The following is a 140,823-nucleotide window of genomic DNA, read 5'->3' as shown; positions in this document are numbered from 1 at the left end:
CTGTGCCATGGATGCCCCTCTCCACCCTTGTCGTGTGGCCTCTTAGTGACATCCTTGGCAAAGGGAACAGAAGGACAGTTCCTGGAAGGGGTACACACACACACGTACACACACACACACACTGTCTCTCAAACACTCTCTCACACATTCTTTCTCTCTCTCACACGCAGACACATACACACACTCCACGTACTTGCCTGAAGCAGAGCCATTTTGAGGTCTGAGCGCCAGGGGCCACACGCAGTCTGAGGACCCAGGTTCTGGCATCGCCAGAGGGAATCCCTTCCGCTTTGGGGCCTCAGTTTCTCTCATCTTTCATGGAGGGGCTTTGGGTATGGGTTGTCTCTACCATCTCTCCGGGCTCTCACATTCTGAGGTAAATGTGAATGTTGTTACCGAGCAGGAGTCAATGCTGGGAGCCTGGGGCTTGAGTTTGCACGTCACCTGCTGTGACTTGGTGACTGTAGGTGGGACACTTCGGCCCCTCAGAACCTCTGTTCGCACGTCTGTAAAACTGGGACACGTAAAACTCCCTCATGATTTCTGGGTTACAGGCAGTGAGACAGCATGAATGTGATTTTTTAAAAAGCTTCTGTGAACTGGGCACCTGCTCTGTGTGGTCTGGAGATAGAGTGTGAGTCTGAGCCGCCAGAGCGGGCACAGATACGAGAGAGCAGCTCCCTCCTGGGTGTGATAGGCAGCGTGAGAGAGCAAGGTCCGGCCCGCAGGGGTTCCACACGCGGGTTATCTCCTCACTGTTCAGCACGGCAGGGAGGTAGCACCTTCTTTCCCCTCCTGAGAAAACTGAGGTTCCTGGCCCTACAGCTGGTGAGGGGTGGGCCTGGGGTCCGAGCCTGGACCCCCGCCCCCACTCCCAAGCCCAGCCTTTCACTAGAACTTCAGGCCTCAGCAACCCACTAGAGAAACATGCCGGTTTTCTCATTCACGTACATTTAATTGGCTCCTTTGAGCCTCAGTTTCCTCATCTGCAGATAGGGGTCCCAGGATTACCTCCTGTGGGGCCCCTTGCGGAGGTGAAACACCCCTGTCCTTGAGATCAGGGCTGGCCACGCCTTGCTAAACCGGAGCTCTTCTTAGTTTTATTTATTTACTTATTCATTTATTTATTTGAGAGAGAGAGTGAGAGAGCATGAGAGGGGAGAAGGTCAGAGGGGGAAGCAGACTCCCTGCAGAGCAGGGAGCCCGATGTGGGACTCGATCCCGGGACTCTGGGATCATGACCTGAGCCGAAGGCAGTTGCTTAACTGACTGAGCCCCGCCCAGGCGCCCCCAGAGCTCCTCTTATTGATGAGGGTTTTCTCCCTGCACCTGTCCCTGAGTCCTCTCAGCAGCCCTGCGAGGCAGGGAATGGGTGTCCCCCTTTTAGAGGTGAGGAAGCAGAGGCTCGTCCACATTAAGTCACTTGCCCACAGTTACACAGCGAGTAAGAGGCTGATCAGGCAGGCGGACACATCAGCACGGCTCTGTTTTCCAAGGAATGCTTGGTTGGGGTTTAAGGCATGACTCAAACGGTGAGATTCTGGGCATCAGGATATATTTGGGGGGATTCCCAACGCCCTATTCCTCGTCCCTGTGTAGGAAGTCGCCCTGTGACATCTAAGGAGAAATGCTTTTGGTGTGCTCGCAGAGGCCGAGCCAGTGTAGCTGGAGAGGCTGCGTGGGAGCAGAAGGAGGCGGGACAGAGGGAACAGAAAGGCCGGCGGGTGCTACATCCTGCGGGGCAATCTCAGTGCTGGTCAAACTTGGATTGTCTTCCAAGCCATTTTTAAGCTAGAGCACAAGGGTCAAGACAAAGTGACTGGGGAGAAGTGTCTGGGTGGGAGATGACGGGCTAGACCAGGGTCACAGCACTGGAACTGAATGGACTGGGTGCTGGGGAAATGGCAGGATTTTTTTTTTTTTTAAGATTTTATTTATTTACTTGACAGAGAGAATGAGAGAGAGCACAAGAAGGGGAGGAAAAGAGGCAGAGGGAGAAGCAGGTTCCCTTCTGAGCAGAGAGCCTGATGCGGGGCTCGATCCCAGGACCCTGAGATCATGACCCAAGCCGAAGGCAGAGGCTTAACCTCACTGAGCCACCCAAGCGCCCCGTTTTGTTTTTGTTTTTGTTTTTAAAGATTTTTATTATTTAGTAATCTCTACACCCAACATGGGACTCACACTCACAACCCTGAGATCAAGAGTCGTGTGCTCTTCCAGTGGAGCCAGCCAGGAAGGAGTTGGGTAGGAGTTGGAGACCAAGAGATCCCACCTTTTTCTAGAGGTGGGAGAACAGGGGCAGTGGCTGGAGCTGTGCCGGGAGAGGGAGCGTGTCCCCTGCCATTGGGTGTGAGGCATGTTTGGAGAGAAGAGGATGCCCAGTCATCCAGGGAAGGGGTGGGGGAGGGCCGTTCCTGGGCTCTGAGGTCTGACCAGAGGCTTTTGGTCACCAGGTCTAAGTGTGACCTCTGTCTGCTTGTCTCCAGCACCAGCGCTGACTCCCCAGCAAGTCCCGCAGCCGCCAGCGCCCCCGCCCCTGCCTCTTGTCCCCCTGGAGGCCACCGACAGCCTGCTGGAGCTGCCGCACCCACTTCTGCAGCAGACCGAGGACCAGTTCCTGTCCCCGAGCCTGCCATGCAGCTCTCCCCTGATCAGCTTCTCCCCGCCCTTGGACCAGGATGACTACCTGTGGGGCCTGGACGGGGGTGAGGGCATCAGTGACCTCTTCGACTCCTATGACCTTGGGGATTTGCTGATTAATTGAGTGGCCTTGCCTGTCCCAGCAGCCTGCCCTTGGCTCTACCTCCGCACAGACGGACAGGCCCTCTGCCCACGCAGGGACGTGGGACACAAGGTGCTGCCCTAGGGATGGGGGGGACCTCTTCTCTTTCTCAGCCCCCCAGCCAGCTGAAGCTATCTTGGAGAGGGGTTTTGGGTGAGGAGTGTATTAGGGGTTGGGTCCTCTCTTTCCTCATAGAAGCTGGGCCCAGGAAGGCCCATCTGGCTTCTGACCTCTGACCTCTCACATGAAGGGCCACAGGTGAGGCAACCAGGTCCAGGGAAAGGCCCTCCCCTCGCCTTTTGGCGGGGGGGTGAATGAGGACCCTGAATTTATCAAGAAGCACTTAATGCCTTTGTATTTATTTCAGGTTGAGTTTTGTTTGTTTGTCTTCCTTGAGTTTTTAGCAGGGAGTTTGTTCTAGTTTCTAGTAAGATTTCTCAGATGGGCCCAATGCTGTCCACAGTCCGAGGGCAGCCCAGGGCTTCCTGGGCCCCAGGCCAGTCCCCGATTTCTCCATAGCCGTAGGCCGGGTCTCTGGGGGCTGTCCAGTCTGCTAGAAGTCTACTTGCACTTCGGCCTCGTAATTCTAGTAAGTGGTGGCCACAGGCCCTTCGGCTCCTCCTGCCCATCCTCTCCCGCTGAGGCACCAGCCTTGGGTTCCTGGCCTCCTCTGTCCCAGGGATGGTTGCAGGGAGCCCTCCCGGGGAGGCGGCATCAAGGCTCCAGTTGTGGAGACCCACTTCTGTGGAAGTCCCTACCTCTCCATTCCCTTAGAACAGGAAAAACCACCTTCCAGGGAGTCAGCACTGAAAGGCCCCCCTCCCCAGGGAAACACAGACAGGAATGTGGAAGCAGCTAGAGGGCTCCATTTGTGCCTCTGCTTGGGACAGGGGCTGTCTTACCCTGAGTACCTGGGAGGGAGTGGCAGCCCCATATGGAGAAAGGTGGGGTTAAAGCAAGAAACTGCCAGAAAGCAGCCCCTCTGGAAGCTGCTGTTATCATCCTCCCCTTCCCTGGAAGGATTTGTTTACTGAAGGGAGTAATTCTTTAAGGATCTCTTCTTCTCTGCAGCTCTCACACAGACCCCCCTGCACCCCAGGACAGAGGTGTGCAGGGCTTGGTGGCATTTTAGCTCGTTTTGTCACCAGAATGCCGAAGGGCTGGCAGGAGTGTTTATTGCAGACCAGACCTTTGCCCTGATGGGGAGACGGGCTTATGTTACCTCTTGAGGCTTAGGGTCCTGAGAAGGATTCTTGCCCTGGCCTGCTCCCCGCCCCCAGAGGCTTGACCGTCCCACAGCGTCTGTGCAGCCCCCTTGGGTGTGAGGGATGAGGTCAGCTCTCTTCCCCACACAACGTGGGGTGGGGCTGCTCTGGGCTGAACCAAGGCTGTGCCCTCTGGAGAGAGGCAGCCAGGAATGGTGGTCTTAGAGGCCCACCACCTACCCTCAGGGAGCTAGGTTTCCTCAGGGGCTTGGCTGGGCAGCACTTTTTTTTTTTTTTTTTTTTTAAGTTTGTAGCATTAAGTTGGTTTTAAATATGAAGTTGGCCTCATGGGATGGCTCCTGAGTTACCCAGAAGCTGGCATCCGAAGCTGGGGTGTGGGCTTCTTTGGGGGTGGGTCTGGTGTAAGTTAATGCTTGCATGGGGACAGCGTGCCTTGTCATTTTCACAACTTCCCGGGCCCCTGACTGTGCCCTCTCAGGAATAGATGTCCCGCTTTGGAAACAGGGTTTATTTTGTAGGCTTTACAGACGTGCTGTTGGTGTCCCCTCTCCAGATACTCACAGAGGTGTCATCAGAAGCCTGCTTGGAAGCCCACTATGTCCAGGGGCAAGGGACTACCTCAGCCCTTGGGCAGGGGACAGGAGTGTTGCTTGGAATCCTGTTGGGGGCCTGTGGGGCCTAGATGGCTTCACTGTTCTGAGGTGTCTGGGCTGCCGTTTAGCTATGTCCCATCTCTGAAGACAGAGATGTTTGACTTCCACGCCTTTGGCTCTGTCTAGAATCTTCTAGAATTAAATCAGAGAAAAGAGAGACGAGGCCTACAGAACTCACTGGGAACGGGTTTACTAGTAAAGTCTGGCCAGAATTCAAGCTCATTCTCCAAATGCTGGGCCGTAGTGCTGGACACAGGGGCTGCCCCTTGGGCCCATGGTCTGTACGCTGCACAGCTGTCCCTGCCCTGTGCTATCCCCTCCACACCCTGCCTGGCCCCTGGGGCTGGACCGCCCAGGCCAAGCCTCAGGCTGTGGGGGGGCGACAAGCTCACACCTCTAACTTGCCAGCGACGCTTGAAACCTCTCAGGAGTTGCATCAAGAGCTTTAAAAATGTCTGTTGGATGGTATTTCCTTTACGGGCCATGTAAACTTTAGAACTAGGGTGGAAGAAAAACCACTTTTCTTTCTGAGGTACGTTATTTCTTCCAGGACATTTCCCAGCCCCAAAGGCAGCCCCCAAGTCACCTGTGTCGCACGGGGGCACCAGAGGCTCGGGGGCTCTGGGGAGCTCAGTAGCGTGAAGTTGTGGAGGTTCGGCCCCGCTCCCGTGTCCCTTCCCACGAAACGTGTTCGCTAGAGCAGCGTGTGGTCCCTTCTCTGGGGCAACGCTGTGGTTGGACCGGTGTGGTTGTGGGAGGACAAGGGGGATGGTGAAGCTCAGAAAGCTGGTTCTGAGAGGGTTTTGACCTGACGTCCCCTCCCCCAGTGTTCTCAGCCCCAGTTTTGCAGTGTTTAGTTCCTAGTAAAAGCACCTGGGTGTTCCCGCGTCTGAGCGTCGTGTGGCTTGAAGTGAAAGCCTTCTGGGGTTGTTTCCAGGCAGCTATTTGGTGCTCCTCTTGGTGTCCCAGAGCCCCCACCTCCCCCTGGGACCCTGTTCTTCCATGAGGACCCTCGGTGACCAGAAGCCCAGCCAGCCTGCGGGCTCCTGGGTGAGGGAAGAAGCCTTGTGTATGGCAGGTGTGTCTTGAGGGTGATGAGGCCCAGGCCACCTGGTCCCTGTGCAGGGACTCTAGACAGGTCACTTCCCTCTGGTCTGGTTTTGCCCCAGGTCCTGCCTTGATGAGCACCGTGTAAACCTCCTTGTGTTGTGATAATCGGGCATTAAATGACAACTCTGGACACCTCGACTCTTGTGCTTTCTGAAGGTCATTACCAAGTGTGGGTCTGGTCCTCCCAGGTGGAAGGTGGGGACTATCCTGACCGCCTGGCTGACTTCTCCCCAGAAATAGCCTCCCTTTCCCACACTGGCTTATTACCAAGCCTGAAATCTCACCACAAAGACACTGAAAAAGTTAGCGGGTCGAGAATGGGAGCCCTTCCCCTCCTCCTCCGTCTCCATCACCTTCCTCTCAGCTGGATGGTTTGGAAAGTTTGCGACCCACTCTTCATCCCGTCCTTCATATCAGTGGTTCTCAAAGTGGGTTCCTCAGGTCAGCATTACTCGGGAACGTACAAGAAATGCACATTCTCAGGCTCTACCCCAGACCTTCCGAAACTCAGGGCAGGATCCAGGATCTGTGGCTTAGTGAGCTCTTTGCTGCTGAAGCTTGAGTACTCACACCCTCCCAAACTCAGTTCTGATCGTGTCTCTCCTGTTTAATGGAGGGCCCCTCTCTGCCCTCGTGACCCCTTCAATTGGCATAAAATTACATTTGCAACATGACTCGTGGCTTTTCCTATTTCTCCAGCCTCACTCACCACTCCATGCCACCACCCATAGCCACACTGGACTTCGTAGTTCCTGAAAAATATGTTTTTCCTCTGCAGGGCCTTTACACATGCTGTTCACTTCACCCGGTATGCCCTTTCCTCCATTTCAACTGAGCAGGTGCCTGTTTATTCCTTAAGGCCCCGTTCAAGAGCCTTTTCTTATAGAGTTTTCTCAGATACTAACATGTAACCATTAATACTTTGTACACAGATGTGGTTATTTATGGGCTATCAATACCTACTATGTGTTAGACACTGAGGAGACAGAATAAAAATAGCCCCATCCTTAGGATGTTCATAAGACAGACATACAAAAATATAATTATAATTATAAATAGAGTGATAGTTGCAGTAAGATACATTATGGGGGGGGTCGTCATTAGGAAGGCTTCCTGGAGGAGGTGAGGCCCAAACTAGGACATAAAGGATTAAGAGGAGTCACCTGGAGTTAGGTCCTATGAGGGATGGGAGACGTCCCTTCCAAGCAGAGCAATGAGTAACTTCTGTCCTGTCATTCGGCAGACAGGAGAGGCTCATGGACCACTGCCTGCTGCCTGAGGTCAGCCAGTTTGGAGCCCTTTGCCCTAGGAAAGCCCACTGAGCCAAAGAGGTTGACACAAACTCTGAGGGCACTAGGAGAGGGGGATTAGGTTGGAGGGTCCTGTTAAGATGGTTAAGGGACTGTGACTAAGAAGAAGGGTGTGGAACTTGACACCAAGAAGTCATTTTACAGGGAAGACTTGAAGACAAGTGAGTTAACCCAGGTCCAAAGCTTGGGACATTAGTAAAGACAAGAGAACATATAAAAGGTGTCATGTACTGGGCCTTATGGGTGTTTGGGCCCAGAGCCCTGCTCAATCCACCACACATCATGATCTCCCTGACCTTGTGAAGTCTGGTATGATTACCACCACTTTATAGAGGAAGAAACAGTGTATTATTTTTTTTTAAGATTTTTATTGGGGCATCTGGGTGGCTCAGTGAGTTAAGCCTCTGCCTTAGACTCAGGTCATGATCACAGGGTTTTGGGATCGGGCCCCACATCGGGCTTTCTGCTCAGCAGGGAGCCTGCTTCCCTTCCTCTCTCTGCCTGCCTCTCTGCCTCCCTGTGATCTCTTTGTCAAATAAATAAATAAATAAAATCTTAAAAAGAAAGATATTAATTTATTTACTTATTTATTTGACGGTGAGAGAGGGAACACAAGCAGGGGGAGAGGAAGAGGGAGAAGCTAGGTTCTCACTGGGCAGGGAGCCCAGTGGAAGGCTCGATCCCAGAACCCTGAGATCATGACCTGAGCCAAAGGCAGAGGCTTAACGACTGGGCCAGCCAGAAGGTCCTGAGGAAGAAACGGTTTAAATCAATTCTCAGGTAACCCTCATACTTAGCTAGTGGGACCATAAGAAGCTACCACCACTTGGAAAGCATTTTGTCAGTTCCCCCAAAAGATAAATCTACTGGGGCCCTTGGGGGGCTCAGTCGATTAAGTATCCGACTCTTGATTTCAATTCGGGTCATGATCTCAGGGTCATGGGATCGAGCCCCAAGTCCAGCTCCGCGCTCACCTGGGAGTCTGCTTGAGATTCTCTCCTCTTTCTGCCCCTCCCCCGGGGCGCGCTCTCTCTCTCTCTCTCTCTCAATCTGTGTCTTTCAAATAAACAAATAAATCCTAAAACAGATAAAACTACCATAGGACCCAGGAATTCCACCCGTAGGTGTCTACTCCAAAGAAATGAGGGCATGTCCATGCAAAGCCAAGACTTGCACTTGAGTGTTTATAGCAACATTATTCATAATAGCTCCACTGGAAACCTCGAAATATCCATCCATTGGCTCTTCTGAGTTGAGTTGCAAAAATCCACAACAAGGGACGCCTGGGTGGCTCCGTTGGTTGAGCGTCTGCCTTCGGCTTGGATCATGATTCCAGGGTCCTGGGTTGGGGAAACCTAAGGGTCTCTGCTCAGCAGGAGCCTGCTTCTACCTCTGTCCCTTCCCCTAGCTGTGCTCTCTCTCAAATAAATAACATCTTTTTAAAAATCTGAAAATCAACTAATGTTGTAATGTATCATATCAGTAGGATGAAGGATAATAACCAAATGATCATCTCAATAGATGCAGGAAAAAAAAAACAACAACCATTTAACAAAATCCAACACCACTTAGTGATTTAAGGAAAAAAAAAAAAAAAAAAGCCCTCGTACAGCTGAAACTAATATAGTACCGTAAGCTGACTATGCTGGAATTAAAATGAAAAACTAGAAAGAAAGAAAGGAAGGAAGGAAGGAAGTCTGGCCAGAGGGAGGGAGGGAGGAAAGAGAAAGAAAAAGAAAGAAAGAACAAACAGACTAACAGAGGGAGGGAAGGAAGGGAGGGAGGAAGGGAGGAGGAAAGAAAGAGAAAGAAAGAAAGAAGGAAGGAAGGAAAGAAAGAAAGTAGAAAGAAAGGAAGGAAGGAAGGAAGAAAAAGAAAGAGCTCAACAATGAGGGATATAAGGAAACTTCCTCAACCTGGTAAAGGGCATCTATGAAAAACCCACGACTAGCATCATGCTCAATTGTGAAATACTAAATGCTTTCGCACCTAGATCAGAAACAAGATAAGGATGTCTACCTACTCCCTCTTTTTCTATTCAACATTGTACTGGAGGTTCTTACATGGGCAATTAGGCAAGAAAGTGAAATAAAAGGCATGCAGATGGGAAATAAAAACGAGCTTTAGGGGCACCTGGGTGGCTCAGTCCTTGAGCATCTACTTTCGTCTCAGGACATGATCCCAGGGTCCTGGGAACCAGCCCCGCATCGGGCTCCCTGCTCCGCTGGAAGCCTGCTTCTCCCTCTCCCACTCCCCCTGCTTGTGTTCCCTCTCTCACTGTGTCTCTGTCAAAAAGAAATAAATAAAATCTTAAAAAAAGAAAGAAAGAAAAATTAGCTCTATTTGCAGGTAACATGATCTTGTGTATAGAAAACCCTAAAGGATCCATCAAAAAATATAAAACTAATAAATGAGGTCAGTAGGGTTGTAGGATACAAAATCGACATACAGCAATCAGCTGTGTTTTTATGCGTTAGTAATGAACTATGCAAAAAAATGAAGTTAAGGGGTGCCTGGGTGGCTCAGTGTGTTAAAGCCTCTGCCTTTGGCTCAGGTCCTGATCTCAGGGTCCTGGGATGGAGCCCCGCATCAGGCTCTCTGCTCAGCAGGGAGCGTGATCCCCCCACCCCTGTGATCCCTCTCTCTCTGTCAAATAAATAAATAAAATATTAAAAAAAAAAAAGACTTTAGAGGGAGGGGAAGGGAAGAGGGGAGTGACTGCTAATGGGTACAGAGTTTTAATGGGAGAGATGAAAATACTCTGAAATTGATGTGATAATGGTTGTATAACTATGACTATCCTAAAAACCCCTGAACTGTATACTTTCAGTAGGTGAATTGTACGGTATATGAATTATAACTCAATAAAGCTATTATTTTATATAAGGACAAAGGGATCCTATTGGGGACATGAAAATGTTCTAAAGCTGATTTATGATAACAGTTGTTAATTAATACAATTTCTAGAAATCATTTTATTGTACATCTGAAATAGATGAATTTTACATTATGTAAAATATATGTCAACCACGTTGTTTGGGGGAAAAAAGAAAAAAAAGAGTTCCTGGGTAATGCAACCACAAGAAATGTACGTGAAAGGGAGAATTTTCTAGAAAGTAACAAATGTACCCAAACTGACTCAAAAAGAAATAGAAATCATTAACTAACTCGACAGGGCATTCAGGAGTTTCTGACTCCAAAATGATGCCAGAGCCAGACAGATTTACAGGGAAGTTTTATTAAATCTGATCTTGAACTTCTACATTTTTCTGACAATGAGACAAAGGAAAATCGTCCAGTTTATTTTATAAGGATAGGATAACCTGGATCCCCAAACCAGAAAAAGGACAATACAAGAGAAGAAAATAACAGAGTTCCCTTAGATATAGAGACATAGGGGCGCCTGGGTGGCTGCTCCATGGGTTAAGCCTCTGCCTTTGGCTCAGGTCATGGTCTCAGGGTTCCGGAATAGAGCCCCACATAGGGCTCTCTGCTCAGTGGGGAGCCTGCTTCCCCCTCTCTCTTTGCCTGTTTCTCTGCCTACTTGTGATCTCTCTCTGTGTGTCAAATAAATAAATAAAATCTTAAAAAAAAAACCATAGAGACATAAATCCCAAGTAAAAATTAGCCAATTAAATAGAGCCTAAATAGAGGGGGGAAAAAAGTCATAGCCAAGTTGGACTGATCCCAGGACTGTAAGCATATTTCATATCAACACATTTGCTGTAAAACTCCAAACCTTTCTTGTGTGCAGTATGTGAGATAGAAATGCTACTTTTTGGAAGCTTTCCCCAGGAATCTGTTGTTCCTCATTTATTAATTCAGTAAATATTTGGGTGCCTATTAAGTGCTCAGTACCGCCCCGATACCAATGCATAACAAAAATTCCTGCCTTCAAAAATGAAAAGAGACTGAGATACACAATTCCCCACGTTAACGAATTAAAGGAAAAACCCATGTGACCATCTCCATAGATATAAGAAAAACACTCGAAAAACTCAACACTCTTTTATTTATTTTTTCTGAAGATTTTATTTATTTATTTATTTGAGAGAGGGGGATCACAACTAGGCAGAGAGGAAGGCAGAGGGAGAGGGAGAAGCAGGCTCCCCGCTGAGCAGAGACCCCCGATGCGGGGCTCAATCCCAGGACCTTGAGATCATGACCTGAGCTGAAGGCAGAGCCTTAACCCACTGAGCCACCCAGGCACCCCAGGAATTACTATTTTATAGCAAATACCATACTCAATGGCAAAAACTTAGAAACAAGACAAAGACACCCGCTATCACTGTTACAAATCAACACCATCCTGGTGATCCTGGACAAAGCAATAAGACAAGAGGGAGAGAAAAGCCATAATCTGACTACCTAAAGCCCAGTGCAATTAACTACTGTGCTCTCCTAAATAAGGGTCATTTATTCATCAGACATTTACTGAGCATCTATCCTGTGCCAGGGGCAGGATCATAACTTAACCTTTCTTGTCAAGGGTATTGACCTGTGTTAAGAATTGGCTTCCTGGGGCTCCTGGGGCTCCTGGGTGGTTCAGTGGGTTAAAGCCTCTGCCTTCAGCTTGGGTCCTAATCCCAGGGTCCTGGGATCGAGTCCCGCATCGGGCTCTCTGCTCAGCAGGGAGCCTGCTTCTCCCTATCTCTCTGCCTGCCTCTCTGCCTACTTGTGATCTCTGTCTGTCAAATAAATAAATGAAATCTAAAAAAAGAAAAAAGAGTTGGCTTCCTCCTTCCACAGATGCACAGGGCCTGGCAGGTCTAGTCTGCAGCAGAGCTCTTGGGGTACCTGAAGGGTTCTAGATTACAGCAAGGAGAACAGAGCTCCCCGGGGTTCAGACGGAGAGTTTCTAACAGGGCTCAGCAGCGTGACAATGCTTTGTTATGTGTATTTATACATTTCGTTTGCCTCTTGATCTTTCCATCAATCCTGGAGAGAGTGTCCCAATAAATCTCAATTCACTGGTGTCAGGCTCGTGACACCACTACCTCAAGTGACCAGAGCCACGAGTGACCAGCAGAATGCCGGTGTACCTGCTGGCTGGGGCTGTGTTGATCCAATCAAGGGACACAACCCTCCCGGCGGGCGAGCGAGCGTGTTCCTTCAAAAGGATCACGGATTACCAGGTATATTACTTTCTCAGCATGGGGACTGCTGCCCTCTGGTGGCCACTCTGCTTAATGTCTAATTTAGGAAAAGAATTACATTTACAGAGACCATTAAGGACCAGGTTTTATCTTATTTACCCCCTACCCCCACCCCCGCAAACCTTACAGAACAGGTATGATCCCCAGCGAGGCTCAGAGAGGTGAAGCTACTTGCCTGAAGTCACACAGCCAGAAGTGGCAGATGGGCTGTGACTAGGGCGAGGCACGAGGCAAAGGCCAGACTGGCCCCTCACCTGCTCCACCTTAACCCCAGCCCTGGCGAAGGCACAGGACTAGAGTCAGGTCAGCCAAGTTCCTAGACTCCTGGTCTTAACCACCTGGTTTTCCAGCCTCCTGCGTGGCGTGATGGGGGTTCCATTCTGACCTTGGACGTCTCCTTTGTATGTATGTAATGCTAGGTGCTCGGGAAGCAAAGACACAGCCTTTCACCCATGAGGAATGTGACTTGTGTCCTGCAAATGTGGGTGTGAGAAGACTCGTTGCTCCAGAAGCAGCAAAGGAAGCATGATGTGTGTGTGTGTGGTGTTCTAAGGGAACAGGTCCTGAGGGGAAGCCTGGGTCCTGGCCCCAGGCATCTTCTGGCCCAGGTAGGGCACCTCTGAGACAAGCCAGTCAGCACCACATAGGCTCCTTAGAGGTGCTGGGGAAACATCTGTGCGATAAATGACCATGAACTTGTAACAGTCGATCTTCTCTCCATTGTGACGGTATACGGGATTGTGATTGTCCTGTGTGGTCGTGAGGCAGAGAAGGCAAGAGCTCACGAGTGTGAAGGGAAGTCACATTCCTTTGACCAGACATACTCAGCTTGGCTGTTTTAGCTCTTCTCATTTTGCCAGCATTTTTCATCAGGATCCAAACCAGTAGTTTTCCCCTAAAACCAAATTCACAAGTTTCTTTTGAGCAGCCACTAGGGAGTCAAGACCCAGGGAGAGGGCAACTGCAGAGGGAGAGCTCTAGGCCATTCATTCAGCCCAAGCAAGGTGCCCAGCACTGTCCTAAGCGGTCTTCTTTACAGAGGTAGGGGGGTAGGGGTAGGGGTGGGGAGGAGTGGAGACGGAATCCTTTAGGAGATGAGAAAGCAGCTCAGAGAGGGCAAGGGGTGTCTCTGAAGTCACACAGTGAGAGGCAGAGCTGAGATTTGAGTCCAAGTCTAGCCTGGTGCTCACATTTCAACTTCTGTGCCTCTGGTTCTCAAGAGTTCCCCAGACGAGCAGCATTAGGATCACCTGGGCGCTCATTAGAAACGCAGGTCATCAGGTCCCACCACAGGACTACTGAACCTGAACCTGTGGGCAGTGGACCCATCGGCCTGCGTTTTAGCAAGCCCTCCAGGTGATTCCGTGGGATTCTCAAGTGTGAGAACCACAGACCATTGCTCTAGCGGTCCCTGAGCCTCAACTGCCCACAGCCAGATGGGGACCCACCAAAGTGGGACAACCCAAGGAACTCCAGTCAAGACATAGTGCTGGGGGAGGGGAGAGTTCTGGGAGTTCTGAAACAGTTTCTTGGAAGAGATGACATTGGACCCTGGCCACGTTGAACGGAAGGACTTTACAGATAATAGATGGAAGAAAAAGACTTTCGTGTAGAGCAGAGGCAAGCAGTCCAGGAAGGGCCTGGTGACGGGTAGGACAGAGGCCAGTTTATAACAAGCGTTGTCTGCCAGTCTGAAGGATCTGGCCTTTTCCTTGGAGGCAGTGGGGAGCCATGGTAGATTTTTGAGCACAGATGCTCACAGCATTTTCTGGCTTACTCACTGTAGCAGGCAAAATAACGGCCCCCAAAGATGTTCATGTTCTAATCCCCAGAGCCCGTGAATACATTTTGTTACATGGCAAGGGGAGATGAGGTCTGTGGTTTGGAATAAGGCTGGTAATCAGCTGACCTTGAGATGGGGAGATTATTCTGGATTGTCCAGGGTAACGTGCGGTCCTTATAAGTGACAGAGGGAGGAGAGTCAGAGCCAGGGTCAGTGAGGGATTTCAAGGTCAGTCAAGGGAGTGATTTCAAAAGCCACCCTGCTGGCCTTGGAGACGGAGGAAAGGGCCAGGAGCCGGGAATGCAGGCAGCCTTTAGAAGCTGGAAAGGCAGGCACCAGATGGGCGGAGCCTCCAGAAGGAACACAGCCTTGCTGACACCTTGATTTCAGCCCAGGGAGACCCATCTGAGAACTTTCCCCTCCAGAGCTATGGGATAGACCTCTAGGAAAATGCAAGGAATCTTCTTTTCCTCCACGGAAGACAATTCACAACATCAGTTAGCGTTTTCTAAGTGCTTGCAATGTTGTATATTTGATGACTATGCTCCCTTTAATCCTTACAACACCCCCATGACGTGGGCATTATTATCTCCTTGTTCCATGCGGGGAAACTGAGGCTCGCTGGAACTGATAGGGAGCATAGCCGACACTAAGACCCAGGCCTGTCTCCCAAGTTTGTCCCCACTTGGTTTGAGAAGAATTTAGCCCCCTGTGACAGCTTCCATGTGAGGTTGCCTGGGTGGGTTTCAGCCCAAGGTGCTGGGGACCTTTGTTGGCTGGAGCAGGGGCACAGAGTTGGAGGACCCTGGACATCCCCGCCCTCCAGGGAGGAGTTTGGTGAAGGCAAACTTGAATTTCTCAGTGTACCACCCTGCCTTGGGTCTGCTTTCAGCTAGGGCAGGGGAGACAGAAGCCCAGGCATTGGGCTCAGGTTCATGGCCAGATTGCCTGTGTTTGCCTCCTGGTTCCAGATAAGGTTCCTCACTCCTACTCTGTAAAACAGGGATGATAATAGCACCTACCTTTGAGATTGTTCTATGGCTTATTGCATGTATGTGATGGACTTACACATTAACTACACAAAGCAAGTCTCATAACTGTTATCATTATTTGCATTATAATTTCTTTTTTTTTTTATTTGCATTATAATTTCATGTCACAGGAGACCCATCCCACCCCAACCCCCTTCTCTGGAATAGTGGGGTGATCAGCTGTGCAGATGGATTCACACATATACCTTTTTAATATGAATATTTTTACATATTTGCTGAATATCTCTTCAGGAGTTTTCAACCTTTTGTGGGTCTGTGGGCCCTTTGGGACTCTGATGATAACTATAGACCTTTTCATATCTGATCTATCCATACCCTTCTGGGTGCACAGGGATAGGTCCCTGAAGCTATGCTTGGACATTGTGGGTGTTGGTGGGCTTCCACAGCTCACAGGGAGCCTGGCCCACGCTAATGGGCACCCAGGGTTACTTGGCCCAGATTCCCGGCTATGCAGATTGTGCACTGCCCAACTCTAAGGCGCGCCATAATGTAGACTACAATTCACAATCCTGGCATTGTACAACATGGAGCCTTGTGAACTTCTGATCCAGACTGTGGTTACCCAACTCTTTCTCAAGGGAATTTAAGATCTGAGATTCTAAGATTAGTCTCTACTGGTGACTTGAACTGAGGATATGCAAATGAAGACCCTTTGGCCCTAGAGAGTAGCTGCTCTTGGTTCTTGAGTACTTTCCAGTTTCTTGTGGGACCATTTAGGTAGGAAAGATCTTGTACAGCTTGAAGCCACAGGACCATGAAGCTCACAGCCTAGCAGAGGGTGGGAGTGGGACTTTATACACACATACACACAAAGGGAGCGAGGGAAAAATAAGGAAACATGAAACATAATGGGGAGGCATGGGAGCCTACAGGAAGGGCACAGGAAGGGAAGGTTTCCTAAGGCAGTGACATCTGGGTCATGAAGATAATTAGGAGATGGCCAGGCGAAGAAGCTGGAAAAATAGTGCAGGGAAAAGGAACAGCCAGTGAGTGAGCAGAGGTGGGGGTCTGGAGGCCTTAGGAACTAAGCAGAGGTCAATTTTCTTCTCCTGAAAGAGCACTGAGGAGGCAGATGGGGCTAGATGGGAAGGGGCTCATGGCCTTGCAAAAGAGTATGGCTTGATTTTAAGGATGGGGAGAAGCCCCTCATTCCATCCATTTTCCCCTGGTGACTCTCATGTTTCACTTCTAGTCTCTGGTCTCATCTCGCCCCATGGCATGAAATGTGAGTACTCCACTCCCAGGAGCTCAGCCTTGAATCACCAGAAGGTACGTCAATCACGGAGCAGTGGACGAAGCAAGGATTTAGACATTAGATAAACCTGGATTCGAACTCTATCCCAGCCACTCACTAGTCATGTAACTTTGGGTGTCAGTAAGATGGGAATAATGACACCTATTTGATCCAGCAAATATTCACAACATTCCTACTACGGACTGTGGGGTCAATAATTACCATTTATTGAGCTGGGACATACTATGTGCCAGGCACTATCGCCAAATCCTTTGTTGTTGCTGTCGTTTTAAAAGATTTTATATATTTATTTGAGAGAGAAATTGAGTGAGAGAGAGAGAGCAAGCGAACACAAGCTGGGGGCGAGAGCAGAGGGAGAGGGAGAAGCAGACTCCCCGCTGAGCAGGGAGTCCAGTGCAGGGCTCGATCTCAGAACCCTGAGAACCCTCATGACCTGAGCTGAAGGCAGACACTTAACCGACTCAGCCACCCAGGGGCCCTGCCAAATCCTTTACATCCATCACATCATTTAACCCATTTCTATAACATTATGAAGGAAATGCCACTGTTCCCCCATTTTATAGATGAGAAACTGAGGCCCACAGAGATTAAGGCATTTACTCATGGTAGATAGCAAAGCCAGGATTCAAACCCAGGCAGTCTGGCTCCAAAGCCTGGATATATAACCTGGCTTCCCACCAAGCCCTAAATAAGGACAAAGAAGTCCATGCTCTCACAGAACTTATATTCTAATGGAGGGAGCAAACAATAAAACATAGACAAACAAGAAAAGCAGCATGTTAAAAGGTGCAAGGGCTAAATAGGAAAAAAAATGGAACAGGGGAAAAAAATAGAGTGATGTAGCATTCAGGGAGAGATAGGTGACTGCACTTTTAAATGAGATGGTCAGGATAAGCATCATTAAGGTGGTTACAGTTGAGCTAAGACTGGAAAAAAGGTGAGGGAGTTGACCATGTGGATGTCTGTGGAAAAAGCATTCTGGGCAGTGGGAACAGCAAGTGCAAAGGTCCTGTGGTGAGTGTGTGCCTAGTACATCTAAGGAACAAGGAAGTCAGTGTGGCTGGAACAGAGGTGGAGAACAAAGGGAAGAGTAAGAGTAGACAAGGTCAGAAGGAGGCAGTATGTAGGGACTTGCAGGCTATGTAGAAACTTGCCTTTTTGTCCGAGTGAAATGAAGAGCCATTAGAGGATTTTTTTTTTGTAAGATATATTTATTTACTTATTTATTTTGAGAGAGAGAGAGCAGGGGAAAGGAAGAGACAGAATCTTAAGCAGACTCGCCGTTGAGCACAGAACCCGATGCAGGGCTCAGTCTTGTGACTCAGATCATGACCTGAGCCGAAATTAAGAGTTGGGCACTTAACTGACTGAGCTCCTCATTAGAGGCTTTCAAGGAGTGAAATTACATGATCTGACAGGATATATTTTTTAAAATTTTTAGAAGATTTTATTTATTTGACACAGAGAGAGGCAGTGAGAGCAGGAATACAAGCAGGGGCAGTGGGAGAGGGAGAAGCAGGCTTCCCACTGAGCAGAGAGCCCGACGAGGGACTCGATCCCAGGACCCTAGGATCATGACCTGGGCGGAAGGCAGATGCTTAATGACTGAGCCACCCAGGTGCCCTCTGACACGATATTTTATTTAAAGGATCATTTGCTTCTCTGTTAAGAGTAGACTATAGCAGAGTAAGGATGGCACCCAAGAGACCAGTTTGAAGGCTCCTGAAACAATCCAGGCAGGAGATGATATGGCTGAAATCAGGCTGGTAGCAGTGCAGTGATGAGGAGTGGTGGGTTTAGGATCTATTTTGGATATAGATGCAAGAGATTTCTCACTGTGGGAAAGGAGCTTTGGGAGGGAAATCTGAAGTTTGGCTTTGGATACGCCAAGTTCAAGATGCCCCATGTGCCCTCCAGGAGCATCAAGGAGGCAGATGGATATAAGGGGCTGAAGTTCAGGAGAGGTTCAGGCTGGAGTTGTAAGTCTGGGACTCATCAGGATCTAAATGGTATTTAAAGCAATGGGGCTAGATGAGATCATCAAAGGACTGAGAACACATAGGAGAGGAAATGACCAAGGACCGGGGTCCTCAGTGTTAAGAAACCAGAAAAAAACAGGAAGAGCTGACATGGGAGGTCAAGAAGAAGCCACCAGTGAGGGAGGCAGAAAATCAGGCAGTATTGTATCAGGCCAGCACTGAGCACCGGCCACTGGGTTCAGCAATGTGGGGGCACCAGTGACCTGAATGCGAGCAGTTGCAGTGGCTAATGGGAGTGAAAGGCCGATCACAGGTAATTTAAGAGAATATTAGAGTTCAGGCCTCTTTCTGGAACTCCTGGTATTGTCCCTGGTGGCTCCACGGCTCACGCTTCTAGGTCTCTCCAAGCTCGTTTTTCACCCTTCCCAGCACTCAATCCCAGCAGCACCCGGGTTCTCCTCTTGACAGATGCAATTTGCTTGGGACCCCAAATCAAGTACAATATTCCAATGACGCCAGTGAGTGATGTCCGAGCAACTGCTCCTGACTCTGTACTACTTGGGGCAAGCAGAAAGGAAGAGAATCTATCTTCAGACGTTCTCTTTAGAAAGTGATGACACTGGAGCCCTTGGGTGGCTCAGTTGGTTGAACGTCCAACTCTTGACTTCAGCTCAGGTCATGATCTTGCAGTAGTGGGATTAAGTCCTGCATCAGGCTCTGCTCTCAGTAGGGAGCCTGCTTCAGATTCTCTCTCCTTCTCCATCTCGCTGTCGGGCTTGCGCGTTCTCTCTCTCAAGTAAATCAACAAAATCTTTAAAAAGAAAATGATGACAATGAAAGAGAGCATTTGCATTAGGTACCCCAAACACTGGGATCCTTATATTTTTCTCCTCTATTCTGCTCCAACGTAAACATAACCTTGGGCGCAACAGGATATTAAACACCTATTGATTACTCAAAGATTTCCCCAAGCCTGGAAACTTAGGGAAATTCTCAGTTTAACTGAGTTGTCCACATAATACTTCAATAAAAGCAAAGGGTTATTTTACTAAAAAGAAAAATATTGGAGGAGCGGAACCGGATACAGTGAAGACAGCAGTGACTTTCAGGGACTCCAGCGGCAAAGGGAAGCGGAGAAATGGGGCAGTAGCTGAAGGGGGAAGAGAGATCAAGAGAATTGCTTCATTACAAAAGCTGTTAGGGCGTGCGTCTGTGCTGATGGGAGCGGATTTTCTGTATCATCTTTATCCCCGCCTTGGCTCATTCTGTCCCCAATGCCCTCAAATCCTTCAGGGCTCAGCTCAGGTGTCCTTTCTTTTCTGAAGTCTCCCCAGCTTCCCTGAGCCCCACATTGAAAGGGTTCTCTTCCCCTCCTCACCCCTCATTCCCATAGCTCCTCTTCAAGGCCAACTACAATTTGCATCTTATGATGATTTGAGTTCAAGTTCCTCGAGAATCTCCCCATATCATGCCAATCTCTGTATCCACACCTTCCCCACTGCTCATTTTCCACTCAGGAATCTGCCTGGAACTGCGTGGTGACTGTTTGTTGAGTGAATAAGTAAATTTCTGGGAGTCAGATTTGTATAGTTGGGCCCAGGGACTTAGAGAAATGGCTCTTTTATACATAGTGTGTCTCAAACTCTTCCCTTGAAATAGCCCTAGTAAAGTTGAATTGTTTCATAGGGTGGTCTGGGGGCATCACTTGAAGCAACTGGAAATTTCCTTGAAGGCACATATTTTCTCTGAAAATTCCCCCAAATTTCATAACTTATGCTGATAGGGTCCCAGGTTTATCTTATTTCCCCCAAAATACTGTAATTTACTTACCATTTGTTATTTAATCCCCCCTATTTGTATTTATTTATTTATCTATCTATCTATCTATTTATTTTGACAGAGAGAGACACAGTCAGAGAGGGAACACAAGCAGGGGGAGTGAGCGAGGGAGAAGCAGGCTTCCTGCAGGGCAGGGAGCCAGATGTGGAACTTGATCCCAGGACCCTGGGATCATGACCTGAGCGGAAGACAGACGCTTTAACGACTAAGCCACGCAGGCGCCCCTTCTCCCAAAGATCTTGAAAGCTTCAGAAGTGGGCCACAAGAGTAACATGTGTTCCTCAGTCTGAGCATTTGATAAAAGATTTGACCTTGAAGTAGTTGCTTCGCAAGCTAGTAAGGAATTTGTTAGTCTGTAAGATATGACGACAGTGTTCTGCCTCTAGTGGGTGGTATGTTTTAATTATAGGAGAGAACACATGGAACATTTATAGCTACTCAATTTGCAAGAAGCAACATTTTCAAGTTAGGTAGCATAGTTTGGTGATAAAACAAAACAAAACAGGCTTCTGAGTCATGCAGACCTGGGCTGGAATCTGGGTTCTATTGCTTGTTCATTCTGATTTTATACTAATTAACCTCTCTAAGCTTTAGTTTTCCCACCTACCACACAGAGATGGCAAGAATAATGTTACCTGCCTCCCTGGGTTGTCGGGGGTACTGAGCAAATTACTGCTTGTATAGCCCTTGGCATTGTGACTGGTACATAGTAAGTGCTCAGTAAATAAACACGTGGGCCAGAGACCCAGATCAGCAAGCAAGTGAGTACAGTGCACAGTGGGAGGTGTTATAGCAGGGCATAGCAGGTCCTGTGGGAATCTCCAAAAGGACGTTGGGGAAGGCTTCCTGAAGCAAGTGACATTGAATTTGGGCAGCTGAAAAGAGGTTGGGGAGTATTACAGGCAGCAGGCGGTATAGCGAGAGGTCTCAGATGATGTCAGGGACAGAGGGTTGGGGTGAGAGATAAGGCTGTAAATGGCAGGAACGACAAGATCGTGCAGGACCAGCTAGCCATGAAAAAAAGTTCATCTTTCACCCAGAGAGCAATGCGGACCATTAGAGAGCTCTAAGCAGGGCAGTATCAGATCAGACATGCAAGACTGGGGGCAGGGAGACCTGTGAGGAGGTGAGAGGTAGCTTGGCCTGGACTGGGGTTGGTCTGGAGAAGGAGAAGGTGGCCAGGTTGGTGAGACATTAGGAGACAGTGATAAGACTTGACCAAGTGGAAGTTGGTGGAAAGAAATGGAGAGGATTACCCTGTGGTGGTACAAGGTGATACCTTTTACCAAGACAGGGACAGAGAAGGAGCCAGGGCCAGGGGCAGGGTACAAGATGGTGAGTTCAGTTTTAGACAACGTAGAGTTTGAGAGGTCTGTCTGTGAGATATGCATGTAAGATACGCACCATCCCATGGGCCACTGGATCTTTAGTAAGCAGAGAGGCAGGCAGAGAGAGAGGAGGAAGGACGCAGCCTGCTAAGCAGAGAGCCCGATGCAGGGCTCGATCCCAGAATCCTGGGATCATGACCTGAGCTGAAGGCAGAGGCTTTAACTCACTGAGCCACCCAGGCACCCGGATACATAGATCTTCAGCCAGGAAAGGGTCAGAGCTGGAGCTAGAGCCTTGGAAGATGTGGTAGGCTCAGTAATGGCCCCCAGAGACATGCAGGTCCTAATCCCTGGAACCTATAAATATTATCTCATATACCAAAAGGAATGTTGCAGTTGTGATTAATGTAAGGATCCTGAGATAGGGAAATTATCGTGGATTATCTGGGCAGATCCTAAACGTAATCACAAAAATGCTTATAAAATGGAGACGGAGGGAGATTTGACCACAGAAATGAAAGCAATATGATATGACACAGAGGCAAGATGCCCTTGAAGATGGAGGAAGTTGACTATAAGCCAAAGAATGTGAGAAATGCAATTCTAGAAGCTGGGAAAGGTAAGGAAATGGATGCCCACCGAGTACCTTCAGAGGGAGTGCAGTCTTGCTGGTGCTTTGATTTCCACACGACGAAACTCATTTCAGACTTCTGACCTCCAGAACTGCAAGAGAATAAATGTGTGTTGTTTGCAGCCACGAAGTTTGCAATAATTTGTTGCAGTCCCGATAGGAAGCTAACACAGAAAACATCCACATTAATGGTGTGAAGGAAGCTGGTGGGGATGGATGAAAGTGTCCAGAAAGCCTGGGCGGAGTGAGAAGAGCGAAAGGTCTAGAAGGGAGCTCCCAATGATTCCAGCATTTAAGATACATGCAGAGAAAGTACATCTGAGAAAGGGCCCCGTGGAGCAGCCAGGGAGGGAGGAAAACCACCAAGGAAAAGAATTCTCTCAAAATTCAAAGGAAAGAGTGTTTCAAGAAGGAGGGAGTGATTAATAGTGCAAAATATTACTAGAGGTCAAGAAAGAAAAGTGCCGGTTGCATTTTAAGAGAGAGATCCTCGTTGACCTTGAAATAACTCTGGAGGGATTCCTGCTGAAAACAGACCCGAGTCAGTTGAAGGGTGACTGAGTTGTATTTCACAGCATATTTGTCCTGTCTCCTCCTGCAGACTGTACACAGTTTTTCAACATTTAATTCTATTACACAAGTAGTATATGCTCCTTACAGAGAAGTTAGGAGATACGGATTCACCAAAAGAAAAAAAAAATGACTCCTAATGTCCTCAGCCGGTGATATCTTAGTGTATTTTTTTTAGTGTTTTTTTTTTTCCCTATGTAAAGTATGTAATAGTCTCAATCACCTTATGGAGTAAAATATTACTAGGCCGGCCACTTTAAGAGGAGAAAATTTAGGTATGGGGGAGCCTGGGTGGCTTAGTTATGATTTTGCCTCAGTCAGGGTTGTGTGATCAGCCACGTTGGGTTCCCCACTGGGCATGGAATGTGCTTAAGATTCTCTCTCCCACTCAAAAAAAAAAAAAAGAGAGAGAGAGAGAGAGAAAGAAAACTTCAAGTTTAGAGAAGCAAGCAATTTGCTCAGCCGCACACAGCTGGTCAACAGCAGCAATCACAATTGGAACTCAGATCTATGAAATTCCAAAGCCAATATTCTTCATCGCATTTATTTTTTATTTTATTTTTTCCCTGATTTATTTTTTTAAAATTAATTAATTAATTTAAAAAAACCTGAATAAATCCTTCCCATAGGACTTCAGGCTCCAGAACAAAACCCAAGTGGATTTCTACACTTGATCTTAGCCAAAAGGCCAACCCAAGTGGATTTCTATCCTGAACCCCATTCCTCATCCGCCCAAGGAAATAGGTGGTTTCCAAGAGATGAGGGTTAACAGTGGGGAAGAGTGGCAGTCTTCAGCCCAGTACGGACAGTGAGCAGGGTTGAGGAGTGAAAGGCATGATACTGAGCCCAGGAAGAATGAGGGCGCGGTGAGAGGGTCCGCAAAGGGCAAACGGATTGCTCAGAGCTTATTCGTTACGCGCACGTGTTAGGTTCTTTCCTCGAAACTTCACAGTTTAGTGGGCATCGGACTTCTCACGTCGCAGAGAAGGAAACTGAGGTTCCAGGAAGGCATGTACCCGCCTTCAGATCACACAGCTACCCAAGGGCAACGAGCCACACAGACCCCGCGGCGAACCAAGGGGCGGGTGGGCGGCTCCGGGGGAGCGCAGAGCGGAGGCCAAGAGCTGGGCGTGCGGCGCAAGGGAGTGGTGCAGTTGGGAGCGGAGAGGGGGGCCCAGACCAGGTGGGCTTGGTGGAGAGATGGGGGCCGGAGTCGGGATGAGGCCGAAGGGGCAAAGTCACGAGGGCTGGGAACGAATCCATAACAGAAGACACAGGGCGCAGGCAGGAGGGACGCGGAGGTGGGCGCCCGCGCAGCGGGAGGGTAGCAAACTTGGGAGGCCCAGGAGAGGGCCGAAAGGGGGCGTGGCCGTGGAGGGCCCGAGAGGGAGAAGTGGCAGAGAAGCTCGCAGGCAGGCCGGGGCGGCGCAGTCGGGACCGAGCTCTCTGGGGCTGGGCGGGCTGGGAACCCGGCAGGGGAGCCCGGCGTTGGGCCGAGGGCGGGGCGGGGAGTCCCGGGCAAAGCTCTCAGGGCCTGGGAGGCCTGGGGGCGGAGCGGAGGAGCCCGGTGAGGTCTCGAGCTCCGGGGCTCCGAGTCCCCGTGGCCGGGTGGGGCAGTGATGCAGGGGCGGAGCTCTGAAGGGATGGGCGGCCTGGGGACGGGGCCGAGGAGCCCGGTGAGGGGCGGAGCTCCCGGGTTCGGAGGCTTGGTGGCCCGGCGGAGGAGCCCGATAGGGAGCCGGGGGCGGGGCAGTCAGTCAGGGGCGGAGCTCTCAGGCTGGGAGGTCTGGGGGTGGGGCTGTGGAGCTCGGCGAGGGGCCTGGGCCCGGCAGTCCAGCCTAAGAGGGGGGTGGGCGGGGGGAGGCTGGAAGGCCGGGGGCGGGGCCTAAAGGCCGGCGGGGTGGGGAAGCTCTAGGCTCCCCGGACGCGAGGGATCGCGGCTGTGCAGGGCGAGGGCAGTCGAGGGCGGGGCGGCGCGGAGGGGGCGGGGCGTGCGGAGGCCCCGACGGCGCTCGCGGTGGGCTGTGAGGCCAGCCCAGTTCCGTGCAGCGAGCGCCCCCCGCGCCCCGCTCCGTCAGTCCCGGCGCCCCCGCCCCGCGCCCGCCATGCCCGAGCAGCTCAGCGTCGCCGAGTTCCTGGCCGTCACCGCGGAGGACCTCAGCTCCCCGGCCGGGGCCAATGCCTTTGCCGCCAAGATGCCCCGGTGCCGGGGGGCGGCACTGGCGCGGGAGGAGGTGAGGGGGCCGAGGCGGGAGGGGTCGGGGGTCCCGGCAGGGCCTCGCTTTGACCTTCACGGGCGTGACCGTGATGGCTTTTACCGCGCCCCAGAAACCTGACCCCTCTCTAGATCTTTGAGAACCGAGTGCATCTCAAACATCGGCGACCTCACTGTCGAGTCCGGAGGGGGACTCCGAGGGACTTTTTGTGCGGCGGTGGGGGGGATGGGGGCTTGAGGTCATCTCGATGACAGGCTTTACAGGTCGGGGTCATAACCCCAGTGCTCGTGTTGATCTGCCCCGTCGCATGCATGTTTGTTCAGCGCCTCACTGCATCTCTTTGGGTTTTCTTCGGAGCCCCACGAGTTTGCTCCCCAAGTCACTCCCCTCCTGGAAAACAGGCCTTTTGCCTCAGTCTGAACTTAACTTCTCCGCAGCTTCAGGGAGGCCCCCTCCCCCTGGCTGCGGGTTCTGAGATTTGGCCGGCGCTTGTGGAATGAATGCGAATGAGAAGGCGCCAGGAGCCGGGGTTCACCTTGGCCAGGCTCTTGGCAAGTTTGTAGTCTCCCCTCCCCTCCCCTTTTCCCTTTGTCTTTCCCAGCAACGCGTCCCAGGCCTTTTCTTTCGCCCTTGCAGGCTGCCCCACCCCATTCCCGTCTGCACTGGAGTTCATTCTTACCCCCCACCCAAACGGACCTGCTGCACGCGGCGGGGGGGGGGGGGGGGCTCCTCTGCCCGGACTGTTCTAGGGCAAACACCCTGCGGCTTAGGGTCAAGGGAGGATAATGGGGTTGTGCACCTCCCTTTCAGAGGATGCCCCGAATTGGGTGGCATTTTTTACTTCAGCAGGAGCTCTCATCTCCAGCCTTCACCATGAGAGTCTTGAGCGCCCACTGTGTGGCAAATAAAAAGCTCAATAGTTCGGAAGACCCTGGGCCAGTGTCTTGAGGAGTATCTCCTTCTCCCCCTCTCCCTGGCAGGCTGAACCCCCATTCCAGAGTCTGTGCATCTCTCTGTAGGGGTGTTAGAGGAGTGTGGGAAGAGCATTGACTTTGCGAGAGGCAGAGCTGTGTTCAAATTCTGGCCTTGCAGTCTGCCAGCTGTGTGAGCTTGGGTGTATGACCTGAGCTGTTTGAGCCTCACATTTGGGATCTATAAAATGGGATAATAATGTTTACCTCACAGGGCTATGGTATTATATGAGTCAGTGTGAGTAAAGCATGCATCTTTATAAATGGAATGATTATCAGGTTGATTGATGGACCTTTTTAGACAGTGACCGGTTCTCTTTTGTTTGTCCTCATTTCTCTCACAGAGACTAGCCTAGTACGTTGCACATAGTAGGGTTACAGGCTTTCATTAAAATAAGAAGCAGCCGTGGCACCTGAATGGCTTAGCGGGTTAAAGCTTCTGCCTTCAGCTCAGGTCATGATCTCAGGGTCCTGGGATCGAGCCCCGCATCAGGCTCTCTGCTCAGCGGCTTCCTCCTCTCTCCCTCTCTGTCTGCCTCTCTGCCTACTTGTGATCTCTGTCTGTCAAATAAATAAATAAAATCTTTAAAAAAAAAAAAGAAGAAGAAGAAGAAGAAGCAGCAGCAGCAGCCAATGACCTTTCAGCCTCTTTCCTCAGGCAGAACCAGTAACTTGAAGTCCCCGCACTATGAATGTGGATTCTGTGTTTCTGGGAGGTTCACGGGGCAACAGTCGTCCTGATGGGAGAGTGCTGCCAGAGGTTCACCTTCATGGCTTCACATTCCTTGACCTGGAAGAGTTCAGTGCCACTGGCATCGTTAGGGCTTTCACAGTTCACCCTCCTCTCTGGGTTGTTCATTAAAATGTTAAATCAGATCAGGAGCCGGAGAAGGGACTGTACTATGAACCTTTCTCCAGGGACAGAAATGCCCATTTATCCTGTGCATCTGGCCTTGCCTAGGTTGGTGTGTGTTAGTACTTGTGTGTGCTGGGGAATGAGCGCGGGTGGGAGGGAGTATGGGTGGGGGGCGCCCCTTGGAACGCGTCTGGAGGCTGTCGTAGACTCCGGTCAGGACTCAGCTTTGCCCCAGTTCAGGCCAGACAAAAATCCAGCCTCGTTTGCCTTTAGGACTTTGGTTTGGTCCGTGTGACGGTTTGTTTTCACAGCAGAAAGCCTGTGGCACCCAAACACAGCTTTCCTCTTCAGTGTTTTAGTGTCCGAATAGTTAGCTTCTGACCTTTGGATTGGACTTTCCTGAGGTTTCCTGTTTGATTTTGCATTCATGTTTATATTTACATGCAGTTTGATGCAGGCATCCACCCACTCCCCTTCCCCCCAGCTTCCCCCCCCCCCGCCCCCGCTCCACCGTACCCCCATTCTGGGCATGTCTAACCCACCCCCTGGCTTGAGGTTCCATTTGGCTGAATTAAAATGCAACAGGTTCTTAAAGCACACCTTCCAGTCCCCTATGGCTTCCCCGGGAGTTATAGAGACACTGTCTGGGACTTGCAGGACTCTTTAGGTCCTCTAGGAAGGACCCTTGGCAGGCCACTGAACTGGAATGTCAGCATTGAGCAGCCATTTAAGATAGAGGTCACCTAGGAACTCTCATCTAAGTTGTGAAACTGATGTCCAGAAAGAACAAGAGACTTGTCCGAGCTCCTTCCTCCGGGTAGTAGAAGAATTGACATTGCCACCCAAATATTCTAATCCCTGGTCCTATTCTGTTTCCTTCCAAAGTCCAAATGCCTGTTTTCCCTACGTAACTTCTCTGAACCTTAATTATTCTACCCTTAAAATGGGTCTAATAATCCTTCCTTGCTTTCCTCTCTAGGTTGTTAAAGCTTTGTTTGTTTGTTTTTTTAAGATTTTTATTTATGTATTTGACCGAGAGAGACACAGTGAGAGAGAGAACACGGGGTGGGTGGGGGGGAGGGAGAAGCAGGCGTCCTGCTGAACAGGGCGCCTAATGCGGGGCTCGATCCCAGGACCCTGGATCATGACCTGAGCTGAAGGCAGACGCTTAACGACTGAGCTACCCAGGCATCCTAAAGTTTTTTGTTTTTAATTGTGAAACACTGTACAAATGTGAGGGAATATTAAGACAAATAAATCATTCTGTCAACCACCTCTTTCCTGTTCTGGGCCCCTTTACAGTCATCATCTTACTAGTCATCACAAGAACACAGGTGAAAATGGACCCAAGAAGGTTAAGGCAGTCACCTAGTTGACTGCCTTAGTCACCACTATCACATAGTGGCTGTGTCTGACTCTAAGTATATTCTTTATCCAGTTCTCCATGCCATCTCTGGGCCAGGCACCAAGGACATAGAGATGCTACTCTGGTTTGATGGCTGGTTGGGAGATGTGCCTGCCTTAGGGAGACGAATAGGAATCCCAGGAGTCTGTCCTGAGTGCCTAGAAAGAAGTACAGAAGGAGGGGCACCTGGGTGGCTCAGCAGGTTAAGCCACTGCCTTTGGCTCAGGTCATGAACTCGGAGTCCTGGGATTGAGCCCCGCATCGGGCTCTCTGCTCAGCAGGGAGCCTGCTTCTTCCTCTCTCTCTGCCTGCCTCTCTGCCTGCTTGTGATCTCTCTCAATAAATCTCTCTCAAATAAATAAATAAAATCTTAAAAAAAAAAAAAAAGAAGTACAGGAGGATGCCATAAGAGGTCAGTGGGGTCGGGGGGAGAGAACAGTGAGGATTGGTGCAGTCATTGAGAGCTTCCTGGAAGAGGTGACTTCCAGATGGGTCTTGCGAAATGGAGGAACTCCTTCATTCAGTGGAGAGGGTACGTGAGTGAATTTGGAGATGCGGGAAGAGAGCATATACAAGGACCAAGTAAACTATTTTGACCGGTGCTAGGAATTCATGCAGTATTGTGTATCTCAAACTACTACTGAGTGTGTATCTCCTGCTAAGGTATTAGATAAAAGCAGTCTTCCACAAAGAGGAGATCTTCGAAGGCTTGCTTCTCATATATTTATTTGAAGGTCAATGAAGTTTTAATTGCACAAAGGACATGATAATTTTTTATTAAGTTTTAAATTTTAATTCCTAGATAGTTAACATGTAGTGGTATAAGGACATAATCATTTATAATTAAAACATATAAAGACATAACAGAAAAGGCAGAATTCACCTCTGATCATGCTTCACAATCCTTATACTCTCCCTGGAGGTATTTGCTGTGGAAATGTGTGTGTTTCCCAACATATGACCTCAAAGAAAATACATTATCGCAAGGGGGTGGTAATTAGGAGGAATGCTTACCTCGATTAGTATCATGTTCTATATCACATAGTTGACGTTTTATTGGAGTCAGATTTGTCTTGTCCTTTGTGACTTTGCTTTTTTTTTAATCTTGTTTTAGAAGGAACTTTGTTGCTAATACTCTTGTGACTTCTATATTCTGCTCTATTGTGTCTTTATTTGTTTTACAAAAAATAATAAAAATTATGTAATCTTTGAGGTTGTTTGCAAGAAACATAAGCCCTCTCGAGCTGCTGATGTTGAAGGGAAACTTGTTTTAGGGAATTAGAGGTGCCTCAGGGGACTGAAGCGTGGTTAAGTAATAGTAGACCGCATCAGGGCCTCACTTGAGGCTGGGAAGTCATCAGAAACAAAGGGAACTGCTTCATCATTCTGGCTGCCCTGCCTCTGCTTCTTTCTGCACATCTGCTCACTTGTCATCACACAGGTCCCAGAAGGTATCACATAGTCTTCTGGGGAAGAAGGCGGCTTCAGCCCCATATCCCCGTGACCTCACGTGTCTGAAGGTAACCACGCTGGCCTTGTGTCCCACTTCCTGGTTCCTGGTGGAGAGGTTGATGGCCTGGCTCGGCTTCTGGATTGGTTCTAGAAAATGGGGTTTCCACCCCTGGTTTCACGTGGCTACAGAGACCTGTGCTGTGGGAGGGAACACTTCCCAGAGAAGAGGGGCAGAGCTTGGAAAGTCCCCACCCCTCCTATGCACAATCTAGGATCCAGGGAGAGGCACAGTTCTCATCCTGTTTTCTGCCTACTTGGCTATCCAGGTGTTAGGTGGACCCCAGTTTCAAAAGCTCAGGTTTAGTGGAATTAAAAAGATGGAGAGCTAGGGGTGTCTGGGTGGCTCAGTTGGTTGGGCCACCAGCTCTTGATCTCAGGTTGGATCTTGATCTCAGTGTTGTGAGTTCAGGCCGTGAGTTGGGATCTGTGTTGGGCGTGGAGCCTATTTAAAAAAAAAAAAGATGGAGAACTAGAGGGTGTAGCATGACTTGGAAGGCCATGACTGCCAATTTGTCACTTGGGCTTTTTGCTGGACACGGGGGACCAGTGAACCCAATCATGTTGTCCAAGGAATGGATGAAGCCAGTTCTGCTAAGGGACACAGCAGCCAGCATAAGGCCTTTGGGACTGCTTGGTGCCAGGGCCTGTGTTATGCACTGGGTGGACACATTGCTTATTAAAAGAAATAGAGGCCTTGCTCCATTGCGCTTTCAAATCTTCTGGGGAAGACGGCTAGTAAACAGATTAACAAAGTAGGTAATTGCATGTTGTGATGAATGGCATGAAGGCTCATCCTCCTGGTCAAGGCCTTCCTTGGAGCTTGGTCCTGGGCCCTCATTTCTTTGCGTGCTAGCCCCTCCCCGGGCAATCTCCTCCACACCCTCAGCTTCGGTCCTCTCTCATCTTTAAGCGACTCACTCACGCATTGGTATATCCAGCCCAGACCCTCATGTTCAACTGCTTGCTTGGCCATTTCACTTAGACATCTCAATGTGTCCAAAACCACACTTGTGACTTCCTACACAGGCTGGCCTTTCCAGGATCCCCTTATCCAGGAGTGGTACCTCCCTCTGTACTGTCACACCAGCCAGAAACCTTGTACCTCCACATGCATCCTGCATCATCAAGGGTCACCAGTTCTGTAAACATCTCCGCAGCCTACCCACTTCTCTACATCCCAACCCTGTCCAGACCACCATCGCCTCTCCCCTGGTGCTCCTAACTTGTTTCTCTGCTTTTATTCTAGCCCAGTTCTCCCTAATAGCACTGCATGTCTCTCCTTTGTGGCACACATCAGAGATATATTTTGTATTTATTTATATAATGATGTTATTAAAATCTGATTACTCACTAGATTTTGAGGTCCATGAGAATAGAATCTAATCTCACCACTGTACCCCTGGTATTTACCATAACACCATTGTGGGTGCTCAGAAAATATTGGTTGGATCATGAATAAATGAAAGAGGAAATCTAAAAAGGAGCATACTAGAGAATAGTGGTGTGAGGGTGTTCCAGATCGGGGGAACAGCTTAAGCAAAGGCCCTGAGGCAGTAAAGAACCTAAAGCATCTCTGAGACTGAAAGGAGGCCAGAGGGACAGCAGCATAGTGATGAGGTGTTGGAAGACCAAGACAGGGTGAGTTTGGGAAAGCAGGCAGGGGCTTGATCACATTCAAGCTTGTAGGCCCTGGCAGCAGGTTTGGATTTTATCTTTTTTGTAAGCAAGCAGCATGATCCAGTTACCGTTCGAGAAAGATTCTATCAGCTGCCTTGTGGAGATGAGATCAGAGGGAGCAGGAGAAAACCCAAGTATGCTGTTACAGCTGTTCATGGAAGAGAATGATGGAAGTGTGACTAGGGCCGTGATTGGTGGAGGAGAGAAGTGGACAGATTCTAGAAGTATTTTGTAAGTAGTAACTAACATCAAGACTTGTTGACGGAGTGCATGTAGGGGAGTGGTCAAGAAAGGCTCCCAGATTCCTAAGGAAGAATGCCATTTACCCTTTTCTAAGAAGGAGAAATCTGGGGGAGAGACAGGTTTGGGAGAGAGTCAGGAATCCTGTTTGTATGACCTTATAGGTCTTTGAGATACCCAAGTGGAGAGGTCAAGAAGGCGTTTGGGTATATGAGTTTATTTCAAATATATGAGTCTAGAGATGAAAGGAGGGAAGGAGAGTAGTCAGAGTTGAGATAGCGGGTTTTTGAACTTGTATCTGTGTAAGAATCACCTGCTGGCTTTCTCAGAGAGTCTAACTCAGTAGCTGTGTCATTCTGAGGCCTCTTATTGCAAGCGATAGAAACCAACCTGAGCTGCTTCACACAAAAAAGCAGTTCACGGAAAGGGAATATTCAGTAGGTCACACAGTTTCTGGGAAGCTGGAGAGCTGGGGTGAGGTGGCAGCCAGGATCTGAGCCAAAATCACTCCGCTGAGCCAGTTTGGCGAGGACGCCGCTAAATGCCATAGCTCGTTGCTGCCACTGTCCTTGGAGACAGGGCTCCTTCGTGGCTCTTGCCGACGGCAGGAGGACAGATCTTACCTCTCTGCTCCTGACTCGGAGTCTGCAGCGAGCGCCTGCTCCGCCGAGCCCAGCTCGCACCTGGACCCTAGCTGCAAGGGAGTCCGGAACAGCAAGAATTTGGACTTCACAGTTTTTGCCAGAGGCAAGCTCTGCCAGGACTTGCACTGCAAGTAGTTTCGTAGATGAAAGAAGGAGACTCACAAGCTGACCGGCGAAAAGTGGCAAGTGTCCCTGGCCGGTTTGCTGGCGGGCAGGAGGGTGTCTGAGAATCTGCATTTTGATCAGCGTCCCAGGAGATGCTCTTGCAGGCGGTCCATGGACCACACGGGCTTACATCGCATTAGCTGGTGTTTAAAGCTGAAGGAATGGATGAGATCCCCCAGGGAGAGGAAGGAAGAGGGCCCTGGGTCCAAGCTCTGGGGAGCTCCAGGGCCAAGAAGTTGGGAAGGAAAAGAGTAGTTAATGAAGGAGATTGAGAAGGAGCTGCCAGTGGGGAAGGAGGAAACTCAAGAGGGTGCAGAGCCCCAGAAAACTGGAGAGGAATGTTCCGAGGAGGGAGCCATGCTCAGCTCAGTCAGATGCTGCCTAGATGTCCAGAGGCAAAATAAGAAAATGGCAGACACAACGCCTGAGCATGGTAACATAGAAGTCGATGAACAGGTTAGGAGCCAGGCCAGTGCTGGCTTCCCCTCTGTACTGGCCTGGACTGATTCAGGGCATGGGCTGATGAGAAGTTCTCTGGAGATGGGGAGCTGAGATGGGATGATGGCTGGGGACCCGCGCCAAGAGGGTTTTCCAGGATGGGCTTAGAACATAGTCCCCCCTGAACCCATCCTCTTCCCGTACCTACCTCCGGACAAGGGCAGAGGGTCTTCCCGGAGTGTCTGCCTTAGGCTCAGTCTCCCCCTCTCTCTAAAAATTTCAGTCTTCAGTGTTCACTTCCTTGCCTCATGTTCAGCTGTTTTGGGCCACTGAGGTGACACAAGCAGGTCTGAGGACAGGAACTGGAATTGCAGGGCATGGCAAAAGGAAGATGCTTTCCCTGAAGGCCGTTTGGTAGTCTAGTCCTTAGACAGATGTTGTTGCTAGAAGATCTTTTTCTTTTCTTTTCTTTTCTTTTTTTTTCAAGATTTTTATTTATTTGAGAGAGAGAGGGAGTGAGCAGGGGGAGGACAGAGGGAGAGGGAATCTCAAGCAGACTCCCCACTGAGCATGGAACCCAATGCGAGGCTTGATCTCCGGACCCTGAGATCATGCCCTGAGCTGAAACCAAGAGCCAGATGCTCAACCAACTGAACCACCTAGGCACACTGCTAGAAGATTCTTTCAGTGGGCCTAGTGCTTGGGTCCAGAGCACATGAGGCACTGAGGTCTGTGGAGGAATAGTGAGTTCCCCAGGTGCTGGGGCAGAGCCCTGGGAACCCTCTGTCCTGGGAACATTGTAGGGACTGGGCCTCACTGGGGTCAGAGTGGGCCTCACTGTGGAGCGTACTGGAGGCTGACCTGGGAACAGCTGCTAAAGGTTCTCCAACTCAGATGGCTTTGACCTTGACTGAGCTTTTAAGAACTTCAGTTGCCATGGGCTCTACCTGGACCCACTTTATGAGAATCTCCCAGGGGTGAAGCCTGGTCAAGAAGGAGTTCAGAAGTTCCCCAGGCGACTAATGAGCAGTGGGGGTGAAGATGATTCTGGTAAGCCCTGGCATGCCCTGTAAGGTTGGGAAGGTAGGTTCTGATGGCATGGAGACCATCGGACAAGGCCCTGTCTGGAAAGGAGAAGGACTTAGGCCCATGGAAAGCTGATCGACAACCCACAGCATACAGGGATAAGGCTGAGCTCTATGCAGAGAGTCCGGGGACTGACGTCAGACAAACCTGGGTTTGAATTCCCTTTGGCTGTGTGACCTCAGGCAGATGACTTCACCTTTCCGAATCTCAGTTTCCCCATCTGTAAATCACAGCCAATGATAACACTGTCACGGGGTTGTTCAAGGGGATCACAGATAAAGCACTGGCATATCCCTGGCACATGGCAGATGCTTAACTTTTTAAAAAAATATTTTATTTATTTATTTGACAGAGAGAGAGAGAGATCACAAGTAGGCAGAGAGAGAGGGGGAAGCAGTCTCCCCACTGAGCAGAGAGCCCGATGTAGAGCTCGATCCCAGGACCCTGAGCTCATGACCTGAGCTAAAGGCAGAGGCTTAACTCACGGAGCCACCCAGGTGCCCTGATACTTAACTTTTTTAGAAGTCCCTTTTACTAAAAGCACAATTACCCCCTGTACATAGGATAGCTAAAGAGATCAGGAGCCACACAGGGAAAATGAGATCATTGCAACAGGGCTTATGAGTGAGCGCTAAAATTGTCTGGGACGTCCTAGCACCAGAGCCAAAAGAGGACTCTTGTGTCCCCTCCGGGTGTCCAGGAGTGAAGAGCCCAGCCCAGTCCTGGACAAGGCAGGTTCTTCCCTCAGCTCTGCCCTTTGCTGCCTCTCAACCGTTCATTTCTTCAGCAAACGTTTACTGAGACTGACTGCACGTCCCCTCCCCTGGGTTGCTTTTAGGAGGATTTCTTAAAATTGGGATAAAATTCACCATTTTAACCATTTTAAAGCATGCTGGTCAGTGGTCCTTATTCACGGTGCTGTACAAACACCACCTCTTACTCCAGAACATCTCCTCACCCCCCAAAAAAAATACCGTGTTCCTTAGAGTCACTCCCCGCTACCCCTCCCTGAGTCCCTAGCCACTCTCTGTCCCTCTGGATTGGCCTGTTCTGAATATTTCATATCCGTGGAATCCTCCAATATGTAGCCTTTTGGGTCTGGCTTCTTCTCGTTAGTGTCATGTTCTCATGGTTCTCCCATGTCATCTGGGTTGCTTTAAAAGCAGTAAAAATAGGAACGGCAAACACAGCAGGCAGTGCTGTGCGCACTTCCTGAATCCAATCCCTGTAATCCCCATAAGGAGGCGAAGGCACAGAGAGATGAGCAGCTCAGTAAACAGGATTGCCAGAAAACGTCCAGGATTCCCATGTGATATCTGGGATATACTTATCCTAAAAAATTAATTCATTGATGATCTGAAATTCTAATGTAACTGCATGTCCTGTGTTTATGTTTGCAAAATCTGGCAACTCTACTAGCATAAGTGGCAAAGCCAGGGTTTGGACTTGGCAGTTCAAAGCCCTTGGGAGGGCCTGACCTTTCACCCCATGGGTCATGCCTGACATGATTTAGCAGGTCTTAAGTGAGGCTCTGGTACGCTCACTTTTTGAAGTGCTCCAGGTGATTCCCCTGGCAGCCTGGGAGTGTGGGGCCGAGTTCGCTGGGCAGGAGAGCTAGGCTGCTACCCTCCCTGTATGCAGGGCGCTGGGCTATAGGCTGAAAGGCCTGACTGCATTCAGTCCTATGAGGTAGATGCTGTTATTATCCCATTTGACAGATGGAGAAATGGAGGCACTGAGAAACTAAGTCAACCTGCTCCAGGTCACGTCATTGACCGTGATTTACAGATGGGGAAACTGAGATTCGGAAAGGTGAAGTCATCTGCCTGAGGTCACACAGCCAAACGGAATTCAAGACTATTGGAAAGAGAATTTGGACCTCAGAACAGTGTGATGTGAAAGCTGGAGTCCTGACCTCCTGCTGCTTTTTCTGTGTTCCCATAGGGCCTTGCCAACATTCATCCATTCATTCACAAATGTTTGTGGCTACTCCCGTAGCCCTGTGCTGGGGGCTGTGAATGCAAAGCCAAATGAGACAGTCTTCAGCCCCAGAGGGAAGTCAGACATGTGGTACGTAAGGGCCATGAAGGCCCGGATAAAAGACATAAAGGCAGGAGGAATGGGTTCTGGAGGAGTAAGTTCTGTTGAGGCAGGGAGGGAGTAACCTAAGCAGAGTCTGGGAAGACTAAGCGTCTAGGGCGGAATGGGGGAGGGCCTGTCCAGGCAGCGGGGTGAGCGTGAGCAAAGGCTTGGTGGCTGGCAACAGCCTGGCGTGTTGAGGAAATTGCAGAGCTGGGTAGGACTGACATTTATGGGATCCGTGATGGATATCCCGTTGGGTGCAGGGAAGGGACTCATCCAGGCCAATAAGGGAGCCAGAGAATGGGAGGCGGGGGGCTCTTGGCTCCTCTATTCAGGGAGGGCAGGCCAGGCTGTCTGCAGAGCTGGGTGGAATTCAGGGCTTGGGGCCAGGATTCAGCTGGGAATCCAAGGCGATCGGTCCGGCAGAGTTCTCTCTCTCTTAGCTCATCACTGCCTAGCAGTCTCCCGAGAAAAATCCCAGCCAGGAAACTTGGGGTTTACAGAGGGCTCAGCTTACGTTGAGGGTGCGGCTCCCTTCCTGCAACCCTTCTTCCTCCCCGCTTCCCACCACCCTGCAAGGGGCAGCTGGCGAGGCCTAGCAGCTTCCCTGGCCGGGGAGACAGATGCAGGGGCCCAACCGAGGGGGCCCCCGGCCAGTCACGGGCTCCAGCCGCGCAGGAAGGAAAACAGCGAGAGGCTGAGGGACCCTGAAATAATAAATGTCAGAGCTGGCAGGAGCCTTCCGATCCCGCCCAGCCCCTTCGTTCCAGACTCCAGATGGGAGCCGAGGAGTCAGTCTGGGAGGGAAGGAGACTGCTCGAGGTCACAGCAGGGGTGGGGGTAGAGCTGGGCCCCTGGTCCTGGCTCCCAGGCTCTGCGGTTTAGCTAGGACAGAGGCTACAGGCAGGCAAGGAGAGAGGAACTGGAAAGAGCCCTGCCCTGCTCCCTGGCACCTCCTTCTGACTCCCCCAGCCTGGACTCTTGGGTTCTGGGGGGTGGGGGCTTTGCCCACCCAGATGAAAACCAGTTGGAGATGTGTTCTCGCTGGTGCCTGAGGTTCGAGCAGCCTTGTGGGATATGATTAACAGGACTCGGGGTCCCAGAGCATCCCCTAGAAGGGGAATTAGCTCTCATGTCCCTCAACTCTAAGGTGTACAGATGAGAAAACTGAGGCACAGAAGGGCAGCACGTGCTCAGGGAGACCCAGAGGGGCTAGTGGCTGAGGCAGGCCTAAAATTCAGTCCCTTTCCCCTCCCTCAGAATGTCACTGCATTACCTCTCAAGCTGCCTGACATCCACCATTAGAAAAAATACGGTCTCATTTAATGTTCACAGTCGTGCTGACAGAGCTAACAGGCTCGGCCAGGTGGGATCTCGCTCATGGTTTGCTATAGCATGATAATGCGAGAAGGCTCTGGAAACTACGGGCTCTACCCTTCCTAGAGCTGCCTGTGGCACCTGAGCCAGTTGCCTCATCTATCCCAGCCTCAGTTTCCTCATCTGTAAAATGGGAAGGATAAGAACTACCTCGCAGGGCCACTGGGAAGAACAAATGAGGGAAGCATCAAGTGTCTGGCCCAAAGTGGTCCCTCAGTGGGAAGGGGGGATGGTTGGATTCACGTTAGTAAGTAGACTCATTCTGGGACTTTGGAGTCTGAGTCCTTCCTGTCGTGTGTGATCGGCTTTGGGTCGGGCCAGGCTGTGTTCCCCTTCACCCTGTCAAGCCTGGTGGATGCGTCTGCGCCCCTTTTTCCCTCTTGGACATGGGTCTGCAGCCAAGCCCTGGAGCTGATCTTTCTACCATCGGAATTTACCACGTCACTGCTCTCTTGTCCAGAGCCCTGTGGGTGCCCCCCGTCAGCTGTGGGGTAAAACCTAAGGGTTTGGTTAAAAGAGCCTGACACCCTGGGTCTAAGTCTAAGTTCCACCACCTACCAGTTGTATGAGCCTGGGCAAATGCCAAAACTTCCCTGGGCCTCAGTTTCCTCATCTGTAAAACCTCCTGGGGTCACTGACAGGATTCCATGAAATGGGACAAAGCATGTCACCTGGGGTAGAGTGCAACTCTTGACCCTGGTTGTGTGAGTTTGAGCCCCATGTTGGGGGTAGAGATGACTTAATAAATAAAAGTGAAAAAAAAAAAAAAGTATGTCACATGCTCGCTGCACAGCCTGGCATACAATAGTGCTAGAAGCATCTGCTCAGCTCTCACTGTGACCCTGGTCTCCCAGGGGGTCATTCTGGGCCCTTTTGGTCCTGAGGCCTCATGTTTGCTGCCCCGCCCCTGGCGACGCGCTGCTCCAGAAAGCTCCTGGCTGGTCCCCAGATGTGGGAAGCGTTCTTACTTAGGGACTCTGCCAGGCACCTCTCCTCTCTTAAAGTCGTCTTCCACTGTCTCACTTTGCTCCACTAATGTCTCCTTGTTTTTCAGGGCCCTGAAGAAGCATCACTTCATCTCAGCGTGGGGTGGGTACCTCTTTGTCTGTGTCCCCACACAGGCTTCTCTCCTGCTCTGTGCTCCCCAAGGAGCTATCTGAGACCGTGCCCTATCTCCCACACTGGGCACCGTGAGGGCAGGGCCCAAGCAGACATCCCTCTCTCCCCAGCATCCATGCAGGGGCTTAGGGACAGCTAGTATGTGTGATGCTCAGTATGTGTGAATGAGCTCCTACTCTGTGCTGGTGATTGGCTAGAGACCTTACCCTAGCTCCTCCCTCTGTCTCATGGGGTGGAAAGGGGCAGGTTTGCAAATCTGAACTTCCCCAGCACACACATCCCTGAGGGTGTGGAGTTGAGCTCGCATTGCCCTGGAGATGGGATGCTGGAAATACTTCTCAGTCCCACCCTTTCCCTTCCTTGCTGGCCACCCACGAAGGGCCCAGTGGGGTTCCCTGCCTGGCTCTGGATCTGGTGGTTAGACAGGTGGACGAGAAAAAGCAAACTTTAGAGCCTCACATGAGCAGGACAGCTCACGTTTGTATGGGCTACAAACTTCCCCAGTCTAACAGGATTTAATTCTCAATGGGGGGGTGACTGGAGCATCGGTGACTGTCGTTCCCGTTTTGCAGGTAGAGAGCCAATGGCTGAGAGACCCTTGCTCAGGGTCTCCGAGCTAGTGAGAAATTGGGTCTAGAATAGACCTGCCTCCACATCCTGTGCTCTTTCCACCACGTGCCCTTTTATAATCAGGCCGCAGAGCATGGAACCTGCCTCTAGCCAGCAGGTCAGCCTTTACCCCTTCCTGCCTGATCCCTTGCCTTCCATTGGCCCTGCGCCCTAGGCCCCTCCCTCAGGCCAGCTTCTCCAAACCCACTCTTCCGTCCCGTTCCCCTTGTGGAAAGCTTTGTCCAGACAGCTATCCACTGAAAAGAATCAGTTCGAACGTACTAAGGTGTCAAGGGCTCGTTGCAGTAACTTAGTGCAGTGGTTCCCTACCTTTCTGAATATATGAATCCCTGGATGGGGCGCCTGGGTGGCTCAGTCAGTTGAACGTCCAACTCTTTTTTTTTTTTTTTTAAAGATTTTATTTATTTATTTATTTGTTTATTTATTTTTTAAGATTTTATTTATTTATTTGACAGAGAGAAATCACAAGTAGACGGAGAGGCAGGCAGAGAGAGAGAGAGAGGGAAGCAGGCTCCCTGCTGAGCAGAGAGCCCGATGCGGGACTCGATCCCAGGACCCTGAGATCAGGACCTGAGCCGAAGGCAGCGGCTTAACCCACTGAGCCACCCAGGCGCCCTAAGATTTTATTTATTTATTTATTTGAGAGAAAGACAGTGAGAGAGAACATGAGCGAGGAGAAGGTCAGAGGGAGAAGCAGACTCCCCATGGAGCTGGGAGCCCGATCCCGGGACTCCAGGATCATGACCTGAGCCGAAGGCAGTCGTCCAACCAACTGAGCCACCCAGGTGCCCCTGAACGTCCAACTCTTGATCCGAACTCGGGTCTTGACCTCAGGGTTGTGAGTTCGGGCCCCGTACTGGGCTCCACACCAAAAATGAAGGAAGGGAGGGAGAGGGGGAGGGGGGAAAGAAGGAAGGGCCCCTGGTCTTCTTATATTAACTCTGTACTGTAGAAATTTTCAAACATACCCAGAAGTAAACTAACCCAACTATTATTATTTCCTCAATCTTATTTTTCATCGACGAGCCCTCACTTTTTCCTGAATTTGTAGAGATTCTGGAATGGTCACAGGGACAGAACAAAATGATGCACAACCCCCATTTGCACGTGACCCAGTCCTGCCCTGACCACACCTCCACCTGCTTCCCTGACTCTCATCTTACTTTGAAGCAAATGCCAAAGTTTTGCTTAAATTCCAAAAAAAGTTCTAGAAAGCAAAGGAAGGTCCGTGCATCGCCTTTTGTCGGTGTGTGTTTTGCACCTCTTAAACGATTTCTCCTCCGTTGTTTTTGGTTTCGTTTTTTTTGCAATCCCCTTGTTAAGGAGATTGGTGGCTTTTTCTGTAGTTTCACACGGTCTGTGCTCACTGTTGCGTTCCCCAGGCGTGGCTGCACGAGTTTCTCCATCTGCATTTCCCATACATTAGTAGTTGGATGTAGAAATGAGAAGCCCTGGGGATTTTTTGTGTGGGGTTGGTTTTTTGTTTTTGTTATTGCATTTTATATATCACTTCATTAAATTTTTTTTTAAAAATCACTCTTTTTAGTTATTTATCTATTTATTTATTTATTTGACAGAGAGAGAGAGAGAGAGAGACAATGAGAGGGAACACAAGGCTGGGGAGAGAAAGAGGGAGAAGCAGGCTTCCGGCCGAGCAGGGAGCCCGATGTGGGATTCAATCCCAGGACTCTGGGATTATCACCTGAGCTGAAGGCAGAGGCTTTAACCCACTGAGCCCCCCAGGCGCCCCTCATTAAATGTTTTTTTCTAAGATATTTATTTATTTATTGGACAGACAGAGATCACAAGTAGGCAGAGAAGACAGACAGAGAGGAGGAAGCAGGCTCCCTGCTGAGCAGAGAGTCCAATGAGGGGCTCGATCCCAGGACCCTGGGATCGTGACCTGAGCCGAAGGCAGAGACTTTAACCCACTGAGCCAGTCAGACACCCCTCATTAAATGTTTTAAGTGTAACTTGGCTTGCTCTTTAGAATGCAGTATTTTAACTTTCACATTTAATATGTAGTTTATATAATTTAATCTTCTTTGTGGATATGAAAGCTCAAAGGAGCCGGGATTCTGCCCCCTCACAGAGGGACCTCTTTTTAATGTCAGTTTCATTGACCTTCCCATGAAGTCATACTTTTAGCATTGCTTGAGAAATTTGGAAAAGGACAAAAAGTTACCATGAATTCAAGAATGCTTATTTATTTATTTGAGAAAGAGAGAGAGAAAGAATGAGAGAGAAAGCATAAGCAGGGAGAGGAAGAAGCAGGCTCCCCGAAGAGCAGGGGGCCTGACATGGGGCTCAGTCCCAGGACCCCAGGATCATGACCTGAGCCCAAGGCAGACGCTTAACTGACCAAGCCACCCAGACGCCCCCCACCACCCATGAATTCAAGAATGCTTTTAAAGACTTTTGTGTCTTATTGATCATAACAGCTGTGTACAGATTTGGAATGTGGTCATGCTAACCTGGGAGACTTTTTAAAATTGGTCTTTGGTGCTTCCTGTAGGTGCAGCTTGGTGGGGCCCAGGTAGGAACTGTGTGGACGTCCAGGGTCTGGGGTCCACAGACTAGAAATGAACTAGAAATGGCATCTCCCAGTTTGGGTCCATGCATCTCTGCTACTTTGTGGCTGTGTGAGTTCAGGCAACTCCCTTCACCTCTCTGAGCCTCACTGACTCTTTGGCCAGATGGGAACAAAAGCAGCAACTGCCTTGTTGGGATACTGTCCGTCTTACAGGATGGATGTGAAGCTGCTTTAGGAACTGTAAAGTCCTGTAAAAGTGTTGGTTTATGTTCTTTCCTCAGTTTGTATTTCCTGTGAGACTTGGGGCAGGAAGCTCATCCGACCCTTTGCTCTACAGTCTGTAGGATGAGGAGGTAATGTTAGATTATCGCTACTGCTCTGTGATTTAGTCCTTTGGGAGATAACATCATGGTCCAAAGCAAAGATGGAAAATGTTTTCATCTCCTGTGCCAACTCTGGTTTAATTGGTAGAAGCTACCTGAAGAGTAGTCCTAGCAGAATGATGAGCCAAATCCATGGTCAATGGGAAAAATCCTGAAATGGATTAAGGAGTGCCTCTGTGCCGTATTTGGTAGTCCAAAGGAATGAATGTCTAATGGTGAAATTTAATCAGCAGCTCCCAAGGCCTTAGCTTTTGCTGCTCTGCTCCCTCCGCTGAGTCGCCATGGTTACCACAGCTGGCACTGGGAAATCACAGGAATGAAGAATGGGTCCTATTGATGAATCTTAACCCAAGAGGGGGGCATGCAAAAGCCCCTTCCAAGCAGGCCAGCTGGGCATGGCCCTAGTGCTGCCATCTATATAGCCTTTGCCTGCAGAGAACACAAATCAGAGCCAGAGCACAGTGTATGTGTGTGGGGGGAGGTATGAAGGGGGAGCACGCCGGGGGAGGGAGGGGCATAAAGGGCAGTGCTACCAGCGGGAATTCAGGCTTTGTCTAGGGCCAGACAGGCACGGCTGCCCAAAGGACTCCAGCTAGTTTTCCAAGTTTAGGCACGTCTCCCTGCCTCTGCCTGATGCCTGCCCAGGCTCCCGTGTGGAGCCATTAACTCTAAGCTTTGAGAGAACTCTGAATGGCCATCACTACTAAATCCACTTCCAGTTTGAATGGTACTCTACTACCTGAAGGCCTTGAATACTTCCAAGTGCTGGGGAGCTCACTCTCTCAAAGGGTTGCTTACTCTTCCTTAGGAACGTCTTCTGAGCTGAAATTTGTTTCTGTCTCCTTAAATTCTACCTCTCAGGCCTGGAAATCCTCCTCTGGTCCAATTTGCACACTCTACGTTCTCTTCAGTAGGCTAGCCTGTGGAGTATTTGTCGTTGGGCACCGCTGTCAACCCTGTTGTTCTGGCACAGGTCTCTACCTGCCCTGTCCCTGTTTGAAGGATGGGGAGGGGATGGTAGAGGCGCTTGAGTTGGGGTTCAGATTCAGAGGCAGAGCCAGTCCCCAGATCAAAGAAGCCATGTCCCTGAACGTCTGGGGGGCAGCTTGGTGGGAGGGACAGACCATCAGCCCTGGATGTGGCCAGACCTGGGTTTCAAGGACAGCTCTGCCACTCTTTGGCATTTATGTGACCTGACCGTCCCTGGACACGCTCCTTCCCCCAGCAGCTTCATCTATAAAATGCCAGTGGTGATGCCTATGTCAGAGGGTGGCTGGAAGGGTGACAAGAAACGTGCCTGGCACAGCCCAGGCATTCTCATGTACCATCTTGTCTGCCCCGTGGCGGAGTTTCTGTGTGACTGTCCAGTGGCCCCTCGGGACCTGTCATTCACGGGTCGTGCTGAGCTGGATCATTGCAGGTTGGGGAGAGGATCTTTAATCAGCTCCAGGAAGGTTGAGAAATTCCTAACCCAATTCAGCTTAATTTTGGAATAGGTAACATTACCAGCTCTCAAATAATAAGCACTTTAAGCACTAAGCACTTTACCTGGGTGAAGTCATTTCGTCTCCCCAACAACCCTTTGTAGTGGAAACAGTTGTCATCCTCATTTCAGGAATGGGAACGTTGAGGCACAGAGAAGTCACACAGCGAGTGCCTAAATGGAGCTGAATTCGAAACCAGGTAGTTTGGGGCCAGTTCCATACGTTCGGCTGTGATGATTTATTGCGTCTCAAGGGTAGAATTAGGGAGCGATTTCCAAACTTTAGCATGCGTCAGAGTCACCTGGAGGACTTGTTAGACCAAATTGCTGGGCCCCGCCCCTGGATTTCCTGATTCAGCTGAAGCCCTGCATTTCTGACAAGGTCCCAGGTGACGCTGTTGCTGCTGGTTCAGAGACCCCACTTGGAGGATTAGGTAGACCCACCTGCATCCAGAGACTGATTTGTTTTTGTTTTTGTTTTTGTTTTTTCTAATCTGTCCAGCCTCAGACCTGGGGAATGAGGACTGATCTCCTGCAGAGGCAGGAAGCAAACCACAGTCAGATTCATACTCATGTTTTCCAGATGCCCCAAGCCTTGGCACGTGCTGCCAGGTCTGCGATCTCTTGTAAGCTTCACCAGGAACTCTGTAGGTTAAGTGGAGAATGGATTTTCTCCCTGCATGGTAGTGTTTTTCTCCTATTTTAAGCAAGAGGAGATTTGGAAAACCGCTGTGTCAGTGTTCCCCAGGGAGGTCGTTTCGAGTAGACGGGGGCTAGAATCTCAGCTTGTGACTCCTCTCTCGTCCTACAGTAGCATCATCACAGGAGTTCTAGAAACTGTGGGGCCTTTCCCCAGATACCTTTCCATCCCCACACTATGACCAGGATTTTCTCCTTAAAACTATATTTCTTTAGCTTAAGTCTTTGCTGCGTTGTATCATAGAGTATGGATAGATGTTATCAGTCATTTATACCCCGGTATGAATGGTGTTCAGATTTTTTTCTTGAGAAAAGGGTGATGAGAGAGGGGGGGTACCTTGGTGGCTCAGTCATTAAGCATCTGCCTTTGGCTTGGATCATAATCCCAGGGTCCTGGGATCAAGCCCCGCATTGGGCTCCCTGCTTGGCTGGGAGCCTGCTTCTCCCTCTGCCACTCCCCCTGCTTGTGTTCCCTCTCTCGCTGTGTCTCTGTCAAATAAATAAATAAAATCTTTAAAAAAAAAAAAAAAAGGAGACGAATTTCTCAACTTTCCTGGAGCTGATTAGAATTCTCCCCTTTTGTGCCCACGTCGGGCACTTCCATGTTTGTATGTCTGGGAGCCTCTTGAAGGAAGGGGCTAAAACAGGGCACCAGCAGATCCTTGCTGGAATGAATGAATGAATGCATGAATGAACATACGGACTATGTTCCTCTCCTTTCCCCTTCTTCCCCGAGCCCTCCCTCCTCTAGCGATCCTACCATTATACGGAGCGCTCCGCACACCACCTCACAGTGCATTCTTTGTCCCTTTCCTGCCTGTCCTGTCTCCATAGTCAAGAATCACATCTTGCGGCTTTCCCTGTTTCTTTTAAGCAGATGCGATTCTGCTTCCCCTGGGCTCCCGGGTGCCTTGTCCACCTTCCATTACTAGCTCTAATCACATTGAAGGGATCTATTTGCTCGGCTCTTTCTCCCCTTAGATACTGATTTCCCTGGAGAGATGAGACTGTGGCTTTTACACAGGGTGCAAATGCAGAGCAGGCACTGGGTAACTAAGATGAATGAATGAATGAATGAATGAATGACTCTGAACTTTGGTAGGAGCACGAATGGTATCTTGCCAGGAAGCCATTTCCTGATGTATGTCTGACAAGGGCATCGAGTGATAGTTTGTTGGTCTTTTCTTTTTCCTCAAAGATTTTGTTTATTTATCTATTTGACAGCGGGAGATACAGTGAGAGAAGCAACACAGCAGAGGGAGTGGGAGAGGGAAAAGCAGGCTCCCTGGACGTGGGGCTCGATCCCAGGACCCTGAGATCATGACCCGAGCTGAAGGCAGACGCCTAATGGCTTGAGCCACCCAGGTGCCCCAGTTTGTTGGTCTTTAGGTGACTTGCCTGCCTGGACCAGCTAGAGCTCCTAGCTTCAGTCCCAAGTAACAGTATGCCCAGCATAACGTGGCTCATAGAAGACAGACATGTATTTCTCTTCCGTATGAAAGAAGTCTGCAGGTGAGTGGTCCAGGGCTGACGGGGTGGCTCCCCAGTTACTGGGGACAAGGCCACTACTTTGTCTTCCACCATCTGTAGCACATGACTTCTGCCTTATGGTTCCAAGATGGCTGCCTGAGCTCTAGCCATCACACATGCATCCTCACCAGAACGGTATGACAGAGGGTTACCCCTCCCTTTCTTCCTTTTCCTTCTTCCTTCCTTCCTTTCTTTCTTTTTTAATTTTTTTTTTTAAAGAGAGAGAGTTCTGGTGGAATGGAGGGGCAGAGGGAGAGGGAGAGAGAGAATCTCAAGCAGGCTCCATGGTCAGCATTAAACCTTACATGGGACTTGATCTCAAGATCCTGAGATCATGACCTGAGCAGAAATCAAGAGTTGGATACTTAAAAGACTGAGCCACCCAGACACTCCTCCCCTTTTTTCAGAAATAAATAAATAAATAAATAAATAAATAAAAACTTTATTTTTTAGAACACTTTTAGGGACACCTCGGTGGCTCAGTTGTTTGAGTGTCTGCCTTCAGCTCAGGTCACAATCATGGGGTCCTGGGTTCGAGTCCCACGTCAGGCTCCCTGCTCAGCAGGAATCCTGCTTCTCCCTCTGCCTGCTTCTCCCTCTGCTTGTGCTCTCTCTCTGACAAATAAATAAATAAAATCTTAAAAAAAAAAAAAAAGGAAAGGAAGTACAGAGTTCTCATATATCTCCTACTCCACAGACAACCTCCCTCACTGTCACTGGCCCACACCAGAGTGGTACCTTTGGTAGAATCCGTGAACCGACACGAACACGTCATTGTCACCCTAGATCCGTAGTTAAGTTAGGTTCACTCTTGGTGGTGTATGTTCTTTGAGTTTTGACCGGTGCCTAGTGACGTGTGTCCACTCTCAGCATCGGGCAGGATAGTGTGACGGCTTGATAAACCCTTTGTGCGCCACCTGTTTATCCCGCCCTCCGCTGGTGACCCCTGATCTTTTCATCGTGTCCATTCTTTAGCCTCTTCCAGAATGTCATATAATTGGAATCAGACACTATGCTGCCTTTTCAGCTGGGTTTCTTTCACACAGTAATATCCACATTTTGTGAAAGATTTTATTTTTAAGTAACCTCTCCACCCAAAGTGGGGCTCAGACCCACAACCCCAAGATCAGGAGTCACATGCTCTGCTGACTGAGCCAGCCCGGTGCCCCCCCTCCTTGAAATACACACTTAAGTTTCCTTCATGTATTTTGTGACTTGATATCTCACTTCTTTTTAGTGCTTAGTAATATTCCCTTGTCTTCCAAGTTTTAGCAGTTAGGAATAAAGCTGCTATAAACATCCATGGGCGTGTTTTTACGTGGGAACAGGTTGTCAGTTCTTTTGGGTAAATACCGAGGAGTGCAGTTGCTGGATCAGATGGTAAGAGTATGTGTAGTTTTGTAACAAGCTGCCAAGCTGTCTAGCGAAGCACCCGTACCGTTTTCCTTTCCCGCTAGCAGTGTCTGAGAGTGCTTGTTACTCCACGGCCTCATCAGCATTTGGTGTTGTCAGTGTTTTGGATTTTGGCCATTTTAAGAGATGGGTAGTCCCTTCCTTTTAAGAATACTTCTGGAAGCTAACAAGTAAAATATCCATTATATGACATAGGTCAGCACGTAGTCCTAGACTACATTCAGCTGCAAGGTAAGCTGGGAAGTGTAGCCTGTATTGGGGTGACCGAGTTGCCATCTGAAAAGTCAGCATTCTTTTTTTTTTTTTTTAAAGATTTTATTTATTTGACAGAGAGATCACAAGTAGGCAGAGGCAGGCAGAGAGAGAGAGGGGGAAGCAGGCTCCCCACTGAGCATCCCAGGGGCTCGATCCCAGGACCCTGAGATCATGACCTGAGCCGGAGACAGAAGCTTAACCCACTGAGCCACCCTGGTGCCCCAGAAGTCAGCATTCTTAACTGCTAAGGAAGAAGAGAGAATGGACACCGAGGGCCAACCAGCAGGTTGGCTGTGCCTCTGAGAGCAGCTTAAGCATGAAGGGGAATTTGTTGGGTGCATTCAAGGATGTTTCATGAAGACCCAAGGACAGGAAGTGTGGAGAAGCCTCTCGGGGTGCAGGATCTGGAGATTTGCCAGAAATTAGAGCAGCCTTCTCTGGTTTTCTGGGGGCAGCATGGGTCTCCTTTGCTTCTTTGTATACATCTGCTTTGTTCTTTTATCTTTGCCCATGGTGGGAAAGATGTCCCAGCTTGAGTACTTCAGATCAATTAGCCAACTTCCCAGAGCCCCATTCCAAGTTCCTTGGAGAGAGAAGCTATTTGGGCCGGCCTGGATCAGGTATCACCCTGGTCCCATCTACTCTGGCTACAACAAACAAACAAGGTAATAAAGGACCCCCTTCGAGAGGGGAGGAGGGCAGTTTTCCGGGAACAGGTATTGTGAGGTGTGGAGACCCCCCCCAAAAGTATCTACAGCAGGGACACAGACTCCTCAGATCCATGTCCGGGGACTTTACAAAATGTTCATTTAGGTAAACAACTAGTGGGTATTTTCTGTGTGCTCGGCACATGGATCTGCCTTTTAGGGAGCTTTCTCCTTTTTTAAAGATTTTATTTTTATGTATTTATTTGAGAGAGAGCGTTCATGAGGGCGGGGGAGTGACAGAGGGAGAAAGAGAAGCAGACTCCTTGCTGAATGTGGAGCCCAACACAGGGCTCGATCCCAGGACCCTGAGATCATGCATAACCTGAGCCGAAATCAAGAGTCAGAGGCTTAACCAACCTAGCCACCCAGGCTCCCCCTTTGCAGGAGTTTTTAAGTCTCTTTGGAATTCATTTGTATCTGTGGTCCGCACTATTGGAGAAAGTCAGAGCTCCTTAAATTAATCATGTCTTCGCTTTCCCTGTCAAGTCTCAAGGTGGGGATCAAGGGCTTCAGGAAATGCGTGTGTCCCCTGCAGGGTCTTTGGGAACTATCGTGATGTCCTAATTCTCTCCTCAAGTCTTTGTTTCTCTGGTAGTGTCTGAGTTTGTTAGCCCGTTCAGATACGGCCTCCTGTTCCCCCATCTCCCTAATTCCTTGACTTTTTTTTCCTTCAGCCCTGGGATGGGCGTCCACTGTCCCAAAGCCACATGTCCCAAACATGAAATCTATATTCAGGGAGGAGAATGTTAGCTTTCTAGTCCCTGTAGGAAACGTACTCAAAGTTCGGCGGACGCTTCTAGCTGCAGGTACTGATAATGACCATAGGTGCTGTTCTTTAGGCCATACTCAGCACCAAGCTAGGCCCTCTCTGTGCATCATCTCATACATACGATCTCATAACCCTGACAGGGAGGCATGATTTCCTCCCCGTTGTAAAGATAGTTCATCAGGAAGCAACTTGCTGGAGGTCACACAGCATCTGGGCACTAGAGCAGAGCTTCGGAACCAGACCCCTCTCCCTCCCGAGGCTTCCCCCATGCCCAAGGCCTCGGAGAACATTCCACATTGCCCCCGAGCTCTGCCAGGTGTGTGCCCTCCTATGCGCAATCTTTGGAGAAACCATTCCGAACGTGTTTGCTAACTCTTGTCACATTGAAGGTAACTCTTTGGAGATAAACTCTGATCCCTTTTTCAGTCACCGGACAAAATAGGTGGGGCTGTGGCGGGGGTCGGGGGATGGGTGTGCGGTGGAGCACCGAGCTAGAGCAGGGACACGGAAGCCCAGCTCCGAGGCTGCCCCACTCTTTGGCTCTGGGCCAGGCCCTGCCCTCTCCAGGCCTCAGTCTCCTCAGAAGTGGTTCTGTCAGCCTTTCTCAGCCCTGATGTTCTATAATTTTCAGCTTCACCAACATTTCATCAGGGGTCCGTGAGGTTGGAGCATCTGCACCCCACGGAAGGAGGAGGTTTGGATCTTGGCTGAGCCTGCCCCCCTAGCACCTGTGAGACCTGCTTCTCCCCGTCACATCTCCTGGCCTTCTCCATCTGCTGCAACCCACAGAGGTTGCCTGGTGCTGTCCCGCCAGTTCTTTCCAGTCGGGGTATACTGTGGCCCCTTCTGCTTACCGAGCCCGGGATTCAAGGAACAAGCATTCTTCTGTCTGTGCCTTCGAGAATACAGAGATTGTCTGCATTCTCTCCTCTGGTCTTTTGCTAAGCATTTTTGGATATATCTCTCAAATCATTAATTCTATCAGCACCTCCGGGAGCCTGTAGTATCGTCTCCCTTTTGCAGACAAAGCCCCCAAGGCTTAGAGAAGTTAACAGTTCTGTCTAGATCGATACTCTAGGTAGTGCCAGGGTCAGGATTCAAACCCGGGACTGGCATTCCCCCCACTACGCCACGTGCCTTGGAATCGCTCCATTTACTTGGCCTGCGTTGGAGTTGGGGAGAAAAGTCTGTAGGTCTTCCTGGAGTGCTGTGATGGATCTCTGGTGTCCTGTGTGGTCTGGGGTGGAAGAGGGTGGTCTGTTCCTGTTTGGAGGGGGGCTGGGGGGCCCGAGGGAAGAAACTTTATATGTGTGTTTGGAGGGTGGGATCCTGGAGTCAGGCACCCCTCCCAGCTGAGCATCCCTGAACTCTGTCTGCATTTGCTTCCAGATGCTGGAAGGAGACCAGGCCATCTTGCAGAGAATAAAGAAGGCTGTGCGGGCGATCCACAGCTCCGGCCTTGGTGAGTGAGCCTGCCTGATGCCCAGGCGGGCCAAGCAGCCCCTTCCCCAGCCCCAGCATGGAACTGACTCTGCCTTTCTCTACCTCCACAGGCCATGTGGAGAATGAGGAGCAGTACCGAGAGGCCGTAGAGTCCTTAGGCAACAGCCACTTGTCCCAAAACAGTCACGAGCTGTCCACTGGCTTCCTGAACTTGGCCGTCTTCACCCGTGAGGTGGCTGCACTTTTCAAGAACCTGGTGAGGCCCTGTTCCTTTCTCAGCCACCCTTAGCCTAGGCTCGGGACAAATCAAGTGAGCTAATGAACCTCTCTGTCCAGGGTTGCCCTGGACCTCCAGTCTCCCTTGACCTTGACCAATGACCCAATTCCCTTTCCAGTTCTGACCTCCCATTTGCATTCTTCTTCTTGTCTGACTTTTCCCCCACGAGTTCTCTCTCCCTCTCTCCCTCCATGTCTGTCACATACCCACCTTGCAGAGCTGTGATGAGGCTTACGCTAGCTGAGTGCCCAGCCCCGAGTAAGCGCTCAGTAAGGATTTGTTACTCTTGCGTCTGTGATTATTATATCTCTGCGTAGCACTGCCTCTCACACTGTCCTCTATGTAGGTCTTTGGTGTTTGAGTTCAACCGAGTTAGAGATTGCTTCTGTCTTTATCTCTCTTCCCCCTGCTTTGGTCAAACTAAGGTTTGCTGAGGATCTCCTCTGTCCTGGGCATTGTACTGGGGGCTGGTGACACTGGAAGGAGTCGGGCTGTGCCTGAGAGAGCCACAGTCTAGTGGGGGAGGCAGGAACTTAGATGTGGGAAGACACCAAGCATGACTAGCTGTGCGGCGCAAACTCAAGAACCCAGCAAGTTGGGTCAGAGGCCTGGTGCTGCCAGAGTTCGGAAAAAGGAAGGTCACAGGGCGCCTGGGTGGTTCAGTCCATTGAGCATCTGACTTCGGCTCAGGTCATGATCTCAGGGTCCTGGGATGGAGCTTCGAGTCAGGCGTCACGCTCAGGGGTGAGTCTGCTTCTCCCTCTGCCTCTCCCCCCACTTGTGTGCACGTGCGCTCTCTTTCTCTCTTAAAAAAGTAAATAAAATCTTTTAAAAAAAAATTGAAAAGGGAAGGTCAGCATAGGCCATGAGTGGGGGCAGTCAGGAAGGCTTCCTGGAGTAGAGGAGACCTAAGCTGTACCTTAAAAGGTAAGCTGAAATATCAGACAGGCAGTTGGGGCTGCCAGATGATAGAGATTCTATTCAAAATAGGTTTTTTTTTTTTTTCAAACTAGAATGTTTTGTTTTTTTTAAAGATTTTAGTTATTTATTTGACAGAGATCACAAGTAGGCAGAGAGGCAGGCAGAGAGAGAAGGGAAGCAGACTCCCTGCTGAGCAGAGACCCCCGATACGGGGCTCGATCCCTGGACCCTGGGATCATGACCTGAGCCGAAGGCAGAGGCTTTAACCCACTGAGCCACCCAGGCGCCCCCAAACTAGGATTTTTTAAACCGGAAGTTCATTGGCCCTTGTAATGGGAAATCCAGGTATGCAACTGACTTTAGGCCTCTTCTCTTTCTCTTAGATAGTTTCTGTGTCTGCTCAGTGGGCAAGGTGGCCCAGCAGACCCAGACTGACAATACTGTCAGAAGAAAGACAGTTTCTCTCCCATGACTTTGGCAGAAAGTTGCAGGAAGGACCCTGATTGGTTGGCTTGAGTCATGTTCCTGATACAGTCACTACGGCCCAGGGATGGGGTACCCTGATGAGCTCTGCTCCTGTGTTTACCCCATGTGACCGCAGGGGAAGGGTTCCCCACATGATGGGGGAGATGAGGAGCTAACCACATACAAATGACAGATGGGCACTTCAGAGTCACAGTCAGGTGAGGATGCTGGAGGCAAAGGGCCGGAGATGGGACTGACCGCGGATGTTCCTAGAGCTGGGAGGTGATGAGGCCGGTTAGTCAGGGATGGCGGTAACAGCTCTTATGGGAGACCCACTCTGCCACTCTGCTACCCTCCTCCCTCGCCTCTCTCTCCCCAACCTCCTCTACCCCCAGTGCCCTCTTTGCCTCCCAGTGCTGTGCCCTAGCCTCTTGGGGCCGGAAAGATGGTCGGCCAGGGTGGGGTCTGAGGGGTCTCTGCTCTTTCTAGGTTCAAAACCTGAACAACATCGTCTCATTCCCCCTGGACAGTCTATTGAAGGGGCAACTGAGGGACGGGCGACAGGTGAGTTCCCATTTGGGGAGTGGGGGTGCCCAAAGGTGGTGGGACGGAGCGAGAAAGTGGTAGGCAGGAGACCAGAGGGGAGGCAGGGCTGGGCTGAAGCCGCAGGTCAAATGAGGCTGTCACTGTGGGAGTGCTGACCCCATATTAGGGACTCTTTTGGAAGGACAGGAAGACGTGGCTCTGGGGTCAGCCGAGGATGGCTGACCTACTCTGTGTCTGGGCCCTTATGTGAGATAGCTCGGGCTAGTTTTACAGCAGCCCCACAAGGTAGGTTCTGTAGGCACTGTCGTCCCTGCTCTGCAGGTGAGAAAACCCGAGGCTCAGGGAGTTTGGTAACCTGCTTACAGTTCATACAGCTGGCTGGCGGAAGAGCCAGGGTGGGCTCTGGGGCTCTTGACTCTCATGCTTGGCTAGTCCCTGCCCTGGCAGCTCCCCGCTCCAGGCAGAGCAGAACTCAAAGAAAGTGACAGAATAATCTGCCTGAGAAATCTGTCCCAGAAGGCTCAGGGGAGAGGCTGTCCTCCCCCCAGAGGCTTCCCTCTTGCCTAAGGCCAGTCACCAACCTGGGAACCACCCAAACCAGCCGGGCAGCTTCCTGCCTACCCCCTCCTGGGCTGAATGGGGCAATTCTGAAGGGTGTGAGCCGTCCCTGGCAGACTAGGCCAGGGATCAGCCAGGTGTTACTGGCTTGCTGTGTGGCCTTCGGTAGGCTTCTTAGCCTCTCTGTGCATATGTCCCTCTATCTGTACCCTTCCTGTTGAGAGGATGATCTAGTACCAGGCAGGAGGAAGGAGTGGGGTAAAGTTAGGGGACGAGTCTGACCTTCGTCTTTCCATCCTCATCCTCATGGTGATCTCTGTCTTCTGAGGGAGAGGACTTAGGGCAGACCCCAAAATCTTCCCACACTTCAGGCCAGGGGCCACCAAACCCAGCTGATTCTTAGCAGCTATGGGAGGAGGTTGGGTGGGTGAAGGGGCTCAACCCTGGGAACGGGGCTGGTTGGGTCTTTTTGGGTGTGGGGGGGGCGGGGTTTACAGTAAGGGCTCCGGGGTTAGGAGTTAGTTGGATTGTGGCTCTGAGCAGCATAGGGGAGCATGAAAGCGCAAAGTTGCCTTAAAGGTAGCAAAGTGTGCTGTGGATTCGCAACTCCAAGCGCCCCTTTGGGCACATTGTTCTTTCTAAACCACAGGATTCCAAAAAGCAGCTGGAGAAGGCGTGGAAGGACTATGAAGCCAAAATGTAAGTGGCTACAGTCAGGGTGGGTTTCCAGGGGAATGATGTCGGTGTTGCAGCAGGAGGCTAGACCCTGGGGAGAACTTCCATGCTGCCCGAGCATGTCACCCACAAGTGCACGGCCTCTCACTCTCTAGGGGCATTCATAGGGGGCGATTTATGCCCAGGCCTGATGGGAGTCTGGGGGCTGGGCTGCGAGGCCACCGAAGGGAGGCAATTGTGAAGGGACCTCAAGATGCTGCTCTCAGAGGCCCATCTGCTCAGTGGTGCCAGATGTGGGCAGAGGGATGGAAAAAAGCTATCACTGACATACCAGCCACTTAATCCTCACAAGCACCCAGCCCTGTGCAGGAGAGGAAGAATTGGAGGCTCAGAAGGGTTAAGTCACTTGCCCAAGGCCATACAGCTAGGCAGAGGTAGGATTGGGATTCATGCTCCTTGATCCTTTTTCTGCAACACCAGGTGGTGTCTTGAAACATTTTGGTGGACATAGAGGAGGGAAGGGAGTTTGTGGTCATACCCAAGCCTCTTGGGTTCACCACTCAAGACACTGGACCTCTCACCAGCTACGGGGCCATCATGGGGACAGAAGGAGCCAGTTCCCCCTGAGAGAGACTCCTCTTGTCTGCAGGACCCTGCCAGGGCCCGCCCAGGCTCACCATACCTCAGAGCACTTGGTGGCTGTTTGTAAAATTTTGTTTCTCTTGCACTTTGCGAAAGCAGTATGTGTCCATTGAAATTAACTTAGAAAATAAGGAGACGCAAAAGAAGAAAACATTTTAATTATCCTTAAGAGAGGATTAGGGCAACGTGGGGACTTGACACTACTTCTCTGTTGTTTGTATATTTATACACCGTATGAGCGGACCCTGTCATTTTGTCACTTAAAAACGTGGGAGTAGGGAAAACGACCAAAACCAAGAGGAAAATTCTTAATTTCCGAGCCTCAAGTAGTAACAGCTTTCTGATCATTTTTTTTTAAAGACTTTATTTATTTATTTGACAGAGATCACAAGTAGGCAGAGAGGCAGGCAGAGAGAGAGAGGTGGAAGCAGTCTCCCTGCAGAGCAGAGAGCCTGATGTGGGGCTCAATCCCAGGACCCTGGGATCATGACCTGAGCTGAAGGCAGAGGCTTTAACCCACTGAGCCACCCAGGTGCCCCTCTGGTCATTTTTCTATGCATAAAGAAATATTTTTACAAAACTGAGAACATAATAATCATACCTTTTTTTTAACTTAAAAATACATCAAAATACATCTTTCCACATTGTTACATATTCTTATATGACGTCACTTAAATGGGTGCCAACATATGCATGATTTGTAACTTACTTTGTCTTTCCTGCCTTTGGGGGAGCATCCTTGGAACGAGATCTTGGCTCCTACCCATAATTATTGCTTGTGTAGGATCATTCTAAGTAGATCCTGGAGCTTTATGGTTCCTCCAGCCCCAGGGCCATGGGGATCTCCTGAAGCCGAAGGAAGGCCAGGACACCCCCCACCACAACCCTGTGCCTCCAGTATCCCCGTCTTCACTGCGGCTGTGCATGTAGACCCCGGGGTGAAGGTCACAGGAGCTGTGATGGGCATGGCCACTTGCTCTCGCGAGAGGCCCAGGGACAGGCACGCACACGCAGGCAGTCTTTGTCTTTGGGCTTGGATGTGGGGTCGCCACACGGCCTGCATCTTACTGAGTTTCCTTAACCAAGCCTGCAGCCTCGCAGGACACCATGTACCAAATGGAAAGAATAACCCCCACCTTCCAGCCTCCTCCAGGCAGTTCTGCTTTTATGAGTTCCATCTTGCTCTTGCCTGTAAGGTGTTGTTTCGAGAAAAGACGCTGCAGTTGGTGGGGAGAGGGGCTTTGTGAAGATTCTCCAGTGAGGTATCACCGGGGCCCGGACTGGACCCCAGGGCTTCTGAGTCTGGTGGTCTTTCTGAGTCCTTATGCTCTGTGGCCTCCCGGCCCCTGCCACGGGCGCTACACAGGCTGAGCTCCACATCCCGGCACAGGTGTCCGTGTACACTCCTTTCTGTGAGGGCTTCAGGTATGGCTAGATATTGGTGAGCCCTGAGTTTCTGTGCATTTCCACCTCCATCCTCCCACACTGGTCTGGGCAGCAGCTGGAAAGGCCACGAACAGCATCTGTCGGATACCACCAGGAGTCGCTTCCTGGTTGGTCACAGAGGAGGGTGGGTTCTCCGTTCTGCCTGGAGCTGCAAAGAAAGGCATCCCAGGCCCTGAGCAGGGGCCGAGTTTTTCTCGGTTGTTTCATGTGCAGGTCCATTTCCTCATCTGAAACACAGGGCCGGTGGGACCTGGCAGGGTTGGCGTGGAGATGCAGTAGAACATCTAATGTTCTACTTACATGTAATGTTCTTTACATGGCTGTAAAGCACATCAGCAAGTACTCAGTGGTCATCTTTCCGAGACCAGAACCATGACTAGAATAGCACAGCAAGGGGCCAAGAGGCAGGAGCCCCACCCTCGGCTCCTAGCATTGCCCCCCCCCCCCACCCCCGACCAGACTGGGATCTGGGACAATCCCGTCCCTTCTCCAGGGCTCGGCTTCATCTTGTGTAAAACGATCCTTCACTGTGACCTGTCAGAAAAGACCCCATGGTGGGGGGGAGGGGCACGGGCAGTGAAATAGGTGCTGGAGATTAAGTACACTTACAGGGTGCCTGGCGGGGGTGTAGTCAGTTAAGCGGCAGACTCTTGGTTTCGGCTTGGTCATGATCTCAGGGTCATGGGACTGAACCCCACATGGGCCTCCGTGCTCAGCCAGGAGTTGGCTTGAGGTCCTCTGTCCCTCTCCCTTTGCCTCCTCCCCCGCACGCTCTCTCTCAAATAAATAAATCAATCACGTACCGTGACAAGCACTGAGCAATGTATAGAATTGTCGAATCACTATATTATACACCTGAAACTAATATAACACCGTATGTTAACTATGCTGGAATTAACATTTAAAAATTAAATAAATAAATACGTTTGGGGGAAAAAAAAAAGATACTGTGCCTGTCACCAGCTGGGGCGGGAGGTAGGGGGCGGGAGACCAGGCAGGACAGGAGGGATGGAGCTAATCTGAGGCACCGTGTTGGTTACCAGTGTCGTCCCCAAGGCTCTATCGTCAGAGAGACCTGGATCCAAATCCTAGCTCTATCACTCAGCAGCCGAGCAATCTGTGACCCGTCTCAGCCTCAGGCTCCTCAACTGTAAAAGGGGGTCATGAATCCTGCCCCATGGGGTTATCGCGTTAGTACGGGAAGGGTCTGGCAGAGCACCGGGCATAGTAGTAGTGCTTAAAAATAATAATTAGTAATAATAGCAGCTGATACCTGTACTCAGTTAAGAGCTCCCTCTGTCCAAGGAACTGTGATAAGCTCTTTAGATCATCAGACTGACTCTCCTTGGCAAGGAAAGGGGCTGTTACTGTCCCCAACTTCTAGGTAAGAAGTAAGGGAGAAAACACCACCACAGTCCCTGCTTTGTGGATCCCACTGGTTTGTAAGCGAGAAGAGAGATGGGTCAATAAGTGACGGAAATACAAAGCGATGGTGCTGCGGGGATGGTGTCCGCGCTGGTGCCATGGGGATCGTTCGGTTTGGGTGGGGGTGGAGGGGAGGAGGCATCCCAGGAGGGACTGTTCAAGGGGTCAGGCTGGCAGATACCGATTCGTTTTGATTCCTTTCCTCTCCCGCCGTCGTCCTCGCTGCCCGCCTCACTCCCCGTCTGAATACTAGACTGTCCCCCAAGTCCCCTTTCCATTTCTCTCAGTGTCCTCAGGAACTAGCATTTCCCTACTTCTCACTCCCTACTCATTTTACTTCTCTTGCAGCAACTTCATTCGAAGGAAATAAAAGTTTTCCAGCGGTTGAAATGTGTAGAAACCACTGGTGAACCGTTGAGGACATTGAGGGAATCGGAGTTGTATTCTCTTCTGGCCAGGGCGTGAGAGAATAGAGAGCACTCCCCAGCTGGCCGTTTGAGGTTGGCAGGTCATCTCGGGTGACCAGGTCAGCTTTGGCAGGGTAAATTTCTTAGGTTGCCTTAGCGGAGACGGAGGAACAGAACTATGGTAATTCACAAAACCGTCTAGTGTACTTTACAGCTTGTTTTCATCCTGAGCTACCTAGCTTCTGTTTTTTTGTTTTCTGTCCTTTAATCTCCACTAGAGCCAGTAGCTCGCCCCCACCTTGAATTAAATAAATAAATAAGGAAGCACCCTGTGCTAACACACACACACACACACACACACACACACACACATTATCTAAAGGAGTCACCAGATGGCTCAGTTGGTTGAGCGTCTGCCTTCAGTTTGGGTCGTGATCCCAGGGTCCTGGGATCGAGCCCCAAGTTGGGCTCCCTGCTCAGTGGGGAGCCTGCTTCTCCCTCTCCCCCTGCTGCTCCCCCTGCTTGTGCTTGCTTGCTCTCTCTCTCAAATGAATAAATAAAATAAAAAAAAAAATAAAGGAGTCGCTAGCGGTTATTACCATAACCGTCAATATCACTAGCATCATCATAATCCTGCTACTTATTGAGGACTTACCGTAGGCCAGGAACCGTACCATGCATTATACCATCTGAGAACAAAACAGTATTTGTCTCATTTTTGAAATGGGGGAAATAAAGCTTAGAAAGTTTTGTAAAAATTAGGTGAGAAAGCTGCCATTCAAACCCAGACTATGCATTTCTAGCCACTGTGCTATGGTGCTTCCTTTTTGTCCATTTACTCTGGAACAGATGTCTCTCAGTGTTAGTACATACAGAGCTTCCTCATCCTTTTTTAACAGTTGCATAGTATTCCCGTAGCTGGCCATAGCATAATTTAACTACTTCCTCCTGATAGACATTTAGCTTGTTTTTCATTTTTTACTATTGAAAGATGTGGTAGCAATGTTTGCGGGAGATTCCCCTGCTCCTGCCGCAGCTCTGCCCTCTCTGTCTCCCACCCTCCTTAGCAAGCTGCTAGGCTCACTGCTGACTCCCTGCTGTCCTAGCCAGCGCCTCTCTCTGCTGCTCATTCAGATCCCCCAAAAAGCATCTGTCATGATCCCCCAGGAGGCCCGGGTCATAGGGTCTGTCCCCACCCTAACTCCACTACCCTGTCATAGACTCCCTCTCGGGATATCATCAAGTCTTAGGGAAATGTAAAAGAGTGACTCCTAAGAAATTTTTTCTAGAAAACTTACAGAACTTACCCTAGAGCAGTGGTTTCGCAGTTGGGGGTGATTCTGCACCCCCACATCACCCCCAGGAGATATCTCTGGTTGTCAAAACTGGGAGAGGCTACAGGAACCTTGTGGGTAGAGGTTCCACAGAACAGCCCCCACATCAGAATCATCTGATCAAAGTATCTGTAGTTCCAGGGTTGAGAAGCTGCTCTCTGGGTCTCCAGGGACAGATTCTGAGTATAAACACTACCCCAGAGGCCTGACCTCAGTGGGGCCTGGAACTTTAAAGCCAGCATGAACTCTGCCTAGGCCACTGCTTCCCCACTTTACAGATGGGAAAACTAAGGCCTACAGGGACCTGTGATAATAATAGCTGTAGGGTCTGCTGGGTCCTCTGTCTCATCTGGGTACAGAGAAGGATCCCCATTTTGCAGATGGGGAGACCAAAGCGGGGAGGGGAGTGACGTTTGTCATGTATCCCACAGCCATCTTTGCTTGGGGCTGGCACCTACTTGAAATCACCACTGATAAGCAAGACGTCTGGTTGACAGAGGAACTGTGGTGACAGGTGCCCAGCCCCAGATGTAGAAACACTCTCGGGCTGAGAGTGGGTGGGCTGCTGGGTGTGGGATTTCCAGGAAATAATTTACACACAGATCCACCCATCCCTGAAGAGGGAAAACAGCCAACCCTGGAGATCTGTGGGGGCAAGGCCCAGGTTGCTCTCAGCTGCAAGCCCAAGAGGCCCCGTCTTCACTCACAAAGAAAAGACGGGTTTGCTAAGCTTTACCTGGGAGGTTCCGTGGCTCAGAGCATGAAGGCGCTTGGTGATCCCTTAAGCCATGTGGTCCTAAACCCCTCCCAGCAAAATCACACTGGTCACCCCAGACCTCACCTGGCCCTCATCTAAGCCCATCACTTCCTGCATAAAAACCTTCCATTCCTTTCCACTGCTCTTGGGAACCCTGACATGATCTGAACCAGGCCCTGTGTGATCTGGCCCCTCTGTCCCTTACCGGGAACCACCACCTCTCCACCTCCACTCCTGAGCCCTGAGGCCTCCTGCCTCCAGCCGTCACAGGGTCTGATGCTCCTAGCTTTCTCCTGGCAACTCTGCAGACCTCAGCTCTCACCTAGAGCAGCGCTTCCTGAGCAGCCTGTGGTCAGATCCCCATTTTAGCTTTCCGTGGCTCTCTTGATGGCTGGGATCGGATCCACATCATTCTCCCCCACCAGCCCGTGGGTTCCCACATCTGCCTCTTTCACCGCTGTACCCACCCTGCCACACGGCTGGCGCAAGGGAAGCCCCCTCGCTCTCGTGTGCTCGTGGCAGAGAGGAGCATGGGGAGGTGGTGGGACATGAAAGGGGCCCCAGTGAGAGTTGTTCAGGTTTCTCTGTCCTCGGGGCCTAGGGCCAGGCTGGAGAAGGAGAGGGACCGGGCCCGGGTGACAGGAGGGGCGCCTGGGGAGGTGGCCCAGGACACTCAGAGGGAGCGGCGCGTCTTCCAGCTGCACATGTGTGAGGTAAGAATGCTGCAGGGGTGAGGGCAGGGTGAGTACGTCTTCCTGTCTTCATCTCCTGAACCCCCAGGGGGGCCCAGTCACAGGTTCTGGCCCAGAGGGATGGCACCAAGGTTCAGTGATGGCCCGGGATGGGGACGGCAGCCCCCTGGCCCCCAAGATTCCGCTTCTGCTCACAACTGCGTACTTGGCCCTGCTCTTTCCCCAGTATCTGCTGAGAGCCGGGGAGAGCCAGCTGAAGCAGGGTCCCGATTTCCTGCAGAGCCTCATCAAGTTCTTCCACGCCCAGCACAAGTAGGTCTCTGCCCTGTCCCCATCCCCCACACCATGGTCCTTGCCCCTTAACCCTTCAGGCAACACAGAACAAGGCCCCTCCCCAGGGTCTGGCAGGCCCTCAAGGACTCTGTGCCTTGTTGGTGATGCTTTGTACAGCTTCCCTTAAGGGGGTGTTCACTGTGTATCAGGCGCTAAGTACTTTCTCTTACACATTGGCTCCCTCTCAATCCCCAGCAACCCATTTTCTCCTCAGAAACTAAGCCTCGGGTTTACTAACATCCCCCAGCTAGTCAGTGGGATCTAGACCCAGACAACTTGGGCTCCAGAGAGCGGGCTCCCGCCGGACAGAGAGCACTGCCCCAGGTGCCCCGCAATCCTTGGAGCACCTTCTTCCACACGGCCTGCTTCTCGCTTTCTCATCGTTCTCATCCCTTGCTGGGCCTCACACCTCTTAGCTTTTTCCAAGATGGCTGGAAGGCCGCTCAGAGCCTGTCCCCCTTCATCGAGAAGCTGGCAGCCTCTGTACATGCGGTAAGTTGGGCCTCGGCCTTGGGGACCTGGTCAAGCCCCTGTCTTTCCGGGGGGGAGCCTGAGGGTGGAGAGAGTTGGCCCCTGCTCGTCTCGGTCTGGGCCGTGCGCCTGGCCCGTCCGCTGGCTGACGGAGGGGTCCTCTGTTCCACAGCTCCGTCAAGCCCAAGAGGAGGAGCTCCAGAAGCTGATCCGGCTCCGGGACTCCCTCCGAGGGACACTGCAGCTTGACAGCCGAGAGGTCAGCCCCCTCGAATCATCCCCAAGTGTACGCCTTCTCCCAAGGCCCGCTGTGGAGGGAGGGAGAGGGGGACCCACTTCAGGGGTCCCTTGAGAAGTGTCTGAGAGGGGCCCCTGCAGAATGAGGCTCTGCCCACCCAGACGCCCTAAGGTCTCCTTTGCGTGTCGGAAGAACAGGAGACTCTGAGCCGGAAGAACTCGGGAGGCGGTGGCGGGGGCTACAGCATCCATCAGCACCAAGGCAATAAGCAGTTTGGGACGGAGAAGGTGGGCTTTCTCTACAAGAAGAGTGACGGGTAAGTGACCCCGAGAGCTTGACTAACTTGCCCAAAGCCACACGGCCAGTAAATGACAGCAGGGGGACCTGCCCGGGGGAGCCATTCTCATCATTGACGTAGACTCTGCGGGTTCCAGGACCCTCCACTCTAGCAATGCAAAATCCTCCGAATCCTAGGCACGTGAACTTCTCCTAGAAGTCACTGGTTGTTGCTGACTTGAAAAAGGATAAAAGCAGCTGCTAGCAGTTACTGAGCACTTATTATGCCCTAGACCATCCCCGTGCCCTTCCCTTGAACCTCTGTAATATACTGAGTATGCCTGGAAATGAAAGTGTTGACCGTGCCTTGCTCCCTGGTGTAAAAAAAAAAAAAAATCAGTGTGTGAAATGCAAAGCCTTCATGGGATGTTCCCATTTCTCCTGACTAATCAGTTTTTATCAGAGAATAATAATTTTGGTATACTAATTAATATTTACTTCTTGAAGAAGTATTAAGTAGCTCTGGATCGTGGGTTTGCCAATTTTATTTTGGGGGGGTCTCAATATTTATTATGCTTTATCCTTAATCGTAATGCAGCTGTTGTGGTCGAGAGCCTGATCCTCCTCTCAGTCTGGGAGTTCCCTAAAGTCCGGAGCTGTGTCTCCTTTATCAGACTAGTGGCTCTCAGAAGGCCAGGGTCATGATTCCCTTCAGAGTCAGGATTCCCAGAGAGTGGGGGCTCTGTTTCCCCCACCAGACTGAGAGGTACCTCAGGGCAAGACTACGTCTCCACCATCAGAAGGGAGCCCCAGAAAGTGAGGGTTGTAGGGGTCAGGGAATGAAGAGGTGTGGCTGGAGGTCAGACGGGTGGGGCCAGGGACCTGGTCAGAACTCTGTTTTCTGATACGGGGGAATTAGGTGTGAGCCTTGGGTCAGTGTCTCTCTATCCCTCTGGGCTCTAGAATTCGAAGAGTCTGGCAGAAAAGGAAGTGTGGAGTCAAGTATGGCTGCCTGACCATCTCCCACAGCACGGTGAGGCCTGGAGGGGGCACGATCGATAGGTCCTCTCTTCACTTTTGAACAAACAAGTGTCAAACCCTCCCTCCAGCCCTGGCCCCCAAACCTGGATCCAGATCCCTGGAGACCCCCTGTGGGAGGAAGGCTGGGACTCAAAGCTCTCAACCTGATCTTGGCCCACACTCCACATCCCTGAGGCGCTGGAAGAGGGAAGACATGAACTGGAACAGGACAATTATGCCCATTTAACAGACTGGGAAAATGGAGGCCTGCGAGTTTGGGAGACCCAGAGGGGCACATGTGTCCTCTCTCCCCAAATTCCCACAGATAAACCGGCCCCCAGTGAAGCTGACCCTGCTGACGTGCCAAGTGAGGCCACACCCTGAGGAGAAAAAGTGCTTTGACCTGGTGACCCGTGAGTACTCCCCGTCTCCTCCCCACAACTGCCCAGCGCATCTCTAAGAGACCTGCCGGCTCCCTGGAGGCTTCAGTTAGGGCCCCGTGTCGCGTCCCCCGTGTGTTTATCAGATGGCTGGCCCTGCCCGCATCAGACACCTGAGGCCCTGGACGCTGTTTTTAGAGGCTTTACTCCACAGACTATTAAATATTAAAATGTACCTCCATCCCACATTAAATATGATTATTTCTGTAAAGTATATTTGAATGGATTTGGGTAATTCAGCTTCGGAAGTTATTATTTAACATTTTCACTCTTCATCCTTTGGATGCTTTGGTGCCAGGTTTTACGTGGGGGTCAGTGCAGGCTAAGAAAGACCTAGATCTCATTCTAGGGCAGCTCTCTCTGGCAGGGATGTGATGTGGGGACCCAGTAAGATGATGGGGAGTATCCAGAAGAGAGGTACAGATATAGCACTGTCAAAGATAAGGGAGGGGAAGGCCTGCCCTGCTGTGGCAATCAGGAAAGGCTACTTGGAGGAGAGAGCCTTTGAGTGTAGCCTTGAAGGACAGAGATCGCTGAGTTTGGGGAAGGACGTGTCAGGAGACAGGACTGACATGATGAAAGGCACGGGAGCAGGAGAGTGGGTCTGACCAGGCTGACCAGAGTGCAGAGTTCGCAGAGGAGAGTGGTGTGAGATGAAGCCTGGGAATGCCTCTTAAAGTTTCAGACCTTATTTTCTGGCAATAGGGAGCCACAGAGGGTCCTGAAGAGGGGGTGGCCTGATGAGATCAGAACCTTGGGCACAACAGTCTGGCGGATGGTACAGGTTGGGGAAGGGGGAGTTGGGGAGCAGGGAGACCAGACAGGAGGCTGAGGGCCCACGTGGGGTAGTGGCAGTAGGTTTGGAGGATACACTGTCTCTGAGCTGGGGTTGGGGGGGTGGTCCTGGAAGAGGAGGGCCTTGGTAGGATCCTCCTTTGGAGGTGACTTCTGAGAAACAGCCCATGCTGCCAGCCACTATCCTTGCCCATGGTTATCCGCCCCCCCCCAGCTCCCAGCTAGGCAGAGTCTGGAAGGGAGCCCCAGAAAGTGAGGGGTGTAGGAGTCAGGGGATGAAGAGGTGTGGCTGGAGGTCAGACCCGTGGGGCCAGGGACCTGGTCCAGGACTGTTTTCTGATACAGGGGAATTAGGTGTGAGCCTTGGGTCAGTGTCTCTGACACTGGGGACAAAGTTCCACCTGGACCCCACCAGCTGGGTGAGGGCTCCTTGCATTTCTCTGGGCCAAACATACCCCCCTCTCCCCACAGACAACAGGACATACCACTTCCAGGCAGAAGATGAACATGAGTGTGAGGCGTGAGTGACACCACCCCCCCTTTCTACACGCCCCCCACTCCCCTCCCAGCTGGAGACAACCTGGGGGTGGGGACAGGGGAGCCTCATCTACCTCCCAGCCAGGTGACCCACCCCTGCGGGTATCTCTCCCATGCCCCCTCGCACCCTTTCCGTAGGTGGGTGTCAGTGTTACAGAACAGCAAGGATGAGGCCTTGAGCAGTGCCTTCCTCGCGGAGCCCAGCGGCGGTGGCCCGGGACCCTGGGGGGGCGCCGGGCTGGACGGGGAGCCCCAGGACCTCACGAAGCTGCTCATCGCCGAGGTGAAGAGCAGGCCCGGGAATGGCCAGTGCTGCGACTGCGGGGCTGCAGGTGGGCCAGGAGGGGTGGGGAGAGAGGAGGGAGCTGGCAGCGGAGGGGAAGGGCCGGCGCCTCCAGGCACGAGCCGCTCTCTCTTGCAGACCCCACGTGGCTCAGCACCAACCTGGGCGTGCTCACCTGCATCCAGTGCTCGGGCGTCCACCGTGAGCTGGGCGTGCGCTTCTCGCGCATGCAGTCCCTCACCTTGGACCTTCTGGGCCCCTCCGAGCTGCTGGTGAGGGCGGGGCGGGGCCAGAGGGGGGTTAGGGCGTGGCTTAGGCGGGGCGGGGCTTGGGCCGACTGGCTCTGCCCTAGGGTTTTGCGCTCGGGTCGGGCGGGGCGAGGTTGGGCAGGATCCTGAAGATCCGGAAAGGGGAGGGTCGGGGTCCGGCCTCTGCAGGCTCGGTCCTCCAGGGGCGCTGTCCTAAAGCACCCGTCTTACCCCACCGCTTTCTTGTGACTCCAGCTGGCCTTGAACATCGGAAACACGCGCTTCAATGAGGTTATGGAGGCCCAGCTGCCCGCCCAAGGCGGCCCTAAACCCTCAGCTGAGAGTGACATGTAAGGGGGATTCCCAGATGGGGGTCGGGCCGTGCGTCCTGGCTGGGGATTCTGCTTCTCCAGCTCCCGTAGTCTCAGGAGGATCTTGGGCCCTAAATCTAGGGAGAAAGGAGCTGCAGATCTGGAAGAGTCCAGGATATGGGGTGGGAAGTGGGGGAGCGGGGGGGTAGATCCGTAGCTCCTCTGGGATGATTCCAGGGGTGAACCTCCATGCTCTGAGACTGTGGTTGACTTCGGCAGGAGCACGCGCAGGGACTACATCGTGGCCAAGTATGTGGAACACAGGTTTGCCCGCCGGTCCACCCCCGAGCCTCAGAGACTCCGAACTGCCATTTGCAACCGGGACCTCCTGTCAGTACTGGAGGCCTTTGCTAATGGGCAGGACTTTGGACAGCTGCTGCCTGGGCCTGAGGGACAGGTGAGGACCCCCTCCAAGGGCCACCTGTATCCCACCCCCTCTCATACTCCCCAGTCCTTCTCCAGGACCAGCTGTCACTCTCCTCTGCCCCCCACCCCTGACATCTGTTCAAACCCCACCTGTTGGAGGGGTAAATGGGACAGAACACTTCCGTGGGGCAGACCTGGGCCAGAGTCCTGGCTCTGTGTTTTCCTAGCTGTGTGATCTAGAACAGGTGACTTCACTTCTCTGAGCCTCCGTTTCTCATCTGTGAAATGAGTGGATGAAAGCACCCCAGGGTTTGAAGTGAGAATGAAGCATGTAATGTAAAGGGCCAAGCGCATAATATGTGTGCAAGAAATGTTAGTATCTTTCTTTTTCCTTGACTAACCTTGGACATGGGTAATGGTGAGTCAGATTAGGTCAGGGAAGCCTGTTGCCTTGGTGATTCTGGTAGCAAATACCCCATGAGCCAGGGAGTTGGGAGGGGAAGGGTGTCAGAGACATCTGCAAGGTTAAATTGGCAGGAGTTGCTGACTGTAGATGAACAATGGATGTCGTCTTTGAACTGTCTGATATCTTATTGGGACTGTCCAGTGGGCAGTGAGGGTGCGGCACTTAGATGAGGTAAGAATTTGGAACAGCCTGCACGTGAGTGAGAGCTGAAAGCCTGAGGTTAGCTGAGCTCCCGGGGGACCAGCGAGAGAGAGGAGCAGAGAGAGCAAGGCCAGGGCTAAGAACCGAATTTGGGAAGCACGTGTTAACTGGGAGCAAGAGGAGGCAGAGCCACGGAAGGAAGCATGGAGGAAGGGTCTCCCCTCGCAAACACGAGACTCCCTCTCCACAGTCTCCTCTCCAGGGTTCTGGCAGGTTTATATCTGGAGATGTCGGGGGGCAGCAAGAGTTCAAAAGGGTGATATTGGGTTGGGGGCAGGTGAACTGGGGGAATCTCAGAGGTGTGGACGTGTACCCAGGCACCTGGAGAGCTTGCCCTGCACTTGGCCATCAGAGTCGCCAGCCCTGCCTCCTTGCCCCTGGTGGACTTCATCATCCAGAATGGGTGAGAGCCTCCCTGCCCATCTGCCCACCTCCTCATCCTCCTCTACCCCCGTCCTGTTCCTTTCTCTTCTTCACAACCCTTCCCCCCTCCCTCTTTTTCTCCCTGACTTTGACCCTCCTCCCCTGTCTGTTCCCCTTCCTGCCTCCCTGTCTTCCCCCCACAGAGGTCACCTGGATGCCAAGGCTGCTGATGGGAACAGCGCTCTGCACTGGGCTGCTCTCTACAACCAACCTGACTGCCTCAAGCTGCTGCTGAAAGGGAGAGCTTCGCTCGGCACAGGTGGGGCTCCCAGCACGTCCCCCAGCAGACTTCCATTCTTTCCTGCCCCTGGTGTGGAACTTCCTGCCCTCTTCCCATACCAAGGGCGTGAGTGACAAGCACAGACTTTGCAGACAGACTGGGGTTCTAATCCTGGCTTGCCTCTGACCACCTCTGTGACCTTGGGATTTGTCCATTTATCTCTTGAACCTCAGCTTCCTCGTGTGTAAAGTGGGTATAATACCACTGACCTGGCAGACCTGCAAAGAACATAAAATGATGTTTCTGAAAGTACCTAATCAAGTAAATACTAGCTGAACGTAAATAATAATGATTATGATAGCCACTATTTACCGGCATAGTAACTCCTTTAGTACTCAACGACAGCCTCGTCAGGAGGTTACAAGTATTACGCTTATTTTATAGTTAAGAAAATCAAAGCCCAGAGACACTAGGTAACTTGCCCAAGATCACACAGCCAGGAAGTAGCAGAGCCAAGATTCAAACACAATCTGATGTCAGAGGCCCATCATAACCTCTAAGTTAGAATGCATTTGACCTTGACCGTGACCCTTGGCTTTACCCCTCACAGTGAACGAGGCAGGAGAGACAGCTCTGGACATAGCCAGGAAGAAGCAGCACAAGGAATGTGAGGAGCTGGTGAGGTCTAGGAAAGGAGGGGAAGCCCCTTACCCTTTCTGTCTCTCTGCCGAGCCCCTGACCCTCTGAACTGCCAGGGCTTTGTTATTGGCAGCTGGAGCAGGCCCAGGCTGGGACCCTCGCCTTCCCTCTGCACGTGGACTACAACTGGGGAATCTCCCCTGAGCCTGGCTCTGACAGTGAGGAGGACGAGGAAGAGAAGGTGAGTCCCGGCCCTGTCTCTCGGGCCTTTGTTAGCCCATGGAAGGAGCCTGATTGGGCCTGGCAGGGGGAGGGCCAGGGCTGAACTGGAGGAACCAGACCATCCTTTCTCCCATACTTTTGCCCCTGCAGCGCTCTCCTCTGAAGCCCCCAGCCCAGGCCCGCTGGGCCAGCGGGAGGGTCGACCTCAGCAATAAAACCTATGAGACCATCGCCAACCTGGGATCAACTGCCCCTCAGAGCCAGAGTGAAGCCTGCCCCCCACCCTTGCCGATCAAAAACCCTTCTCGGACCATGGTCCAAGGGCGTGCAGGACATGCCAGCGGAGGTATGGCCAGCCACCTGGAAAAGTGCTCCCCATACCGTTCACGGACGGTCTGCCGTGTGCTGGCGCGCTGAGCTAAGGCTGTGGGCGGTAGTCTATGCCCCCCTCCCGCCCTTGCAATCACCTGTCAGGTAGAGGCTATCATCTACCCCCCTGCAGGTAAAGGAACAGAGATGTTAAGTCACGTGTCCAAGATCCCATAGCTAAGTCCCCGATGTGGGATCCCAACCCAGGTCTGTCTTATTCCAGATTCCTCGATGCTACGCTTAAGTAAAAAGGCAGAGAAGCACGTACTGACCATCCACTGGGTGCCCGAGACGCAGTCTAGTGGGGGAGATAACAGCCAGAATGTGATTCATTACAATATCAGACACGATGGTACAGAATGTAAATCCCCACCCCCACCCCACGAAGGATGTAAATCTCAAAAGCACAGGGATTGGATTGTTCTGGGACTAGTATTTCGGCACCTGGCTGGCCTCAAGAACTGTTTGTTGACTGAATGAAGAAGCTTGTTCTGGGAGCTCAGGGGAGGGAGGGAGCATGTCCTGTTGGGACCGAGGGGTGGCTGAGGAGGGCGTCCTGTCCTGTCAGCACCTGAGCTGAGCCTGAGGGGTGAGCAGAGGAGTCCAGAGTGAGGACCCGGGGTAGCAGAAGCAAAAACAGTGCGTCACTAGCCCATGAGACCCAAGCAGAGTGGGGAGAAGCTGGAGGGGAACACCAAGGGGGGGGGCGTGGCAGTGGGGGCAGCTGTGATAGGCCCTAGAGGCCAAGGACTGCTTCGACATTGAGAACAGAGTAAGACATAAAGACAGGTTTTATCACTTCTTTTTTTTTATAAATCTTTTTTTTTTTTTAAGATTTTATTTATTTATTTGACAGAGAGAGAGAGATCCCAAGTAGGCAGAGTGGCAGGAGTAAATAGGCTCCCTGCTGAGCAGAAAGCCTGATGTGGGGCTCAACCCCAGGACCCTGAGATCATGACCTGAGCAAGGCAGTGGCCCAACCCCCTGAGCCACCCAGGTTTTATCACTTCTGATTCCAGATCGTTCTGAAGTCCCCAGCCTGAGCTGTGAGCCGTGCAGGGCCCCTGAGAGCTTGGGCCGTCCAGCCTCCACCTCTTCCACCCTCACACACCCCGTGGATGCTGCGGGTCCCAGCCAGACCCCACCCAGCTCTGAGGAGGGCCCCTCCCGACCCAGCCTGACATCTGGAAGCACCCCTGCAGAGATGTATCCCCCGGTCAGGTTCAGGTAAGAGCCCAGCTTTGCTGCTGAGCAAGTTTTTCCCGACCCCTATGTACATCATCTAGCTCCCCACCTGTAAATGGTGGCTGCCTAAAGACTGGGACACCTCCCAGCTCCGAGGCCCACAACTAACACAACACGCTGGCCTTCGAGTGGGGGGTGAGGGGACCCTTCGCCCTTCACACACCTGCCCTGAGTCCAGCCTGAAGGGCTGGGAAGGAGCCTAGAACTCACACTGCTGCAGATGGGGTAGAAAAGGCTGAGTCCCGCCTGTGTGGCTTCTTCTAGAGGTTCTCGGTGGGATCTTTGCCATGTCCCATTGCCAACCCACAACGCAGTCCTCCCTTCTTTGTACACAATGCTTTTGGTCTTGAGTCTGGAGAGCAGACACAGGAAAGCTCCAGTTCCAGGCCTCTGTAGCCTGTGATGGGCCCAGCCAGGACCCTGGAGGACACTGTCCCCGCTTGTCTCAGTCCCCAGCCGATACCTGAGCTCTTTGTCCCCGCTCTAAGAGGCTCTCGGCATGAGGTCATCTTGGCCTTTCCCTGCCTTCCAGCTCCGAGAGCACTCGCTCGTATCGGCGGGGTGGGCTGGAGCCTGGAAGACTGTCCCTCAGCCAGGCAGCCTCTGCCCACAAGGAACATGCTGGTATGAGCTCTGGGACTGTGGTTCGAGGGGTGGTGGCAGGACATGTGGGAGGCAGAGTTGGTCAACAGTAGGTGGGTGGGGTGGGGTCATGGGGACCTCTGCCCATGGCCACAGTCTATAGGAGGCTGGGTGGCCACAGTTTGGCCAGCCCCTTGCCCTAGTGTACCCCCTTCCCCCTCCAGCCCAGGACTCATGAAGCTGGGGAGACCCCAGGTCTTGAGGGACGGCAGAGGTGAGGGGGCCTGAGCTGGGGCTTCTCTCCGGGGGAAGATGAGCAGACCTGGGTCAGCCAGACTGGGGGCTCACTTCCCTACAGATGAGGCAGGATTAGGGTGGCTGGAGAGCAGCCCTTGGCTCGCCAGCTGTCCCCTTGTATAGGAGAGTCTCCTGAATCCTCCCAGACAGGCCACTCCCAGGCAGAGAGGCGTGTGACAGGGACAAGGCAAGAGCTGTCACCCTGAATCCGGCCTCTCCCTGCTGAATCGTGACATCTCCCTGCTGAATCGTGACATCTCTCACAGTCACCCATAGTTAGTTGGGGATCCTGGGAGTGGGCACAGGACAGAGCCAGCTGGGCTGAGCACGAAGCCGCGGTTCCCCTGGGGATCCCTCAGGGGTGGCGGTGGTTGCTGTACTGGGAGTCAGAGACAGCGGGGGCAGAAGCTGGGCCTCTCTGAGGAATCGTCATCCCCAGTTCATCAAAGTCAGGTGCCAGACCCCAATCTGTGTCCATAACCAGGTATCTGCCCCCAGCATTTAGCGGATACAGGTTGGTGGCACATGTGTGATAAGAAGAGCTTGGACTGTAGGACATGGAGGACTTGGAAAAGTGGCTTTGCTTCTTCAAGCCTCAGTTTCGTTGTCTGTGAAATGGGGATAATTTCATCTATCCATGATAGGACGGTGGTGGAACCGAGGTGGTATGTAATATAGGTACTCGGAACATGTCAATTTTCATTCTTCTCTCCCCAGGTTGGCTTCACTGAAGGAGAGGACTCCAGGAGAGGGGTTCTCCTGGAAACTCTGCACAGCTTTTGCAAGACTAGCTCCTTGCTCGTCCTTGCATGCCAGAACTAGCGCCCATGTGGGACCCCAGTGTTCAGTGCTAGGACTTGAGTCCACAAAACCGGGGAACTGAGTTCTCCATTACCTTAGGTCTTGCTCTGTCTGTACCTTGTGCCTCTGTGGCTGGCCTTCCTCCCTGCCGTGGGCCCGTGCCCCCTCCAAGGATACGGGGCCCTTCCATATTTGGGCTGATGGCCGTTCCTTCCCCTCTATCCTGTCCCCACCCCGGGAGCTCATTAGCTGGGTCTGAGTATTCATGAGCTACCGTTAGCTGCAGAACCCTCAGTCTCTCATCAGACCAGAATATCTTTCTTCCATCAGTCTGGGGGCTCCATAAGAGTAGGACCAGCCCACCTTCATCATCCAGACCAGGGATTCTGCCAGCCAAGGGGCTGTCTTTCTGGACGTTTGTTAGTCTAGTACTTGACTGAGTTTTTCTCTACGTCCAGATGCCACACGAGTAAGACAAGGGTCTTGCAGATGTGGCCCCTTGCTGGGTCACTGGTCCCAAAGGCTGGGTTTGGGAATCGGCAGGGCTAGATTCCAGGGGATGGTCCCGGGCCCAGGGGCAGACAGGCAGTCAGCTGCCTGATACCGATGGGACGCTGCATTGTCTGCAGCTCGCATCCATCCTGGTTGGCCACTGCTCGTGCTGTACCGGCTGTTAAGTAAATAAGCACTAGCCCTCCTTTTGAGGAACCGCACAGCCCTCCTGGGGATGGGGACCTCTGCTCTATTCCTCAGCCAGGAAGCAGGCTCGGAGTAGCCCCCATTTGCCTACTGTCCTTGATGTAACAGGAAGGAAAGGAATGGTCTGGGATGATTGATCTTCCCTTCTCTCCTTTTCCTTTGGTCAACTCAGAAGCCTTCCAGTCTTGGGGGAGGAAAGAGCTAAGAAAGGAGGAAGGAGAATAATAGGAATGGGAAGGCAGGGACTCAAATTCTGTTTCCCAGTCCCAGAAGTGTCACCATGACTTTCAGCCCCATATTAGAAAACAGGTACAGCTAAGCCATCATCAGTCTCTAAGGCGGCTTTATGGGCACCCGGCGCTGAGCCCTGGCAGGGATGGGTCAGGCCAAACAGGAGAGGCCAGAGAGTGCCAATGGCCAATGAAGCAATCTGGCCTGGGAGGCGGGGCTGTGTATTCTGGAAACTGGCCTGGTCTGGGATTCCACAGATCCCAATGGGGTAGTCTTCTGGGCCTCCAGCGTCTGCTTTTGTTCATCTCAGACTTGTTATCTCACTCATCTCTAATAAAAGATTTTTTTTTTGCATTAAATTCAGTGGCTTCATTTGTGGGATTTGAAGAGCAGTAGGGAAGAGGTGGGAATCCTAGGGCCTGGAATTCTTTCTCTGGACCTACTAAGGAAGACCGCAGCGTGAACAGGGGTTTGCACCCAGGGGTGGTTTTGCCTCCAGGGGGATGTTTGGCAACACAGAGACCTTTTTTGACTGTTGCCAACTGGAAGGTACTACTAGCATCTAGTGGCTAAAGGTCAGAGATCCTGGTGACCACCCTCCAGTTCACAGCTCTGCCCTCAAAACAATGGATCATCCCATCCAGAATGTTAACAGTACGTGGGTTAAAAACCCCCGCACAGAGGAAGGGTGCTGGCCAGGGAGACGGAAGGCCAGCGGTTTAGGTTGACCACAGCCCTTGTCTCAGTTTGCGGTCCCCTGAGACAAAGTTCTGGGAGCAAGGGGTTTATAGTTTGCAAGGTGATCCCAGGAAATGTAAAGAGGAAGTAGGGAGTGGAATACTGGGTCAAAAAGCAATAGGGGGTGTGTTAATGAGGGGCTACTGTGAACTAGGGCTTATCTTCAGGACCTTTGAGAGACTATTGATTAGAACATGTCTTCGGGGCATCTGGCTGGCTCAGTCGGTAGAGCATGCGACTCTTGATCTCGGGGTCATGAGTTCGAGCCCCATGTTGGGCATAGAAATTGGTTTAAAAAAGAATAAAAAAGAACAAATCTCTGAGTTGTCCCACTGAAAGCGAAAAAATTGGTGTGTTTGCCACCACGTCTTTTGTTGTCTTTCGTTGGCTGAGGGGTCCTGCCTGGGAGTGTCCGTTTCTAAGCACCTCAGCCTGCTCTGAAGCCCTCATCCCGCGATGTGGGAAGGTGTTGGAGGTGCGTCCAGGAACAGCCTGCTGTGACCTCCATGTGAGGGCAGGTAGAGGGAATATGGCGGGTACCAACAGTGTCTGATACGGTTGAGCAGTGCAACCCTGGGCTGCTCTAAGCCTCAGTCTTCCCATCTGTACAATGAAGAGGTTGGACTTGATGTTTTCTTAGGGTCCTTTGAGCCCCAGTGATGTAGGTGTCTTGTCATACAACTCACCGTGGGAACTCTGTGGAACTTTGAGGAGGATCAGCTCTGCTTTTTTTCTTTTTTCAAGGCAATCCTGGGGCGTCTGGCTGGCTCAGTCAGTGGAGTGTGTGACTCTTGATCTCAGGGTTAAAAGTTTGAGCCCCACATTGGGTGTGGAGTTTACTTGAAAATAAAATCTTAAAAAAAAAAAAAAAAGGCAACCCTAAGTAACTACAGACCCTTCAACCCAGAGGTTGCTTGGGAGTTGACCAAGAGACCTCCGCACATCCCAAACATAAAGTCTAACCTCCTAAAAGTGGCCCATAATGCTGGTGTGGTCAGACCACACTCACCTCTGGCTTTCTGCCCTGTCTTCCCCCAAAACCAACCTCTAAGCTGTAGCCCCGCCAATATTTAGTTCTTCCAACCCTGACACACTAAGTCCACTCCCATCCCTAAGCTTTGCACGTTCAGAGCTCCAGGAAGACTGTTTTGTTCCTCTCTGGATGCCCAGGGCTAGAACTGTCTGGCACATAGTAGGTGTTCAATACATATTGAATGAATGAATGAATGTTTCTTCCTCCCTTATGTGAATAGCCCCCTCCCACCCCCAACTCCCACCCCGCACTTCTGCCCCAAAGATTAAACTTCCTTTCTTCAGGGTAGATGAAACCTCCACTGGTGCCGGTCCTCTCAAATGTGTCCTTAAAGCATCCTTACTTCTTTCTGACCCTCACCCGACTTGTGATAATATATTTGAATGCATCCAAATTCCCTTAGATTTTCTCCTGCCCATAGACTGTATCTCAAGTTTGCTGGGACTAGTCCTGAACACTCAAAATGCATTTGTTGAATGAAGATAAACTCACTCCTTCCTACCATAGTCCCAGGTCACTCACTCAGCAGCGGTTAGAAGCCAGATGAGCCTTCACCCAGGCTGGGATGGAGTTCTCTAACACTGAACACCCCAAGCCACTGTGTCCCCCCTCTGCATACAGCACTGACCACTTCTCATGCTTCCCCTCCAGGTCCTTAAGCACCTCTTCCAGCAAAAAGATAATGTTGTGTTAATTACGCTCACCAGTTTAGGACTCTTCCTGAGTGTGCTGGAGACACTTAGAAGGAAGGTCCTTCGATGGAACACATGCGCAGCTGTGAGGGCACAATTCTCTTTACTCCTTTCATCCAAGATCTCCCCTCCAGATCCGATCCCACTGGGGAGGCAGGTGGCCTGACCCTGAATAAATTAGGGGTACCCATCCACCCGGATCAGCATTTCTCAAAGTTTGGCGCACCTAAGAATCTCCCAAGTCGTCACTACACAGAGAGCAGTCCTCGGCACAGCCCTGCCTGCTGCACTCGGGGGAGCTTGTAAGAAACGCCAACATCTCACTGCAGCCAACAAAATCGATGGAACCAGAGGGCCTGGGTGCACCCGTGTACACAGGTTGTGTGCACGAATGAGCGACGAATGAGCGCGCCCCGGTAGAGCAGAGTTGGATTTGACAGCCGCGCACGAAATATGAGCCGAGCGCTGCAAGCTGCCTGCACTTGGGCGCAGGCACGGAGCTAGGTCCGCCCGCTTGGAGCTGCGACCGTGCAGAATCGCTGGAGCCAGGGCTCCTCCCAGAGCGCTGGGGCACCCTCAGGCGCCCTGCTTGCCGATACAGCCCCTTGCGTCCGGGGACCACGGCCTCCCCAATTGTCAAACCTCGCTTCGGCAGAAGGGCCGAGGCGCAGGGCCCTCTCTCGCGCGGCCTCGTCCCTCTCGAGAGGCCAAACCCGCCGGCGCGGGCAAACTTTGCCCGGGCGAGTCCTTGAAGTCTATATTTAGTGCACGTCACCCCTCCCCCCTGCGGCTGCGGGGCGGGCGGGCCAGGGGGGTGTGGGGGGAGAGCCCCGCCCCCGCAGGCGTGTGCGTCGTGTGGGTTTGGGGCCCGCGCGGTCGCGCGTCCTCCGCCTTCGCGCCTCCCGCAGCCCCGGCGCCCCTAGCCCTGGCGGGCGTCGCGCGCCAGCATGGGCCAGGAAGAGGAGCTGCTGAGGATCGCCAGAAAGCTGGAGAAGATGGTGGCCAGGAAGAACACGGTGAGGCCGCAGAGTTTGGGCCACGGCCCCCGCCCCCAGGAGGCGCGGCGCGTGCGAGCCGGGAGTCCCGGGGGCGCGTGCTGGCCGGGCGCCCGGGAGGCGCGTGCGGGACGCCAGGGCCCGAGGGAGGCGCGGCTGGCGCAGGACGCAGCGCCTCTTGGGGGCTGCTGCGAACTCCCGGGGTGGGCGTGTGCCCGGCCCAGGGCGCTGGGCAGGATCGCGCGGGCCGCAGAGACGAGGCTTACGCACGCCTCTCTGGACCAGCGGGGTTCAGGGGCCCTGGGTGGCTTGCGCAGGGCCCGGGAAAGCGAGCGAAAAGACCGGGACCTGGAAAAGGACTTTCGGAGTCCGGGGACTCAAGGCAAAGTCCAGGGAGTGGTGGCGACAGCGGGGCGGGGGAGAAGGGGGAACGGCGCGGGTGGGGGGGGGAGGTGGGTTGCAAAATCCTGGGTGCCCGAGAAGGGGCAAAGAAACTTGAGCTAATGTAGGGTGCTGAGCCGCCTCCATCCCTCACCCGAGGAGCGGATCTAGGGTAGGGCAGCAAGGGACCGCAGATCCCACAACCTCACAGCCTGCGGGCGCCAGGAGCGGTTCTACTTAGAACTTTCCCTTAACTTGGCCGCAGGGTGGGGCCCCAGCGGGCGGGGCCCGAACAGGTGCCGGGCACCACTGCGCGCCCTCGGGGGCCCTCGGGGCGGGGAGGGAAGGAGGACTGGCGGTAGGCCTGGGCCCGGAGGGTGGAGGGTTGGAGGGGAGAGCCCGACCCAGAGGAGAATGCAGACTGACGACCCTACCTGCGCTGCCTGCGGCTCTCAGGCCAACTTCAAGTTAATGTTTGATCCTCACCATGATCTTTGCCTTAAGCAGGCGGCCACCAGGTTGCCTGGTCAGAGCAAACTTGGCCTTGGGTCTGGGAGGGCCTGAGCACACCTGGAGAGGGAAGAGAGGACGATTTAGCCCTTGAGAGCTCAATAGTCCCTGCTGGAGTCTGGTCTAGCTTTTCAGCCCATTCTGTGACTCTAGGAGCTTGGGAAAGGGATGCCCCCTAAGGGAAGCTTTAGAATGGGGAAAAAGGAAGAGTCACCAGAACCAAGGACTGTGTCAAGCAGCCCTAGAGCAGGCACAGTGAGTGGGTGTTTGTATAAAGGCCAGAGTCTGCCAGTTTCCTCACGTGGAGGGAAGAGATAAGATTATCTACCTCCTGGGAAGGAGTGACTGCAGGCAGCGGTGAGTGTGGAAGAGATGTGAGGCCTTTGGGAGCACTTGCATGGAGGTTTAGTAAGAGTTAGACAATGACTCCTCCTTTGGGACAGCAAGGCGGGACACGAAACCTGTGGAGTGCTGGGAGCCCGTCACCCTTACAAGCCCAGCCTCCCCCAACCCAGTTCCCGGATCCCCCACCCGGTTCCAAGATCAGTGGAACTGAGCCTCACATCCAAGGGCGTTTTCCCAGCTCCAAGTGGTGGAGCTCAGGCCCTTGTCTGCTGAGCTCAGTTCTGCCTCACAGACCTGTCCCTGGCTAACCCCAGGCTTGGGCCAGCAGATTCTGGGCTGGAGGTGGGGGTGGTGGGACACCTGGGGAAAGGCAGTTTTGGGGGAGTCGAGCTCTGGCTGAAAAGGAGGGGACTTGCCCTGGGCTTCCCCCTCACTCCTTGTATGGTCCTAGGCTCACCATTCTCTAGGCTTTCCCTCTCTGGGCCTCAGTGCCCTCTTCTGTGAAATGGGAAGAGGAAACTGTGTCCCTTGGGGGATGGATTCCTGTGAAAGTACCCAGAGCTCCGTCCAGGAAAGAGCCCCATCTGGATGCAAGGTCTCGGTAGCACAGAGCTTCTTCGTGGCCACGTCTACGCCTGGGCTCTTGGCAGCATCTGGGTGGGCACAAGTTCTGGGCCTGTGGCCGGGAGAGGCGGGGCCTGCTCTGGGAGCAAAAGTGGGGCCCGCCCAGCAGCGGTTAGGGAGAGGAGGACACATTTCCTGTAACAAGACGGATCCTCCACGTTGCAGCTCAGGCCTGGGGTTTGCTGCCAGTTACCGAAGTCCCAGCAATATACTAAGGGCTTTTGTCAGCTGCTGTGAGCATCCGGCTGAAGCAGCCTCAGACACAGAGCCACAGCGACAGCCACGGTGACACATACACACAATCACACACAACAAACATAGCTGCACACACGCAACCACACACTGTAACAGCTAGACAAGCATCTACGCACGTAACTGCGTATGAGACACAGCCACAGTGGCCATGATGTTTCCAGAAAGACACACACACGTGTGCGCTGCAGAACCACCCTCAGACAGCCACACTGACCCACTCGGAGGTTGTAACACGGGCGCCATTCCACAGAGACACACAGACACGCTGCTCAGAGCCGTACACGCACAGCTCCACGCGGGGACCAGAGCTACAGCTGGGCGCACACCCCAGCCCTGTACAAGGAGAGTCACAGCTGGCAGCTCTCGCTCAGGGTTCCTGGCAGTTTCTCTCCATCACCCCCCAGCGGTACAGTGGGACACACAGAGACACACGCCCCGTGGTGAGCTGCAGCCACAGCCACTATTGATTTTTCAGGAATTTTCCAAGCTGGCTGTGAAATACAGCCGCTGTTTTATTCTTTTAATTGATTATAGTTGACAGCCAATGTGACATTAGTTTCAGGTGTATGACATAGTGATTCCTCAGTTCTATACATTCTGTACGGCACCACCTGTCACCGTACGATGCTGTTAAAATACCATCGACTTGGGGTGCCTGGGTGGCTCAATGGGTGAAGCATCTGTCCTTGGTTCAGGTCATGATCTCAGGGTCTTGAGATCGAGCCCCGCGTTGAGCTCTCTGCTCAGTGGGGAGTCTGCTTCTCTCTCTCTCTCTTTCTCTTTTGCTCTCGCTCTTTCTCTTTGAAATAAATAAAATCTCTAAAAAATAATAAAATACCATTGACTATATTCCCTACGTAGAGCATTATCTTAAAAATTTAAGATATACTTACAATTAAATAAGTTATATTAAAAACAAAGGTAACAAACTCTCCAAAGCCATCACTGCTAATTGTTTTACTTGATTTCACTATCACCTGGGGTCTAGAGCTGATTCACTCGGATCACATCAATACGGTGGAAACAGCGTATAATGCATGGTTCTGCACGTCCCTTCCCAGTCCCTCCTTTACTTCAGTGATAGAGGTTGGTAGCTTGAAACTGGCCACGGGAGGACTATTGACATGATAGAAATTGACAAACACTACAGACCAGGTGGTTTTTTCTTTGAGAACTGGGCGTTAAACATTGAGCAACAGGCCACTGCCCTTACTCATATTTCGTTATCGTACACTCCGAGGTCTCTACGTGTCCATCTCGAAGCAGTTTGTATCGTATTTAGAGCCGAGGGAACTCAGTTTGAATCCCAGGTCAATGTCTTGCAACTTGGGGCAAAGTATTTAATCTCTTTGTTCCTTGGGTGGCTCATCTGTGAAAATGGGGTAGTAATTTGGTAAGAAGGGGGCTAGTGATAGTATGTGCCTCACAGGGCCAGTGTGAGAGTGAAAGGGACAAATGCAGGTGAAGGACGGAGGGCAGGGCCCAGCACCCAGGAAGCCTTGAATTAGTGCTGCACTCAGAGTTGTTTGCCCACACGTTTATGTACACGCTTGCACGTCCGCAGGTCACGCCTCCAAAAATGTACTACAGACCGAGTTCCAAGAGAGGCTGAGGGCAGCCCTTGGGACACGGTCCTGGCAAGGAAGCCTGGCCGGCAGGGGCTGGCAGCTGAAACCACACACTGAGACCAGGGCAAGGGGCATGCAGGACACAGTCAGCTGGCGCTCCCAGGGGACCGAGCTCAGGACAGGAGGCAGGGATGGCCTCTGGGAAGTGGGTGTAGGAAGGAGAAGGCTCAAATGGGGCAGGGGTCCATGGGGCCTGGCAGCCAGCAGATTTTCAGATCTGAGGTCCTTTGCTTCCTTCTACCTCTCCCACCTCTGCTCTCTGCTTTAGCCATTCAGTCAGGGAGTGCTGAGCTGCGTGCTGAACCCTGAGGTTTCAGAGACTAAAACAGTCCTCTTTGCCCCAAAGAAATGAAAGTATATGTCCATACAAGGACTTGTATGTGAATGCTCCTTGGCCCAGCTGGAAGCCACCCCTATGTCCCACCAGCAGGTGAATGGATAAGCCAGTTGTGGTACATCTCTGCGATGGAAAACGACTCAGTAATAAAAAGAATTATCGATCTATGCAGCAACATACATGAATCTCAGTTATGCAGAGTCAAGGAGAAAGCCCATCACAGTACATTTTATTTTTTAAAAAGATTTTATTTATTTATTTGTCATAGAGCACAAGCAGGCCGAATGGCAGGCTCCCTGCTGGACAAGGAGCCCGATGTGGGACTCGATCCCAAAATCCTGGGATCATGACCTGAGCCGAAGGAAGCGGCTTAACCAACTGAGCCACCCAGGCGCCCCTGCAGTATGCTTTATATAAAATCCTTTCGAATGCATCTAGACTGACGTCAGAATACTGGTGTCCTGGGCCTGGGGTTGGGGTGCAGGGCGGGAGGGATCACAAGGGGGCACAAGGGAACTTTGGGGGATGACGGCTATGTTCTTCTCTTGATTGTGATGATGGTTTCACGGGTGTACACAAACATCAAACATGCAGCGCATTGCATATCAGTTATATCTTATTAAAGCTATTAAGAAAAAAAAAAAAAGCACCGTCCTCACCCTGCAGGAGCTCATAATTGGCAAGCAGGGGGCTGAGGTTGCAGATGCAAAAGCAGTAACAAGAAGCCATGAAGTAGTTACTTTAAGAGGACAAGAAGGCGGAGGAGAGCGCATGCCCAGTAGAAGGAACAGCAGAGCGGAGGCCGGGGGAGGGGGAGTGGTTAGAGCTGGGACCCAGCTCAGGGATGGCACGAGGCCGGCTGGGTGGTGGGAGAGGAAGTTAGGGAGCTGGTCCGGGGCAGAACTTCTTCCCTCTCTCCTTCTTCCTATCCCTTGCCTATCCTTCGACCACTTGGCTACGTTTATCCTGTAGCTGAGCAATCTCCCCTACCTCCTGCACCCCTCTTTCCCGCAACACCACACACAGTGTCAGAAAGGGGCCTGGGGCAGAAGCCATGGCCCCCGTCCTCACCTCGTGGCCTCCCACAGGAAGCGGCCCTCGACCTTCTGAAGAAGCTGAACAGCTGTCAGATGTCCATCCAGCTACTCCAGGTGGGGCGGGGATGGGAAGCCTGGGGAGGGGGGCTGTCCCTGGGGGATGGGGAAGACCTTCTGGGGAAGAAGAAGTGTTGGGGAGGCCCTTCAGGGTGGGGTCTGGGAGGGGTCTGGGACGGGAGGGCCAAGGGCGGGAGAGGTCTTGAGCTCTGAGGGTGGAGACTGAGGCACTGAGATGGCGGCCGGGTACCCTCCAAGGGCAGGAGGCCCTATAGGTCTGTGAGAAGGACCGATTTGCTTTCTTAAATACCCCAATTCCTAAGCCCCTGGGCCTATGGGATCTGTTTTATATATTTTGTTTAAGATTTTATTTATTTATTTGAGAGAGAGAGCGCATAGAGAGGGGAGAAGGTCAGAGGGAGAAGCAGACTCCCCACAGAGCTGGGAGCCGGATGTGGGACTCGATCCCAGAACTCCAGGATCATGACCTGAGCTGAAGGCAGTGGCCCAACCACCTGAGCCACCTAGGCATCCCTGGACCTACGGGATCTGAAAGGCCGGTGATCCAGGGGAAAGGAAAAGTTGCCCACTTTTAGATCCTCCCTGTGTTGCCCAAACAGCCCCCAAGCATTACCAGAAGTTCTCGGCCCTGAAAAAAATCAGCACAGACCCAAGCTGTAGGCACCAGACCTGTGTCTTCAGCTGAAACTTGAACTCAGAGATGCCAGGAGATAGACGCGGTGAGGGGTCCTCAGTGGCAGCTTTTCACCGAAGCCATGGTCACCATCGGGGCGAGGGGCCGGGCCTTGGGGCCTGGACTTCAATGCGTGCTGCCGGACCAGGGTCACAACATCAGCCACGGCTCGGGGCCAGGCCTCTGCAGAGGCTGGGGCGGGGGACAGTGTGGGGATTGAGCAGGGGCGGGCCTTGCCAGTTAAGGTCACTAGTCCCGGGGGCCCATTGGAAGACCAGCCCTTGACCCTCTGGCTTTGCAGACAACCAGGATTGGAGTGGCCGTCAATGGGGTCCGCAAGCACTGCTCAGACAAGGAGGTTGTGTCCTTGGCCAAAGTCCTCATCAAAAACTGGAAGCGGCTGCTGGGTGAGAGGAGTCCAAGTCGGCTTGGGCTGTGTGCTTCTCCCTTCTCCTGGGTCGGGACCATGCCTGGCTTACAGCAGGCACTCAGTGCGTGTTTGTCAAATGACTTAAGAAATGACAGGGGGCCTCGTAGCGGAGAAGGCCAGTGTTGGCCCGCACGCTCTGCACATTTGTAGACGTGTGCCTCTATGTATGTGTTTCCGTGTGTTTGCATGTTCTATAAAGAGCACATGTCTGTATAGACGCATTTGTGTAAATACGGTCTGCGTGCAGATGTCTTTCTTTCCCCGTATGAGCATGGGTTTGCACACGTGTGTGCATGTTGCATAAACATCCGTGTGTGAATGTATTTCTGTGTGTGTGTAAGGGTGTGTTGGGGGCATGTGCTGCTGTCGTGGTCCCTGCCCTTTGCTCTGCCCTCCCCGAAGTCATGCTGGGGTCTGCGGAGATAGAGCACAGTTTGGGACCAATGCCATGCTTTCGTTTTCAGACTCCCCTGGACCCCCTAAAGGAGAAAAAGGAGAGGAGAGAGACAAAGCAAAGAAGGAAAAAGGGCTTGACTGTTCTGACTGGAAGCCAGAGACAGATCTTTCTCCACCAAGGGAAAAACGAGGCAAAGAGCCCAAAGACAGGTATTTTTTTTTCTGGGATGGAGAGAAGGGGGTGACATTTGTCCTGTCCTCTGCCAGTGGCTCTGTTTCTATAACTTCATTTAATCCTCATGCCCTGGGAGGAGCTGCTGCTGTCACCTCCTATGGGACCTCCTTGAGGGGTTCTTGTTGGGCTTAATCAGACAGACCCGCAAGACCCAAATAGGCCATCCCTGTCACTGACTTTACCGAGAAGGACGCTGGGGCAGGAAGCACACTGTGCCAGCGGGGCAGGCCCAGGCCTTTCTCATCTGCTAGGGGACCACTCAGCCTGCAGAGCTCTTCTGAGTTCTACCCAGGTACAGGGTAATGAGTCCACAATGAGGAGGCCGTGAACCCCTGACTGAGAAGACAAAGCTGCCAGGATCCCAGCAGCATTCACTGTCCTTGGCGCAGCCCCCAAAAGCTATGGCTTTCCACTAATTATTTATATTGCATTCAGAGCCCTTCCTGCCTGCATGTAATTTACCAATCAGGGCTCATTTGCTATAAGCAACGTTGCCTAGTGACACAGCTGACATCCCGCCCTTGTCAGGGTTCCAGGTAAATGGGGCTAGGAACTCACTTAACCACACAGAATGTAAAGTGTTCTGTTGCCTCTCTATTCAGCATTTCCATTTCGTGAGGAGGAAGGCGAAGGTTGGGGAGCAGGGACTTTTCCAAGACCACACAGCTGTTATGTGACCGAGTAGGATCGAATCTTTGTCAGACCCCCAGACTTCTGCTGAGAAGAGTTGTTTGTCTCAACTCCATGTCCATTCCCCCTTGCCCACCTAACCAGGGTCCCCCAAATTGCATGACTTCATATAGACCCAAATGCCTTATCCATGATAGCAGATAAATGTGTTCATCAATGTACAAATAAATCCGATGTTCCCTATGTGACTAGAGCCCTTAAATCCCTGGGTGGGAGGGAGGGATCTGCATTTGTTCATCTAATAGGTAAGAAGGCAGTTTTAAATAATACTGAATAGTATCTGATGGTGGATAATGGTAGGTATTTTATGGATAATATCACCCATGATATAGCAATATTTTTAAAAGATTTTTATTTATTTATTTGACAGAGATCACAAGTAGGCAGAGAGGCAGGCAGAGAGAGAGGGGAAATCAGGCTCCCCGCTGAGCAGAGAGCCCGATGCGGGGCTCGATCCCAGGACCCTGAGATCATGACCTGAGCCGAAAGCAGAGGCTTAACCCATTGAACCACCGAGGTGCCCCCGATATAGCAATATTTTTAACGAACATACCTTTTTACCCAATATAGACACTATAAGGACTTCATTTTAAGGAATTAACCAGGTTAGGGGCACCTGGCTGGCTCAGTCGGAAGAGCACAGGACTCTTGATCTTGGGGTTGTGAGTTCAAGCCCCACACTGGGGTGGAGATTATTTAAAAAAAAAAAAAAAAGGAATTAACCAGAATAAAGCATAAAGACTAAATGTTGTATGTGTAACATATTTCTGCTGGCATTTCTGAAACATTTTTAATCTCTGATCCATTTTAAAATGAATGTTTATTATAATCCTATAAAACAAGTATCTTGCAGAAAACACTTTTAGGGAATGATGCTGTAGAAGAAAAGGTCTCACCCAGAAAGAAGACATACCTCTACCACGCTTTAACCCACTGAGCCACCTTGTGGGGCTTGATCCCAGGACCCTGAGATCATGACCTGAGCCGAAGGCAGAGGCTTTAACCCACTGAGCCACCTTGTGGGAAGTTTTTAAAAATACAAATAAGAAAATTAAAAAAAAATCCATTCTCTAGAGACAAGCACATATAATCATGTATAATAATCTGTGTTTAAATATATATATATATATATATATATTAGGGGTGCCTGGGTGGCTCAGTGGGTTAAAGCCTCTGCCTTCAGCTCAGGTGATGATCCCAGGGTCCTGGGATTGAGCCCCACATTGGGCTCTCTGCTCAACAGGGAGCCCACTTCCTCCTCTCTCTCTCTCTCTGCCTGCTTCTTCACCTACTTGTGATCTCTGTCTGTCAAATAAATAAACAAAATCTTTAAAAATTATTAAATATATATTATATACATATTCATATATATATACGCATATGTATGTATATATATATATACAAAATTTATGGGTGCTTACGTGGCTTAGTCGGTTGACCATACCACTCTTGATTTCAGCTCAGGTCACGATCTCCGGGTTGTGGGTTGTTAGACAGAGGCTCGGATCAGGCTGTGTGCTCAGTGCAGAGTCTGCTTGAGATTCTCTCTCTCCCTCTCCCATTGCCCCTCCCCCCAACACTCTCTAAACACATACATACATACATACATAATAAATACATATATCATTTATGTAATCATATATATCCTTCCAGAATTTTTTGCATGCTTATTTTGTCAATAACATGGAGTTATTCGCTGTATATTATTTTATAACTTTTCCAAATGCATGTATTTATTTCAACAGTAAGGCACATTTAGTGTAAAAAATTTAGAAACTCAAACACAAAAGAAAATAACAGAAATAACCACTGTTAATATTTTGATGTGTACTCTTCTTGTCTTTTTTTTTTTTTTTTTAGAGAGGGGTGAGAGGCAGAAGGAAAGGGCAAGACAGAATCTTAAGCAGGCTCCACACCCAGCGCAGAGCCTGACACGGGCTCAATCTCATGACCCTGAGATCATGACCTGAGCCAAAATCAAGAGTACTTTCCCCTGGGAAATGAAGTTGTCACTGAGGCCAAGCAGGGAATGAGTAGATTGTCTCCCCACCTCGTGGGGAAAATTAAGTTGGCAAGGGTCCAATTTCAACTCAATTGGTGAACTTTTTGTTTTAGTTTCCTTAATGATGATTCACTATCATTTATTATATAAACACTATCCACATTAGTGATATTTAAAATTTAAATGAGCGGCGCCTGGCTGGCTCAGTCAGAAGAGCACGCAACTCTTGATCTCAGCATTGTGAGTTCGAGCCCCACAGTGGGTGTAGAGATTACTCAAAAATAAAATCTTTTAAAAAATAAAATAAAAACGAAAAATATTTGTCTACAGTGTGCCACTTCCAACAAATGAAACAGCTTTTGGACATCTTCTTCCCTCCCAGTCCTGATCTACTAATAACATAATTTTTCCATTCCTATAGGCAGAGTATACAAACAATTATATCCCTGTTTATCTTCCTATTGTATTCTAAGCATTTTTTCTTGCTCCTAAATACTTTTTGTAATCATCATTTGCAGTAATTGCAGAATATTTCTGGTTTGCTCTAAAAAGAAAGGCAATGAAGAAGGTCCAGAAAATGGGGAGTCTCAGGGATTGAGGCTCATGTCTTCTCTTCTTTCTTCTACTGCAAGAATTCCAGCTTCCCACTTGGGCCTGCACTGTTCAGGGTGGTGGAAACCCGCAGGGGAACTCCCAGGGTCCAGTGAGGGATTGGAGGGACGTGTGAAGAAGGGTTGCTTATCCCCTCTCTCTCTCTCTGCTGCCTCCCCTGTGTTTAAAGCTGGGGTGAAGATCTGGGGCCAAATGAGTCTGGCCCACAGGATAGTCAGGCCTAGCCCCTATATTTCTGCTTTGGTCAATTCCACGGCATTTGGCAATAAATACTTATACAGCACCCGTTTTGTGTTAGAAGGTCTTCTGTTGGCCTGGAATAAGCCAGTCCAGGCACGAGATTGGATTCCACAGAAGCAGACCCTGAGACGCAGGTTCAAGTGCAAGGGGTTTACTTGGGAATTGATTTCAGGAAATGCAGAGAGAAGAGTGAGGGAAGCGAGATGGGGAAGGGAAGGAAGCCAGCCCAGGGTGTGTTAGTGGGCAGGCTGGTGCTGTGGGCAACCAGGGCTTAAATCTGGCTGGGGAATTCTGGGTGATGTGGAAAACACACCTCGGTTCACCTCCTTGAGGGCTGAGGATGCTGGGGTGTTTATCCACCAATTTCTATGTGTCTGGTTGAAGGCTGCTCCTGGGGTCCTTAACTCCTTGGCACTTCTGGCCCATTGGCCAGCTGGCACTGGCTGGTACAGAGAACTCTCTCGAGCACAGGCTCTCCTGCAGCACGAGTCCTTGGGTCCCAGTGCACAGGGAGAGTGAGTGCCTAAGGGGATGTGGACTCTGCAGGGACAGCATCCACCACAGTGAACAAACCCCACCAAGCTCTGTGCTTGTGGAATTTATTTGGGGGCTGGTCGGATAATATGCATAGTAGGTAAGAACATTTTGTAGTACCTTAGAAGGGGATGCCCGCCCTGGACTTACAAAGAAGTCTCGGGGGACACCTGGCTGTGACTGTCAGTAGAGCATGTGACTCTTGGTTTCAAGGTCATGAATTCCAGCCCCAGATCAGGCGCCAAAATTACTTAAAAAAAAAGGCAGCCTGGGTAAGTGAGATGGGGAGTGATGGTTACAATTTACAGGCATATTAATTTCATAAAATCATTAAAAGGGGGAAACGTATTAGATGGCATATAAAGAGAATGTAGCTACATGCATTTTGGAGAATAGAAACAAATTTTCACCTCTGATCCCATCACCTTACTGTAACCATTGTTGTATTTTCCTTCTTTCCCTTTTTTTCCCCCAGATTTTTAAAATTTTTATTTTTAGAGATTTTATTTATTTGAGAGAGCCAGAGAGCAGGAGCAGGGGGAGGAGCAGAGGGAGAGGGAGAAGTTGGCTCCCCGCTGGCAGGGAGCCTGAGGTGGGGCGCATTAATGCGGGGCTCTATCCCAGGACCCTGAGATAACGACCAGAGCTTAAGGCAGATGCTTAACAACCGAGCCACCCAGGTGCCCCTAGTTTTTTTTTTTCTTTTGAGTAATCTCTACTCCCAACGTGGGGCTCCAACTTACTACCCGAGATCAAGAGTCCCATTCTCTACCGGCTGAGCCAGCCAGGAGCCCCGATCACATTTTCTTTCAATCTTTTTTCCTCCTAGGCATTGCTTTTCTTGTATGACTTTAGAAATAGTATGCATCTAATTTTATGCACCATTTCACTTGTCATTTTAACAGCTCTACTATCTCCAAGGCCTGTGTGCCTCTCTCCGCTTCTCCTAAGTAAGGTGCCCGCAGGGGAGGCTGAAGCTGATCTTTTCCGGCTCCCTGACTCCTCCTGAGAATAGGCAGTCCCAGGAATGCCAGTCTCCATGGACTCCAGCTAGCCAAGGCCTGCCTGACAGCAAGGAGGAGGGGAGTCTGCTGAGAATTAATGAATAATAATTAGTAACACAAAGTAAAGGTGTAGGGGTGCCTGGCTGGCTCAGTTGGTAGAACACGTGACTCTTGATCTGAGGGTTGTAAGTTCAAGCCCCAGTCTGGGTATAGAGATTACTTAAAAATTAAAAATCTTTCAAAAAAAAAAAAAAAACCATTAGGGGCGCCTGGGTGGCTCAGTGGGTTAAAGCCTCTACCTTCGGCTCAGGTCATGATCCCAGGATCCTGGGATCAAGCCCCGCATTGGGCTCTCTGCTCAGCGGGGAGCCTGCTTCCCCCCACCCCCCTCTGCCTGCTTCTCTGCCTGATTGTGATCTCTGTCAAATAAATAAATAAAATCTTTCCAAAAAAAAAAAACCCAACACATGCAAAACACACATAATGTACATGGCACATATAAGACCTCCTTCCCTTGATTGCTTCATTCAGTGGAGGGTAGGGGCAGGTGTCCAGCCCGCACGACTTGCAGCTTCGTCTCCAGGCAGCTGTGGTCCAGGTGGGTTCCACCACTCTCAGCCCAGCAGGCCTGGCTCCCAGAAGCTTTCTCCCCAGCCTCTGAGCTCTCGAGATCCGTCCTAGTGCTAACTTAAAGAGTCTCATCTCCAATTTCTCTTCTTTCAGGAGGGACTCTGTGGACTCCAAGTCTTCAGCCAGCTCCTCTCCAAAAAGGCCACCGATGGAAAGGTAAAAGAAGCCACGGGCTTCTCCATCCCAGAGGTGCTGTTCAGCATGTGTTCCCCTCTCTGCTGTTCTGGAAACAGCCTGGGGGCAGAGGAAAGCAGAAAGCCTTGTATATTATGTTCCTTGCAGACTCTCGGACCTACACAGGAAGACTGAATGGGACCCTGAATCAGAGGGATGGCTCCTTTACTGGGGTGGCTGACCAGTCACTATTGCCCCAACACTATCTAGGGAACATTCTCAAGGTCAAGTTGAACCCAGTGAGGACAGAGGTCTGGAGAACTTATCCCTGGAGTGGGATCTCTGCATTTTAGTTACCCAAAATAGCATAAGTCAGCAAGTTATTTATTCATCAAATATTTATTGAGGGGCAACTATGTGCCAGGAAATGTTCTAGGTGCCAAGGATACACATGGCAATGAACAAAAGAAAAATCTCTGCAGTCATGAGGCCTATATCCTAACAAGGCGTGAGAGGCAATCCATAGAATAAATAAATCAGGTGATGATTTAGAAGGTGATGAGCATTGTGGAGACAGCAGGGAAGAATGAGAGGGTTGGGAAGGATGGTCATTTGAACAGTCACCTTAAGGAATGAGCCATGCAGATCTCCGGGTCATTCCAAGCCAGGACCCTGAGTGGCAGGGTCAGGAGGCAGTGAAGTGGCCAGGGCTGGAGTGGAAAAGTGAGGCGGGAGAGTTGGAGGACGGAGTAGAACAGGAGCCCTGCAAGGGAATTTATCAGAATGCCTTCAGCTGCTGTGCTGAGAATGGGCTGTCAGGGCCAAGGGCAGGAGCAGAGCCCCAGCCAGGAGGCTACTCAATAATTCAGGCAAGAAATGACGGTGGGTTTCCTGACAGGCTGGGGAGGGATACTGGAGAATATCAAGAGTCAAGATGACTCCAAGACTTTTCTCTTGAGCGCTGGCAAAGACTGAATGGGGAAGACTGTGTCTAACTCAGGCTGCAGCAGGTGATACAGAGCTGAGGTGGGGATGTGTTGGGTTTCAGGCGTGTCCTAGTCATTCAAATGGAGAAGTTGAAGGCACTTAGGGTAGACCAAGCTAGAATTCAGGGAAAATGTCTGGGCTGAAATCTGAGTTTCAGACTCATTAGTATGGATCTAGCATTTGAAGCCACGGACCTTGATCAGGTGGCTAAGGAGAGATTGTGACTGAAAGAGGGAGTGTGAGCTGTGGTCCAAGGGGAGGTCAGAGCAGGAGGAAGTGACATAGAGGTGGATCAAAGCTAGTAAGTCATGTCTGGGGGCCATATTGGATGCCAGGACAACTAGGCTAGAATGGTAAAGGTGTTGGCTTCCGGGAGACTATGTGTGGAGCCGCACAGTTATTTTAGGTCTAATGGACCAGTGAGACTACCACTGGAAAGAAAAGAAGAGGCACAAAAATTAGGCCGTTTAAGGTTTCTGAAGATTAAACAGGCCTGGGATATTGATGGGGTGCTGTACTGCTATAGTCCAAAATGGCCGCCAGGTGCCTGCTGATGAGTGGCGGATCTGGGGAGGGCTGCGGCTTCGAGTCGGAGTCTGAGGCCATATCCTGCCTCTGAAGGGAAGAGTTCTGTGGTCAACTGGTGATGTCTTCCATGAGTGAGGCCTAAGAATGGAGGACCCAGGGTCATCCTGGTTCTGCACCAGTGGTTGTCAGTGGAGAGTCATTTAGAAATTCGTAGAGGTATTTTTGGTTGTCACTATGACGTGGGGGTATCTTAGTTCATACTGCTGTAACAAAATATCATGGACTTAAACAACAGACATTTATTCCTCACAGTTCTGGAAGATGGGAATGCCAAGGTATGAGCCAACTCAGTTCCCGATGACGGCCCTTTGCCTGGTTTGCAGATAGCCAACTTCTTGCTGTGTCTGCACAACACACATGCGCACAAACACAGGCACATGCACACAGTGAGCTCTGGTCTCTTTTCTTCTTATAAGGCCAATAATCCCATCATGGGGCCCTAGCTTCATCTAAACCGAATCACCGCTCAAAGGCCTCACCTCCAAATTCTATCACATTAGGGGTTAGGACTTCAACATATGACTTAATGGAGGACACGAACACTCCGAAGTCTGCAGTGGGAGAGAGGCAGGAGCAGGACGGCATTTGCTAGGCAGGGGCCAGAGATGCTAAATGTCCTGGAACATGAAGACAGACCTTCATAAGGAAGGATTGTTCTATTCCAAAAGGAAACACTGACCACTAGTCCAGTTCTGGGTGTGATATTATAAGAAAAATATTTCATGTTTGTGTAAGGATTTATACCTCCGTATTCCTTTCCTGACTTAGCCTTTTGACCTTGAAGTCTCCTGACTCCCTCCTGTAATACATTCTTTTTCTAAAGGTCAGTCAAGCAGAATACGTTTGTCCTTAGAGCAGTTGTGCCCTTTCCTGCTTGTTCCATATTGGGGGTGGGGAATCCAGAGAAATACAAGGAAGTCTTGTAAATCCACCTTATCTACTACCCACACAGTTTCCTGTACACTCTCCCTCTCGATTTCATCTTTCCCATCCATCCATCCATCTATCCACCCACCCACCCACCCCATCCATCCATCCATCCATCGAATGAGCACGTTTGTTGAGCACCTCCTTGCAAACCTAATATGCTCCAAGGACCAAGGTCATGTGCATACAGTGGGAGACTAGTGGAGACCATGGCAGACTGAAGGGGGCGCTCACTATCCAGCCCAGCTATTTGTTGCTTTGTGGAAATGCAGGCCCTGCATGGCGTGTCTTCCTATTTTTTAAGGAAAGCTGGACATCTACATGTTCATATGAAACTCCCAGTTTTTTTTAAGATTTTATTTATTTGATAGACAGAGATCACAAGTAGGCAGAGAGGCAGGCAGAGAGAGAGGAAGGGAAGCAGGCTCTCTGTTGAGCAAAGAGCCTGATGCAGGGCTCGATCCCAGGACCCTGAGATCATGACCTGAGCCAAAGGCAGAGGCTTTAACCCATTGAGCCCCCCAGGCGCCCCTGAAACTCCCAATTTTAAATATGGACAATGTATTCATATTTTTCTGCGCCACAGTAGGGCAAACAAAATTCATTTGGAGCCCACCAGCTGCAGCCTCTAAGCCCAGGCAAAGGTGTAAACTCATGATCTCTGCCTTCATGTGGCAAATCACTGACATCGAGGCAGACACCAAAATGCTTTTTGTTTTTGTTTCCCAAATCCTTCTTAAACAACAGCAAAAAATTTTTGAAGGTGTAACATTCAATGGGGACATAGGAAGAGTCTCAATATGACTTGAGAAGTCAAAGAAGACTTCCTCCAAGATAATGTATTTGTGCTCAGAATTGAGAGATGAGAAGGAGTTCGGTGGACAAGCCAGGAGAGGGCCTGTTGGGCAGTGGGACTGGAAGGTGCAAAGCTGTACTATGAGTGAACGTGGTGCTCTGGGAACTGTAGCTGGGCATTAGGGAGCAAACCCCGCCGTGCATCCCTGTGACAAGGAGGAAGGCTGCACCTTATGGAGCCGAGCGGGCTCTCTGAATTGTGGACTTTTCACCCAGCTGCTGGGCTTGCTATCGGTGTAGTAACTGCAATGTCCTCGAGGTGGCGCGCAGGGGCAACGAGCGGACCTCCAGGTGCCTCCGCTATGATCTGGGGTGGAATTTTTCTACGGGCTTGGTGATGTCAGATCACAGGCTGTGGGGCTGGCGCTGGCACATCCGGGGAGCAGAAGGAAGCTGTTGATAAATCCAACGCCCCACCCCCATTCCCGCCAGTGATGCCTTCCCTGCAGTTTGTCGCTGTTCCCGATCGTGTGCACTGAAAGCAAAATGAGGCTGGCTGCCTGAAATGCCCTGAGACAGGAAGGCCAGCCAGCCAGCCAGCTCTTAGCCAAGGGGAGGGACCGGGGCTGGGAGTGCCCTGCCTGGAAGGTGGCGAGAAGAAAGCAACAGGCAGCTTAACCTAGCCTGGGTTAGGGGACCCTGGAAAAATTTCTGCCTTGTAGAAACACAGTGAGATGTACTGAAAAGAATTTGGAAGCAGACAGATCTCGGTTTGTGGTGTGGCTCTGCCATTTGCTGGTTGGATGACCTTGGACAAGTCAGTTCAGCTCTCTGAACCTCAGCCTACTGATCTGTAAGACAGGGACAATGATGACCCTTTCCCAGGTCATTATGAGGATTAAATGAGATAACAAAATGCTTAACACTGTTCTCAACCCATATAAATGCTCAGTAAGTACCTAATCCTTGATAATAATACTCACACTTAATGTGGCAATCTAGGTAAATTACCTAACCCTTCATTACTAGAATTCTCCTGGGTACTGGAATCCTATCAGAAACTCTTTGAGATGGGTACTGTTTTCATCCCCATTACTAGCCCAGGGTCACAGAGCTACAAAGTGACGGTGTCAGGCCTTGAGCCTTGGAGTTTGGCTCTGGAGCAGCTTGGGTCCTTCATTAATATATCACCTTAGTGTAGGCATTCCCCTGAGGAAGCTGTCATTTGTTATTATGTGTCCTTCCAAGCAAGGTGTGCTCCAGGCCCCACTGTCGGGTCCCCACTGAAGAATCCTAGACATTGAGGATATGGTGATGGGGCATGTAGCTCAGTGAGGTCCAGCACCAGGAATAATCTAGGGCTCCATCACAGCTGGAGAAGGGCTGGAGATAGGCTGACCTGGGTGGTGGGAGTTGACAGACTCTGGCTCAGAGAGAGATCACTTTCTTAATCTCAGAGAGTAGGGTCTCTGTCTTTCCAAAGAGGACCTGTCACCCACCCAGTTCAGCTCTATCTAGGCCTCCTGGATGTGCCTTTTATCTCTTTGTGGCCAAATTTCTCAACTCATCTTATATTCATGCATTTAACAAAGACTCATTGAGTTTTGGCCCAGAATGCTATTCCAGGTGCTGGAAACAGTGGTGAACCAGCCAAAAGGGTTCCTATACTCTGGAATCTGTAATCTGGACATGGAGGCAGACAATGCTTATAAACACACAAACAAGTTAATTCTAGACTTGGATAAGTGCTATGAATGAAAGAAATCAGGTCACATGCTAGGGAGTTATAGGGCAGGGACAGGCTGCTTGACTGGGCTGATTGGGGGAGGCCTCCCTGAGGATGTGATACTGGAGCTAAGACCTGACTGGTGGGAAGAGGCCCAGTCATAAGGAAATCTGGAGGAGGAAGAGCCTTCCCAGAGGACAGAGCAGCCAGTGCAAAGGCACTGTGGTGGGAGTGACAGGTATATTTAAGAAAGAGAAAGAAGCAGTGCAGTGGGGAAGCTTCCATGAACTGAAGGGGAGTGTGGCATGAGATTAGGTCAGAGAGGAAGCAGAGGCCAATGTCAAGGGGGCTGGGAAGCCATGGTGAACTTTATGCTGAAAATAACTGGAAGCCATTAGAGGGCCAGAAGCAGGGAGTGATGAGATCTGCCGTAAGTGTTCGAAAGGTTTCCCCAGGCTTTTGTGTGGCAAATGGATTGTAAGGATGGGCAAGAGGTTGCCGGGGGACCAGCTTTGTGGCTATTTTGGCTGTGTAGGTGAGAGCCCAGTGGCTAGGACTAGGGTTGGGTGTGGGGAGATTCCCACTGATTGCAGGCAGCCCCTTAAGCTCTAGACTTTACAGGCTTCCCAGCCCTCCCTCACCCACACCTTTCCCTCCCACCGAAATCTGACTCCAGCAGAGAGCAGGCTAGAGCTCAGGTTCCCCAGCCCTGTGCCCTGCTGCCAGGCCACTCACTTGTTAGTGAGGGTTGGGTCAAATCCAGGGTAAATTTATCTAGAACAGAAAGTTTCAAACTGCATTTAAAAAAATAAATAAAAGCTAAGAAATCCCTTTGGACAAAATTTTTCATAATTCAAAATATAAACCTCACAAGAGCAGAGCCTTCCCTCCCCAGCCCGCCTCAGTCCTGAGGTAGCACTTAGGAAACTTTGAGGAATCTCAAGGTTCTGGAGAATACAAAAATCCCAGTGATCCAAGGTTGTCTGTGGTGACAGAAGGCATCCAAGCCAGGTCAAGCCAAACAGCAAAGGCTGAGGAACAACAAGATCTCCAGCAGAATTTACATTGAAGAGTACCTAGCAGGATGTTGGATGTTTCTTGTCACCCCAGCTTTTTAACACTAGAAAGCTTAGGCTACTCAGTCAGCCTCACTCTCAGACACAACTTCTTGGGCCTGAATTTTCAGAAGCCCGTCACCGTCTTCCTGAGGGGATGAAATGCATCCATAACTCCAGAAAGGTCTGGTGCAGCTGCCCAGGCTGTGCACTGTACAACTCCAGAAGATACCGAGCTGGCAATATGAATGGTGCTCTCTGGAATTAAGAAATACAGCAGCCCTTTAGGACCTTCCACAAGAGCTCAGTGGGTTAAGACTCTGGGGTGGAGGAAGGGACCTTAATTTCTTCCACCCTCATGTGTCAGTTTTTCCGAGGAGGCCTAAGGACTGGCTGGCTGATCTTGATGGGTTACTGAAGGAGACAAAGGTGAAGGCATCTTGATGCCTGGCCCCCACCCCAAGAGTAGTGTAGAAGCAGCTCTGAAAGGGAGGGAGTTGTGGAACTATCACTCCATCCTCTCATCTGTGAAATGGGGCCAGGAACTTGCCACAGTCAGGGTTATGGAGAAGAAGAGATAGCAAACAAGCAATAAAAGATGGGTTTGGCTTTTACTTTTTTTTTTTTTTAAACAAATCCCTAACAAGTCCTGTCCTTTCTCTCCAACACCCTCAGCCTCACGCCCCAAGTGCCCTGAGCCCCTCAACACTGCCCACGCAAAACATGGGTTTCACGCTTCTGTGCATTTCTGCCATGAATGCATCTTCCCGTCCGCTCCTCCTGCGGCCAGCTCCCATCCCTTGGGAACTTGTGGACCTTGTGGAACTTGAACTGAGTTGCACTGCAGTGTGGGACCTCTTTGAGCTTTCTTAGGCTGCGTGGTTACTAAGGGTTGGCATTGTGATACTGATTCGCACAGGTCACCAACAGGATGCTGGCGGGTGCCTCTCCCCTCGCCCAGAACCCTCTTTGCAAGGACTCAAAGGGATCAAAAACAGTCCAAGTTTCAGCCTATATTTTTTGGTTGCATGTATCAGTACTTCTTTTTTTTATTTTTAAGCTTTTTTATCATGATAAAATATATATAACAAAATGTGCATTTCAACCTTTTATTTTTCAGTGTAAGAAAAAAGATATTTTATCATTTCGAATGCATTAAGATTTACCAAATATATAAAAACAGATTACTTATCATTGCATATGTCAAGCTGTGTGGTTATTTTTACTCCTTAAACTTCCTAGATGATTTTTTTTTAAGATTCCTAGACAGATTTTTTTAATTGTATCAAAATATACATAACATAAAATTTAGCCATTTTAACCATTTTTAAGTGTATTGTGGCGTTAAGTACATTCACATTGTGGTACAACCCCACCACCATCCCATCTCCAGAACTTTCTCATTCTCCCAAACTGAAACCCGACCCCATTTCCCCCTTCCTCCAGCCCCCACAGCACCATCCTACTTCCTGTCTCTGTGGATGTAATGATTCCAGGTACTTTGTGTGAGTGGATCACACAGTATCTGTCCTTTTGTATCCAGCCCATTTCACCCACCATGTCTTCCGTTCATGGCATCCATGCTATAGCGTATCTCAGGATTCCGTTCCTTTCTGCGGTTGGATGGTCATCCACTGTATTCATACCACATTCCGTGTATCCATTCATCTCTCTCTGGACACACAGTCTGCTTCCACATTTGCTGGGAGCTCCCTGAGAACAGGAACACAGGAAGCCCGTCTGAGCCATCAGCTTAGAGTGACCACTCGTGATTATCAAATTTTTTTTTAAAGAAAAAAACCAGAGTTTCTTATTACGGAAGTAGATATGCTCTTCAGGGAAGATATAGAAAATCTGGATAAGCAAAGATGAGATTGAAATCTACTATAACTCTACCTCAGAAAGATAATTAATAATTACTTGTTATTATGATCAATAATTAATTATATAATTAGTAATACTAATAATAATTGCTCTTTACAAGGTGTTGCTGTTTGAATGTTTCTATGTTGAAGCCCCCAGCCACAAAGTGACTGCTTTGGGAGATGGACCCTTTATGGGGGTAATGAAGACTAAATGAAGTCATGAGGGCAGAGCCCTGATCCGATAGGATTAGTGTCCTTTCGAGAGATACCAGAGAGTTTGTTCACTCTCTGCCACACGAGGACCTAGCAAGAAGATGGTTGTGGGACACCTGGGTGGCTCAGTCAGTTAAGCTGCTGCCTTTGACTCAGGTCACAATCCCAGGGTCCTGGGATCGAGTCCTGAATCGGGCTCCTTGCTCAGTGGAGAGCCTGCTTCTCTCTCTGCCTCTGCCTGCCACTCTGCCCCCTTGCTTGTGCTCTCTCTCTCTGATAAATAAACAAACAAATAAATAAATGAAATCTTTAAAAAAAGAAGAAGAAGAAGAAGAAGGTAGTTGTCTACAAGCCAGGAAGCAAGCTCCGTCCAGTACCTTGATCTCAGACTTCCCAGTCTCCAGATCTGTGGGAAATATCTATGGTACAAACTACCCAGTCTTTGGTATGTTGTTAGAGCAGCCCACGCTAAGATGCAAAGTTATCCTGCCAGTCGTCTGTACATACATGTATATATACTTGTGGGTTTTTAAGCCCAAACCAAAATGAAATCATTCTTTTTTTTTTTTTTAGGATTTTATTTATTTGTCAGAGAGAAAAAGAGCATAAGCAGGGGGAGCTGCAGGCAGAGGGAGAAGCAGTCTCCCCAGGGAGCCCAATGTAGAACTCGGTCCCAGGAACCCAGAATGAGGAGCCAAAGGCAGAAGCTTAACCAACAGAGTCACCCAGGCGTCCTCAAAATGAGATCCTTCTTAGGCAGTCTATCTTGGGTGTTAAGAGTAGACTTCGGACTCAGACAGACTTGAGTTCAAGTCTCCGTGGTGTAATTCTGTGTCCTCATCTGCAAATGAGGAGGAGGACAGTATCTACCACCTAGGACTGCTGTGAGGATTCAATTAGAAAATGTTCCTGCAGCGCCTGGCACTGGGTAAAAGCCAGCTCTCTTCAGTGGTGGTGAATTCACCCGTCACTAGACTGTCAGCTCCTTGAGGATTGGAGCTTTGCTGACTTTTCTGCTTTACCCCTTGTTCTTAGCACTGGACCTGCAGAATAAGGGCCTACTAAGCATTCACTGAACGAGTGAGTAAATGGTCCAGCGAGAAGGCAGAGCAGCTAATACGGTGTCTAACGGATCATAGTGTGGTTTCACGTGGTGGTACAACATTCTGTGACCTGCAGAGCTGAGCGCTTGGTTAAGAGTCTGGGCACCTGAGTTCAACTGCTTGGGTTTCAGTTCTGGGCTCCACACGTGTGACCCGAGTCAAATTATCGTGAATGCGGCTAGCTCTACGATTCACTTTAAAATGCAACTCTAACGGGGAGGTAAGACGAGAAGCAGCCTCGAGGGGTTGTCATGAGGATTAAATGAGATGATCCATGTCAAGCCCCTAAAAATAGCACCTACCTCACCGTGTTGTGTGAGGATTCAGCGAGATCACCCATGAAAACGTCCAGAATGGTGCTCAGGGAAAGCTTTATCCACTTAATGTCCAAATGTCTATTACTGTTTGTCATCCTCAGATCAAACAGCAGCAAATCGAAAGCAGAGACCCCCAAAACACCCAGCAGCCCCCTGACCCCCACCTTCGCCCCCTCTGTCTGCCTCCTGGCACCATGCTATCTCACGGGGGACTCTGTGCGGGACAAGTGTGTGGAGATGCTCTCAGCAGCCTTGAAGGCGGAAGGTGAGAGGGCCTGGGCTGGGGGCGGAGGAGGGAAGGGCTTCTAGGAGGGCAGATGAGATGCGGTCTTTCTCAGGAGTGGCACAGGACACTCCAGTCTCTGGTATGGGCAGGCTCCACTGCCAAGGTCATGTCTGGCTGACGCCTGTGCTTCCTGAATCTCTTACAGACAATTACAAGGACTATGGAGTCAACTGTGACAAGATGGCATCGGAAATCGAAGATCATATCCTTAAGTTGTGCCAGGGCCGTGGGTGCCCGGTGCTCTGTCTGGTGGCAGAGCCTCCCAAGTGCAAGGGACCCGGGACAGTGAGGGGGAGGGGAAGGGCTCTGGGGACAGCCCCCTGTTCTGCCTCTGAACCAGAGTTCTTAATTCTAGCTAATATTTAGTAAGTCTTGCACCCGCCAGCCTCTTGCTAAGCTGTTCCTGAGCAGCACCTCGTTCAAGGTTGCGACAATCCCGCAAGGGAGGCCCCTGACTAATCCCATTTTACGAGGGAGGTAAACAGGCTCAGAGAGGTTAAGTTACTCGCCAAAGCTCATGCAGCTAATAGTCTTGGTAGAGTTGGGATTTGAACCCAGGAAGCGTGACTCTAGAAATCGAGAGCTCCACCACCGTGCTAGACAGGCCATGTCGTCATGTGGCTCAGTTGCAGGGTCAAGTATCAGAACGGACAGGGAAGACAGCATTCCTCATGCTCAGCCTTCTCCCCTCTTCTCTCCCCTGAAGATGGATTCTCTGCCGGGTACCAGAGATGTGATGAGCAGCCGACACTTCCTGCTCTGTCACTTCGCACAGTCTCTATGACACAGGGGCTGTTGCTCCCATTTTACAGGTCAGGAAACTGAGGCTCAGGAACGACTGGGTGTCACAGCTTGACTGAAAACCTTGGCCTTTGGATTCCATGTCCTGAGTTCTTTCTGTATGACCCATTCTCCTACTCTTTGAAAGGGGGCTGTGTAGACAGAGGATGTGACCCGCCCCCCAAAGTTGTGTGGGCCCATTGCACCAAAAGATTGTTGTTTGGGGGGAAGGAACTCCCTCTCTGCTGTGTCCCACAGCATATGAAAGAGGTGTAGAGGGAGGGGGACAGGATCCCCAGGGGAGAGAGGTTCTGAGAATCTCAGTGAGGTGTGAGTGACTCTTTTAAACCTCTGGGGCTACCTAGGGAGCTCAGTCGGGTCTATTGGGGAGGTCCCTGCTCCGTCTGGTCTGACCTTCTCCCCTCCTGCCACCTCCTCTGTAAAGCCCACCTGGATATCCTCCCGCATACTTCCTGGGACCTCCCCTCCGCTGTCCTTTAATTATGAACCAGCACATCTTGGGCTATGGAATTCCTCACCAAATATGTTTTCATCAATCTCAGTGATTCAGGAACACAGAGCAAAACTCTGAGCTTCATCTTTATTCTCTCCAAGCAATTGTCCCTCCCTCCAAACAGGTCCCTTCGACTTTCAAGCCCAGTTGGAAACAAACGCTGGTGGTCTGGTACCTCATTCCACTCCCCGGCCCGTCTTCCTTCCCTTCCTCCCTCAAGCCCTTTATCTCTTTGTTCTTAGAAGGTGGGAGACAAAGGGGAGGATGAGTTCTAGGGGCTTGAATGCTCTGGGTCCCCAAAAGATCTGTCCTGTTTGGAGAAACCTCGCAGTAACGTGGCAGCCAGAGGGCTGCGCTCCTCAGAAGGGGTCAGTGACCCCCCGGCCTGGGCTCCATTTTGTCCTGGTCAGGGCCACTTCCTGCCTGGCGAGGGGAGAGTGGAGAGAGCATTACCGGCTGGCTTCCCACCCTGTCTCTGCCGGGAATGTGCCCTGTGACCTTGAGCACGGCTGCATCCTTTCTAAGCCTCAGCTTCCTTATATGTTCATGAGAAGTAACTCTGACCGGCAATTCCCAGAGTGGGTTCCGTGGCATGGTAATAGGTATTCCTAGGGGATAGGCGCAGGGGGAGATGGTTCTATGCTCGAATATGTTGGGAACATAATTGAACAAAATGATGTCTTTCTTGCAATACCTCTCTGAGGCTTCAACATGAGGCTCCTCGTCTTCTGTTCTCCTCTGATAGCTGGACTCCTAGTTTCCAGTGGTCCTGCAAAACTGGGGTTGTCTTCATCACCGTTCTCATCTTCACAGCCCCTAAGTGTTGAGCACTCGATGTCCCAGACGCTAGGCTAGTGGATCATGCAGTGTAGCTTGCTAAATCCTTGGTGTAGCCCAATATTTTGTAAATAAGGAAATCTAGGGCGCCTGGGTGGCTCAGTTGTTAAGTGTCTGCCTTTGGCTGAGGTCATGATCCCAGGGTCCTGGGATCGAGCCCCCCATCGGGCTCCCTGCTCAGCGGGAAAGCCTGCTTCTCTGTCTCCCACTCCCCTTGCTTGTGTTCCCTCTCTCATTGTGTCTCTCTTTGTCAAGTAAATAAATAAAATCTTAATAAATAAATAAGGAAATTGAGGCACAGAGAAGTCATGTGACTCACCCGAGTCCCACAAAAAGCTCAGACAAACCCCCAAGGCCCATCCCTGGGACCCCTGACACAACAGCGCTCGTTAAGGTCTGATCTCAGTGGGGAGACCGTTGCCCGTCCCTGATGCATTGTTGACCCCAAATGCCTGGGCGAAATCCCCACCCCAGGGGTCAGCAGCCACTTAGGTGCCCAACCCCTGTACAAGTCTGAGGAAAGGAACAGAAGGTCCTGCGGCTCTTTGGGCTTTGGGAAGTGGCTCCCCATCCTTCTGTGCCCCTCCGTGAGTGGCTCGCTGGTCCTTGACATATCTGGTCACATATCTACCAGGAGCTCAAGAGCACAGACATGAAGTACCGGAACAGGGTACGCAGCCGGATCAGCAACCTCAAGGATCCCAGGAACCCCAGCCTGAGGAGGAACGTGCTCAGCGGGGCCATCTCTGCTGGGCTCATTGCCAAGATGACGGCGGAGGTGAGAGTGGGGCTAGGACCCCTGCCTGGCGGGGTGGGAGGCCTGGCCCCTCCGGCTTTGCCCACCTCTGTGCCCTGTGACTTAGTGGTGATGAGCTGGGGGCTTTTTCAGCCAGACCCTCTCCGACTCCCCATCCCTCCAGGCTTCAGGACCATCAGGATAGTGAACATAGCTACTATGACTTAAGCACAGTGCTAAGTGCCTTAGGCTCATTGTCCAGTTGTATCTTCACAGCATCTGAGGTCAAAGTGCTTAGTATCCCCATTTTACAGGCGAGGTTACTGAGGCTCGGAAGGGTTCACTGGTTTGCCTGCACACCCAGCTAGAAGACGTCAAAACCAGGGGTGCGTTTGGCTCAGTCCGTGGGGCATGTGACTCTTCATTTCAAGGGTTCTTCTGAGTGCAAGCCCCACGTTGGGTGTAGAGATCACTTTTAAAAAATATAAATCTTTAAAAAAAAAAAGTCAAAGCTGCGAGGCAAGCTCTTGGGCCCTACAACACCCACTCTTCACTGCTTGGTCATCTGCCTCCCTCTTCTGCCTTGGGTAATCCTGGGCCCAAGCAGAGGAGCAGTCCCTGTCTCCGTGGAACATAGTCCCTGCTGGGGAGACAGACATATTTGCAACTGCGTTCAATTCAGAGGTGGCGAGTGCCACGATAGAGCCACCCTGGGAACTTAGAGCCGGGAAGGATTGACCCAGCTTGAAGGGGTCAGTAAGGGAAGGAAAAGGGAACACCCTGTCCGAGGAAATAAGTTGCAAAGCTTCAGAACTGTGCCTAACTGCATGGGTTTGAATTCTGCCCTTCTCACTTAGCTGTGTGCTCTTGGACAACTGACTTAACCTCTCCGGGCCTCAGTTTTCTCATCTGTAAAACAGGGAGAATAATAATAACTAATATGGGACACCTGGGTGGCTCCGTGGGTTAAGCGTCTGACTCTTGGTCTCAGTTCAGGTCTCAGTCTCAGGGTTGACTTCAAGCCCTTACTTAAAAAAAAAAAAAAAAAATAGGGACGCCTGGGTGGCTCAGTGGGTTAAAGCCTCTGCCTTTGGCTCAGGTCATGATCCCAGGGTCCTGGGATTGAGCCCCTCATCGGGCTCTCTGCTCAGCAGGGAGCCTGCTTCCTCTTCTCTCTTTGCCTGCTTCTCTGCCTATTTGTGATCTCTGTTTGTCAAATAAATAAATAAAATCTTTTTAAAAATAATAATAATAATAGCTATCTCGTGAAAGATTGAATGAGTTAATACATATGAGTGTTTAGGTTAATATAATAATAGGTAAAGCCCTCCCCAGGATTCTTCTATGATAGACTCAATTACTGACCATTTCATGTAACCCCAAGCACCATGCTGCGAAAGAGGAAATCTTTATCCCCATTTTATAGATAAGGAAAACTGAAGCCTCACACAACTGACAAGTGATGGGTGAGGATTCGAACCCAGATCGAATTTCAGAACCCACATCTTGGAAACACCTTTTGAACACCCTCAGGTCCGAGTGGCCTTTGATTGCCTGGGCTGATCCAGAGGATTCCGGGCGAGCTCTGCCAAGTCAGAGAGGCCCAGACAAGGGGAGGGGCAGTGCGTTGGGATCCTGGAGTCTGGCTCTGCCTCAGGACGTCTGGGAGCCCTGATGCTGTTGGCAAGGGTGTGCCTGTGTGTGTTTGTGGCATGTGTGGTGGGTGTGTGTCATGTGTAGTGTGTGTGGTGTGTGGAATGTGTGGAATGCACTTGGTATTTATTGTGCGTGTGTGTGCATGCGCGCATGTTGGTGGGGGAACGATGTAGTGGTTGTATATTAATTTCTCTCTTCACTGCTTTCCTCAAATACCCAAAACAAGAGCAAGCCCTGGTTTTAGCATCAAATGGGGGAACTTGGCACAGGTGGACCAGGGTTCTCTTTTGGCTTAATTCAGAATAGCTGGTATTGGGTACCTGGGGGGCTCAGTGGATTAAGCACCTGCCTTCCGCTCAGGTTGTGATCTCAGGGTCCCGGAATCGAGCCCTACTTCTGTGCCTGTGCCTTGTAGGAATGCTACCAAGACACTCTTCCAGGCAATCCAAGGCATGGGGAGACCAGGACCAGGAGAACCAAGAGCAAGGTATAGATGCAGGTTCGAGCCAAACCCAGCAAGTTCCCATAAGCTAGAGGTCAGAATAGAGCTGAGTGTCTGCATTAAGACAAAGACAGGCCCCAGACATCCCAGCAAAGTAACTGGCCAAGCCTGACATGCGGGCTCCACACGAGGACTCTTCACTAGGACAGAGCAAGAGAATCAGGTGGTCGACCCATGGCCAAGAAGAGTCTGACCAGACGCAGAGGAGCGAGCCGAGAACCTAGCAGGCCCTCCATGGGGCCAGGCACCAAGGACCCTACCCTCTGCCCACCGTCCAGGCATCAAATGAGAGGAGATCTTCATCCTGGGTCCTCTTTGGTCCCAGGCAAGAAGCTTCTGTAAGAAATAGAAGACCAGGGGCGCCTGGGTGGCTCAGTCGGTTAAGTGTCTGCCTTCAGCTCAGGTCATGATCCCGGGGTTTTGGGATCAACCCCCAGGTCTAGCTCCCTGCTCAGCAGGGAGTCTCCTTCTCCCTCTCCCTCTGTGCTCTTTTGCTCGCTCGCTCGCTCGCTCTCTCTCTCACTCTCACTCTCAAATAAATAAAGATCTTTTAAAAATTTTAAAAAAAGAAATATAAGACCATTTTTGATCTAGTAAGAACAGTAAGAGCTTGGGGCTGGACAGCCTGCTATGTTCTGGCTCAGGAGACAGGAGCGTCCATCAGAGAGAGCCTGGGAGAGCGGACGCCCTTGTCTGTGGGTGTCCCTCTCTGTGTCCCATGTCTCCCTCGTTCCTCCCTCAGTCTTCCTTCCCTCTTCTCTTCTCTACCCAGAAACATCCCAGAATGGAGTCGATTCTGAGATGTTCTTTAGGGCCATTGAGTGGCTATACCCTTGGCCCCGTGAGGAGGGGGGTTCTGTCTGTGCGCTGCTCGCCCGGGACGGAGACCCGTGCCTGGCATGTCATAGCCACGCAGCTCCTACTCATGGGGTTCCCCTTTGGGGTTCCTCCTGTCGAGATGCGTACACAGAGGACCAGTGTCCTCTCCCGCTCGATCCCCGCCCTCATGTACCACCTTATTACAGTACTAAACCACTGTGCTGTGTTCACTCCATGTGTCTTTGACACGGCCTCCTCCATAAGGCAGCGCGGAGACAGGTACACGGATTGGTGAGTGCGTGTTTTTCTGTTCTGTTTCCTAGCTGGTACACAAGACCCCCTTTCCACCATCTGACCGCCCGCCACATCTCCCAGCTTGAACACACCCCCAAACACCCTTCCCACTGTGTGTTATTCTCAGCTGTTCTTTTGTGTCTACTATTCTTTCTCTAGAACTGCTGTTTCCCTCAGGAATTCCTGCTTATCTTTCAAGACTAGTTAAGGTGTCAGTTTCTTCAATGAGACTCCCTGACCCGGAGCAGTTAGCCACCCTGCTCTGGGCTTCCCCCTGTGCTGTGTGTACCTCCGCCTTAAGCACCTGCTCTGCTATCTCGCAATCCTGGCTATATACCTGGCAACTCTACCAGATTAGCATTACCTGGGGGCAGGTGGCCCATCTGCATATCTGAATCCTTAGGGCTCAGAAGCAGCGGTTGGGCAGTCCAGGGGTCAGGGCCCGCCAGCCAGCTCAAGAGAGGTGGTCCTGTGTGGCTATTCCTAGCTCTGTGCTCAATTACCCCACATGAGTAGCTTGAAATTGGCTGTGGAAGGAGCATTTACATTATGGAAATTAGCGATCGTGGCAAATCAGGCTCCCGTGAGCCCGAGGCCGGTTCACCAGCTTGTAAATGCAGTCAAAGACATTCAGTAAATTGACATCTAGTACGCTTTGAACGAATGAATGCCTTAGGTTCTGGATTTCCCCCCAAATGAAGGTTAGCTGGGTTCTTCTTTTTTTAAGATTCTATTTATTTATTTGACAGACAGAGATCACAAGCAGGCAGAGAGAGAGGAGGAAGCAAGGTCCCCGCTGAGCAGAGTGCCTGATGCGGGGCTCCATCCCAGGACCCTGAGATCAGGGTCCTGATCTGAAGGCAGAGTTTTTAACCTGAGCCGAAGGCAGAGGTTTTAACCCACTGAGCCACCCAGGCACCCCAGTTAGCTGCTTTTTGCTTACATGGCCCCAGGTTGACTTTTCTGTACATCCCTGCCCACAGTTAGGACCTAGTCCTTGAACTGAATATGGTTGGACTTATACATTGGCAAGGACCAGAATAATGTAAGGGCACTAGTAAAATTCCTCAGGTCTGCCCTTAGAATTTTGCATTCAGAGGTCTCTACATTTCATCAGGAAGCCCAAGTGGTGACAAAGCAGCGATCAGTACACGGCAGTTTCCAACCTTTGTGCCAAAACCGGTTTTCCACGGTTTAAGGAGTCAGGAATAGATAGCGACAATGGAAATGTTTACCCCACACCAGGTTCTCATTTGAACATTAGCTCCAGCCATCCTCCCTTCCCCAAACCAACCTCAGCGGACGGGAGATGGGGGACTGTTCTATAGGAGCTTGAAGAGAAAGATGTTCTGTGACGCAGGGAAGCAGTTAGCTGTGGGAACCCAGGAGCTTCGGGTCCTATACAGGTCAGGGCAACTGCAGCAAGTCAAGGTTCCCAGCAGGCAGAATGGACTAGGCCATGACTGCAGTTTGGACAGGCACTGGGTCAAGTCCAGACCAGAAGGATAAGGGGAACAGCACAGATCAGGGGGTCACAATCCAGGCAATTCAAGCAGGAGGGCTCAGGTGGCTACCTAAGGCCTGGGCAGGGGGTGTGAGCACCAGATCTGAGGAAATGTACACAAGCTATTGACCCTGGGGCGGAAGCTGTTTGCCTCCTGCTCTCCCACACACACCCTCCTGCTCTGGGCCCAGTCGGAGCCTACAGGTTTGCCTTCCCACCCAAAGCAGGATGTGGACTCTCTGCGTACAGCCTTTTCCAAGCAGGGGCGAGGCCAGGAGTCCAGGCCTCCCTCCAGCTCCTTGATCTCAATCCAGCATGTTCCCCTCTCTTCTGTTCAAGCTCTCTAGAAATCGGGTGGGGCAGGGTGGGGGGCAGGGTCCCTGGGACTCTGTAGCCCTGAAGGGCAGACTCCTTTCTCTCCAGGAAATGGCCAGCGATGAGCTGAGGGAGTTGAGGAACGCCATGACCCAGGAGGCTATCCGTGAGCACCAGATGGCCAAGACGGGCGGTACCACCACTGACCTTTTCCAGTGCAGCAAATGCAAGAAGAAGAATTGTACCTATAACCAGGTGTGGGACGGGGGCTGTGGGAGCGCCGAGGTGGAAAAGCAGCTTCTGGAGGAGTGGGGGGAGAAAGGACTAAAACTCCGGGCTGCAGAGACAAGGCCAAGTCTTGCTGTTCCCGTGGCTTCTAGAAAATGTTCTCCTGCATGTAGAATCACCCAGACTGGGGTCTATGAGGCCTGGCTGGCAAGCTCTGGCCCGCCTTGAAGCAAGAATAGGAGGAACCAGACTTACCAGGCACGGGTTTCTGTAGAGTCACAGATGGTTGGAAAGAAACTTAGCAATAGAAAACTTGGTTCCCTCATTTCCTACATAGGGAAACTGAGGCCCAGACAGGGTCAAGCTTTGCAACTTTGTCCAAGGTGGCCAAGACAGTCCTAAATGGCAGAGATAGTAACAAACCCAGATCGAGACTTCTGCCTGCCTGAAATATAGCCAACATGGCCCACTGAGTTGAAGGCATGTAGCAAGTCCTAAGGCTGAAGACCACTGTCCTGGCATGGGGGGGGGTCGCAGAAGGCTATGGAGACCCCCTCCTCTGAAGGACTTAAAACCCAAGAACCACCTTCTGTTTCTGGGTTGTCCATATTATGGGCTTGGGGCACTACTCTTCTTGGATTCTAATTTGTATGTAGTCATTCTAGAACTCTATTCATTCTACCATCTGCTGGGCAAGCAAGACTTACCAAGAGCACCTTGCCCTCGGTGTGCCCTCGTGGCCACTGCAGAAATACAGCCGGCCTTGCCATTCTGGAAGAGTCTCTCAAAGCATTCCCATCCAGGAATTCAGAGATGTTTGTGCAAGCCTCCTGCTTTCTTCCAAGCCCATTTCCATGTGGAGTGATGTGTTTCCTGTGCGTTGCCTCCCACCAGAAGTAAACCACTCATTAGCCAAGTTTGCTCTGCACAGAGAAACCCCAGTGTTATCATCCCTCCAGTGTTACTGCTCTGCAGTAAGGAGGCTGGGCTGAGCTGTGCTATCCTGGCCCACCCCAGGGGTCACTCAGGAGCCAGCGACTACCGTCCCCCACCCCCACAGACTCCCAGCTGACATCACAGCAGAGCCCAGTGTCAGCAAAGTAACACTTCATGTGCGCCCAGGGTTGGCTATAGACAATCAGAACAGTAATTGTTCAGTCTGTAAGTGCAGGGGGTTTGCTGGGGGAAGCCCGATTCCTACATATTCCTGGTTTGGTCAAGGGCGTGAGAAACTGGGAAACAGGACATTAGAGTGTCCCAGGGGTCCACTGACCTTCAACTTGCTTTTCCTCTCTGGGCCTCAAGTCTTGCACCTCTGACATCACAAGGAACGGAGTGGAGCGGAGGGAGGGCGCCTGGGTGGCTCATTGGGAAGCAACCCTGCTGGATCTCGGCTCAGGTCTCGATCTCTGGGCCGTGAGTTTGAGCCTCGCACTGGGAGCTGGGTGTGTAGCCCACTTAAACAAACAAATAAATAAAGGAATGAACTAGATGATCTTGAAGGGCGCTTCTAGCTCCCTAAAGTTCTGATCAGTGAAGCACAGCCAACGAATGGGGTATTTTCAGAGGCGAGTCAGGAAATAACTCCTGTGGGAGATGAGCCTTGAGGCGAGAGAAGAGTGATTCGATCTGAAGGATAAAGGACAAAAGCGAAAGGGCAGAGGGCTGGTTGAGCCAGTGGGGCACTGGAGGTGAGCTGATAGGCCTGAGGAGGGGAGGGGTACCCTGGGGAGCTCTCAGTGATGAGAAGGGCAGGAATAACAGTGCCAAGCTCTGGGACTTGGACCTACTGCTGCAGACAGTGGGAGCCATGGCAGGTCTTAGAGCATGGGGGTGAATTCCGGAGTGGTCCAGCTCTCGCTTTTTCTCTCTCTCAGGTGCAGACACGCAGTGCTGATGAGCCCATGACTACCTTTGTCTTATGCAATGAATGTGGCAATCGCTGGAAGGTCTGTATGTCTGTCACTTTCTCCCTTCCCTGTCATCCACAGGGCTGCCCCACATAAGGAGTCCTATACCCACAGCCAAGAAGGGGGTGTGCAGCCTGTGCAGGGTGGGTCTGCAGAGCGGGAGATAGTGGCGGGTAGTTGTCGGTGCGTGTACATGTTTTTGTTTCAAAAGACATCCAGCGTGGGTGGGAGCCAGAGCCCACTTTTTTTTTTTTAATTTGATTTTATTTAATTGAGATAGAGCATGAGAGGGGAGGAGGTCAGAGGGAGAAGCAGACTCCCCATGGAGCTGGGAACCCAATGCGGGACTCGATCCCAGGACTCCAGGATCATGACCTGAGCCGAAGGCAGTCGCTCAACCAACTGAGCCACCCAGGTGCCCTGCAGCCCACATTTTATCACAGGGTGGGCAAGTCTGTCCTTTGAGCACAGGTGCAGTCAGCCTCGTGAGATCCACAGAGGGGAGGAAAAGCACTCTGCCTTCAGACCGTACCTCTTTGCAGAGTGCTTTCACAGATGGGATTTCCTTTGAACCCTGCCACAGCCAGGGGTGAGAGGAAGGCTGAGCCCTGTCAGGGGGCCTTGCCGCCAAATACCTCCCAGGTCATCCTCCTTGCATAAGGCAGCTCTGGGAGAGCCCTGCGTCACCCAAGACTGTAATCTGGGCTGTCCCAGCCCCTGCAAAGGTAGAGGTTTTGTTTTCAGGCATGGGAGCCAAGCAAAGACTCCTCTCAGAGTGCTCCTTCCTGCCACGTCGTCTTCTGAAAACACTCAGTGTGATCATGTGACTAATGTCAGTTTCCAGTACCGTCTGACTCGCACGTGCGTGGTGCGGTGTCTGGGCCTCCAGGCAGCTGGCAGGGGCTCCAGAAGTCCCGAGGTATTTAGCAAGGAGCCCAAGACTGGCTGGGAGTTGGGAGCCCTGGCCGTAGGTCCTACTCTGCCCTACTCGCTGTGTGGCCCTGAGCGTGTCACTCACCTCCCTGAGCGAAAGGGTGATGGTAATGCCTTCTCCCGTGGTGGAGGTGAAGATTATTGCGTATGCACACACACAGTTCGTGAACAATTATGAGAAATGTTCCTTACAATATTACTCTCACTTTCAGGCCAGGAAACTGAGCTCCTGAAAAACACTTAGTGAGCCTAAAGCCACACAGTTCAGAGCACTGAAAGACAATACTCCAAATTCCTGATTGAGTTTTCAACCTTACTAAGGGCCTTGATAGCCCTGGGGCCTCGTTAGACTTGCCATATTTTTTAAGGTAAAAGTCAGATGATTGTGTACTTTTCCTTTATTCACTTATTGAGCACTTAGGGATGGGACCAGCTTTGTGGCCTTGTGGTTTAGAGCGTGGGCTTTGGCATCAGGTTCGGATTCTAGCTTTATCGACTTACAAAGTGACTTTGCTAAGTGATCTGAACTCTCCAGACCTGAATTCCCTCATCTATAAAAAGGGAGTATTAATATCTAGTCTACAGAGCTGTTTTGAGGAATTAGAGAAGGTAATATAAACAAAGCATTAACAGCTTTATTATTTACAGTTGATAGCTCGTATGGTATCTTTGTCAAATTGAAAAAAGGTCTCGCTGCCTCCAAGTAGACATAGCCTTGCACCAGCTAGGCAAACGGAACAGGAGCTAAGTTTCAGCCCCAGCTTGCCTTAGGGCCAGGCTCTCTTGTGCAGTGCACAACCTGTACAACCATACCACAAAAAAGCCCTGAGCACATATGGACTGGCACATAGAAACCACCGTTCTTATTATTCTGACTTCGTTACCTACCAGTATTATTGGGAGTTTGAGCAAGTCACTTAACTTGTCTGAATTGCTTCTTTATCTTTGAAAATTGGAGAGATAGAGAGTGCCTACCTCATAGGGTTAACCATGAGGATGTAGTATGGCTCAGCTCAGAATAAGGGCTCAAAAATAGTAGCTCCTGTGATTATTACTGTTGGGAAAAGGACATTCTGCATGCTCCAAATCCAGCTCCTTTCCCTTCATGCCTGCTAGTTGGAGCAACAGGGCCCATTAGAGATGGCAGCTACGTGACTCCTGACACCATTGTCACATGGTGTCCATTGCCATGTGGGAGGCCTAGAGTCTAGCCAACTGATTAGTAATAATCACAGTGATGTTTTTGACCACGCATTAAAAGCCCACTACATGTCCAGCATCAAATTTCCTATTATTTATTACCTGTTAGCCTCTCGCATTGGCCAGGGTTATGATCCCATTTTCCACTTGAGTGATTGGTTCAAGGCGACACAGCTAATAAGGGCAGAGCTGGAATTTGGACTCTGGTTTCTGTGGCTCCAGATACTACCTTCTATTTCATGTCTCCCCCGCCACCCCCATGCCCCTTGCTTCCTTGGGTGACATAGGGAGAGCCCTAAAATTGTATTGCCTTTTTGGTTTTGTAGTTCTGCTGATAGAACCGCCAGCCAGGATCTCAGTGAACAAGGTGAGGAAGAACAAAGAGAAAGCACTAAACCATTGTAGCTGGAAAAAAAATAAAAATTAAAATGAAGAAAAATGCTGAACTCTGACTGGGCTCTTAGGGATCAGAGGGAGAATTCTTTTGTAAACTAATAATCTGTTATTAAAATTGATCCACGAACAGAGGAGCCTATTTGGGGTATGATGTTAAGAGTCTGTGTCGACAAACCTCTTGCAGAAGCTCAGACTTCCGAGCCTCAAGGCTAAGGGGTCACATCTTGGACTGTAGGCTGACAGTCCTTTGCTTTGAGTCCCTTCCCTCGCATCCCGACCTCAGCTTTTTCTGAGTTGAAAAATACCAGCCAGACACAAATCTTACCCGACTCCCACTCCCGCCCCAGAGGCACATGTGTGGAACAGCTGGGACCCAGCTTGGCATCAGCAAATGGGACTCCCACGCTGTATAGAAAGCTCTCTTCCCAGACTCTCTGCTATCCCCTGTTTGTAGCTGACTTCAGGGCCTTTTCAGGACTCCAGACCTGGTCCCTCTAAGCATGGAACAGATCATCTTGAGCTCAAGCTTTCTGAGCAAAGGGTACCACACTGCCCAAGGTCTGCAGATCCTGGGGCTCAGGACCCCGCCCAGGCCCTGGTGATACACTCTTCACAGCTCCATCTGTGGCCCAAGCTTCAGAGGAAGTCTGCAAGGCATAAGGGGACTTGATGTGCTCCTCCTGCAATGACACTGGCTTGCTTTTTAAGCTGATAGGAACTTTAGGCAAATCTAGAACCTTCTGGAACAGTCTCATGAGCGGGTCTGATGGGCGCGTCCTGGGTCTCAGTCCCAGACTATCCCTAGCCTTCTGACAGCCCCAGGCTGAGCTTCCTAGACTCTGTGTTTCCTAAAATAGCCTCAGTACAGAAGCCTGTGAACTCCTGACAGCTTGGGCAAGTCACTCAACCTCTCTGAGCCGCTTTCTTACCTGTGATTATGGGAGCGGCATGAGTGCCCACCTCACAGGGTGCTGGTGCAGAGAAGGCTGGCTTCTGTCTGCCTTTGTTCCCTCAGCAGGGCAGCTGTTAGGAGTAACTTCTGCCCATATTCCTTATATGCCCGGGTCTCATCTGTCCTGGGATTGATTCCTGCCTTCCTCCTTCCACCCATCACGTGCCTCCCCCTATAGATGAAACCCGAAAGGAAACAGTGCAGAGAAATCCGCCACCGTCTTCAGCCCTCCCCGAGTCATGTTTGGGGGGCCGTGTGCTTTGGAAGGATGGAAAATCTTCTCTCAGAAGATAAAACACACACAGCTTATCAATGGCAGAAGCAGGAACAAAACCTTGGTCTTCTGCTTCCTGTCATTGTACCCGAAGCTATAGAAGCTTCGGGGCCATATGCAATGCTCAGCCCCTACCTTCCAGGAATGCCCAGCCTGGCAAGGAAAGAAACCGTAAACAGTCTTCCACGCTGGACAGGATAGATAAATGTCATCTGTACCTGAGGTTCGAGTATGACCCCCCTGGGACTGTGGAGCCCTGTTGTTTACACAGCCAGGTGCTTCTAAAACTGGCCGGGATCCCCTGGGGATCCTGTTAAAAATGAAGATTCTGATTCATCGGGTCTGGGCTGGGGGAGGGGAGCCTGAGATATTTCTCTTCTCTTCTTTCTTTTTTTTTTTTAAAAAAACTTTTATTTACTTATTTTCAAGAGAGAGAGAGAGAGAAAATGCATATGTGAGCAGGGTGGGGAGAGGGGTCCGTGGGAAAAGAAGAGAGAGCATCCCAAGCAGACTTCACGTCCAGCTGGGAGCCCCATGGGGGTCCCAGCCACAGGACCCTGAGATCATGACCTGAGCAGAACTCAAGGGCCGGACACTTAACCGACTGAACCACCCAGGTGCCCCCTGCCTTTTTTTTGGTTCACATTTATTTATTTATTTATTTTTATTTTTTGGAGATTTTTCATTTCTTTTTTTTTTAATGTTATTTATTTATTTGACAGAGATCACAAGTAGGCGGGGGTGGGGGGGGAATGCAGGCTCCCCGCTGAGCAGAGAGCCCGATGCGGGGCTCGATCCCAGGACTCTGGGATCACAACCTGAGCCGAAGGCAGCAGCTTAACCCACTGAGCCGCCCATCACCCTGAGATTTTTCATTTCTTACAAGCTCCCAGGTGTTGCTGATGCTGCTATCCACCGACCATGCTCTGAGTAGTAAAGGGTTTAGATACCCAGCTTTTTCTTTGCATGATCGAATCCTCCGTCCAAATGTCTAGAAACCAAAAGCAACAATTATCACTATAACTGTGTCAATAAATGTTACTTCAGGCTGCTTCAGGTGGCCCCGTGGGGTGACTTTCATTGGTCACGGTCTCAATACTTATTGTGCTCCTGGTGTCGTGGGGACTTACAGCACAGGAAAAAAAATACAAACCCTGAATCTCCGCCCTCAGTAACCTTACTGTTTACAAAGGAGATGAGTCAGATGAAACAGCACAAGAACAAGTCGGCTCCAGTCTGCACATCTATGCAGTACACTTCTAGGCTCACAAAAGGACACAGAAAAGCATGAATAGGCCTCAGACCGTGTTCATCAGCAGACATCAATATCCTCGCCACTGGCCTTCCTGTGTCCACTCTGGAGTCTCTCCAGTCCATGCTTTTCCCTCCACTGACCGGAATAGGCTTTTCAAAACTGCAAATCTGATCACATTATAGCCCCCCCCCACACCCACCGCCTTTTAGGCCTTCCGTTCCCCGCCCCCCAACTGCATTTCGCAGGAGCAGGTCCCACAGGGCTGGCCTCTGCCCTGCCCCCATACTTTGTGCTCCAGCCACACTGGCCACGCTGTGTGTCACCCGGTTCTTGCACAAAGCCTGTTGGCTGGGACTCCTGATTTAACCCCATCGCCTCCTTCATGTGAAAGACGAGGGCGCGAGCGGCAAGGGAGTTAGTGTGAACTTCTGCCACTGGGAAGGCTTCCCAGAGGAGGGGAGACTGCTACCTTACAGGAGGAAAAAGGCAAGGTCAGGGAAGGTGAAACACAGAGGCAATGGCATGGCCGGTAATGGCATGGCCAAAAGACCTTGAAAACAAGATACATTCAAGATCTTAGGACCAACTTAGAAGATATTTTCTAAAAGTTACAGGAACGTGAAAGACTATGGAGTGAGAAATCTTTCCTCGTATGCTCATTCACACTACCAAATCTGTCTTTAGCCCTAAGATTCCCTTAGCTTAAGACTTACGTCACCGGAGTGTCTATCTGGATTTCTCCTCTCAAAACACTGGCCCTCTCCATACAATTAATCTGAAACTAAACTCACATCTTCTCTTTCTGTAAGTGCCCTCTTCTTTTATATTTGTCAGCTAGATGGCTTTCTAGAACCATCTCGGACCCTCCCCTTGCCCTCTTCTCTTTTGTCAGTTACTGATACTATTGTCCCTCCCTTGTTCAACCCTGCCCTCCCCCAACACTAGCAACATTCTTTCAGGGTTTCTTTTTTCCTGCACTGATGCAAACACCTTCTACTGGCCTCCTAGCTCAAAGCATCCCTACTTTACCTGCCCCTGACCTGCCTGGCTCTGAGCATCGTTCTCCCCACCACCCCTCCCCTGGATTTCCTCCAGCGGGCAAACAAAACTCAAACTCCTTAGTTTGACTTTCAAAGCTCCTCTCCTGTCTTAGGTGGCTTATCTTTGACCTCTGCTGCCCCTTTGCTCCAGCCTGTGGGAGGTGCTTGCCCCGTCCTTGAAAACCCGATGGACCTTACCAGCTGTGACTGCCTATTCTGATTCCTCCTCCCTCTCCCCGTCCTAATCTTACCCATCCTTCAAGGCTCACCTCAGGTGCGTGTTTTGTTTTGTTTTTTAATTGAAGTAAAGTTGACAAACATTCTTAATGTCACATGTACAGCCTAGTGATTTGACAAGTGAGTATAGTCACCATTTGTCACCATACAGCATTATTAACGATGTTATTGACTATATTCCCTGTGCTGTACTTTTTGTCTTCATGACTTATTCTGTAACTGAAGTTTGTACCTCTTAATCCTCTTAATCCTTTTGTTGACCCTTCCACTGCCTCTCTTCCCAGAGGCACATCTTCTGTGAAGTCTTCTCTAATCCCCTGGCCATAAGAGATGGTCCTCCGGGGGCCCCTGGGTGGCTCAGTGGGTTAAAGCCTCTGCCTTCAGCTCAGGTCATGATCTCAGGGTCATGGGATCGAGCCCCACATCAGGCTCTCTGCTCAGCCGGGAGCCTGCTTCCCCCTCTCTCTCTGCCTGCCTCTCTGCCTACTTGTCATCTCTCTCTCTCTGTCAAATAAATAAATAAAATCTTGGGGCGCCTGGGTGGCTCAGTGGGTTAAGCCGCTGCCTTCAGCTCAGGTCATGATCTCAGGGGCCTGGGATCGAGTCCCACATCCGGCTCTCTGCTCCGCAGGGAGCCTGCTTCCTCCTCTCTCTCTCTCTGCCTGCCTCTCTGCCTACTTGTAATCTCTTTCTGTCAAATAAATAAATAAAATCTTTTAAAAAAATAAATAAATAAATAAAATCTTAAAAAAAACAAAAAAAAGGATGGTCCTCGGAACTCCCACAGCGCAGTGACACTTGAATACTTAAGCTGCATTCTACCGGTGATGATGGTGACGATTTCTTTGTTTCACAGTATGGATAACATCTATTAATTATTGACTAGCCAGGTATCTTGGGCACATTATGAAACTTCTCCATGCCTCTGTCTTTCCTCTGTAAGATGGTGGAAATAATGGCACCTGGCCCAAAGGGCTGTGAGGATTCGTTACATACCTCACATACATACCTGACATGAAGTACTTGATCAGTGAATGTTAGCGATTGTCATTACTGTGAGTAGAGGGGCTTACTTTATATTGTCCCCACTAACCCTCAGACCCCATGAACTGGGCTACTATGATTATACTCTCTTGTTTTGTGTTTTAAAAGAGTTTAGGGTTTTTTTTGTTTTTGTTTTTTTAAAAGATTTTATTTATTTATTTGACAGAGAGAAATCACAAGTAGATGGAGAGGCAGGCAGAGAGAGAGAGGAGGAAGCAGGCTCCCTGCTGAGCAGAGAGCCCGATGCGGGACTCGATCCCAGGACCCTGAGATCATGACCTGAGCCGAAGGCAGCGGCTTAACCCACTGAGCCACCCAGGCGCCCTAAAAGAGTTTAGTTTTAAGTAATCTCTACAACCAACTTGGGGCTCGAACTCTCAACCTCGAGATCAAGAGTCAGATGCTTTCCTGACTGAGTCAACCAGGTACACCCTTCAAAAAAAAAAAAAAGATTTACTTAGCGAGAGAGAGAGCCTGTGTGCACACATGCAGAGGGGGAGGGGCAGAAGGAGAGAGACCATCTGAAGCAGACTCCATGCTTAGCTTGGAGCCCCACGCAGGGCTTAATCCCACGACCCTGAGATCATGACCTGAGCTGAAATCAATAGTCAACACTTAACTGACTGAGCCACCCAGGAGCCCCCAGGTGCCCCTTTTTAAAATTGTGACAACACATAGATAACATAAAATTTATTATTTTAATCTTTTGGGGTGGCTTTTTTTTAGTGGAATGCGTCACAGATTTGCTTGTCATCCTTGTGCAGGGGGGCTTGCTAATCTTCTCTGTATTGATCCACTTTTGGTGTATGTGCTGCCAAAATGAGCACCGGTCTTAACCATTTTTCAGTACACACATAGTTCAGTAGTGTGAAGTACATTCCCATCATTATGCAGCCCATCTCCAGAACATTTTCATCTTGCAAAATTGCACTGCTCTACCTATTAAGCAATTTCCCATTCCCTCCTCCCTGAGCCCTAGGCAACTATTCTACTTTCCATCTCTATGAATTGTATTATTATACTTTTTAAAAAAGATTTTATTTATTTATTTGAGAGAGAGAGAGCGTGCACGTGCAAGGGGAGGGGCAGAGGGGGAAGGAGAAGCAGACTTCCCAGTGAGTGGGGACCCTGATGTGGGACCAGATCCCAGGACCCTGCAATCATAACCTGAGCCAAAGTCAGACACAAAACTGATTGAGCCACCCAGGTGCCCCGTATTATCATACTCTTCACAAACTGAGGATACCAAAGTTCAAAGAGTAATTTGTTTCCAGGAGATAGAATCTGGACTGAACCCAGGCCGCTGTTCATGCTCTTAAGCCACTTTGAAATAGGGCTTCATCGCAAGAGCATCTGCAGTGTGTTTTACTTCCCTCATAACAAGGATGGTGCCCATGTGCCCAGGCCCTCCTCTGTGCCCCTGTGTTGCCACCATTCTCGCATTTAATCGTCACAGCAGCCCCACAGTCATTGTGAGGGGCTGTGTCCTGTCTCCCCGCAGTGTCTGATACCGAAGAGAGACACAGGAAGCATGTTCGGTGAACGGGGGCCTATCCAGTGCTTTTAAGTAGACTAACTCATACTAGATAACTTTGTTGTACGTTTTTAATGCAATTGCTTACATTTTGGGGAAAAATGTTGATTGTCTCAGGAGAAAACCAGCTGAAACTCTGGAGCTCATAAGGAACTTCCCAGTCCTCTCCACTCCCCCTCCTCCTGCGAGTGGATCTGCTCTCCGTACCCCAGGCCAGCCCGAGTCTGCCACCCCACCCCCACCCCGACCCCCATCTGCACCTCATCACCAGCTCTGTTGATCCACGGGCCAAAGGCTGAGGCAGACAGGCAAGGGGACATAAGAGACTGTCCCTGCTCGGCTTCCTCCCCCGGCCACTCCACCCACACTCTTCCTCTAGCCCAGCACAGTCCCGGCCATCCTGGAACAAGCTGTGTCCTTTCACGCCTCCCTGACTTCGCACATGCTGTTCTGAAGACTGGAATGCCTTCCCTCGTTCTCCACCTCCAAGACTCCTACAGTCTCTGCGAGCCAGCTCAGATGTCACCTCCTCTGGGAAGCCTCCTCCCTTGCCCTGTGCTGTCTGTCCGCCCCCTCCTCTGCACAGACTTGCTCATCGTATACTAAGGCACTTGGACTGCAACGAGCGACCCAGCGTCAGTGTGTCCCCCCCGTCCCCAACTCCTTGTGCTCTGCTCAGAGTAGGAGTCAAGAGGAACCCAGGGCGCTGGGGTTTTTCTTGATGCTCCTAGGACATGTGAAAATAAGATGGCAAAACAAGTTCACAAATAAATACTGAGGCATATTTTTCCACGTTTAATACATTAATGGCTTCTAATACAAAAAAATCACACCATGATTGTGCTGCTCACAAGATGATTAAAGGATTTATTAAAATATAATAATGTGGGGTGCTCCACGGGCATAGAAGTCTTTGTTAATAAGAAACAAGCTTAAGGACACAGAAAGAGGGTCTTTGATCAAATTGGTCAGTGGATCTGACGTAACGTATAACCCCATTCGGAGATAATGTCAAAAGCCTAACTTAGAGACCCTGGCCCAGTGGTTCTTCTGGCCCCTTTCCGTGATGAGGGGCTCTGCTGCCCCCTCTGTACCCAGTAGGTGCTCAGTGTTTGCCGAATGATGGGAACACATGCAGCTTTCCAAGTTAATTATTGAAAATTCTCATACAATAAGTATTCCTGAGAAACAATGAAGTCCTGAACAATGGGGCAGGAAGCCACCTCCTTCTCCAGTGACCCCCCAACCCTCAGAGTCCCGCTGAAGGCTGTGGCAGGAAGCCCCTCACCCACTGTCTTTTGTCCCCTTCTTCCCCAAGGGCACCAAAGGCGGTTGGGCTTTCCCTTTGCTCTCAGCCTCTCTTCTCCTCCGCCCTCTAAGGGTCCCAGGTGAAGAGAGAGAGAAGCACTTACTCGCAGAAGGAGGCCAGCAGCCAAGCTGGGCTCTGAGGGAGAGTGTCCTGCCCCCAGGCAGGCCTGAGGAATAAAAGAAACAGTGAGAGGACAAAGAAGGACTTAGAGCACTGGAGCAAGGGGGAGAAAGGCCTAAGGAAGTTTACAAAGCAATCTGTCAGAGAAGGGATGAAAAGGGAGCCCTGCTGGGCTGACAGGCTCAGGGGCTCAACTCACCTTAGGCCCAATTAGAAATGTGCAATTACTGCACCAAAGTCTGAACTGACCCCCCCCCCCTTTGTCCTTGTCGAGAAGTTTCCCTGAGCGCGAGGTCTCCACTTTCTGAGTTCTGGCAGCTTCAAATACCTCTGCTCTACTGGGCTCAATCTACCAATTTGCTTGAATCCACCAAACTGGCCCAACTTCCAATCCCCTCTGGATTTCCAGCAGAAACACCACATGAGGGGAAGGCCACCAGCAGATTCTCACAGCTCCTGGGCCACTCTGACTTCCCAGATTTTCTGAGCCAGTGAAAATATCCACAGGCCTTTCTGGAAGTGTCCCCCCTACCCCCGCCACTAAAGGCAGGATAAATAATAGTAACAGCTATCATGTGAGCGTTCCTTCTGCGTAGTGCTTTATGTCACCTCACTCGTGCTCACCACCAACTGAGGGACGACTGCTCTGTCTTACAGAAAGGGAAATGGGCCTGCGGAGATTGAATCACTTTCTAAAGGACAGCCAGCCAGGATTCCAACTCAGGTCTGTCTGACCTCGATACCCCACGCTCTTCCCACTGCGGACACCGTCTCTTGGGGACCTTCCAAAATTCCTTTTTCTCTTTCTTTCTTCTTCTTTATTTTTTTGTGTGTGGTACCCAAATAAATTTCAGATGGGGTAGGATGGTATAATTCTGAGCTATCTAAAGAATTCCTACCCTCACAGCTGGGGATGAGGAGTGGGAGTGGGAGAGCCAGCCTCAGGGCTGGGTAGGGTCCTAGCTCTTTTTAGACACTTGAGTAATTTAACCATAAATAACTGGGCACTGGGAACAGGACACTCACTAATAAAAGCATAGCCTGGAGTCATGTTGGGGGTTGTGGGGGGGGTGGAGAATTCAAGTCACTCAGTGGGTGGATATATCTGCAAAACAAAAGAAAAGCCCCTTTCCCAGCCCAGGCAGAGAAGTCTCCTGTAAAGTTAGAGACAACAGGCTTCTGGGCACGTAGCCAAGGTTCTGGGGATATTTATAACTTGAAGAGGGTGGGAGTCCCTAATAAGCTGCTATATTCTTTTTCCATCACTTCCCTCTCCAAGGCTACAGCGAGCTCAGAGCTCTTCCCCACGCAGAATGCCTGCTTTCCCTAGTGCTCTGCTGCCATTGTCTAATTTTCTCATCCTGGCTGGGGAAAGGGAAGGCAGCAAGCCCTTCCGTTCGGAAGAACTCCAGTTGAATGCAGCTTAGCTGCTGCTGGTGTTTCTTGGCTAGCTGCTGTGGTCTCAGGGATCTGCCTATGAGTCTGTGGTTTCTCCGAGCTGCCTGAGAGTCTGTGAGTCTTTGGGATCCGCCTACGGATCTCTGGGCTCTGCAGCCAAGTCTACGGATTTGAAATCTACCTGCGGGGCTGAGATATCCGGGATCTGCCAGTGATCTCCAGAATTCTTCCAAACACCCGAAGTCTCAGAGAACTCTGCCTGCGGATTTGGAATCTGTTTGAGGCCTCTCAGATCTTGGAGCCGGCGATCTAGTGGATCTTTTGCGGGTCAGGAGGTAAGTCTGTTCTTTCCTCAGCTGGGTTTTTCGGCTTCCCACCTTCAGCCGGTCAGGGACTGCTAGCATCCTGAAGGTCCGCCCGGCTCAGGGCTCAGAGGCCCAAGAACTCATCCGTGCAGGAAACCGTCAGAAATCCTTTTAGGAGACAACCCGTCAGGGATGATAAAGACGACTCTTCTCAGCCCTGCGGCCGGACTCGCTCCTCCTTCGGCGCCCTATCCCCCACCGTCGCTTCTGTATACCCTCAGGGTTTTCGCATCCCCTCTACTGGGCGCAACTTAACCCGCCCCTCAAGGGGCGCCCTCTTTAGAAGGACAAGGTTGGATGCCCCTATAGGGTTAACAGCGGTGGAGCCGGGACACCGCCTGGCCAAGCCGCGTACCGCACTAGCCAGCGCACCCGCGGCGCAGGGTCTCCTGGGAGTTGTAGTCCGGGTAGCCGGTGAGAGTGCCGCAGGCTCTGCTGGGAGACGTAGTGCGTGGGCGGAGCTCAAAGTTACAGCGCGGCCGCTGAGTCTCCCCTGGGGAGTGGGCGGCTGCCGCTTTCCTCTCAAGCCCCGGCTGTCAAATGAGGGCCAATCCCAGAAGAACCCAACACAGGCCAGCATCTAAATTGGGCCCGAAGTCGAAGTTAAGGCCCGACTCAAGATCGTCGGTAGCTTCTAAGGTCGTGAGGAGATGCAGGGCAACCTCTCTGGCTTAATCGGGCTGTGGTCTCCAAGTGAAGAAAGCGGAAGATACTACGCCCTGGCTAGGAGGACGTGCTTCTTTCTTCACCCTTTTGTTCTTTTCCCTCCTTGGTTTTTGGCCTCTGACTGGCCTTTGTACGCCAGAATGGAACTCCAACTCCCGGCAGGCCACGGGGACAGGCGCAGGCGTGATAGGGTGCTCAGCCGCGCTCAAGAGGCGGGCCTAACGTTCGCCATCTAATTGGCAGAGCGTTTTGCGAGCTTTGCTCGCTGATTGGTTGAGGTAGCTGCCGGAAAGGGCCCAGCCTCGAGATGGGAGAGCGGAGGCGTTCTGTGGGCTGGGCTGAGAGCCTCCTCCCCGAGACAGCATCGACTTGACCCCCCGGCCCGGGAGAGCCCGAGCCAGGGGGCTGTCTTAGTAAATTCCTACAGTGCCTCCACCCTACGGTGGCGGAGACACAGAGGGCGGGTCGCGCTCGAGGGTCAGGGAGGAGAGTGACCCGGCCCGGGTCCAGGGCCCTCCCCACCCGTCTGGCGGCCAGAACTCCAGCCCTGGGGAGTGGGCAGGGCCTGTTTTCTGTGCCTCACGCCCTGCTTTTCGCCTCCTTTAGCGCTGTCTGCTAGCTGCTTTCCTGCTCTCTCTTCTTGGAGGCGAATCCTTGAGTCCGAGATGGCAGCCACCCTGCTCATGGCTGGGTCCCAGGTAAGCCGGGGGTGGCTTCTCGGACCCTGCCTCTGCTTACCCACCTTGTCCCGGCGTTTCTTTGCTCTGCAAATCCCTGTTGGCAATTCTCTGGGATTAGTAATTCACTCGCTTCGGTATTCTGCCTCCAGGAACCTCAGTACCAGGCCAGTATAGCCACAGACAAGCATTAATCGAGCACCAGCTATATGCCTTTAAATACTGGGGAGACAAAAGATGGATGAAATGGGACCTCCCTGCCTGCTCACAATCTTTAGGGAGACAGACGATGCATCCGGTTAACTGTAATAGGACGTGATAACAGCTTTATTTGTCGTAGGAACTAAGTGCCAAAGTGCCCTGGTGTGAGAAACAAGACGTGGGAGTGATTAATGCTGGAGAGTCCGAGGGAGGAGTGGAACGGAGCAGGGGGTGGGGGCACAGAAGAACAGTTGGTCCTGGAACAGGGCCTTAAAGAATTGTAAGATCTCACTAGTCTGAGAAAGAGATTCCAGGAAAAGAGGAACATTGTGAGTAAAGGTATGGAATGATGTAGGTGATGCCTGTGTTCTGAGAAAAGTACCGCTAGAGGATAAAGTTCTGGAGTGGGCAGGGACATCTGGCTATGGAAATAGCAGGGTACTCCGCTGGTAAATGGCTCCCTTCTCTACCACATCTCTTTTTTTGTCTGCTTATTTCTTCTCTCCACTCTTCAGTTAATTCCTTTTGCCTTCTCAACGATTCTAGCCATGTCTCTAATTTCAAGAAGAAAAACTGGTACTAACCTCCAGATACCAAGTAATGAGGAAGCATTGTGTGATTTCAGGCACCTGTGACATTTGAAGATATGGCCATGTACCTCACTCGGGAAGAATGGAGACCTCTGGACCCTACACAAAGGGACCTTTACAGGGATGTTATGCAGGAGAATTATGGAAACGTCGTCTCATTAGGTAAGTAAGGATTCTCTCTCTCTCCACCCCCACATTTTCAAGACTCCCAAAAATGGCTTAACTCTTCCAATGCAACCTAGTTGTTTGATTTTTAAAGCAATTAATTGGCTATTGGCTTGAGTTCTGTCCACAGGCAAATCTTTTGAGTGTAGAAACATCAGGTCATATTGTCTAAAAAGAAAAACTGTTTCTGCCCATTTTAGAAACATTCAGATTTTTTATGCCCTGAGTCATCTACCCTTCTCCAGCCTGTTTGTACAGATCACTGACCAAACAGGTCTAACATAATGGTGCGTGCCAGGTTGTAAATGCCCCTGTAAATGGTGATTTTACTGCAAGATTGAGGGGAGTTCTGACCTAGGTTCATGGGAGGGCAAAAAGCCACATTTTTGTGTTTGTTTTGGCTTCAGAGCCCTAGCTTTGACTGACGTCCTTTATTTATCTGGAGCAGGTACTTGTCTAGAGGTGATTCGGAGTTGATCGTAGGTTTTGAATGTGTCAGATGTTCAGGAGAATCATGAATAGAATGATCACAGATTCTATTAGGCAGGGAAGTGAATTTTTTTGATGGTCTGCAGACCTGTCTACTCTTGGCTGTCCTTTGGTATGGATGTAACTAGAATAAATAATATATTCTTGAGCTGAATGGTCTTTGACTCACTTAGTCTCTTGGTAACACTTGACAGAAGTTAGCAACTGTGTATGGTTCACTAGGTCATCTGCCATTCATTAGGACTAATTCTTTTTTGGAAACCCTTATTTCTGTAGCCTTTCCCAGAACAAAAGGCAACTATGAGGAGTTTCATTTTAAACTTGGGCTCTTCCTGATGTTCCAAGATTCTTGGATCTTTCCTTTAGAAAAGTAACTAGAAATGAAGTTAATTACCTAGATGTATTTCAGTCTCTAATCCAAATATTCCACTCAATCCAACAAAAGAATGAAGTGAGAATCTTAAAGAAATGTGAATTTATATGGCTATGGTCCAGCCCAAGTAGCACTTGTTAGAAGAATGGAAGCATGAAAGAATACACACACACACACACACACACATACACACACACAGAAAAACAAGTTCCTTTCCAGGAACTTGCCAAATAAATTTGGCACTGGGTTAATACTATTTACAAGGTTTCCTTACCTCAAGACTTGTCAGAGCCTTTAATGTGTTGAATGGCATGTGAATTTCTAAAAGAGGCTATTGGATGCACCATGCACCAAATGAATTTATGCATGGACCCTTTTCTTCCAGCATACCTACTAACCTCTTTGTTGAAGAGTATGCTAAGAAACACAACTTGGAAAATACAGTGTCTGGTAGAAAGTTTCTTGTAGGCAGTGGTTATATATTTTCATTTTCATTTCCAGACTGTATTTCGTTAATGTCGGGAATGTTCTGAGCTGTTTTTGCATCCTCCAACCTTCCCTCCTCTGCTCATACTAGGAGGCCACTGGAAAGTAGCAAGTAACATTCGGCAGTCACCTCTCCTGTCAGTTAAAGACTTGCGATAGCCAGACAAAAATGTGTTTTTTCCATAGTAACCCAGTAGATTCTTAGTAACTATGACATGGTAATAATGAAGACTTGAAAAGTTAAGAACATAATAGACAATACAATCACACATAAAATATCCAGGCCCTTGGCTTTTAGAGATTCTAATATGGAGTTTCTTATATTTTCTGTTTTCTGTTTCTGGCTCTTTTCCTTCAAAACACCAGGAATATATATAATTTTCTTAAAGAAACATTAACTCTAGTGGCACAGAGCATGAACCGTGATTAGATAGACCTGGGTTTCAATCATGGCTCCACCATTTACTACTTTATAAGCCTGCACAAGTCACTTCTCTTGTTTTTTTTTTTTTTTTAAGATTTAATTTATTTGTCAGAGAGAGCAAGTGCACAAACAGGGGCAGCAGCAGGCAGAGGGAGAAGCAGGCTCCCTGCTGAACAAGGAGACCAAAGTGGGACTCGATCCCAGGGCCCTGGGATCATGGCCTGAGCTGAAGGCAGACACTTAACCAACTGAGCCACCAAGTGTTGCCCTTCTCCGGGTCTTGGATTTAAATCATCATAGAGGGCGCCTGAGTGGCTCAGTGGGTTAAGCCTCTGCCTTCGGCTCAGGTCATGATCTCAGGGTCTGGGATCAAGGCCCGCATCAGGCTCTCTGCTCAGTGGGAAGCCTGTTTCCCCCTCTCTCTCTGCCTGCCTCTCTGCCTACCTGTGACCTCTCTCTCTCTCTCTCAAATAAATAAATAAATAAAATCTTTTTAAAAAAAATAAATAAATCATCATAGAGTGGAAATCATCATAAAGCCGGACTTTCAGGGGGTTGAAATAATGGGATAAAGAACTTAGCACAATGCCTGGTACACAGTAGATAAATTTTTTGTGTGTATTTGCCAGTATTATTATTATGACTATTTGCCCTTTATTACAGATTTTGAGATCAGGAGTGAGAACGAGGTGAATCCAAAGCAAGAGATTAGTGAAGATGTAGAATTTGGGACTGCCTCTGAAAGACCTGTTGGGAATACTGAGGAAAATCCTGAAAATGAAGAGGCCTTTGAAAGCGGGGATAGACCAGAAAGACAGTGGGGAGATTTAACAGCAGAAGAATGGGTAAGCTATCCTCTTCAACAAGTCACTGATCTGCTTGTTCACAAGGAAGTCCACACAGGCATCCGATATCATATATGCTCTCATTGTGGAAAGGCCTTCAGTCAGATCTCAGACCTTAATCGACATCAGAAAACCCACACTGGAGACAGACCCTATAAGTGTTATGAATGTGGAAAGGGCTTCAGTCGAAGCTCACATCTTATTCAGCATCAAAGAACACACACTGGGGAAAGGCCCTATGACTGTAATGAATGCGGGAAAAGTTTTGGAAGAAGCTCTCACCTCATTCAGCACCAGACAATCCACACTGGAGAAAAGCCCCACAAATGTAACGAGTGTGGGAAAAGTTTCTGCCGGCTGTCTCACCTAATCCAGCACCAAAGGACACACAGTGGGGAAAAGCCCTATGAGTGTGAGGAGTGTGGGAAAAGCTTCAGCCGGAGCTCTCACCTAGCTCAGCACCAGAGGACCCACACAGGTGAGAAGCCTTACGAGTGTAATGAATGTGGACGAGGCTTCAGTGAGAGATCTGATCTTATCAAACACTATCGAGTCCATACGGGGGAGAGGCCCTACAAGTGTGATGAGTGTGGGAAGAATTTCAGTCAGAACTCCGACCTAGTGCGCCATCGCAGAGCCCACACAGGAGAAAAGCCGTACCACTGTAACGAATGTGGGGAGAATTTCAGCCGTATCTCACACTTGGTTCAGCACCAGAGAACCCACACTGGGGAAAAGCCATACGAATGTAATGCTTGTGGGAAAAGCTTCAGCCGGAGCTCTCATCTCATCACACACCAGAAAATTCACACTGGAGAGAAGCCCTACGAGTGCAACGAGTGTTGGCGAAGCTTTGGTGAAAGATCAGATCTAATTAAACACCAGAGAACCCACACTGGAGAGAAGCCCTATGAGTGTGTACAGTGTGGAAAAGGTTTCACTCAGAGCTCCAACCTCATCACACATCAAAGAGTTCATACGGGAGAGAAGCCGTATGAATGTACCGAATGTGAGAAGAGTTTCAGCCGGAGCTCAGCTCTAATTAAACATAAGAGAGTTCATACTGACTAAGTCCTGTAATTAACAAGAAATGATTCATTTGAAGGTACAGTTTTATTTGATATCCAAGAGCTCTCTCAAGACTGAGCTTCTTTTACCATACTGAATTTCCATGTGGGCCACAGGTTAAAACATCAAAGAAGATAAGCCATTTGCAATTCTGACCCACAACTCTGGGAATGTTATCTCCTCCTCCAAAGTAATGATTTTTATTCATTCAATATTAATGAAGTACTTCATCAAAATCAACCCCACAAATAACTGGGAATCGGAAGACCAGGGGATAAATGCTGGTAAATACTCAGGCCTGGAAATGGAGTAAAACTTTAAAAGTTATTTCTCTCATCCTTGGCCCAAAGAACTATGCTAGGGGAAATGTTGGACTGTAATAGGGTGGTCACAGCTGCTTCAGAACAAGACAACCAGAGACTGCCCAAATTGCCACACCTATTCACTCTCTGTAGTAGTTGGGCACACACATCTTCCCCTTCAAAAGGCTTTTTCCTTGAGTTGCTCATGCATTTGTCTCTTTCCATCTTCCTGAGAGCAGGATTCTGCACGATGAAGGCAATGATCAAAACTTTTCTCATTGTTTCTAATTTAACTTTATTAAAGCTTGCATCTTTGGAGAAGCCAACTGAAGATATAGATTGAAAGGAAAAATGAGACACAGGTTTGGGGACCAAGGAACTCATCAGTGGTGGTGACTTTAGCAAAAGAGGTGCCCACTGTTGTTCTCGCCATTAATCAGAATGTATTCATTTTCTTTGGGAATCATTGTAGGGAACATTGTAGGGAAAATATCTTCAAGGAAAGCTAGGACCATACTGATGGTGGAGTGTAAGGAGCAAGTGGAATTGACCACTTCAGGGAAGGAAACACAGAATTCCTCCCCAAGGAATACCACCGGTCCTTTCTGTGTTCTTCCCCCTCTGCCCTTTAAGATCAATTCTCCTTATACTGCTAACTCTAGAATTTGATAAGGGCCACATCCCAGTGTTCATCTTGGCTTGCATAAGGGCATGTGTAATGTACAGTAAAACGTGTATTCCTGTAATTTTTCCGGTAGCGGAAACTGTATTCACACAGAATTAGCATGTTCTTGGGTGATGTTGATCATGTGACAGAGCTGCAGACAACTTCAGTGTGAGAAATGTCCTTTTGTTTTCATTTTTTCTAAGGAAAAAAAACTTAAAACACTAGTGCTCTAGTGTGCCCTCTCCTGTAAGATCTGTCTTTGTACAGAACTAAGCACTTGTTTCTGTGTATCAGCCAATTGGGGGAGACAGTGACTGGATAGAGAGGTTGATTGTCCTGTTCTCAGACTGAATTATCTTCTCTTTGGCCTAGTCACAAGGAATTAATAAACCTAGATAGGAATGTATCTCCATCCTCTCAGTCTACAGAAACATGTAGTTAAAATGAGAGTTGACCCAATTTAAACCTGTTAGTGTCAGATCCTCTCATCCCAGCTCACCATAGGAATTAAGAAATACCCCAGATGTTGATGCTTACCCAGGCTTTTGGGGATGGCAGTGTGAGGGGACTAGAGTAAGGAGTATATATTTTTGAGAGTGCCCCCAAGTTCTTCCTACTGTGCTTTATCGTGAGTGTTGTAACATTTGAAAAATACTTCTGCCATAGGTCTTTGGGACTTGGTGTGTTAAGGGAGCCAGTGGTCTCTCGGGGAGTCTGCTAAAATGAGTCATTAGGACCCACAGCTCTGTGGGCCTGCGTCCTCTGCAGTGAGTGACAAAGCCTTGAAAGTAACACCACCTCTCCCGGAAGGAGGTTTCTTTATTATGTTGCCTCCCCTACTGAAATATAAACTGGGGCAGGGAGCATGCTTTGTGTTCTATACAAAAATCTAGCCGATGGTGGGTATTCATATTTTAATTGTTGAATGACTTACATGTTCTTGATGACTCAACTCGAGTATGTCTTTTCCCGTGTCAGTGTTGCTAATGGTTTTAATGACTAGCAAAGTTCTGTTGTTTCTGTGAGCCACAGTGGGCGTCAGCTTTGGAGTGGCCCCAGAAGACAGCATTCTCATGACCCAAGTATATATCACTCCCGTTTTCTTCCCCCACTCTTCTGCCTTGCCCCAAGCTGCTCCTGCTGCTGCTCTGGCTTCTTAGAGGTGAGTGGCTCAAGAAGAGGCTTCTAAGTGCCCCAGCCTTCTCTCCATATGCCTACACTCCAGCTGGGAAGTTAGAAGGGCAAGGGCCAAGACCACCTGTTTCCTCTCTTTTTTCCCAACTGCTGCCCATTTGCCGTGTTGAACTTTGTGTAGAACTTATGCATCAGACTCTCCTTGCTAATGCTTTTTGCATGTCTTCTGCTCCCCAGTCTCTGGCTGCTTCTGCACATACCCTGAACACTTTGTGCCTGTTTTCTATGGTTGTGGAGAGTGAGTGAATAAGTAAGTGTGTAGAGCAGTTTTTCGTACGGTATTGGTCGCAGTTATGCTAGTGTCTACATCTGTATTCTAACAATATTCTATAATTAAAAGTATAATTTTTAAAAGTCAAAACACTGAGAATTATTTTAGTCATCCACCACTGATTCCTAAGATGGCATTTCATCAGATTCATTAAAATGGGCATGACTGTCTTTACATTAATGCATTTGTACAGATGTTCTCGTGGAAATGGGGGAGTACGTTGTTTTTACACATGGGTGAACCCTCTGGATATTGCCAAAATTTGGGAAGATGCAAAAATCTGGGTAGTTTCCTATATAGATTGGGCTGGTAGCAAAAGAGCATGGAAATAATTTGGTTATGAGTGGCCCATTAGCTTTGGAGAGGGAAAAAAACAAACACATCCAAAGCAGAAATGAGAGGAGGCCTTTGTTGCTTTAAGGAGGTATTTTTGGGTACCTGTTGAGAATGCTGAAACAATTTCTACTGAACCAGTATTGGGATCCCAGAACAGATAACCTCTCAGCAACAGTCAAAGGCTCTCTGTTCACAACAGTTAGTTTGCCTAAGGCAGTGATTATGTATTACTAGGGTGTGGCTATGTTTTCAAATCACTTACAAGCAATTTTCTTTGATGAATACCTTCTTTAAAGGGAGGACCAGGCTAGGCAGAGGGAGGGAGTAGAAGTGCTTTAAATTGAGGAAAAACACCAATACGGAAGAAAAATTGTAACTATACCTATTGCCAAAAAACCCTTTTTAAAATTCTATTTTTTCCTCTACGTGATCAACAGTTTTTATTTCTGGGAGGAAACGTAAAAGGGAAACGGGGGCTCACCCGGAGCCTCTGCTCTAAAGGTATTTGATATGTTAATGATTCGCCATTATTGTAAAGGAGATTTCCTTCTGTGTGATCTGTTCTCTAAGAGGCTAGGTTAGGGCTTTGCTTCCAGGCCGGGAGGATACCAATGAACGGCACTGAAATGATAATTTGTTAAGTGGTTCCCTACTGTTTCAAAAGTTGGTATTATTTGAAAAGGAGTTCCTGTGCCCTGGGATAAATGGACTCTCTGAAGCATTGGTTAGATACCCATCTCTACGATAGCCTGGGCTACCGCTTCTCTGTTGGGGACTCCAAGATAAAAGGTCATTAGTGAAAACCACTGAGGAGTCAAACTAACAGAAGAAAATTACCTTGTTATGACCTAAAATTGTTTCATAGTTAATCCCATTTTAAAATCTGTTTTCTTAAATGCTTCATGTTCAAAGTTTGTATCATTTTCAGCATCTCCAAAGGTGGGTTTGTTTTTCCTTCTGGGGGAGATTGAGGCTGATAACCTCAAGATCTCACTCTGAGTTTCACAGTAGCCCTTGCGCCTAACTGCCTTGTAGACCCCTCCATTTGGAAATTACCCAGGCACCTTAAAATCAATGCCCCACCTGACCTTAGCATTTTCTTCCACCACCTCCCAGCTGCCTCTCCTATAATTCTTTCCCTCCCTCTCTCCCTCCCTTTACCCCTCCCTCCCTTCTTTCCTTCCTCCTTTTTCCTTCCTTTAGATTTACTTATCCATTTGAGATAGAGAGGGGGGCATGTGAGAGAGATTGAGGAGAGGGGCAGAGAGAGGGAGAAAATCTAGCCAACTCACTGCTGAACAGGGAATGTGGCATGAGGCTACATCCCATGACCCATGAGATCACAACCTGAGCCGAAACCAAGAGTAGAATGCTTAACTGACTGAACCACCCAGGCACCCCTCCTGTATTTCTTAACTCAGTCATTGCCCAGTTATCCAAGCTGGACACTTGCATATCATACTCAACAGCTCCTGCTCCTTTTGGCACCCTCCCCAAACCAATAAATATTAGCGGACTAGTCATTCAGTCATGACCAACCTTCCTTTCTCTACTTGCTCTCTCACGACTTACCATGTGACCTTGGGCAAGTTAATTAATTTTCCTGCTCCTTGGATTTCCCATCCATAAAATGGCTTAGTTCTATCTGCCTCATGGAGTTGCAAAGATATAAGCAAGGTAATGGGCTCGGCTGCAGTCATTCAGACCATCACCAGGCCACATCTTGCTTACAGTGTTTCTTCTTTTAAATTTTCCTTAGTTAACATACAGCGCAATATGGGTTTCTGGAGTAAAATTCAGTGATTCATTACTTACATACACCTCCCAGTGCACATCACAACAGATGCCCTCCTTAATACCCATCACCCGTTTAACCCACCCCCCACCCACCTCCCTCCATCAACCCTGTCTGTTTTCTATCTTTAAGAGTCTCCTATGGCTTGTTTCCCTCTCTCCTTTTTTTTTTCCTTCGTCCCCTTCCCATATGCTCATCTGTTTTCTTAAATTCCACATATGAGTGAGATCATGAATCATACAGTATTTGTATTTCTCTGACTTATTTCACTTAGCATTAATACACTCTAGCTCCAGTCTTGTCGTTGCAAATACTTTTAAAGATTTTATTTGGGGGGAGGGTACCTGGGTGGCTCAGTCAGTTGGGCATCTCCCTTCAGCTCAGGTTGTGGTCCCTGTCCCCAGGGGTCGAGCCCCATGCCGGGCTCCCTGCTCAGTGGGGAGTCTGCTTCTCCCGTTCTTCCCCCAGCTTGTGTTTTCTCTTTCTCTCTCTGCTCTCTGCGTGTGCTCTCTTTCTCAAGTAAGTAAATAAATAAATAAAATATTTTTAAAGAAAGATTTTATTTTATTTTTAGGGTGAGCAAGCAGTGGGTGGGGCAGAGGGAGAGGGAGAATCCTGAAGCTGACTGCCTGCTGAGCACAGAGCCCAGAGTGGGCCCCGTGCCAGGACCCTGAGATCATGACTTGAGCTGAAGTTGAGTTGGCACCTTACCAAACGAGGTGCCCCTAAAGATTTTACTTTTAAGTAATTTTTACACCCACCTTGGTACTCAAACTCACAACCCCAAGATCAAGAGTTGCAAGTTCCTCTGACTGAGCCAGCCAGGCACCCCACATCTTGCTTACTGAAACCACCTCCTAATGTGTTTTTCATTTTTTTTAAAAAAAGATTTTATTTTTGCAAGAGAGAGAGAGCGAAAGAGAGAGCCCGCGCACGCACAAGAAGCGGGAGGGACAGAGGAGAAGCAAACTCCCCGCTAAGCTAGGAACCCAGATGCAGGACTCCGTCCCAGGACCCTGGGATCATGACCTGAGCCGAAGGCCGCTGCTCAACAGACTGAGCCACCCAGGTGCCTGAGCTAGGACTTTCTGAAGAGGAAATCCTTTCCTGCCACTGTTCTGTGTAAAACCTTCTCATGCCTCCCATTGCCAGCTGCATACAGTGAAACTCCTTCTGTGTTCATCTTTTAGGAGACCATCTTTGCTCTGGCCTCTGCTGCCCTCCGCTGCCCTCAGATTCAGTTCTCTGCACTACACTCTCCATCCTGTTCTGGAGAATAGCTCTTTCCGCTATTCCAGCCAACTCCTCCTCTCCTTCAGGTCTCATACCTCACTTGTTCTAGGAACCCTTTCCCAATCCCACAAGACTGGATCAGATGTTCCTTGTCAGTGTTCCATGGGTTTATTCCAATCAAAGCACTTTATCCCTGTTTCATAATTGCCTGTTTACTTTTTCGTCTCCTCCATTAGACTGTTACCCTTGAAGTCATTGTGTCTTGCTCATCATTGAATCTTTAGCTGCTAGCAAATGTTTGACTTCAGGCACAGAGTAGGCAGACATCAGATATCTGTTGGATAAATGAGAGGAGAATATGTGTACACTTCCTTCCCCTCAGCAAGGCTGGTGGCTTCAGGTCTGATTTGCCATCACACAGGCTACTCATGAAAGAACTGTAGAAATTCTGTCATTGCATACCTGGTGGGGCCTTATGCAAGAGGGCGAAAGCTCCCCCAGGTGAGGTCCTCCATTTAAGACGTCTCCTCTCCCCTCCCCCAGGTAAAGCTGGGATCATGAAGACACCACCCCCTGATGGTTCCTGTGTTTAATGAGACTTTGTCATCTTTGGAGGGTTAACTAGGAATAGACTCTCTATGGCAACTTGGGAGCTGTGTTCACGGCAGGCTGTCAATGCAGGAAGCGTGGGCAGGATTTTAAGATCCCTGCTCTAAGTTTGGTATTTGGTCAAACTCTGAATTCTCCAAGCAGATCACATAAACCAAATGTGATTAATCTTTTACAGGGAGACTCCAGATTCATTTGAGAATCTCATGAAAGTTTTGCAGCATTTGCTTTTATGGAGTTTTGAGAATTCTTTGTATGTTTTGGATACAAGGCCTCTATCAGACATCGGATTTGCAAAAATTTCTCCCCCTCTTTGGCTTGTCTTTTCATTCTCTTAATAGTGTCTTTCGAAGAACCAGTTTTAAATTTTGATGTTCATTTTCTGTTAGGATTTTGATCCAAGGTTTCCTTCTCTGGATCTCCACATGGATAGCTCTTGAATCGTAGCACTTAAATCTGGTTTTTAGCGAGGGCAGGAAGAAGCACACTTTCTGAACTTCATTCTTGTTGAGTTATATCCCCTCTAGTGGAGTTTGGGTTTTAGTCTAGGTAGTACTGCCATTAGATCAGGACAACAGGGAGAGCCTCCTGAGCCCGGCTCTTTAAAGGGCCTGATCTGGCTCTCCTCCAGTTGCACATTTCTTCATGGGGTTAAGGGGACATGCCCACCCAGAGCTCACACCCCTCTCCCCTTCTCTAGATCACAAACTCCAAGTATTTAGGACCTTGCAATTCTTTGCCCAAACAGCTCACTTCCAAGCTTCTTCTCCAGGTTGTTTTCTTGAGGGCAAATCAAACTTGTGTGTGTACCCCTAGGCCTAGGTTTATAGGATATACTTATACTACTAGGCTTATAGGATAGACTTATACCTGCAGGTTAGGTAGCCTCCCACATGTGGACACTAGGGCCCTTCTAGAACAGGGCAGACAGAATGGGAAAAGAAGGGGGACAGGCCTCTGTTTGTACTCTATTCCTTTTCTGGTTCCAGGTATGCTGTCAAAAATTTCTGGGACACCTGGATGGCTGAGTAGGAAGAGCAGGTGACTCTTGAGCTCCAGGTCATGAGTTTGAGCCTCACGTTGGGTGTAGAGATTACTAAAATAAATAATTTAAAAAAATTTAGGGTGTGCCTGGCTGGCTCAGTAGTAGAGCAAGTAACTCTTCTAGATCTTGGGGTTGTGAGTTTGGGCCCCACATTGAAAGTAGAGCTTACTTAAAAAATTTTTTTCATGAGTGACTTGTGAAGAGGAGTCAGAACTTGGAAATTCCAGATTTCTGAGGTAAGTGATTCATTGAGTGGGTGAGTATGCTACAAATGGAGCCAGAACACATAAAAGAGGAGGAATCTGGGATGGGTATCAAGATTACAAGTTAAAGGGTCCCTGGGTGGCTCAGTGGGTTAAGCATCTGCCTTTGGCTCAGGTCATGATCCCAGGGTCCTGGTATTGAGTCCCACATCTGGCTCCTTGCTCAGTGGGGAGCCTGCTTCTCCTTCCCTCTCCCTGCTACTCCACCTGCTTGTGCTTTCTCTCTCTCTGTCAAATAAATAAATAAAAATTCTTTAAAAAAGATTACAAGTTAAGTCATTTAACAAAAATTTGCTGAGCACCAGTTTATGTACCTGGCATAAGACTGAATGAGATGAAAACTCTGCTGTTGTAGAACTTATATTCTGGTTGGCGCGGGGGGGGGAGTGATGGACAATAAACAAAGACATACTTTGCATCTGGTGATAACAAGAAAAACAAAGAACAGAGTGAAGGGGACTGCTATTTTAGAGAGAGTGGTCAAGGAAAGCCCCCCTAAAGAGGTGACATTAGAGAAAGACCCTGGATGAGTCATCAGGATATCTGGGGAAAATGTTCTAAATCCTTAATTTACTGAAGAGCGATGTAAGGTAGTGAGGCCATGATTGGCAGGCATACTGGAGGAACAACCACCAGATTGGTGGGGGGTGGAACTCGTTGAGGAAGGGGGCAAAAGGTGGGAGATAAAAACCATCTTTAGAGACTAGATGTTGAGTTTGAAGAAACTGTTAGATCCAAGCCCAGTTGAAAATATGAGTCCAGAGCCCAGGACCAAAAAGTTGGGCTGTAGGTAAAGAAATGGGAATAGCTAGCCTGGAGACGATAGTGTAAACCATGCGTGGGAATGGGTGTCCCTCCTAGAGCGTGAGAACAGCATCAAGGATGGAACCCTGGGACCACAAGTAGGTAATGATGGGTAGAGGAGAGGACCTAGAAGGAAGAACCCAGAAAATCAGGAGAGGAGAGTCACAGGGCCAAGCACGGGGCACATTTCAAGGTGTCCAGACAGCAAGGATGTCTAGTGAAATACTGTGTTTGAAAGTGAGTGGAGAGTATTACAGCCTTGTTATTATTAATGATAGTTAGAGAACACCTGCCCCCTTCTAATGGATATTTCAGTTTAAGGGTAATGAGAATTTTGTTACATGCACATAGTCTATTTATAATCAATTCCTACTGTTTTATTGGGTTTTAAAAGCAAGACATATGTAAGTTACGCTGAAGGAGCAGAATTCACAATCCCTGTTGACTCTTAACTTGGCTAACAGTGTGTTTAACTTGTACATTTAAATATGGGTAATAATTCTTAGAATTCTCTGAATTCCCCTGATTTGGGTTAAAAGCTGATAGTAACACTTTCATAAAAGACTTGCAGATAGAGCTCTTCTACCTGTCTATAGGGAAGCCTTAAAATAATTAGAACTCAGTGGACCAAATATTATGTTCATTGGTCTCCTAGAATTTGATTTCTGGACTTTGGGTGGCAGGTGTGGCTGTTGCCTGTGCCTCTCTCTCTAAATGGCTACAGAGGTCAGTGTCAACGGATAGATACATGAAGTTCCTGGTGGTGAGTTGCCAGGGAATCTTGTTGTTGCGGAGTCTGTTAAATTCTTCCATGAGACCAAGCATTTATCGCTCTTAAGTCGGATCTAATAATCCTAATTATTTAGGAAATAAATTTTTAAAAAGTTGATTCTTGCTTTCTTGGGTTTGACTGGGGCATTGGAAAGGAGAGCTCACTTTTTTCAGTTTTGCCATATTCCCTCAACAGAACCCAAGGATAAGAGAAAATCCATGACAAAAAAAAGTAATAAGGACAAAAAGAACTTCAAAACCAGAGACTTCCAACATAAGGTTTGGGAATATGAAGCCTTAAAAAGAGGGAGGTTTAACCTTATTGGTTTTGATTCTTCTCTTCTGACCGTGTAACATAATGATTAAGAGACTAGAATTTGGGGGCGCCTATGTGGCTCAGACAATTAGCATCCGACTCTTGATTTCAGGGTTGTCAGCTCAAGCCCCACATGGCTCCACACTCAGTGGGAGTGACTAGAATTTGGAGTTACATCGGAGTTTGAGTCTCAGCTCTAGCTTGATCCTGAGTTTCTACATCTCAAAAGGGAGAGGATACATTTTGATATTTGCCTCTAATACTGCAAGCACTTAATGAGATAATCGCGTAAGTACTTAACAAGTGTTAACTAGTATTTTTTAAATTGGATTGTTTTTTAAAAGATATTATTTATTTATTTGACAGACAGAGATCACAAGTAGGCAGAGAGGCAGGCAGAGAGGCAGGCAGAGATAGGGGGGAAGCAGGCTCCCTGCCCAGCAGAGAGCTTGATGCGGGGCTCGATCCCAGGACCCTGGGATCAGGACCTGAGCCAAAAGTAGAGGCTTTAACCCACTGAGCCACCCAGGTGCCCTAGTATTATGAAGACCATATAAGTATAATCTTCATGAGTCATTTTCTTTTCTAGCAAACCTATCCAAAGGACTGCTGCTTTCCAATGTTGAGACCCTATGAGGCCACAGTTTTTTAGATATGGTTAGTTCTCAGAACAAGTTCCAATTACATTATGAAGCCACATAAGGAAAATGTCATTATCTTATATTGTGATTTGCTTGGGACTCTAAACAGTATCTTCTAACTTGTCAGATTGACATTGATGATTTTTTTTTTTGACTGGGAAAAATGTGTACTTCTGCAAGCGAAGAACCTGTCGATGCTGAGACCTTAATTGAGAAGTAGCTTGGTGAGGTGGCTTTTGGAATCACGTGGAACTGTGTTCCAGTCTTGGTTTCAGCTGTGTGGCTTTGAGAAAATGTTTTAACCTCTCTGAGACTTGTTTCCTCAATAAAATGGGAAAATATCACTTATCCTTAAGGTTTCATTTAAAGATCAGCAGTAGTATATGTGAAACACCCAATATACAGTAGAAGTTCAAATCACAGTAAAATGTCTTGTTGCTAAGGTGGAGACATGCTTTCCATTTTTTTAAAAGATTTTTTTTTTAATTTATTTGACAGAGATCACAAGTAGGCAGAGAGGCAGGCAGAGAGGAGGAAGCAGGCTCCCCGCTGAGCAGAGAGCCTGATGCGGGGTGACCTGAGCTGAAGGCAGAGGCTTTAACCCACTGAGCCACCCAGGTGCCCCATGCTTTCCATTTTAAAGTGGCTTTGATGAATTTGAGAATTAGAAGAGAATTCAACAAGCTAGTGCAAGAATAATCACCTTCTCTTCCTCCTCCTCCTCTTCCTTCTTAAATATTTTATTTATTTACTTGACAGACAGCACAGACTAGGGAAGTGGGAGATAGAGAAGCAGGCGCCCCCCTGAGCAGGGAGCAAGATGCAGGACTTCATCCCAGGATCCTGGAATCATGACCAGACCTGAAGGCAGACACTTAACCTACTGAGCCACCCAGGTGCCCTCGCCCTTTTAAAGATATATTCATTTATTTTAGAGAGAGTAGAGCTCCATCATGACATGAGCCAAAATCAAGAGTTGGTTGCTTAACCAGCTGACCCACCCAGGCGCCCTTGGCACGTTCTTTTTTAAAAGAAGCATAATCCTAGGAAGTATAAATGAGAAACAGCTTTCAGCTCTGGTCAGTTTGACTGGAGCACCACGTGTTGGAAAGCACCTTAGAATAATAAAAAAAAAATTGAAATTTGATGAAGAAAGTGAAGTTTGAAGTTTTCAGGTAAAGCTGAGTAGAGGACTCTTGGCATCTAATGTTAACAAGGGTTGGCTGGTGATGTCCTTTCCACAACATGCTACATGTGGCATTTATTTTCCAATTTCTCTCCTGTTTCTTTCTTTCTATATTGTTTTTTTCTTCCTCGCCCCTGCCTGTGCCTTTGGATTGTGGCTGCATAGCTTGTCCTTGTTAGTAGCAAGAGAAGGCACTTTGAATTGATGTCATCATGTTCGAAGTCTGAAGGAGAGACTCAGTGTTATAAAAGGGGGAAAAGCATGATGAATATTGATCTATGGATCTGGTAAGAAGGGTTGATGACTTAAAAAACTGTTAACTTCAAGTTGTAAGTAGTAAAAGTCAAAGCTTCGATTTGAGTATTCTGCTGTCCTGTAATTGTGTTTAAGAAGCAAAAGCATGTTCATTAACACACCCACTCAGACCCCAGGTTTGGTCTGTGACAGGTAAGGGTTGTAAGATGGCTTGGCTACACTGTACTAATCTCAAAAGATTAGGGATGTAGCTAGAATGCTCCCTAACACCTCATTTTTATAATGTCTATTTATATATTTGGCCTGTGTTGTTAGCTTGAATGTAAACTCTTAGAGGACAGAGATTGTGTTCCATTCATTTTATACTCCCTACTTTTAACACAGTGATTTGTCTGCAGAGGGTATACAATACATGTTTGTGGAATATCAAATGTGCACACACACACACACACACACACACACACATTTTTTTGGGGGGGAGAATGCAAAGCTCCAATGACCATATTTTCCAAAATAAAAAAAATCACAATAAATGGTTTGAAAAGGTGGAGTATATTTCTTAGGACTATAGGCCAAAATACTTGAAATGTTATACCAGAAAATACTGGGTGATGGATCACTTTAATTATGGTATTCAGCTCAAGGGTTTTTATCCTGTGGTCAGTGAATTTAAAGGAGTCTCCAGATGGAAGTGCATGGTCTTTCAAGTTAGATGAAAAAAGATAACACTTTAAAAAAAGATTTTATTTATTTATTTGAGAGATAGCAAGAGCTCACATGCATGAGCAGCGGGAGGGGCAGAGGGAGAGGGAGAAGCAGACTCTGCTGGGTGGGGAGCCTGAGGCAGGGCTCCATCTCAGGACCCCAAGATCATGACCTGAGCTAAAGCCAGAGGCTTAACTGATTGAACCACCAAGGTGCCCCCCCCCATTAAACATTTTTATTTTCATGAATGTCAAACTGAAACTTAGCATTATCCCCCATTGTGAATGCAGGCAACAAACCACAGTAGAATTAGCCATAACTTTCACTCTGTCACCAATAGATATCAAAGGCATTTTCATATCACATTAGAGTTTTGGATTTTCTTTTTAAGATTTTATTTATTATTGGGTTGCCCGGGGGGCTCAGTGGGCTAAGCCTCTGCCTTCGGCTCAGGTCATGATCTCCCATTGTCCTGGGATCAAACCCCACATCGGCCTCTCTGCTCAGCGGGGAGCCTGCTTCGCCCTCTTTCTCTGCTTGCCTCTCTGCCTACTTGTGATATCAATCTCTCTCTGTCAAATAAATGTTTGACGGAGAGAAAGACAGGGAGAGAGGGAATACAAGCAGGAGAAGTGGGAGAGGGAGAAGCAGGCTTCCTGCTGAGCAGGTAGCGTGATACAGGGCTTGATCCCATGACCCTGGGATCATAACCCCAGCCAAAGACAGATGCTTAATGACTGAAACACCCAGGCGCTCCCATATCACATTATAGTTATCATGGACTTCTTGAATACCTTCTCATCACCGCTTTAAAATTTCTGTCGTTATTTGACCTGCTGCAAGAGCTTGATACTTAATGTCTTAATAAATAAAAAGATTTATTTCTTTAAAGATGTTATTTATTTATTTGAGAGAGAGAGAGGAAGAGAGAGCACAAGAGTGGCGTGAAGGGCAGAGGGAGAAGCAGACTTCCCACACAGACTCCATCCGGGGACTCCAAGATCATGACTCCAGCCGAAAGCAGACACTTAACTGACTGAGCCACTCATGCGCCCAATAAACAGATTTACGTCACAAATTTGCTCTTAATATATTTTTTCTAGGGCGCCAGGGTGGCTCAGTCAATTAGACATCTGCCTTGGGTTCAGGTCATGATTCCAGCGTCCTGGGATCAAGCCCCGCCTCCAGCTCCCAGCCCCACAGGGAGTCGGCTTCTCCCTCTGCCACGCCTTCCACTCATTCTAGCAATCTCTCTCTCAAATAAATAAAATCTTTAAAAATATATATCTATTTCCCGGGGTGCCAGGGTGGCTCAGCCTGTTAAGCATCTGCCTTCTACTCAGGTCAATAACCAACAGGTCGTGGTATTTAGCCCCACATTGGGCTCCCTGCTTCTGGGGCACCTGCTTCTCATTCTCCCTCTTCCTGCCTGTCTCCCTGCTTGTTCTCTCTCTTTCTCTGTCAAAAAATAAACACACACCCACATATTTCCTAACTGTATTTCAATATAAAGTTTCTTTTGTAATGCTATGTATTTTATTTAACATCTAGAATAGATCCATAGCCCTTACCAAATAGCACCAAAAATGTTAATTCTTGAGTTAGGGGCACCTGGGTGGCTCAGTCGTTAAGCGTCTGCCTTTGGCTCAGGTCATGATCCCAGGGTCCTGGAATCAAGCCCTGGGTTAGGCTCCCTCATCTGCAGGAGGCCTGCTTCTCCCTCTCCCACTGCCCGTGCTTGTGTTCCCTTTCTCCCTTTGTCTCCCTCTGTCAAATAAATAAAATCTTAAAAAAAAAAAAAAAGAATTCTTGAGCTAGAGGCTAATAAAGTTCAAGCCTTGAGGTCTCTCATTTGTACCATGCCCTTCCAAGATTCTGTTCCTCAATTTGTATTTATCATTTTATATCACTTCCAAAAAAGATCCCAGCATTTGTGTAAGTTTCACAACCCTTATTACAAAACTTGGATCCACTGAGCCATTTAGCTCAGTACT

General features: G+C 49.9%; 4 protein-coding genes and 1 non-coding gene across 8 annotated transcripts in view; 4 read left to right on the top strand and 1 right to left on the bottom strand.

The window, feature by feature from the left end:
• E2F2 (E2F transcription factor 2) overlaps positions 1 to 5,206 on the top strand; it is a 19,791-nt gene extending 14,585 nt beyond the window's left edge. The window contains exon 7 of the mRNA XM_044236321.1: positions 2,487 to 5,206. Within this exon, the coding sequence (XP_044092256.1) occupies positions 2,487 to 2,764 (278 nt within the window). The 3' untranslated portion in view covers positions 2,765 to 5,206. The remainder of the gene's footprint in view (positions 1 to 2,486) is intronic.
• A 19,485-nt stretch (positions 5,207 to 24,691) lies between these two features.
• Positions 24,692 to 71,374, top strand: ASAP3 (ArfGAP with SH3 domain, ankyrin repeat and PH domain 3). The gene is given in 27 exon segments (XM_044237418.1): positions 24,692 to 24,908; positions 50,254 to 50,326; positions 50,418 to 50,563; positions 52,460 to 52,534; positions 53,724 to 53,773; positions 60,362 to 60,473; positions 60,679 to 60,764; positions 61,202 to 61,277; positions 61,429 to 61,515; positions 61,692 to 61,810; positions 62,734 to 62,803; positions 63,116 to 63,203; positions 64,497 to 64,545; positions 64,701 to 64,894; positions 64,984 to 65,117; positions 65,349 to 65,443; positions 65,684 to 65,861; positions 66,815 to 66,900; positions 67,064 to 67,179; positions 67,751 to 67,818; positions 67,913 to 68,020; positions 68,152 to 68,347; positions 69,390 to 69,597; positions 70,148 to 70,190; positions 70,192 to 70,239; positions 71,212 to 71,245; positions 71,248 to 71,374. Coding segments are annotated over 27 exon segments (2,706 nt in total). The 5' UTR covers positions 24,692 to 24,779; the 3' UTR covers positions 71,286 to 71,374.
• Positions 71,375 to 75,545: 4,171 nt separating this feature from the next.
• Positions 75,546 to 111,051, top strand: TCEA3 (transcription elongation factor A3). Its single transcript, XM_044237417.1, has 11 exons — positions 75,546 to 75,704; positions 80,852 to 80,914; positions 81,853 to 81,958; positions 82,446 to 82,587; positions 88,418 to 88,480; positions 98,116 to 98,279; positions 98,446 to 98,502; positions 101,055 to 101,209; positions 106,366 to 106,512; positions 108,363 to 108,434; positions 110,855 to 111,051. Exons 1-11 carry the CDS (start codon positions 75,636 to 75,638, stop codon positions 110,861 to 110,863), a joined length of 1,047 nt encoding a protein of 348 aa, XP_044093352.1. The 5' UTR covers positions 75,546 to 75,635; the 3' UTR covers positions 110,864 to 111,051.
• Positions 111,052 to 116,445: 5,394 nt separating this feature from the next.
• LOC122901533 lies at positions 116,446 to 116,553 on the bottom strand. The gene has a single exon (XR_006383545.1). It is a non-coding gene; the product is annotated as a U6 spliceosomal RNA (small nuclear RNA).
• Positions 116,554 to 119,833: 3,280 nt separating this feature from the next.
• ZNF436 (zinc finger protein 436) lies at positions 119,834 to 128,953 on the top strand. Of its 4 annotated transcripts, none has more exons than XM_044237414.1 (4): positions 119,834 to 120,422; positions 121,725 to 121,816; positions 122,622 to 122,748; positions 125,187 to 128,953. In XM_044237414.1, exons 2-4 carry the CDS (start codon positions 121,784 to 121,786, stop codon positions 126,437 to 126,439), a joined length of 1,413 nt encoding a protein of 470 aa, XP_044093349.1. In that variant the 5' UTR covers positions 119,834 to 120,422; positions 121,725 to 121,783; the 3' UTR covers positions 126,440 to 128,953. The 4 variants fall into 4 exon arrangements, with proteins under 4 accessions (XP_044093349.1, XP_044093351.1, XP_044093350.1 ...); XM_044237415.1 differs by lacking the exon at positions 119,834 to 120,422 and adding an exon at positions 120,884 to 121,091; XM_044237416.1 differs by lacking the exon at positions 121,725 to 121,816.
• The last annotated feature ends 11,870 nt before the right edge of the window (positions 128,954 to 140,823 follow it).

The sequence above is a fragment of the Neovison vison genome, chromosome 2 (genome assembly GCF_020171115.1).
Source record: "Neovison vison isolate M4711 chromosome 2, ASM_NN_V1, whole genome shotgun sequence".
In the NCBI taxonomy this organism is placed as follows: Eukaryota; Metazoa; Chordata; class Mammalia; order Carnivora; family Mustelidae; genus Neogale; species Neogale vison.
This window is presented reverse-complemented; position numbering and strand designations above follow the sequence as displayed.

Coding starts and splice junctions, on each gene's coding strand:
- TCEA3 (XM_044237417.1), top strand. CDS start 75,636: ATGGGCCAGGAAGAGGAGCTGCTGAGGATCGCCAGAAAGCTGGAGAAG. Junction 81,959..82,445: donor AAACTGGAAGCGGCTGCTGG/GTGAGAGGAGTC, acceptor TTTCGTTTTCAG/ACTCCCCTGGACCCCCTAAA. Junction 82,588..88,417: donor GGCAAAGAGCCCAAAGACAG/GTATTTTTTTTT, acceptor CTCTTCTTTCAG/GAGGGACTCTGTGGACTCCA.
- ZNF436 (XM_044237414.1), top strand. CDS start 121,784: ATGGCAGCCACCCTGCTCATGGCTGGGTCCCAG. Junction 121,817..122,621: donor TGCTCATGGCTGGGTCCCAG/GTAAGCCGGGGG, acceptor GTGTGATTTCAG/GCACCTGTGACATTTGAAGA. Junction 122,749..125,186: donor TGGAAACGTCGTCTCATTAG/GTAAGTAAGGAT, acceptor CCTTTATTACAG/ATTTTGAGATCAGGAGTGAG.